Source organism: Megalobrama amblycephala, linkage group LG11, assembly GCF_018812025.1.
Source record: "Megalobrama amblycephala isolate DHTTF-2021 linkage group LG11, ASM1881202v1, whole genome shotgun sequence".
Lineage (NCBI taxonomy): Eukaryota > Metazoa > Chordata > Actinopteri > Cypriniformes > Xenocyprididae > Megalobrama > Megalobrama amblycephala.
The window spans coordinates 32,330,567-32,474,745 of NC_063054.1; the positions used below are offsets into that span (position 1 = coordinate 32,330,567).

A 144,179-nucleotide genomic window follows, 5' to 3' on the forward strand; every position below is an offset into this window, starting at 1 on the left:
AGAGATGTGTCTTCAGCCTTGTTTTAAAGGTTTCATTAGATTCTGCTGTTTGGATGGAGGTTGGAAGTTCCAGCACTGGAGCAAAGTGAATGAAGGTTATATTAGGTGACCTTTTCCCCTTATTAGCATATATATGGATACTGCAGCATAAAATTTTATTGCTTGCTGGAAATTTTACACCACCTTTTGGCTCATTAAGAGATGAAGAAAATCTGGTATTTTGTGTGTTTTATTGATTTTTGACAATGTACAGTTGATTACATTTTCATAAGCACTTACTCTATACAATCTCTGTAGGGTCTCAAAGTTAAATAGTATGAGACAGCAGGAATAATGCTAGACAAAAGAAATCCAGCTACATGAGTACAACATCTGTCAATATTCATTTCGTTTTAATTCATAATTATCTCAAGTGCTTTTTAGAGAAAAGGGAATATCTTCTTCACTGGAAGAACCCGCCCTCCAAAACGTTTAGTTTACGACCCTGGAGAAGAAAGCATTAATGGTTTTTGATAATCACATAAGGTTTAGAACTAACCGAAATGGAAATGATTGATGTGAAGACTCACACAGTGTTCTGTTTGTAACGATCCAAAGCCTCCTGTGCCACCACCTCGGAGAATTTTGGGTCGCTCCAGGGAATCTCTCCTGGCACGGTGAAGCTCATATCTGGCCCGTCGAACAGTTTGACTGACACTTTAGTGTCAGCTGGATTCTCTACATTATCCGAGCCTTTTGACATCACCTGCACATAAAATGTTGGCGATTGAGTGTTCTGCGTAGTGAAAGGGATTACAGTGGTCTGAATCGCATAATTAGGACCTACTGCCTGTATTTTAAAGAAGCCATCCTCATTTTTGGTGTGGTTAGCTAGAGAGGACACCCAACCGAATTGCTTGTTGAACAGGTCCAGCACACTAGAGGTGTTGAACATCTTCTCTTCGAATCGCTTTAGCAGGTTGTTGTAGTCTTGGGTGAATCTCTCAGCCCTGGCGAGAGCCCTCTCCAGCTCCTCCTTCAGGGGGCCTTCCAGGGGCCTCTTTCCAGAACAGTCTGAGGAAGAGAACAAGGCTCTAATTGTTAGATAACAGGGATTTCTCTTATTAAAATTATTCAAGTTCAGTGTTTGATAATATAACATGAAATCAAGACATTTAAATATTGCACTTACCAATATGCTGGATCTCCTTACATTTCTCACACTCATCCTTTAGTTTAATGCAGCCAGCCGAATTGCGGCGAATTTCCCTGCAGGTCATCTTATCGTTTCCAAATGGTTTAGTTATAATAACATCCTCGTTTACTCTCCCATCTGTGAATACAGGTTTACAAATTTAAAAGTGTCTGGGGTATAAGCTGTCTGCAAGTAAATAAATACTATTATAAGCACTATTTTATGCTGTCATAGTATATCATAAGGTGTATGATGTCATATTGCCACAGTAAACAAAAATATTGTTATACATATGTGACAAAAGAAAATATTTTGAAGAATGTTGGTTGCTAAATTGTTTCGGTTCCCTTTGACTTTCATTCTATGAACAAAAACCAATGGAAGTCAATGGGAACCAAATCTGTTTGGTTATAACATTCTTCAAAATATCTTCTTTTGTGTTCCACAGAAAAATAGAAAGTCATATGCTGCATCAAAAATCATATACTGTAAAGTAGGTACTACATTTGGTAATAACTAACAATTTAGTTGAGTAAATGATGACAATTTTCATTTTTGGTTGAACTACCCCTTTTGCAGTTTGATACACGCTCCGAACCACTGATTTGAAACAAAAGATTCGTAAAGCTTCAAAGCTTCATGAAGCAGTGTTTTGAAATCGCCCATCACTAGATATTGTTGAATAAAGTCGTTTTGTTTTTTTGGTGCACAAAAAGTACTCTCGTTGCTTCATAACATTAAGGTTGAACCACTGTAGTCACATGATCTGTTTTAAATATTTCTTTAGTAGCTTTCTGGGCATCTGAAAGTGTTAATTATCTTGCTAGCCTCACTGAGACCACATGAGGGTGAGTAATAAATGACAGAATTTCATTTTCATTTTTGGGTGAACTAACCCTTTAAGTGTGACTTTTAATGTTGTACATGTTGTTACATCCAGGCTTGTAGGTTCTGAAATTTACCTTCAGTGGAGAAATCCATATCACTTCCCATGAAGGGCCCGAATGACTCGAACATGTTTCTAGCCATCTCCATCATGGGGCTGAACATGCTGTGGAAGCTGTGGCACTCTGGGTCCTGCATGGGGGACCTGTAGATACGAGCAGCCCGGTTGGCAGTTGTATCCTGTCTTCCGAACACGCTGGGCATACGGAATGGGCTGGGGAAGAAACTGGGCTGGTGGAAGGCATGCATGTGATCGAACACCTTCATGCTGTCCATGAAGATGTTGTCTACTCCGTCGGCAACCTCTGTGTACCGTTCCTCCAGGTCTTGGAAGTGTCTGGTCTGCTGCTTGTCCTCGTCCACCAGGGTATCAATGTTCTGTCCATTTATCCAAATGGAGATGGGAGAGGTCCTGTTCAAAACCTCCTCCAGCTAAAGACAGACAAAGAGAGAGGGATGGTTGCTAGCACCAGAATGAGGTCAGGATTATTGCAGGGATGTCTGTGCAGAAGTATCACCTGTCGTCCCACCAGGCCGGCTCCACTGCTGCAGGTGCGTGAGTAATACTTAACGCAGGTTTTTCTCAAGCAGGGCTTGCACTCCTCCCACAGAGCCTGCACGGTTTCATTACACACGCTCTGTTCCTCACTTAGCTTCTCCTCCATCTCCTTAGCCATCTTCAGAGCAGTCTTTTCGATGGAATAGCACAAGAAAAAAGTTAATAAAACGTATGCATGATAAAGAGTGACTATAACTGCAGGGGGTCCAGAGAATATTTGGACACTTAAGTCATACTTGAAAATCTATGAATGTAATTACATTATATAAGAACACTTTACAATAAGGTTCTATGTGTTAACATTAGTTAATGAATTGGGTATCATAAAGTGACAATTTTTCTCAGCATGTATTGATCTAGGTTAAGTTTAATTTATAAATATATTACATTTGTTAACTCATAATAAATTAACTAATGGTAATTTATACAACTTGACATGTTAATGCATATTATATATATATATATATATATATATATATATAGTAAATGCATTAACATGTCAAGTTGTGTGTGTGTGTGTGTGTGTATATATATATATATATATGTATGTATGTATGTATGTATATATATATATATATATATATGTATTTAATGTACATTTTTTTTCAGTATCTATTAATCTAGGTTAATAGTAGTTTTTATATATTTTTCAATCATTAATTAAAAATTAATGTTAATTTATACAAATAGTATCAATATATGTAGATTATGTAATTAATTTAATAATAATGATTTATCATTTATAGATATATTATGTAGAGATATATACTACTGTTCATTGTTAATTTATTATAAATTACCAAATGTTAATTATACAACTTGAAATATGAATGTATTACTATATGTAGATTATTAGATGACCTAGGTTATTGTTAATTTATGAATAAACTATTATTCATTGTTAATTCATAATAAATTAACATTTAAAGTATAAATGCCAAGTAGTATTTAAAAATGCATTAATATATGTAGATTATGTAAATAACCTACATAATTTTTCTCAGCATTGATCTGTTAATGTAAACTTATAAATATACTGTTCATTGTTAATTAATAATACATTAATATTTAAAGTAAACAGTAGTTAAAAATGCATTAATATATGCAGATTATGTAATCTGATGATCTGTTAAAATAAAGTTATATCATTGTTAATTCATAATAAATTAACATTTAAAGTATAAATGCCAGGTAGTTAAAAATGCATTAATACATGTAGATTATGTAAATCTGATTATCTGTTAATATAAAGTTATATCTTTATTAATTCATAATAAATTAACTAATGTTAGTTTATACAGCTTGGAATGTTAAAGTAGTATTAGTGTATGTAATTTACATTTAACCAAGATTAATAAATGCTGTATAGTTTTGTTCATTATTTCAAATTAGCTACTGTAAACTATGTAACTACCTATTTTATATCATTGTTTGTGCTTAATTATTTTATAAATGAGTATAGTTTGGCTGTCTCACCTCTTTCTGTTGCTTGGTTTTCTCCAATTCAGACAGGAACCTTTTGTGATCCTCTCCTGATCGCTCCATCACAGTCTTCATCTCCTTCACCCCGGTGATGGCATTTTCAATCTGCTTATCCAGGTACTTTTCACCAAGCAGTGAAATCTCTGCCAGAAAGCAATTATGGTTATATTACTGTCCTGTGGTTGGTCACAACATGTCTGTGCAGTCTTTTTCCACACACACACACACACACACACACACACTTACGATTGAGCTCCTCTTTAGTTGGGGGTAGCAGACACTCTGTGGACAGGTAGAGTAGAGAAAGCCCCAGCAGAGACCATGAGACCTTCATCTTTGGTGGCTGCTTGTGACCGAATTTCAGAAGCTGTTTAACACAGTGGTCAGAAAATAATGCGTCACTCAATAGTGAACCTTTTTTTTTTTTCTTTTCAATTAAGCTGTGGTGAACATGACTCAGCAAGTTTATGACCATGAACAATTGCATGAACCACACTTTAAATAATGCATTTTGTAAGAGACACTCTCCTACAGACTGTGTGAGCGATAAATCCATTGTATCAGTGTATCTATTTATAGGTCTGAAACAAATAGTGTCAGTGACCTTGTCTTTCTGCGACCTTGTTGTTTCTGAGCAGAGGGCCAAATAGATTTATTGTACCACTTTGTACCATCTTAGTCCTTTTTGAAACTATTTTATATTCCATATTGTCTATATAACATCAGTCAAAATATTTACTCTTCCTTAAGATACTAGTTTAACATGTTAAACATGTCAACATGTTTTTTTTTTTTTTTTTTAAATATCAGTGTTTTTTCTGTACAGTGAAAGAAAATAGGGTCTAATGTTAATTTGTACCCCACTGTCTTTCATTGTATAGACAAAAACATTCTTCAAAATATCTTCTTTTGTGTCCTGCAGATGAAAGTCAGTTTTGTGTAAATGATGAATCATGTTTGGGTGAACTATCCCTTTAACCAGTATTAAACCAAAAGGATTTGAAGAACACAATCAGTGAAAGTGTAGCAAACTTGCAACCCTTTGAATGTTTATATGTTCCCTTCTGTGATTACATGGATTTGAAAGCAAATCCCCTTCACTAAAGCTTTCAAAACGGCTGTTCTGGCAGACCTTAATCCCAGTTTTGTGAGTTTGCAGAAATGTCTGATTCCAAGTAAGTTGATGCTGCACTTTTAATCACGTTGGACATTTCTAAATAGCAAGACAAGCCATTGGTCCTCAACAGCTGCTGCTGAATTCGTAATTCACACCAGAGTAAACATCATAAAAGCTTGGACTCAGTCGTGGGCACAAGTTTCCTCGTTTTACTCTGGTTACGTGTACATAGACACCCCAGCTCGGCCAAGTTAAAGCCAGGAGCCTAGTCACATAAGAAACATGCACAGATGTTTACAGGAAGAGCCAGTGAACGGAAAGAAATCTTGTGTACAACTTGCAGTTTTTTGCTTTCTCCGTAACCTAACAGCCTTGATGTTGTTTGTTGCAAACATAACATTTTATCTTCTTGTTCCCTTTGTTTGAATGAATCCTGTCCTTGTGCTTAATCTTGTGATATTTGTTTTGGAATTATATCTCTGGCATGTGGCGTTTATAAGAAACAAAGTGTGTCACGCAGATGGCTTGTTCTGAGTGAGGAGATTTGCTTTGTTTAATGTCACAGTATGCATTCTGAATGCACTTGACCTTAGCTTAGTTCCCTCATCAGCTTGGGGCTGCGAGACAAATTCCTCTCTGCAATGAAAAAATCAATACAAATTCGCCTAGGGACGACACAAACTCGATTCAGCCAAACAGTCCAGATAGACTTTTTGGATAATATTAACAACAAGAGGGTGGATTGTAATTCATAAACTGCATAAATTATATGTTATACTATCTCATGCCAAGTAAAATTGTACAGACAATCTTTACAGCAGTGGGTTATTGCTCAGTTGTTTGGTAATGTGCATAAATGCAGCATTAATTACAGTACAATGCAATTTTATAGTACATTAAACACCAAAAAGGTATTACATCACTGTAATCTGAATATAAATAGTGACTCACATATATGTGTGTGTATATATATATAAAAAGATATTATATAATAATATCTATAAAACGTAATTATATAAATAAACAAGATTGTCAACATCCTTATAATGTGCTCTCTGTACTCACCCTGCTTTGATGCTTTTTCTTCCTTGCAGATGGACTCTGCTTCCTCTGATTTGTTTATATACTGGGAGGCTGGGTGATGTTGACGACGTGATTCACGGGATGAGAATGGCTGTGGCTTTGGACTGTTCCAGAAACTGTTATTCTCAACAGCAGAGGCTCTCTCTGACCAGAAGTGGGCAATATTGCATCGTCTTGCTCATCTCATTGTGCTTGTAGGGGCAGAGACTGAACATGGGGTTTACGGGAAAAATGCCTTCTAGAATTTACCAGCAAAGACAGTATGTGGATAATTTGTCACTGTCAGATAGTTCCAACATTTAGTGGTGAATCACCTTAACATTACATCTGCTCTAGCGGAGCAAAGAATAATCCGGTGAATCAAGTGGAAGTAGAACACCAGTTCTGAAATGAAGTTAAAAAGTTTACCACTTTTTGCAGCCTGAGTTTAATAAGCATGCTCGACTAGACCTGTTATTGTCTTGCGTTTGACCTGATATAGTCACCCAGGTGACTTCATTTATGCGCCATTTATTTTGCCGGTTATGTAACTTTACTTACTGTAATATTAAAACAAAAAAGAACAAGGCAAAAATGTCAGTGAAACCTGCAAGACTTTCTGGAGAGACTTACACTAAGACTTATAATGCTTGCAGTCATTACAGACATAAACATGTTATTTTGTAAGAGATTATTATGTGTGTTTTGACCAAAACATGTCATTGCTTATTGCATATTACACATTAAGATTAGGCCACAGTAAATCACTCCTGCAGTGGATGGAAACTGGTGTTTCAGTTCACTAATCAAGTCATAGCTTGTCAGGTAGCTTTCATCCCTAGTCTCAGAGCTGATTTAGATTTTTGTGACAAAGCCTGAGGAACCTAAATATCAGGAAAGCACAGCTCATAATGTTCTGAAGTATAGGCAAAGGTGATTCAAAGCTTGTTTTTTACACTGTGTAGCATGTTTAAACTCATACTTTCCCCACAGGACATCTGCACAAACAACCAACACGGCCAGACAAACACTCCCTCTTCATGATGTCATGCATCTGTAAAATGTTGTCAGGTCATCCTACGCATTAAATACAATAGAGTACAAGATCTGTTTTACGCCTACTCTTAATTTCCTTTATCTAATTAATGGGGTTTGCTAAGGCAATTATTGCTCAAATACATAACCATAAGTATTAACCGTACTTAAAGGGATAGTTCACCCAAAAAGGAAAATTCTGTCATCATTTACTCACCCTCAAGTTGTTCTAAACCTGTATGAATTTCTTCCTTCAGCTGAACACAGAAGATATTTTGAAGAATATCTGTAACCAAACAGTTGAAAGACCCCACTGACTTCCATAGTAGTTTTTCCCCATACTATGAAGTCAATGGGGACTCGCCCTGCACAAATCATGTGGCTTGTAGAAGGAAGGTGTGTTATTACTTTTCTAAACAATCAAAGTTAAGATTTCACTTGGCAGACGCCAACACTGAGGGAGGGAACTAAGCATATCTAATTTGACTTGGAACAGTGAGCGACTGCCTAGACACTCTCATCACTGCAGAGAGTTTTGCACTGGTAAGTTGCACTCACATATTTCAGAATACATAAAAATAAAATTAATGACAGTGAAACCTGATGTCATGAGTCTTGGACATTGACTTGAATAAATACCTTGTGGTTTTAATTATGTGGCAATATTTTCTTAGTGGCAACAGAACAGGCATATTTCATTTACATCCAACAAATATGACCTGGTCGCCTTCTTTGACCCCCTGTCCTGTCAAATGGAGATTTCACCTCATAAACAATACCAGTGAGTGGTCCTCTTCTGTCAATATCACTCACAGCACGCTGTAAAGTTTTAAAAGTTCCACCCTATTTCTTGGCATTTTAAATGCGATCACACTGGGATTTCATATCTACTGGCATGTTGCCTTTGCCAGAACATTTTGTTTCTCCTACCATTGTGAAAGGAAATTTCCTTTCTTATTTTTACTCCGTTTTCAGATGTGAAGTTTTTAAAGGTACATTATGAAACTTTTGCTGTTCAAAATTAGCACAATATATATTATAATATATATTATACAATATATATATTAGACCTGTCAGGATGGTTTCGCAGGAAACTGCATACATACGTCACTCACCCGTGCATGTCTGGTCACATCCAAAAAAGAGAAAAGTTGCTCCAGCAACTTTGACTTGTATATGGTGTGGTTAGCTTTTGTCACAACGAGTGAGAAAGGTTGATATGGATGGAGCATGCTAAATCTTGACCCTCTGAGGAATCACTCGTTTTAAACAACGCAGAACAGAGGAGAGTCTGCTGGCAAAAAGAGAAGGCGACAGACCTCGTAATAAAACAAGAATCAAGATTGGTTTGGCTTTTCGGAGATGGCGAGAACCAGGCCCGGATTGGCTAATCGGGAGCACCGGGAAAATTCCCGGTGGGCTGGTCTGTTTTTTTTTTTTTTTTTGGCCTCGAGGGCTGGTGTTGGCAGCCCCGTCAAGTCTTCATGCCACTCCCATGGCCATATGGCATACAGGTCAGGCAGCCTGCTTCCATCAGCAAGAGTTAATTTACAAAAATAGCTGTCACGGTCCCGCAGAGTCAGTGACTGTACATATTTGGACAGTTCCGAACCTCCTTCTGCATCCATGTTTAATAAATCCCTCCTTAAATGTGCTAGCTTATGCGTCCAGCGCCTCTTTTTGCCTCCAGCTAAGCCCCGCCCACCAGGAAACGTTGCAATGTTTACAAACTTTTAAGGGGTCTATAGACCTTATTTACCAGAGAAACAAGCGCGCCGCCATCTTTATAAAATCGTCTTTGAACTTTCGTTTTGCGGTAGCCCTGTACATTTCTATGGCATCGCTGTCAAAGAATAATTAGTTGGTTAAGTGGATTTACTTGTTGTAGAGTTAATGAAAGTTATCATGAGCATTGTTATGTTTAAAGCAGATGTCTTAACAAATGTCAGTAGATCGGGAAGATTTTAAAACGAGCAGTTCATTCATAAATGTAATATCGCTGTGGAAATACAAACCGGAAGTCAAAAGACAACGAGCGCAACGCTGAAAGGGGGCGGGGCTACACAAGGTCTATAATGTTAAGAAAAATGACTCTAAGCCACCGGAGGCCGATTTAGGTTGCCTAAATAAATAAAAAGGAAGAGGGGAAACGTGCAAAAGATAAAGGCATGTATGTAGCTATTTCTCATATCATAATAGTAGGCAAAAATTAAAATATAGGGCCTATCATTTAGCTATGCTATGTTTCTTGCTAATATGCTACACACAGGAAAACAATATTCATTTTTCTGTCCAACTAGCTTACATAACCAGACAGTAAGATGTGATTTTTGTAAGATAATGTAACTTTTTTAAACAAATGTGATATTACTCACTTTAATATTTTTACTGTAAAGTTGTGCAGTTTTGGGGGATTTATGGTATTTTATGTTATTTATTTGCCTCAATTTGTAATAATTGTATATAGTAAGTATATATATATATATATATATATAAAATAGGAAAATGTTTATGTTAAAACCACTTTAAAAAAGATGTACATTTCTCAATTTCATTCAAAGTGATAGACATGAAAAATGTGCCTGGGTTTAGTGGACGATTGCTGCCATCTACTGGAAAGTAAACACTTAATTTAAAAAAAATAATAATAATATGATTTTTAACTACAGTCACTAGATGGCTAAAGAATTAATCAATGGTTCACGTTATAAAATCATTATTATATAATAAAAAATGAAATAAAAAGTAAATAAAAAGTATAAAAATAAAAAGTCCCACTCCGGCCCTGGCGAGAACTGAGGGATGTAAGATGTTGTAAAAGCGACGCGGAGATGACGTTTTTATTACATTAGTGAGTTTTATTACTTGTAGCTCTCTAACAGATTTTAATGTAAATCATTGGGAAGAGCCATTTAATTTTTCCGTAAAATGCATGCAGTTTCTTTTTTAAGTGCTAGAGGGCCAAAAGTTACATAGTGTGCCTTTTTATATAATTTAAGTAATGACAGAATTTTTATTTTTGGGCGAACCTAACATTTAAGTAACTTTAGTTTTGTCCTCTGGGTGGCAGTAATTCCTATGAAAGGCAGAGACGGACAGCACAGCTGTGGGGTCACAAGCAGAAAAGCGTTTCAAATAAATGACATCTTCATAAATATGGATAACAGTTGAAGAGACATTTTAGAAAGAAACCCCCAGAACAGATGTGCAAAATTTTGTTTTCATATATTATTAATCTCCTTCCTGCTAACAAGCATCATGTGTGCTGTAGAACATTTCAAGTGCCAGTTCTGTAACTTATTTACTAGTAAAGACCTCTGAATCAGTTTGAAAGCATATTAAGTGGCAGATGGTTTTCGTGCTAGTCTATTAAACACTACTCTATTTGCTGGCATTATTTATGGTTTTGGCAAGCAGATCAAAGCTGGTGGTTTTGGAGTAATTTGATGCATGCTAACACTCTCTGCTTCACCACATATGGAGGTACGCTTGTGCAATTAACAGCAGATCATCTGCTAAACCTCTCATTCACTTAAGGATAAGTTGTTTTTTAGTTGTTTTTAATCCAACAGTCCCAAAAATATTATTTTATACTGGTGAAATTTGATAAACCATAACCACTACAATTGCACAACATCATTAGATACAAGCTGTCAGCATGTCGCTGTTCTTTCCTCAGTAAACATGTAATAAATCTCAATCAGTTCATTTATTAAAAGCACATTAGTTTCCACATCTGTGCAAATATTAACAATGAAGCTAAAATTGTGAACTATGAACATCCAAGTGAGATCTTGCACACAAGTTAAATGAGAAACATCATACCCTTATGATCAATTTAATTCAGTCCAGTTCTTTATTTATAGAGCTGCTTTTCTGAGAACAATGGATTAGGTTAAGTGCTTAACACAGACTGTAAGTGAGTTTAATGGCTAAAAGGAGCACTGTCAAACAAGTAATATGGTATTGGCATTGTTTTTCATGCACACACTGTGATAATACTATGATTTTTTTTATTTTATATTATTATTTTTTTGGCATGTCCCATGGTATAAACAATGGTCTTCTTTAAACACCATGTATGTGAATATTTTCAAGTTCATTTAGTACTATGGTACTACATTCTTATTACTTTAAGTGAAGGTTACTCTTCTTGTCAGACAGAACTTTTACTCTCCTCTTTCTTTGTTTCTCATGTTTTTTCTTACTCTTTTCAACTTGTTTTGTTCTCTTAGGTGATCGCGGAAGAACAATAATAGACAAATGGGAGAGCTGATCTTGAGGTGGAGCAGAAGTGAGCTTGTTTTTGTTATGAACACATGAGGATGAAAAGAAACCTTATATCATCATCTTCTTTTTCCCAAATCCCCGCTCCATGAATGGAATCTGTGATTGCAAAACGTCCATATGGGACACAGAATTCCTGGAATCTCCTGTCCTAATTTGACCTTTCTCACTTCATAACACGGTAACTATACTGTTTTCTGTGATGTCTTTGCATTTGAGGCCATGATTGACATTTCTTGACTCTTAAATGATTAATAATTTTAAATGGTTTTAATTAATCAATTCTTTTATACTAACAGGGCCCACATGCTTAATCAGAAACAGAAGCCATCAAAGATATGTCGTGGAAGGAGACTGACGGTAAATGAAAAGCGGTAAAGATCATGTGCCTCCAAAGGTATTTGATACCCAAATAGAATCACATTCTATGTAATGAATTGTTTGTTGTTTCTTTAAATAAGATATTGCTAATTACAAATTACAAACATATGGTCTTAAAGCAATATTTTACCCAAATTAATAGTTCACCCTCATTTGGTGCAAAACTTTGTTTCTGCTGTGGAACAATATGTTTTGAAGAATGTTCATGCTGCTCTTTTATTTTGATCACAAATGTCAAAATCCAAACAAAGTACATTAAAAGTGGCCTATTTGAGTTGTGCACTATATTCCAAATCTTTTGAAGCCAAACAATAGTTTTGTGTAAGGAACAGACAGAAATATAAGTCGTACATTAGGGGAGAGCGGGGTAAGTTGTCACATGGCTAAGTTGTCACACTCTTCATAACTCCAAAACTAGAGGCTCTATCTCAAAAATCAAATAGCCACTTCGTGGGACTACTTCTTCCATAGTCAACTTCCTGGTCACATGTGGTCAAGATCGCTCTAATCTGAGGTTAGCACAATTTTCTTATTTTTGTCTTAAAAAGTTAAAAATTATTATTTTGCACAACATAGAGGAGACAGTAACGTGTCTTTTGATACTTTAGCTGATGTGCTATGTTGAGCGAACCTTGATATTTAGCCAACATTAGCACACGTCAGTTTGGGGCAAGTCGTCACGTGTGACAACTTGCCCCAGTACAAATAAACACATAGAACATGCTCAAAAAAGAGGTTCAACATGATATGTCAGTTATGTTCAGAGATTAAACATGTTAATGGTTGATTGAAATCGTTTGGATTGAAATAAACTGTTTTTCCAAATTCTCTAGGCATGATTGTTTATATTTCCATTTCTGGTTTGAATTAAAAAATGAAAATCAATAATAACAATAAAGTAGTTGTGTTCTTATTTTTAGAATCTAGTGTGACAACTTATCCTCCGATGGAGCAAATTGTCACAAGTACACATTCTCTATTCAACAGTATACAACTCCGTAATGAGATAAGATATAAAAATGTAATGAATACAACATATGTGCCCAAGACTTCCTTCTTTCATTTGGTATGACATTTATACCATTGTGATGTACGGTGCTCAGTAAATGTTAGACAGTATGAAAATTGTGACAACTTACCCCGTTCTCCCCTACTAAAAATCTTTCAAATCACATTCATGCTTCCACATATTAAAATCTGCCATGTTATGATTGGTTATGAGACACATGAAAATCAGTGGAGTTTAGCATAATTGAAATCAAACCTGACTCCATGCAACAAGTTTGGTATTTGGATGGTTTTTACGAACTATATTATATTTTCATGGTAAAACATCTTTTAAGTGGAAAAATGAAAGAGTTTGAAATGACATAATGGTGAGAAATTAATCACAGAATTATTCCTTTAACACAGTGTTTTGTTTTGTTTTTTTAACCAAAAAACTTAGAAGGGGTTGCAGGTTGACTTTATTTAAATTTATAACTTCTTATAATAATATATTCGGATAAGCTAACTCTAAATTTTGAAACAATCAAGATAAAAATAATCATATTTCCAAACAAAACAAATCATATTTTTATGAAACAATCAAGCTAAATTGAAATCATATTTCCTCCCCCCTCAATAACTATTGTTTTTTATCGAAAATAATATATTTTTATTCACTATATCACAAAAATGAATCATGGTTAATTTAATATAATCCCAGTTTATGGGATTTACTAAGAATTTTGCATTATAGATTTTCCAAACTTTTTTGTGAACCAAATTCTCATTTCCATTGTATAAAGATATATGAATGGAATGACTTGATTTGAAACTGAATGCTAATATTGCTTAATAGAACATTGACATTGGCATTTTAAGCACACGTGTATGCAAAAAGTATGAAGCTACACAATGCGTTCACAAGCATTAATAGCACAATAATATTTATCTCTCCTCTCAACAACAAACTCTTTGGGAACAGCGTGTTCCTTTTTGTTCTATATGGCAAACATAATTTGTAAATCTCTCAACAAGAGGCCACAGAAGATAAAGGTGCCTGTTGCTCCAATACCAAACATTTGTTAACAATTAGGCCAGTGCTCAAGACTGACTCACTGAAGCACATGCACCGTGTCCCACCTCCTCGTTTTCTCCTCCTTCTCCCTGCATCGACTCCCTCCCTTTCTCACACAGAAACAATCACTCCCTCTCTCCGGCATGTTTCCCAAAGCTGCACATGGTTACTGTCCAAGGTATTACTTTCCACTGGTTCTATAGCAAAGAGGCAGCATGTTATAGAGGGGTCCTCTTGACACACCATCTATTGGATGCTGCACCCACAAGAGTCCTCAACATTGGATTAGTCTGCAGATTTAGTGATTTATATCTTGTAAGCAAACCGGTATTCTTCTTGAATGATGCTGTGGATTCTGATACGTCTTTGAAATACATCCCAAGTTTGAATAATCAGACAGGTGAAATATATTTGGTCTCAAGTCTCCTCACTCATCTTTACCAAACTGACCTGGGGTGTTTTACAGAATCAACATGAAAGGTAAGCAATGTTTCTTTTTATTGACTCATACTTTGACTAATATGTTTTTTTTATTCATGTGCGTAATACTTGTAAATACTGGCAAACATGAGCGTGCTGACAGCACACATTCAAAACTGAAACTCTGAGGGTCTAGAGAAAGCAGGGAGCTGTTGATGTTGGATGCAAGTTCGTGGTTCTGTTACTTTGACGGCAAAATACATCATACCTTCACCACTCTCAGCTTGACACTATTTGCTATTGAATTTTTAGATGAACCACACCGATGGGGCAGCATTTTCAATGCTGGTTCTAGTCAACACAGAATAATATAAGACCATTGGTTTTCATTAAAGCCAAGCCAGTTCTTTTTGAAGGCAAGTGGAACATGTGGATCTGCATCCTTTGGTTGGATCTTGAATTTATAGGAAGCATATCCAAAATGAAGATAAACTTTTCTCTCTTTTAACGCATAAACCAGAAACTCATGAAAGAGCATGGCTCCTAATGCATTCCTCATGCCGTGAGAGATGTCCGGGAAGTTCTTCATTCTTCAACTGTGGGCAGCAGGTGTGGAGCCAGTGTTAACCGCACAGGCATACATTCCCTTCAGCTGTTTTTTTTTTTTTTTTTTTTTTTTCAAGATCTGACCAATTAATCTATTTGTAATAGACATAAAGGGGCTCTTCGTATTCTTGGTTACATCTAACTGAAGTGTATCGGATCTAATGAAACACATTTGCGCAACATATTTGTTTATAATTGAACACAGCACGGCTTGATTTTGCCAAGTTAGACACATTCCTGTGTCAACATATTTTGCTGATCCTGGAACAACATTCCTTTTTGAAAATTTAGCCCTAACCATATTCCTACCCCTAAACCTAGGCTTACCCGTAAGTTATCCTTAAAATTAGAGGGGAATGATAGGTGAATAACACTGATGTAGAAGCATCTAACCCTGCTGGTTGTATGCCTAAAGTTGACATAAACTGTAAACTTGTCTCTCAGGTCTGATTGGTTGATTGGAATGTCATTCCAGGATCAACAAAGATGTTGCACTTGGTGAAATTAGGGTCTGCATTGAATATGGAACAAAAAAAATTTGTTTTTAAAGCCTAATGGGGTTGTCTTTAAGAGGCTGTAAAACATCCCAGAACATGTATTTTAATGTAATTAATGTGTGACTGCAGATGTCTCAAAAAGGGAGTGTATTCCTTTATTTTCGTAAACTACAATATATAAGAATGTTTTCAATTACTCTCAATTGAACTCTATGGTTGAACTCTTTAGTAGAAGTGCACATACTTTTTAAAATGCGTGTAAAGCAGTCGAACATCAAGTAGAACTGTAGAGACACTTGTCTTTATTAGTTGTGGTTGGGTTTCTGTGGTTTGGAAAGACCCTGCCCTCTGCCTCCGCTTCCCATCTCAAGCTGCAGGCGTTCCTGTCAGATGTTTTATACCCACTGCATTCATATGGACACATAATACCAGTATTACTGTATGTTTCCTGTGTTTTGCCGCTTTTCAGTGAAGTGTATCCATTTAAAGGCATGGGAACACTAGGCAAACTCTTGAACCCACAGTTTAGAGATCATGTACACTATGGCAATTCGTTCTTTTGGACAGCAAAGCCCCAGAAGTTACCCTTGAGAACACCTCATCAAGTAGCTTTTCTTTGTGAGATTTTGAAGGATTAGGAGAATCCTCGGACATCTTTGGCCACTCTAGAAGGTGTCGAAGAGGTCAACCACAAACCTTTGACATTGTGAAGTTCTGACTGAGGAGATATTCTCTTAAGCCTTGTTATCCAAAGAGTTCTCAACTCTTGAGTTGTATAAACATTCATTGCCCTTGCTGTATTTGTGGAAAAGATGATGAACTGAAAGGAAACTTTATAACAAATTGCATATTGTGAAGAAAAGACTAAATATTTTGACAGCCATGTTTTGATGGAGTAAGTCCATTTTGGTACTTCTTGGTGACCAAGCCTTTAAAATGGGCGCAGATAATACATTATTGCCTTAGATTAGTATTTACATGCCACCATTGTAATTCATGTGGTTGTAGTTATTCTCACAGTGTTTCAAAGACCCAGAGTGAAATTTCAGCCTGTAATGTTTGGTCAGGGCACAGATGTTGTTTTCATAGCTGGTTGTGACATCTGCCCAAGTGGACTGTTTTACTTATGTATGTACACCTGATATAACTGATGTTTTAAGATTGTATCCTTCAAATGCTACCTAAATTGTGTCCATGCTAATGTGACATGGATCATATTCTTTTACAGTGCAATAATATTTCTATGTTCTAAGGTTAACAAATGCTGTTGATTTAGAGAGAGTAAACCACAGATGTGGCCAGATTTCTTTCTTTCTTTTTTTTTTTTTTTAAGATCTATTTACTGTATTATATTGTTGCATAACATGCAAACTGAAGACTACCTCCTTGTTTAAAATTTGTTGACATCATTTAACTGTATTTTGAATTTTGACTGCCAACCCTTTATAAACACTGGCATATTCACCTTATGCTCTCAGACTTCTAACGAAATCTAGAAACTTTCCATTTCCTCCAGATCCTTGAATGACCCGTCAAGCTAATAAAATATCCTGCCTCTTTCATACTTCTCAAGTACTTCTCTTGACCCCGCCATAGTGCTTTTCGATGGTTCTTTCCATGTAAGCAATGTTTTCAAGGGGAATTCAGACATCCAGACTAGACTGGAGGGTCCCCTCCTTTTCCTCTTTTTCCTTGGCAACTTTCACACTACCACAAGACCCAAGGTTGCGCCTGCTCCGAGCCACCTGTGTAGCCAGGACTGGTGGGGATATGTAAAGTCTCTCCACTTTCTCCCTCATCAAGCTTTTGCCTGTTCTAGCGCTCTGGCTCCAATAGACCTGACCTCAGCGGCTTGAGTAGGTATAAACAATCTCATCATGAGCTTAGCAGGTTTGGCATGCCAAAGTATGGCTCCAAGCCTGAGGTTTGAAAAATACAGACCCAAGACCCAACAGAAAACGAAGCAGGTGCAAACTCCCTGAGACTGTGGTTTTGGGAGATGTTATTTTAAAAGTGCTTGCTGAACAATAGTGTCCGATAAAGAGAAAGCAGCATTGGCTGTGATGACTGGCATACCTCCAGTAACAACTCTGTACTCAGAAGGACCTTCAGTACCAACCCAGTGCTCTCCAGATGAAAGGTAGAGACGTTGAGTCACCATTCCTTTGTGTAGTTGATGCCCGTTTTTTTTATAAAGCAAACCCTGGCTTGTCTCCAATGCAACCATGACTCTCCAGAACATTGTTGATTGCAACCTTCCATAGAGACGCATAAACATTTTCAAGCTTTTTGTTGTGTATTCCTTCCTTCTTCCCAGGGGATAGCAAGCTCTGTGGAACATAGATGGTATTGGAGACCATAACACATCTCGACGTTTGTGTATCTCAGATAGACAATAGAACAGGCTTAACAAGGTCTTCCCTCATGATTCAGTTTGGAGACTCTTTTTTTTTTTTATCTTTGTCTCTTGTTGATAAAGCTTCTTAGATGTTCTGATGGCATATAGTCCAAAATACAGGCACCTTGTGCAATGTTTTGGTTGTACTTCACCAGGAAGTCATCAGCTATTTAGGTTACTAACTGTCATGGGTGGCTGAAATAAGTTTAGTCTGAATAACCTTCTTCTGACAATGCTTTTCCAGATGTTGTGCTATATGCAATAACATTCATCCTGTATTCTATTCATAGCTATGTCTGCACCACACCTTTATTTTTGTGGCATTTGGCCAGAACACCTGTGGTTTTTCCCACCCAAAGCCTGTAGCTCCTGGCCAACCATCTCTTAATTTTTATTAATTTAATTGGTAGCACTATTTTACCGTCCTGTTCCCCATGTACATACTATGTACTTATTATAGTAATTACTAGGTACTAACCAAGAACCCTAAACTTAACTTATGTTATCTTATATTACCCACCACTTTCTTAGGTAAGAACATTGTAAGTACATGTAAGTGCATGCACTGTAAAATAAAGTGCAACCATTTAATATTACATATATATATATATATATATATATATATATATATATATATATATATATATATATATATATATAGAGAGAGAGAGAGAGAGAGAGAGAGAGAGAGAGAGAGAGAGAGAGAGAGAGAGAGAGAGAGAGGAATAAAATATCCTGGGAAAATTTTATATTTTGCATGTCAGAGCTATATATACAGTCAAACCAAAAATTATTCAGACATTTTTTATATATTTTTACTAGTGGGTGCAGGACACTATGGTTCATTTATGTAAGTTAGGATAGCAAAGTAAACTGTGACATATTATATCCCAAAATTCTTCATACAGTGGACTACCAGTAAAATTGATAAAAATTTGGAACCAAAAATTATTCAGACACTTTGACCTGACCAAGTTTTATCTGACATAATTAAGATAATTTTTTTTCTGACACAATATAAAGGGTTAGTTGACCCAAAAATTTAAATTATGTCATTAATTACTCACCCTCATGTTGTTCCACACACGTAAGACCTTTGTTCATCTTCAGAACACAAATTAAAATATTTTTGTTTGGCTCAGTAAGGTCTGCATCGCCAGCAATAACACTCTCTTTTTCAATGCACAAAAAGCTACTAAAACATATTTAAAACAGTTCATGTGACTACAGTGGTTCAACTTTAATATTATAAAGCGACTAGAATACTTTTTGTGCACCAAAAATAATAAAAAAGCGGCTTTATTCAACAAAATCTAGTGATGGGTGATTTCAAAACACTGCTTCATGAAGCTTCGAAGCTTAACGAATCATTTGTTTCGAATCAGTGGTTCGGAGCGCATATCAAACTGTCAAACTCACATGAACTATTGAAGTTTCAAAACACTTATGACATAACGAAGCCTCGTTTACTGAAATCATGTGATTTTGGCACTCTGAACCACTAATTCGAAACAAAAGATTTGTAAAGCTTAACATGCAAAATATTCCCATGCAATTTTATTCCTCCCATGTGGAATAAATTCTCCAAAAGATCCCATCTAATTTAGTAAAAACATTTCCCTCACCAATTTCGTGTAATTGTGTTAATATAGCTAAGGTTCTTTCCAACAGTGACCTAATCTAGTATTAATCGGTCCAAGTTCACTGGTTTGTGTCTTGAAGGGAGTACTAGCAAGCAGGCCTTATAATTATTCAGCTCTTAGTTTATGATTTAATGTTTCTGGTGATAAAGCAAATGTGTTCGTCCTTCTCTGAGATAATCTATTGACCTTAATTTGCGAACATGTACATCAACGCTGCTGCTTTTTTCCCCTCTCTTGCAGATAGCTATTGTGGCTACGAGAACCAGCTTTTTAATGGTATGTGGAGACTTTCTCTTCTTCTTACAGTTTTATTTAGACCTTCTTGATATAGAGTTATAAGACCAAATATGTGCTTAATCCTTGCAGTGGATCTAGTTGTCCTCTTATAATCTCCTGCAATTAAAGTCTGAGACCTGACATGATGAAAATATGACGGTACAGTGTTTTTGTACTGTGCTGGAGGTAGATGATGAGTCTCAAGAGGAACTGTGTTTGATTAGCCAATACGATGAACGATGATTTAATAGGATTATGAGTACATTCAAGTATGATGTTATAAATAGCAAACTCGTGACTTATTCATGTTTTGTGCAATTTCTCTTTGTAGAGGAGGACTTAACTGGAGAAGAAGAGGAAATTCCTCCCTTGAGAGGTTAGAAAAATCATCTTTCTTAAAGCGTATTGCTCTGCTTATTAATTGAGGCATCACGGAGTACGAAAGATGGAGTTTGTAAAAGAGAGTTAAATAGTAGTTTTTTTGTTTTGTTTTTTGAACACTGTGCCTGAATGTCTGTGATCTCCACAATTATCTTGCAATGGTCTGACTTATATAATATCTTTTTAGTGTGTTTATATGAACATATGTAGACATTTATCCACCACTGTTTTGTTCAGGATTGTTTATTGTACATCTGTTTTAAATGCTTTGAAAAGCTTAATTTACAGAATTTGCAAGCTCAGTTGAATTATTAGGCACATTACATCACATCTTTACTGTTTTTTTTGTTTTTTTTCCAGGCACAGCTGTGTATTTAGATGTTAATAGTCTGTCTGGGATCAGGTTTTAATTTTTTATATAACAGTTAGGATATAATGGTTCATTTATGATAAAGTTCAGATCCGGCAGGAATACCAGGTTTCTTTCTGAGTGTCTTTTTGTGTTCACAGGAAGGGCAAGAGGAGGATGTATGAAATGTCAGCAGACACATTCTCTTCAGCTAGCTGTCAAAATGCTCTATGGCTTTTTAGCTTTGCTCATTATTGCAGTGGCTGTCTTGGCATCCCTTGGTAAGATTTCACGGCACTGCAACACTATTACTAATAATCTGTGTTTTCAACACAATCATTTTCTTGGTGAGGTGAACAATCATATTTGAAAGGTAGATACAAATACTTGGTCTTGAATCAGCAATGGATCAAATTAATTTGAGGATTTCCACATGAGAAGACACACTCCTGGAAGGGAGACAGATATGGGCCAGAGAAAAGGAATTTAGGACACCCTGATTTTCATCCTTCAGACTTACAAGATGCAGTGTGGTTTTTGATTCAGCATAATGCTCATAAAGTCAACAATCTCCACATTTTATAGAAGCAAGCCAAAACCTTTCCTTGTGTGGAGCCACATTCTAAATTTCACATCATGTGTGATGTTATATCCAAAATCTGAATCTTTTGCCCCACTTATGAGCATGAAAGCGTAACAAAGGTCTGTAGTGAAATAACTGCGAATCATATACCTTCAAGACATTTCACCATTTACACAAACGTCTCCTTATAATTATATAATACAATAACAAATCCATGTTTCAAATGCAATGGGCTCCAACAAGAAATTCATCAGCATTGTCACACTGACAGGATGTAATACTACCACATCAGGTCACAACATTGCTAAACTGTGGCAAAATAAATCAAGAAGAATGTTGTTTGGTTTGATGAAAAATATATGATGACAAGATGATGGTTTCAAAAACAGGCCTAACTACAAGATATTTTAGAATAATGCCACACACACATCTGTTTCATATTGCTTTAACTCCTCAAAAATGTTGTTGAAAGCAGTTATGCGTGTAATATGCATGCTATTATGTTGAGGAATTTTATAGTGAATCTGAAGTTTGCACAAGACAAGTCAAGTAACACAAGCATCCTGTTTAGTGACAAAAAGTAAGCAATTTCCTTTTAGCAGCTTTTTAAAACACAGCAGGTGACATGCAAACATACAGCTGGACAATAAATTACAACCACGTGCGAGGGTCCATTACAATTTACCAGTCCCCGTAGTCCAAGATTAAGTCTTGGTGTGTGACGAAAGTTCAGAAAAGAATTCCAAACCTGTGTATTCTCTGAGGAAACCGAGATCCCTGTTCCAACATTCCAATGTTATCCAATTTCACATTTTTGATTAGAATTAGACATTTATATTGAACTTTTTTTTTTGCTTGTTTGTTTGTAACACACCACCTAATTCTCTAAAATGACAGTTTTAATATCAATAAATTTGTCTCATCAGTCTTCAGGAGAGTTGACAGCTTATCTGAAGAGGAATTATTTTATCACAAACACATTTCCAAAGTCCAGGAGAGTATAAAAGGTAAGAATTCTTGTTTTACAGTACATGAACTTTTGGAAACTACTAAACATTACAGTGTTATTTTAATATTTATATACTAATATAGTTGTTATTATTATTTTGAATTATTTTATATTTTCACTTTTAATTTTAGTTTGTTTTAATAATTTTATGTGCTTTTGTCATTTTTATTATTAGTTTCTTAAATTTGTATAAAGCTTTAATTTATTTATATTTCAGTTTTAGTAAGTTTTAGTAATAATTTAGTAATGAAGTAAGTACTTCAGTTTAAACTCGTTTAATTTTTTAATTTTTTTATAATTTTTTATTTCAATTACTGAAAACTCTTTTAATAGTTTTAGTTTTAGTTAACAACTGATCTACAACAGGAAAGTGAAACTGCAAAAAGAAAACCATGGTTGCTTCTGTTTAAAATAGGCCTGCTAGATTTATCTAATTTGTTTATCTAATCTCTCGGCTCACTTCCTGTGGTCGGTGAACCCCTCAGAGAGTAAAACTTAATGAGAAATCCTTTATAACCAAAATAATGACCCAAGAAGCAGCTGTGCACACAGAATGCTCAGAACGTTAAAACACGATTGCATTTTCATCCAGTGTATTTTGTGTCAGCAGTACAAGAGATTCACGGTTTGGTGCTTCTATTGTAGATATCAGCACTGCAAACAACTATTCCAACTGCTTAGATGTTGCACAATTCCAAGAGGAGATTGCCAGACTAAAGAAAGAGTTTGATGAGATCCAGAAGATGGTACTCAGTCAAAAGCAGCAGTTGGACCAGGCGACCCAATCTCAGCAAAGTCTTACGCAATCCAGCAACAGAATGACAAGAGACCTCCAGGCCTTTGGAATCCTCATTAAGCGTATAAACCAGTCTCTGGGCCAATACATGGATCAGGTAACTGGCTGGCAGGTTGTCATCAATGAAACTGATCAAGGGATGAAAAACGTTCTTGAGGATTCGTATGATTTGAAGGCCACAATGCAACAAGTCAACACCACTGTTGCACTTAGTGCATTGTGGATAGGTGCTCTTCAGAGGAAGGCCGAAGAGGAGACCTTGGTGCTCCAAAAAATTACAGCGGACTGGCAGAATTACAGTAGAGTTTTAAGTGCCCTGAAATCCAATGCTAGCCTAACCATGCAGACCGTGAGGGCTGTTCAAAGTGGGGTCTCTGCCACTCACCAGCGTATCAGCATGAGTTCAGAGATGGTACATGACCTCACTCTGCAAGTCATGAACCTTCAGATGCAACTGGACAATGTCTCGTCTTACATTGACGAACATGAGGAGAACATGCATGACCATCAGTACCACGCAAAGTACTACGAAAACCGAACCGGGGAACGATTTGTAACATTGGATGCAAGAATGAACTCCATTGAAATGGAGATCGACACTGTTTCTTCCAGCATCAATGCAACCGTCAGCCATGTTCAGAGCATGTACAAGTATATCAACATAGAGAGTTCCTCTTGCCAATCCAGATTGGGCAGTCACACGGAAGATTTGCAGAACTTGAACAACACAGTCTTGCTTCTTCTTCACCTAGCCGACACTCTGAGAATGCAGTACATGATGCTGAACGTACGCCTCGAAGCTGATGTGAGGAACTTATCACTGGTGATGGAGGAGATGAAGCTAGTAGACACCAGTCATGCAAAGCTGATCCAGAACTTCACTATTCTGAAAGGTTGTTGTCTACTCATAGTTCGCTGAATGGTCACTGTCCTGCAGAGTTTATCACCAACCCTGATCAAAACCTGAAGACCTTGATTAGCTTGTTCAGGAGCATTTGTTTAGGATTGGGGGCTAAACTCTGCTGGACAGTGATCCTCTAGGGCCAGATTTGAAGAGCCCTGCTCTAGTGTCTATAAAATAGCTTCACTTGCTTGTTCTTGAAGAGTCTAATGTCTATTTTTCTGGATTCTTAATAGGTATGCCTGGTCCACCAGGTCCAAAGGGAAACAGGGGAGAACCGGGAGCCAAAGGACCTCTAGGTGTATCAGGACTGAAAGGAGACCGGGGAATTGTAGGAAATCGTGGACCTCAAGGATTAAAGGGCACTATGGGAATTAAGGGGGATCAAGGTGTGCAAGGAGCTTCTGGGATGAAAGGTGGGCCAGGACTTAAAGGAGAAAAAGGATCTTTAGGACAACCAGGGCCTCGTGGTGAAAAGGGACAGAAGGGTGATATGGGGGCTTCTGGGAAGGATGGAATTCCTGGCCCCAAAGGACCGGCAGGAATACGGGGACAAGCTGGACTCCCAGGGGTACATGGACCTCCTGGACCGGTAGGAATGAAAGGCCCTGTAGGACCACCGGGGCCGCCTGGAACACCTGGACCACCAGGGGAGCCTGCCCAAAAGTCATGAACAGATAGACATACAACTTAAAAAAACCCAAATGGTGATACACTGACTGCCTTTCTGGACAGAGCTACCATCTTGCAGTAGATGGTGGTAGACGTCGACTTGGAGGTCTCTCTCTAAACAAGACGATGGTGGAACTCTTGGAATCTTAGAGGCCCACATACACAATCCCCAAACATGGAGCTTGCTCTGAACAACAATACACTATGTATAGGCTTTCAACACACTTAGAAAAGAGCTCATGCACAATTCTATATATGAGCCATTTCACAACAATCTTATTTTAACAATGGTTACAGAGCCAGGCTGCTATGAAACCATTAACTATACTAAATACCATCCATTAGACTCAACAATTATCCAGCATCAGCAATTGAAGACAGATAAATCAGAAACAATTTAGACTTTAGCTTTTTAGGGAGTGTATTTAGTAGTACAGCAACATTTTCCATTTTGTATTTGCATCATAATCCCAGAACATTCAGAGCAGGTACTCTGAAACATGATTTTTATTATGAGTTCAAGTAGACCAAATATTTTCACTCATCAAAGGTAGCATAGAGCTCCGGAGGTTGACGTCACGCTATCTAAACTCCGCCATTTTGGCAGGCCATCGGGAGAGCGCTAGAGCGGCTGTAGCATTGGTATTGATAGTGGTTGAACAATAATTTAAAACCAGACAAGTTTAGACCTTACAAACCTTAATATTTCAACATGCTGGGCAGAGCTGCTGTGCACCAGGATGCCAGAACAGGCGGGGGAAAGCAAAGGGGAAATCGTTTTATCGTATTCCTAAGGATTCCGATAGATGGCTGAAATGGTTCACTGCAATAAAACGTGCTAACCAACACAACAAAACAACAGATGGTTTTATTTTTATTTTATCTCAGTGTTCCTATAAGTGCTGTATAAGGGTTTTTATGTTTAATAGTAACCCTAAAATTACATGAAAAAGTTTAAAATGTGTTAAAGGGATAGTTCACCCAAAAATGAAAATTTGATGTTTATCTGCTTACACCCAGTGCATCCAAGATGTAGGTGACTTTGTTTCTTCAGTAGAACACAAATGATGATTTTTAACTCCAACCGTTGCCGTAACTAAAACACCACTATGTCCAACTGCGTTCAGCATTCGCTTAGTGAGGTCTGATCGCGCTCTGACGACAGCAGTGATGTCTCGCACATATACTTCAATGAGTCATTGCCGTTGTTAGAGCGCGATCAGACCTCACTAAGCGAGTGCTGAACACAGTTGGACATGGTGTTTTAGAGGTAAAAAATGATATAAATACTGTTCGGTTTCTCGCACAAACCGATCGTTTCATGTCTTAGGACATCAATGTGTTGTCACGAGCCGCAGGGTTTAATTTGGATTTGTCTATGCAAGGTTTTTCGACTCTTATTGATCCAAGTTCCCATTCACTCCCATTATCTGACTGACAGACGGCAACGGTTGAAGTTAAAAATCATCGTTTGTGTTCTACTGAAGAAACAAAGTCACCTACATCTTGGATGCCCTGGGGGTAAGCAGATAAACATCAAATTTTCATTTTTGGGTGAACTATCCCTTTAAATAACTATATAGGCTATATAAGAATTTTCAGTATACACATTATCCCACCGGTCACAATTGTGACAGAACAATTTTTCACAGTTTTGTAGTAGTTATTGATTAGCCTATTTCAAGGGGCAACTAATGACACCTCATTTGGATATTTTCGTGTCTGGGAAAAATTTGGGATTAAACGGGTTAAGATTTTAATGACATTTACGATGTCTACTGTATTCACAGTGATATAACGTTAGCTATGCTGGCTACCTACAAACAAGGACAATTAGGGCCGATTACGTTACCTAACAACACAGACTTACCCTTCCAATGATGACGAAGCAGGTTTTAGCCAGCTCCAAAGTTGAATATTCATCACAAAATTAGTTTGCATTTATTTGTACCCCTCCAGGCTTTTGTAAGAGTTTCTGGAGTAGGACGAGGGAAAGTTGATGATGTAGTTGTAGATTTCAGGATACTGCAGGTCAGAAAAGCTTATCCGTTCCTTTATCGATACACGGCTGTCACCGCCTGCCAGCATGGTGGTGTAAACAGAATGGGTCACGTGACGTCCAGAGCTCTACAAATTTAGGTACAAATTTAATGCGAAAAGTAAGTGAACACATTGTTTTACAGTTGCTGGTATTGCATGAACCCATGCAATGAGCATTGTGAACTGTACAGACAAATTTTTTCAGTCTTTGGCCATGAACAGTGCAACTTTTAAGTTTTAATGTTCATATTGGTTTGATTTCCCAATTTATAAATATAGATAATTTTAACAGGTGTAATTTTATGTGTTGGTTAATATGTTTAAGGAGAACTTTATGGTGTGTTTGTTAGCATACAGTTTATCCTCTTTGCACAACAATAAAGGGTTATAAGAATATAAAAAAGGGGAATATTTGTTTAGCGTTTTAAAGTTCACTGAGCAAGTACGTATTTACATTTTCATAACTGCTTTTGTAATTTCATACTAAAATCATGAAACAAATAAGAAAATCAACCCAACAAGCACAAAATGTTTTTGTAACATTTCACAATGTTGCATTTTAAAAACTCCACCTAAAAACAAACAAAAAACAAAACAAGATGTGCAGTTTATGGATTTGTGCAAATTGATCTTGTTTTATACAACCAAAATAAATCGCTTTGTAAACATAGACTACCTAACTGGAAGGTTTTGCTTTAAGTATAAAGCGTTAATATAATGTGTTTTTATTTCAAAAACAATATACCAAAATGCAGTAGTACTGTTGGATGTTTTATTTAGGTATTAAAACAACTTGTGCCAGATGTATGGGTAAAGCTTTTCTTTCATCAAAGGGTTTTGCACGTGGTGATGAGAAGCCTCTGTGATATCTGACTATAGCAAGCTTAAACAGTTTCCACATGTGACAATAAATCATCATCATAGCTACATTGAAAAGGTCAGCTCCATTTGATGGATCATTATATGGCTCATTTTGGCAAAGAGAGCATATCAAAAGCAAGTGTAAAGCTAAAATAAGATCTACATGATCAAAAGTCTGTCTACTCCCATTACTAAACTAAATCTGATTAGCATGACATTAAATGAACTTTGTTTCATCTCTTGGTGTACATTAATACAAAAAATTGTTTTAATATATATATAGTTTTACCTTTTCTTATTGTATCATGGCCAAGTTGTAATAAGGAAACAAACCATTAGCATTAGATGATTGACATTTGGTGTGAGATCCCTATTTTCCAGTAATTCCCAGTCCCTTTTGTTTCTTTAAAAAATCAATTTATTCCTCAATCCCATTATTTCTTTCTCAGGTTCATTACTGTGCAAATTGATCTTCAGCCTTCATCTACAGCTTGCTGTTTATGATATAATCCAATCCACAATTTTCGATCCAAGTTTTCAGAGGAAATCGATTCCTTTTGGGAATGACAACATAATCGTTACTGTGTGGGAACCAGCTGAATCGTTAAACCTCGATGGCAACAGCCAAACTTCAAATATTCTAATGAGTTTCAGTGGAACTAGATTTTGGTTGCCTTTGTGTTATGTGACTAGCTTTGGCATGTCTTAAGGAGAGGGAGCCAAGGGGAAATAAATATTCAAGCAAGATGTCTACCCACAACACTAGGACCCTGCAATGGTTGTAGGCAAGTGTATGTGATGTCATGTTCTAGGCTAGGGCATTTTAATTTAATATATTATGAATTATAAATAACAAATAATGATAAAACAACTAGATTTTTTTCTTTTGTGAATGATGCTTGCCAAACTCACTGCATGATCCTATATTTGTGTTTTGAGAAATAGTATCAGTTGCTAAGCTCTTCTGAGTGTTTTTTAGTACATTGCCATTCAGTTGCAAATGTGTTCTGGCTCATTGCTATGTAGTTGCTTGGGTGTTTTTAAGTGGTTGCTTGGCCATTGCTATGTGGTTTATAAGCTTATTGGAGTGGTTGCTTGGGCATTGCTATGCAGCTGTTAGAGTGTTCTGGGTGGATGTTTAGTTGTTGCTATATGCGGTTCTGTAAGCTGTTCTGTTCACTTATAAATTAAATGTAAAATTCTACTCCATCTTTTAGCATTTTATGCTAAAAGCTATAAAAACATGTTTGTGGGGTTAAATAACTGACCCTATGAAAATTCCCCTGAATGTTATGACTTGTGACATTATTATTGCATGGAAATTGATTTGGCCACCCAACTTGTCATTTCTTTGATATTTTTAATGGTATGCCATTAGGACATGGTTAGGTTACGATTTAAAGGTCCCGTTCTTAGTGATCCCATGTTTCAAACTTTAGTTAGTGTGTAATGTTGTTGTTAGAGTATAAATAAAATCTGTAAAATTTTAAAGCTCAAAGTTCAATGCCAAGCGAGATATTTTATTTAACAGAAGTCGCCTACATCGAATGGCCAGTTTGGACTACATCCCTCTACTTCCTTCTTTAATGACGTCACTAAAACAGTTTTTTGACTAACCTCCGCCCACAGGAATACACAAGAGTTGCGTTTGTAGAGTGTGTTTGTCGCCATGTCGTCGAAACGCTGTTATTTTCATCCCGCAGTCCAATCACCGGGTCTGATTCCGGCTCAAATTGATAGGGTAAAATTAAAGACATGTTTACAATAACACTGAGCGCGTGCATCTCCACGTTATGATAAGAGGCGTGACTTTTCCGGGTACGGTGCGCTCAGAGCTGTCGAATCACAACACAGGAACCGCTGGCACAATCAGAACTCGTTACGTATTTCTGAAGGAGGGACTTCATAGAACAAGGAAGTCATCAGCCCGTTTTTATGACAGTGGAAACAGCGGTATACAGATAAGTAAATTATGTGAAAAATACTGTTTTTTTTTTACACGCGAAACATGAACACATGTTATATTGCACACTATAAACACAATCAAAGCTTCAAAAAAAACACGAAAAACGGGACCTTTAAACATTTTCCCACAACACTGCAGTGTTATGCAGTTCCTTGTGTTCAGCCAAGAGGTCAATCCATGATATTTAGATCCTAAATGTTTTTTGTTGTTGCTGTTTTCTTTGCTATTTAAATTTGCAGCTCAGAGTTCACAGAACTTAAAATTGTATGCAGCACAAAATAAAACTCTGCATATGCTTGCATTCACGCTCTCCCATATTTGCATAGTGTAGGCCTATGTATCCGTGTTGGGTGTAATTAATTACTAAGTAATCTAATTACTGTAATTGAATTACTTTTCCCTTGGAAAAAGTAAAGGATTACTCTAATTTTTTTCTGTAATTTAATTAGTTACTTTTTATGTCATTGCATTAGATACCGTATAGACTATATAGAGCAATTATATATAAATCAATAGTGGATTTAACATCAAAATTCAATGTCTTTTAATGTAAACTTCTACCTTTATACACATTGGTCAGTTCAAGAATAATTAATGCAATTGTATATTGATTATTTGAAAGAATTAAAAGTTCAGTTTCGTGTCTATCCTTTTGTTCAACTGCTTGAAGTTGATATGGGATTTAGAAAGTAATTAGCAATAAGTAATCCAATACTTTTTAGAGAGAGTAATTAGTACAGTAATCTTAGTAGCTTAATTACTTTTTTTTTTAGAGTAACTTACCCAACACTGGTATCTATGAATGGCTAATTAGGAAAATGTAGCCTTCCTGTAGCAACATTTTTGCAAAATGCAAAAAAAATGTACCAATACATACAAATCACTGCAGTTTCCAACAGAAATGAACACTAAACGCAGTAAAACAGTGAGCACTTTCAATCTTTCTCATACAAAATTATGATTACAGGGGCAGATTATGGATCCTTAAGGACTTGCGGCTCCTTGCACAATATTATATTATGACCTCAAAACACTTTTTTTACCATAGTGCATGATTTGTACATGAATACATTTTGGAGTTTGCATCACATAACCAGCTCCATATGTTTGACAAACTAAACTAAGCTCTGGAGCTCAGCTGGTACAGAATTGTACAAACAAGCTAAAATGGCATGCTTGCTTCAGCAGATTGCGGTTTTATGTCACATTTGCTTTTGTTAACACTCTCTGGTAGGTTCAGGGTTTAGCGTAGGGTCACATTACCCATTAGCACCACTCATCGGACATTCATAACTGCAGGTGTTATGAACAACAACCAACGTAATAAAATGTTGCGAGTTTCACATTCATCTTTTTCAGAACTGAACGCACTTTTAGTGCCACTTACTGGACATTTCACTTTGAAACTGCACAACACAAAGTTATATTTTGCAGAAATGTTGCTACAGGTACCTTTTTCTAATGAGCATGGGTTGCGAATGGAAGTTAATGAAACACAAAAAGTAGTGTGACCACCCAGTTCACTAGGAAACAGCGTGCAGAATGTGTTGCCCATTCATGGACTTGCCTGGATGCTGTCTTGTGTGCTGTGGCCCAGAGTCTTTGCAGCTGGTCCGAAAGTTTAGGCCCCATCCTCTATAATAATGCACAACACTTCAAGGAAGTTTCCCCTTGCCAAAGAAAACATGATGACCTCAAGAACAGGTCAGAGATTCTCATTAAACCAAAACGTTACGTAATTATTCAATGACTAAAAGCTCAATATTGTAACTTTCCAAGACGTGTCCTTACACCATCCATCAAAGCTGCCAAACTTAATAAGCCAGGCAAAGCAATAATGTTCAAAGTTTATCTTAATCATCAAAACGCACTCAAATGCTATTTGACACTTCTCTGTTGTCGGAAACAGAATGGATTCAAACCAAATGGATTTAAGCCCAGTGTATCTTTAATAACTCACATTAATATGTTTTCAGATGTCCCAGTGTGAAACCCTGACCTGCTGTATGAGAGCTGCTCTACAGCAGAGAAAACTGGTTCGACACAATGACAGAATTCACTCAGGAAGTCATGGGCCGTGAGAAAAATCTGTCACTCACCTCTTGTGTCAAAAAGAGAGCTGCGCCCCGGTGATATATGAAAACAATGTACAGTAGATACATATTTCTTATGCTTTAAGTTTGAAATTGAAAAAAAAAAAAAAAAAATTGAAAGCTAGAGGGTGTCATGTTTTCCCTCTCCTGAATAACATATGACTTGCCAGAGTAAACTGCGCCAGATGTTAAGCCACGGGCTGAGGCCAATTTCATTTTCTTCCATGCGGAATTCATTTCACGCAAGCATTTTCTCACTTAGATGTTTAATAAATTGTCTGCAGCAGCAAAGGTAACGTAGAAGAGAGAAGTACACTAAACTAGTTAAGTTTTTTATGCTAAAAGCATAAAAAGTTTGTGAGGTTAAATAACTGACCTTAAGAAAACTCCCCTGAATGTTATGACTTGTGGCATTGGAGACACAACTTGTCTTTGATATTTTTAATGATATGTCGTTAGGACATGGATACGATTTAAACAAGCAGTATTACGCAACAAAAAATTCTAAAAGCTCTACAAACAGATTATGTCAAAAACGTCTAGACAGCCGCCCAAGCGTGTTGAAGTCAGAGCTAATTTTAAACCATTACTTCAGGGCACAAGTTAAATGCTGTTGTTGTGATGGCAAATCTGAATAGTTTATAGGAAGTTATTGTGCAAAATAAGCCAGCTTCTAAACTTTTGCTTTAATCAATATACACTACGGTTCAAAAGTTTAGAGCCAGTAAGATTTTTTTTTTTTTTTTTAAAGAAATTAATGCTTTTATTTAGCAAGGACATATTTACGGAAGAGGATTAGGGCGAAGCAATAATAAAAAAATAAAACCATCTCGAGATTAAAGTTGTTAAATTTCGAGAAAAAAGTCGAAATAAAATGTTGAGAATAAACTCGTTAAATTACGAGAAAAAACGTGTTAAATTTCTCAACATTTTATCTCGACTTTTTTCTTGAAATTTAACGACATTTTTCTCATAATTTAACGAATTCGTTCTCGTAATTTAACGACTTTTTTTCTCGTAATTTAATGACTTTATTCTCAACATTTTATCTCGACATTTTTCTCGAAATTTAACGAGTTTTTTCTTGTAAGTTAACGAGTTTATTCTCAACATTTTATCTCGACATTTTTCTCATAATTTAACGATTTTATTCTCGTAATTTAACGAGTTTATTCTCCACATTTTATTTCGACTTTTTTCTCGAAATTTAACGAGTTTTTTCTCGTAATTTGAGTTTATTCTCAACATTTTATTTCGACTTTTTTCTCGAAATTTAACGACATTTTTCTCATAATTTAACGAATTTGTTCTCGTAATTTAACAACTTTTTTTCTCATAACGAGTTTTTTCTCGTAATTTAACGAGTTTATTCTCAACATTTTATTTCAACTTTTTTCTCAAAATTTAACGAGTTTTTTCTTGTAATTTAATGAGTTTATTCTCAACATTTTATTTCGACTTTTTTCTCAAAATTTAACGACATTTTTCTCATAATTTAACGAATTTGTTCTCGTAATTTAACAACTTTTTTTCTCATAACGAGTTTTTTCTCGTAATTTAACGAGTTTATTCTCAACATTTTATTTCGACTTTTTTCTCAAAATTTAACGAGTTTTTTCTCGTAATTTAATGAGTTTATTCTCAACATTTTATTTAGACTTTTTTCTCGAAATTTAACAACATTTTTCTCATAATTTAACGAATTTGTTCTCGTAATTTAACGACTTTTTTTCTCATAACGAGTTTTTTCTCGTAATTTAACGAGTTTATTCTCAACATTTCAACTTTTTTCTCAAAATTTAACAAGTTTTTTCTCGTAATTTAATGAGTTTATTCTCAACATTTTATTTCGACTTTTTTCTCAAAATTTAACGAGTTTTTTTTTCGAAATTTAACAATAATCTCAAGATGGTTTTATTTTTTTATTATTGCTTGGCCCTAATCCTCTTCCGTACATATTAAATTGATCTAAAGTGGCAGTAAAGACATTTATAATATTACAGTTTCCACAAAAATATTAAGCAGCACAACAGAATTTTTTTTTTTTTTTTTAAATATATAAAAATAATAAAAAGAATTTTGATCAAATTAATACAGCCTTGGTGAATAAGACTTCTTTCAGAAACATTAAAAAATCTTACCAACCTGAACTGTAGTGTATAAGTGTTTTGCAATAAACAAAAATACTTCACTGTGGGAAAATGTGACTCATGTGGCACTCTAGAGTTATTGTCTGGAAAAAAAGATCAAAATATCATCCAAAATCTCAAAATTTCTCTTTTTTCCCCAACTTTACACATATTAATCAAAAACAGCAAAGCTCTGACTTGACATGAGCACAGATCTGCGGATATTTTATGGATATATGTCCTTAGACTTTCTTGCTTGACATTTTAACTATGCAAGTAAGTGGTTTGTAATCCTTCCAATGATTTCCTCAGCTACAGATACTGTAGCATGACATTGCTCTTTTAGGAATGTGATGGCATGTATAAGACCATAAGCTGAGAGGAAGGCAAGTTAGCAAGCGGATGATGAGCTTCGCAGTTGTAGGACGTGGCCTGTGTTAGATATGATTCTTGACTGAGAGCTGGTTTGGTACAGTATGATTTTGTGATGGAGGACATGGTGAACATTATCTAGAGTCATTTCCTTGCACAGCTGTTGAAAACTAATGTTCCAGAAAGGGTTTTCACTTCGCAAATTGTCTTTTTAATTGCGTCAAAAGTGGCAAACAGCACACCTCATGAAGCCACCTGTAAGGTCATGATATATGTTCTAACAACATGGCCAGACATTGTAGACATCCTGTACAGCATAACTTCGGTTTTTAGCCAGTGCTCAGGGAACTGTAAATTATACATAAACCTTAACAGACTATCAACCCAGACAGCAAGCTAACAATTCATAGTCTCAGTGAAAGGTCCTTATGGAAAAGTGACAACCTGAACAAAACCAGAACCTCTGAAGACCTGTTTAACATCTACATGGTGGGCTTAAAAAAAATCACATAACATGGCAGAGAAAATTTGAGAGGAAGGGTTTTGGTGCATTCTCATGTCCAAAAAGCATAGAATGAATGTGAGGGAGATAACGATAAAACAGGTAAAAAGTTACTTGGCATTTTATCTTGCCAGTCAGCCTGCAAATTAGCTTCAGTTATTAGAGAGTAAATAACTCTCAGGTCCTGTTTCCACATGGTAGCCTATTAAGATCGGTCGATCGGATAACAAGTGGATGACGCTAAATACAGGTGTAAACGGGGTGTAAAACGTTTTGAGCTTGTCCACTTTCAGTCACTTCGGCTATGTTCATACTGCGAGCCTTAATGCTGATTCTGATTTTTTTGTATAGCTGTTCACATTGTTGTTTTAAACGTGGTCAGTATCAGATGTCCAGTGTGAACAGATCATGGTTCTGAACTTACCTGCATGCGCAAAAGAACGATACAACCGGTTGCCAGGTTTTTGGGGGTTTTAACCACAAAATCCACTCAATTGCTTCTCAAAACTTCCAAAACTAGTCCTGTTCCATGGGGTATCCCGGTAAAAATCGTGTTCCAGGGGTTAAATATTGCGTTTGTGCAGTCACTTCAACCCACGGAGTTGCAAAACAACATTTAAAAAGTAACCCAATTCTACGGAAAGCGGAGTTGGCAACACACGCATCACGCTGTCATACGGAAGTAGGTAGCTACCACTTGTTAAAATAAGCGATTACGCGTTTATTTATAGTGTGATCTGCCGCGGAAGCCAGCGAAATTATGCGCAGGCAATATGAAAAATATAGACAATGGTGTGACAAAAGAGAGCAGAGTTTTGAAACTTTTATGATATGAGCCCTCATGTTTTGCTTGTATTATCTGTCTCTGTAGTACTTACGAATTCTGACACATAACTGTCCTTCTATTGACTACCTTTCGAAACTGTCTTGATAATGTTGGGTAGCCTATGTAAAGTCTTTGAATAGACTCCCATGAGCGCAGAATCGTGTTGAATGTTGATCTCGAATCACATAAAAATCACATGAATTCCGAATGACTGTTCACACTGCGGTTGCATTACAAAACATCTGATCTGTATCGGCTTTAGTACCACATATGGAAGTGGCACAAATCAGAATGGAGAAGATCAGATTCCATGTGAGATATGAGTCACATGGGCAAAAAAATCAGATTTGGTCCACATTTACCTGCAGTGTGAACGTAGTCTTCAAGAAGTAGTTGAAAACGCATTTGACCGGATTGCTTTCATAGTGTAAACGCTCACGTGGTCAAATACGTTTGAACAGCACAAAAGACCACCTCCTCTTTGCCTACTGGCCTAACATGTAAACATTATGGGAAGCACGCTAACCAGATTGAAAGACCCAAGCTTGGTCTGAAGATGAAAAATGTACTAAGCACAATGTTCTCTCACCATTTCAAACACTCACGCGTTCGGCATAGTCTTGCGGCTGTCAGAGCAAAAACTAAAGCTGCTGCTCTCTGTATGTTTTTCCGTCATCTTTGGGCGTGTTCATATGTAAATTGAGAGAGTTTATTTTGTCCATTAGATTGAAATATCTGAAAAAACCCATACATTTACCCGCCCATAGACCCTCCCCTCAAAGAAATCAGGACAGAAGTGGACAAAAGAGAGGGATACCAGAAATACCAGGTGTAAACAGTTATGTGTCTTCCTCATACACTTGTGATCCAATCACCCAAAACGCATCTTAAAGGTGCCATCGAATGAAAAATTTAATTTACCTCGGCATAGATGAATAACAAGAGTTCAGTACATGGAAATGACATACAGTGAGTCTCAAACACCATTGTTTCCTCCTTCTTATGTAAATCTCAATTGGTTAAAAGACCTCCGAAAAACAGGCGAATCTCAACATAACACCGAGTGTTACGTAACAGTCGGGATCATTAATATGTATGCCCCCAATATTTGCATATGCCAGCCCATGTTCAAGGCATTACACAAGGGCAGGACGTCTGGATGTGCAGAGCTGAATCATCAGACTAGGTAAGCAAACAGCGAAAAATGGCAGATGGAGCAATAGTAACTGACATGATCCATGATATCATGATATTTTTAGTGATATTTTTAAATTGTCTTTCTAAATGTTTCGTTAGCATGTTGCTAATGTACTGTTAAATGTGGTTAAAGTTACCATTGTTTCTTACTGTATTCACAGAGACAAGAGAGCCGTCATTTTCATTATTAAACACTTGCAGTCTGTATAATGCATAAACACAACTTCATTCTTTATAAATCTCTCCAACAGTGTGTAATGTTAGCTTTAGCCCGTTAGCCACGGAGCACAGCCTCAAACTCATTCAGAATCAAATGTAAACATCCAAATAAATACTGTACTCACAGGAATCGATGCATGCTTGCAGCATGAATGACGAACACTTTGTAAAGATCCATTTTGAGGGTCATAGCTGTGTGAACTTTGTTTATGCTGGTTAAGGCAGTCGAGAGCTCGGGGGCAGGGGAGCGCGAGATTTAAAGGGGCCGCGCACTGAATCGGTGCATATATAATTATGGCTCAAAATAGGCAGTTAAAAAAATTAATTAAAAAAATCTACGCTGTATTTTGAGCTGAAACTTCACAGACACGTTCAGGAGACACCTTAGACTTATATTACATCTTGTTAAAACTGGTTCTAGGGCACCTTTAATGCCAGGTGGAAACGGGGCCTCACTTGTGATCATGTCTGATTCAAAACATATTTGAATTAATTTGCAGAAAATTGATGACACTTTGGTGCGATTTGATTTGAATAAATATTATGTTAATGTAGATTATCTTATATAGTATTAGTTGTAAGTGTGCATAAGCATAATTAAACCTTAATTTAATATTTAATGCCTCATTTACGTCAAATGAAACTGGAATTTACATCAGTCAACAGGAAAACTCATTTCAGAAGTCCACCACACGGCACCGATTAGCTTTGATACAAGAGGTATTTTTTTGTAGTTTGTTTCTTTTAAATTTAATTATCTAAATAATTGAATTGAAGCTGCAGAAATGGTTTGAAATCAAACCAAATAAAACATGAACATAGCATATTTATTTGGATTTCATTATACAGACACACTCAGAAACTCATTAAAACCATATGGAGGAGGAAATGCTTCTCTCAAAACAAACGCCGTCAGTTTGGAGCTTTTGGCAGGGGGAATGGTGTGATGCTTTATTGTAAAGAAAGAAAGAAAAGAAACAGCTCTGGTATGTCAGTAACAGTAAACAAGGGTGGGTTAGGTTTTCATCAAACATAAAAAAAAATCATCTGGCATTGGCAGCTGAGTCAAACCTGAGTTCAATTAAAGTGCAGACAAAAGGCTTTAACCTCAAACTCTATAATAACATGAAATTATTTGCAGGAGAAGTATTTAGATATAAATACAAAAGATACGCATATAAGTAAGCGGCTTAAGCTTTGCTGTGAAATGTTTTCCTCCTTACAGTTGGTCTTAAAGAGTCAAAAATTAATTGACCTGGTTTGGGGTCACATGGCGCTCTGTTGCGTGCAACGATAGGTTCTCAAACTCATTTTTCCTGGCATGTGTGTAATTAAACTATGCTCGGCAAATAGCAACTACCAAAACATGTCAAATAGGAAAATAAATTTACATTTGATAAGGACATTGGGAAGATTTTCATTCTTTTTAGATGAAAAACTTTCCACAAAATATCATTGATTTATTGGATTAAGACAGGCGGAATATTTAACATTTTTGAATAAATTCCCTCAGAGCTCACTGCCTCTGCTAAGACATTTTACACTTATCCATGTGTTGTTTTCGTCAATCGAGCCTTGGAAAGTCAGAGTTGTTTCATTTGAAATAATTTGTGAAATGCATGCATGAAGAAAGCCAAGAGGTGTTCATCTTCCAGCCATTCAGTCCAGAAGACTATTTGTCTAAATGTAAGAAAGTCTTTTCCAGTGTAATACAGTTTTTTTTTTTTTTTTTTTTTTCCATTACGGATTACACATTGATCAGGAATAACATTATGACCACCTTCCTAATATTGTGTTGGTCCAACTATTACAGCCCTGACCCGTCGAGGCATGGACTTCAGACACCTGAAGGTGTGCTGTGGTATCTGGCACCAAGATGCTAGCAGCAGATCCTTGCTCGATTGGATTGAGATCTAGGGTATTTGGAGGCCAAGTCAACACCTCAAACTCGTTTTTGTGCTCCTCAAACCATTCCTGATCCATTTTTGCTTTGTGGCAGGGCACATTATCCTGCTGAAAGAGGCCACAGCCACCAGGGAATATCGTTTCCATGAAAGGGTGTACATGGTCGGCAACAATGCTTAGGTAGGTGGTACGTGTCAAAGTAACATCCACATGGACGACCAAAGCATCACACTGCCTCCGCCGGCTTGCCTTCTTCCCATAGTGCATCCTGGTGCCATGTGTTCCCCAGGTAAACGATGCACACGCACCCGGCCATCCACGTCATGTAAAAGAAAACGTGATTCATCAGACCAGGCCACCTTCTTCCATTGCTCCGTGGTCCAGTTCTGATGCTCACGTGCCCACTGTTGGTGCTTTCGGCGGTGGACAGGGGTCAGCATGGGCACCCTGACTGGTCTGCAGCAATGCAGCTCCATACGCAACAAACTGCGATGCACTGTGTATTCTGACACCTTTCTATCAGAACCAGCATTAACTTCTTGGACAATTTGAGCTACAGTAGCTCGTCTGTTGGATTGGACCACATGGGCCAGCCTTGCATCAACGAACCCATGTTCCTGATGCCGGTTCAACACTGCTCCTTCCTTGGACCACTTTTGATAGATACTGACCACTGCAGACCGGGAACACCCCATAAGAGCTGCAGTTTTGGAGATGCTCTGACCCAGTCATCTAGCCATCACAATTTGGCCTTTGTCAAACTTACTCAAATCCTTATGCTTGCCCATTTTTTCTGCATCTAACACATCAACTTTGAGGACAAAATATTCACTTGCTGGCTAGTATATCCCACCCACTAACAGGTGCCGTGATGAAGAGATAATCAGTGTTATTCACTTCACCTGTCAGTGGTCATAATGTTATGCCTGATGAATGCTCTTCATGCTTTAATGGCAGCATGCATGAACTCCACACATTTGTGTAAAATGTTTGTTGTCTATTAAGTTATTAACTGACTGTTTATAATTGTAATTAAAGATTTTTTTTAGCTTAAGGAGTTTTGTTCAACTGAGCCCTGATAATCATGTCATCCAAAAGGGTTTAAAGGCAGAAATGCGAATCTTGTTTTTGCTAAAAGCCGACTGTTATTCCTTACCAGTCAGAATTGACAATTTGTTTGATCCACAAAGAATGTTAAAGGGATAGTCAAACCAAAAATGACTTGTTTATTCAATACAAGATAAAAGAAGATATTTGCATGTAGGTTTAGAACGACATGAGGGTGAGTAAATGATGACATAATTTTTATTTTTGGGTGGACTATCCCTTTAATGTATTTGTCCATAGTTATGTATCATTTGAAGTTTCCCGTTATGCAGACAGCTCGGCCCTGGTTTTGTATTTTCCCCTATTAGTGTCTTGACATGAGTCCAACCTCCCTCCAGCTTAGCAGTGGGTTTCTGCTATAGATTTATCAGCAGTTTTTGACTGTTTTGCACTGCTGTTTTGGTTTCTCAGTAATCTTATACATTGAGCTTAAGTACTGTTCTTCTGCCAATCAGATTTTGATCTGAAATGGCACAGCATAGCATTGTCCGTAGAGCAATATACCCCAGCTGTTTCCCTTTTACATGCTTCGTTAACATGCCACGACAACAATGCGAGTGGCGAACATAAAATTAAGTCAACGTCGGCTCTGCCCTCCTTTGGCTGTGGCACCTTGCATGTGTTTAAACCCCTTCCTTTACCTCTCCATATGGTTTTTGAAAGGTTTTGGGTGCGTCCTCCTCATTGGGTGTTCACCTCATACAGTGATTGTAATATGATTTTTCCACTGCCCTGCCTTGTTGCAGAGGAACCCGCAGCTGTAGTAACAGCTCCTGACCCCCTTCCCAAATGCAGGGGCAGCATCTGGACCCTATTAGCTATACTTGCCATTCAAGTCCTATTCCTCCCCCAGGGCTCCTCACAGGCAACCGCAGATGAACAACTCAGCATAAAAGCCAAGACCCTCCTCTTCGTCCCACACTATGCTGCCTTTTTTCTTTAATTGTGCTTGGAGGACGTCTCGAGGAAGCTGCAACTGCTTATATACTCATTTATATAAACGCCTCCACCGTCTCCATGCAGTCTCATGTGTAGCATTGTTTATATATATATGGTAATTAGATGAAATGACAGCTCTAGGCATGCCAAGTGTGATGTAGAGCTATTCTGCATAATATTTATTTTACAGCACATGTAGGCTTGTTTGTCAGTGTAATTCCATGTTGGTCCAGAATGGAGTGCAAGGTCATAATTATGTCAGTTATTCTGATCCTGCTTATTGTATGGCTAGTAATGAAATAAATACAAATACATATATAAAAATAAAAATATTTATAACTATAAAAGGAAATAACTAAATAAATGAATGCACAAGAAATATTGATTTGAGTAAATACTGATTATGTTAGAAGAAGGAATATATAATATTAAGACAATTAAGACAAATATATAATTTGGAAGTCTTTATAAAATATTTGTCTGCAGATCGGCCAGTCATAATCAAGTATTACAGAGTGTTATGCAATGTGTGTCTGTATAATGAAACCTAACTAAATATGTTATATTCATGTTTTATTTGATTTGATTTCAAATCATTTCTGCAGGTTGTGTTTATTTGTTTATCATATAAATATAACATATAATATATGAGTCAAAATATGCTAAGGGGTTATTAAATGTAACAAATCATGTAAAAATGTATCATCTTTTATTGGAAAACTAAACATTTTATGAAACTTTGACGATTGCCAGAGGAATCAGGAATGTCAGAATCAATGCGAAGTTCGTGCATAAAAATGTCCGTCAAAACCAACACATGTTGGACAATGTTCACTAACCAGGTGATGTTTTTCAATTGGATTGGCATTTATTCTCTTTAACATGCATGTATTTCATTCAGTATCCTAATCATTCCGATTCAATTTCCGCGAGTGAAGAACAAATTTATACTCATGCGTTATGTATTACGTACGTTATCGTGTCTGACAGACATGTTTAAGCCGCGCAGGCCACCATTTTCTCCCTGTTCTCGTAAATACTACCAATACCATGTATCGTGCATGTTATTTTTTGACAGACATTGATGTTGTGATATTCAAACGATATGGATTTGAAAACAAATGGATTGTAAGGTAATAATTATTTATTTCTTACCCGGCAAGCTATTCAGTGAAGTGATTGATGTCCATGAGTAAGTTATGTCGATGTTTTCAGTTCTAATATTCCAACCGACAGCCAACCTAAGTTATTGACGGACGTGATAATGTGGGCTATGTTTGATTTTTGGGTAACTATAAAACATGCTGGAGATGTTTTTTCCTTTAAATGCTTATTTTACGGAATTAAGTTTATTGCGTTTCTTAAATAAATGACATTACTCAGAGACTGACATGTTTGGCTTGTCAAAAATGTTAAATTCAGCTGACACAAATTCATTGACTTTTGAAAACCAAGTTCATTTTTCTACGAGTGGTTTTGATACACAAAATAGTTTTTATTGCCTCTTAAAACATGAGACAGTAAAATATTTTATTTAAACCCATGAAAATGCAGATCCTGTTGTAAATAATAGTGAAAAAAATATTTTTAAAACTGCTGTTTCAATATTACCCCTTGGCCTGGCATTTCCCTGAAAATTTTTATGTACAGATTACCGCATATTGTGTAGTAATGTAAGTAAAAATATGGAAAACAGGATTAATGTTGTCACATGGTTACATTGCTTGAGTCTATCATATTGTTAGATACCAGTAAGCCCTGTTGTACATTTATGTATTTTGCAGATGCTTTTATCTAAAGTGATTTTGCATTCAACCACTGCACATTATATAATGCACATGTTGGGAAATGTACTGGAGAAAGTCAGCTGTCAATTTTATTCGGCCTTCTGCAAAAACAAGGATGGTGAGGCGGCAGTGTGACTGCTGTTCTAAAGCATTCTGTACAGAGAATGAAAAATGCATGAAGGCAGGCATGGTTTCTAAACAACAGACATGTCTATTTGACTATTGTTTCCAAAATTACAAGGACAGATTTAATAGGCTTTGTATGGTCACTCTGAAATGAGAACGCTTTAAAATGTGGTTAAACAGGCAAAACAATAAAAATACAGACTGTATTGAGTCATTAAAACAGGCCATTGTAGCTTTCTCGCTGCACTATTTGACAAGGTTCATGCAGTGAGACATTGAACCAGTACCTAGCTGAAATGGCAACCACAATAAAGCAGCTTTATTTCACAATAGATAAAAATAAACAAGCGTATTTGGACATAAAGATAATGACTTCCAGACCACAAAAATTACAGTGACGCCTCCTCTGACATCCCCTCAACCACAGCCTTATTCTGGGACTGAAACCGCAGCCCCCTCCAGACTCCTTAACGTGTTTTGCTGTAAGTGTCATTGAGAAAGCGGGGGGACTGTATGTATAAAGTGCTTGATTTGCATTTGCCAATGATTTCATTGACTCAAGAGGCAGATCTAAACTCGTGAACTCTTCTGTGGGACAGTTTTGAGATTTTCTCCATATGGCATGTTTTTAAGTGATGTTTTATTTCGGATGCAATGCTAATATCCTTTGCTGTTGTGCTCCATGGTTCCTCCTGGGCTTGTATTCAAAGATCCAGAATCATATGGCTGGACTCTCAAGTGAATTTCAGAGCATGACAGAGCCAAGAGTTTTTTGGACTGATGGTGAGCGTCACATGACCTTGATTTAATGGCTCCCTCTGGTGCAATCCTTGCATATTCTCCAGCTTTCCACACATGCCTGACCTGCTCTGTGCGTTCTCTACAGAAATGTCTCTGAAGAAGGAATTTTTGCTTTGCCCTACTTAGGATTGTTGAACTTTTGACCCAAATCTGCTGTGGAAATGCTGTTCTAACACTCTGGATCTTGTGTTGATATCAATGTTGTTGAATTGCAAATAACTTTATAGCTACATCTGCATTCACTGCTAAAAATCCAGCTAAAATCAGCTTAGATTGGTTGCTGTTTTGGAACATGTGGTTTCTAGCAGTGTTGATATTGTTAACTAAAACTAAAACTATTAAAAAAAAACTATTCTTTAATTAAAATAAATTATAAATACTAACACAATTTAAAAAGATATATAATATAATAATATACTTTAAATATATATATATATATATATATATATATATATATATATATATATATATATATATATTCTTAAAGTATATTATACTGTATGTTTTCAGAAACCTAAGAACATTTGAGTGCATTTTTATTATTTGCATGTTAATTTAATTTAAATGTATTATATAAATGTATGTGAATGCAGTTAGTTGAACTTTAGAGTGATTTTTTTGACCCACTTAAGTAGGACTTTCATACATCCTTATGTTTAGTTACCATCTATGCTCAAAATATGAAAGACTTAAAAAAAAAATGAAATGTTGCCTTGGCCACTAACTAAAATGAAGAGGTTGAATAGGCTATATATATATATATATATATATATATATATATATATATATATATATAACTACTAAAAATGACAATCACATGACAAAAACTTAAACTAAAATTAAAAATAAGAATAAAACCTTATTCAAACAGTAAATAAAAACAATACTAAAATAACACTGGTTTCTAGCTGATCCAAGCTTGCTTAGATGGTTGATATACATGTATTCTGATGAAATAAACATTTTTACAAGCAATATATACATCAAAAATATTTCATTAAAATATTTGCAAATATAAAAATCTACTGTTCTATAGGGATTTGTTTTGCAGTTTATTGTTATGATATATTTGAATGTCCGTCAATTGAGAAAGATGCATTTGCTGCTAGTTGTGCTCACTGCAGAGCCAATTCACATCCAGCTCCTCCCCTCTGTGGATATAATGGGCGGAGGTTCACCTAATTATCAGGTTTAGGGTGTGGCTAGACCTTCAAGCTCCACCCATTATATCCAGAGAGTGGGAGCTGTATGTCCAGCTGCACTCATTGGCTCTGAAGTGAGCAGCTTTTGCTGTCAGATGCTGTAGTTACAACATCTACCAGCAGGGGTTAACTAGGCCATGCTAACCATTGCATTGCATCTTCAAAACGTGTGAATGAGCAAATATGACAGCAAGCAGGTTGTATACACTGGAGGATCACATGCCAGACGAGCAGCTGCCATTGAGATGAATATTCCTTTGATGTCCTTCCTTCTCCACCAGCTGGTAAATCACATAAACCAACCAGATACTATGTTTTGAAAAACAGCACCACTTTAAGCTGATTTTAACTGGATTTTCTAGCAATGTTTAAAAAAAAAAAAAAAGCAAGGTGAGATAAGGTTTTGACTGGAAATCTTATGCTGCTGGTGTAAGCTTTGCATTTGCGCCAGAGGAATTTGTGTTGTCAGCTGGATGGGTTGAATAGATCAGTGGGTCACGTCTCTGTTGATCTTGTCCAGTCACTGTGTCAGGGGCCTCTGGAGTGAATCGTCAGCATGAAGTACGCTGTTGATAAGTCAAGCACAAAATAAACCTCTAACTGTACCCATGGGGAGAGCTCATGTGTTATGAAGAATGAAGCTGCGATGTTTTCTACTGGGTTCTGACCTCACAAGTCGGGGCGGATAAACGATAATGTTCATAATTCCTAAAACAATTATCATAGCTAAGCAAATGTGGTTGGAAAGGGGTGTAGGGATTTTGTAAAGATGTTACTGTAAAGAAGAGCTAAAATAGTCAAACAGTTGATGCATTTGTGGATTACAAATGTGGCTTGTTCACAAGGTAATCTCATCTTCATTTTGTTTAACTGTAGAATGCATATTTAACATTTCTCCTATAGAATTTATAGGTGGGGAATTGCTAAATGATGTCATAATAAAAATGTTAAATTAATTGTATGAGGTATAGGTTTAGGTGTAGTGCATAGAAGTTGGTCAGAACTAAAGTTTGTTACTTATTCAGATGACATTTTCCGGTGAAAATTCTTATTTTGGTCATACTTCCAAGACTACAATCTGTGATTCTGAAGTACCTGTACAGTATCCAGTGTTGACAGCCACACATTCTCCTCAAAACATTAGATTCATCCGCGCTAAGGAGTCGTGCCGTTGCACGACTGAATTAAAGATGATAATTCAGCAAATAACTGCAATTGCAGGTTTCGAACAGAGATGGCGACAAAGAGGCAAACATTACGGACTGCAGCTTTAAAGGAACACTCCACTTTTTTTGAAAATAGGCTCATTTTCCAACTCCCCTAGAGTTAAACAGTTGAGTTGTACCGTTTTCGAATCAATTCAGCCGATCTCCTGGTCTGAATCTGATTAGACCGTTAGCATTTCGCTCAAAAATGATCAGAGTTTTGATATTTTTCCTATTTAAAACTTGACTCTTCTGTAGTTACATCGTGTACTAAGACCGACGGAAGAGTCGAGTTTTAAATAGGAAAAATATCAAAACTCTGATCATTTTTGAGCGAGATGCTAACGGTCTAATCAGATTCAATGAACTATGCTAAGCTATGCTAAAAGTGGTACCGCCAGACCCGGAGATCGGCTGAATGGATTCAAAAACGGTAATACTCAACTGTTTAACTCTAGGGGAGTTGGAAAATGAGCCTATTTTCAGAAAAAGTGGAGTGTTCCTTTAAACTAACATAAACATTTAGGGGTCAGTAAGATTTTTAAATGCCTTTTAAAGAAGTTTCTTCTGCTCATCAAGGCTGCAGTTATTTGATGACAGATACAGTACAACAGTAATATTGGGAAATAATATTAAATAAATAATTATAATTATGTTTTAAAACGTAATTTATTCTTGTGATGTCAAAGCTGAATTTTCAGCATCTTTTTTCAGGATTCATGGATTCATAGAAAGTAAAAAAAAAAAAAAACATGTTTAGCATACATTTTTGCAACAATGTAAAAGTCTTTATTGTCACATTTGATCAATTCAATACATCCTTGATGTTTAATTTCTTTTTTGTATGTTTATGTGTATGCAGAAAACTTGGCAAGTCTTAAAATAATCATCATTTTGAATGAGTGCCATTGCATATATGATACAACGATGAGAAGGCCTGTACTGTCTTACTGATATGATTTCACTACTTTCTTTTCAAACAAAGTTAATGCTTCATAATCATGACCCTTTGACCATTTCAGTTGTTTTTCACAGCGGTTCATAAAGCATTACTTTATCTCATTGTTTGCTGTATTCTCACTCCCCGACAGTGCAGGAACTGTTCAATCAGACCCATGTGTATCGCACATTTCCTCACATCACAGTGGCTCATCTCCAGGCCCGTTCTTCACTGCACCCACTTTATGACCTTGTTTGCTTTTGTTGAAGGCTCCAGCTGGCCTGACCGGTTTGGAAGACCACAGAGACACATCCCTTTTCATTTTGTGCGGCGCTCCACACTTCTTACTGCTTTCCTGCCTCTTTATCCCCGCTCTGTCAGTGTGAGTGCGCGTGTGTGGTCCCTGCCAACGGTTTTGGCTGCAGTATGTGCTAATGGTCAGTGAAGATGTGAAGTATAGCTGACAGGGTCTGGTTTGTGCCCCACAGCCACATCTAGAGAGACTTTTTTTCTAAACATGAGGTTAATGGAGCAGACAGGTTTTGTGTGGCAGGCCCCCATCCACCCAGCGGAGGTCTAAGCTAACTGTGACGGTGGATGATTGGACCGAACGAGTGTTTGTTAAGATTTCAGGAAGTTTTCTCTGCTTTGTTGATGCTAACTTCAGTCATGCAGCAGGTATGTGTATACATGGTCTGATAGTCCAAAAGAAATCTTCTATACACTCTTAAAATAAATGTTCCAAAAGTGAGTTTACACAGCAATGCCATAGAAGAAATATTTTGGGGTTCCTAAAAAACCTTTTTCCACTATAAAGATCACTCTAAAAAATGCAGGGTTACAACCCAAGTTGGGTTGTTTTAACCCAGTGGTTGGGTTAAATGTTTGCCCAATGTGCTGGGTAGTTTTATTTAACTCAACTATTGTTTAAAAATGACTATATGGCTGGCTTAAAATGAAACCAAAATAGGTTGGAAATTAAAAATCAGATACATAATTACTAGAGGCAACAATAATAATCAAAAGGTGAACATTTATTAATAAACAATTTAATAAATGTTTATTGTTTGATTATTAGTCATTAAACTTATTAATAAATGTTCATTTATTAAACATATTGATAAATGTTAATTTCCAATATACAAACCCGATTCCAAAAAAGTTGGGACACTGTACAAATTGTGAATAAAAAAGGAATGCAATAATTTACAAATCTCATAAACTTATATTTTATTCACAATAGAATATAGATAACATATCAAATGTTGAAAGTGAGACATTTTGAAATGTCATGCCAAATACTGGCTCATTTTGGATTTCATGAGAGCTACACATTCCAAAAAAGTTGGGACAGGTAGCAATAAGAGGCTGGAAAAGTTAAATGTACATATAAGGAACAGCTGGAGGACCAATTTACATCTTATTAGGTCAATTCCGCCAATGCTGTGGCGAAAAATAGTGGAGCAATATCAGAAAGGAGTTTCTCAGAGAAAAATTGCAAAGAGTTTGAAGTTATCATCATCTACAGTGCATAATATCATCCAAAGATTCAGAGAATCTGGAACAATCTCTGTGCGTAAGGGTCAAGGCCGGAAAACCATACTGGATGCCCGTGATCTTTGGGCCCTTAGACGGCACTGCATCACATATAGGAATGCTACTGAAATGGAAATCACAACATGGGCTCAGGAATACTTCCAGAAAACATTGTCGGTGAACACAATCCACCGTGCCATTCGCTGTTGCCGGCTAAAACTCTATAGGTCAAAAAAGAAGTCATATCTAAACATGATCCAGAAGCGCAGGTGTTTTCTCTGGTCCAAGGCTCATTTAAAATGGACTGTGGCAAAGTGGAAAACTGTTCTGTGGTCAGACGAATCAAAATTTGAAGTTCTTTTTGGAAAACTGGGACGCCATGTCATCTGGACTAAAGTGGACAAGGACAACCCAAGTTGTTATCAGTGCTCAGTTCAGAAGCCTGCATCTCTGATGGTATGAGGTTACATGAGTGCGTGTGGGATGGGCAGCTTACACATCTGGAAAGGCACCATCAATGCTGAAAGGTATATCCAAGTTCTAGAACAACATATGCTCCCATCCAGACGTCGTCTCTTTCAGGGAAGACCTTGCATTTTCCAACATGACAATGTCAGACCACATACTGCATCAATTACAACATCATGGCTGCGTAGAAGAAGGATCCGGGTACTGAAATGGCCAGCCTGCAGTCCAGATCTTTCACCAATAGAAAACATTTGGCGCATCATAAAGAGGAAGATGCGACAAAGAAGACCTAAGACAGTTGAGCAACTAGAAGCCTGTATTAGACAAGAATGGGACAACATTCCTATTCCTAAACTTGAGCAACTTGTCTCCTCAGTCCCCAGACGTTTGCAGACTGTTATAAAAAAGAAGAGGGGATGCCACACAGTGGTAAACATGGCCTTGTTCCAACTGATGCCATAAAATTAAAAATCAACTTATTTTTCCCTTAAAATGATACATTTTGTCAGTTTAAACAATTGATATGTCATCTATGTTGTATTCTTAATAAAAAATTGAAATTTGAAACTGTTGAAAAAAAAAAAACAGCATATGCTGGTTAGGTATTGAAGCATGGAAGCTGGTTTATGCTGGTTCTTAGCTGGTCATGAGCTGGTTTAAGCTGGTCAAGTGCTGGTCCTAAGAAACTAGTTCCAGCTCAGGACCAGCATAAACCAGCTCAATCCAGCTTCCATGATTCAAAACATACCTAACCAGCATATACTGTTTTTTTTTTTTTTTTTTTCAACAGGGGGAACCACCAATGCCAATAAAGAAACTTTATTTTTAAGAGTGTAGGGATCCTTGCTGCTTCTGGAAACGTTTAAAAATTACCTTTTTTTTTGTCTTTTAATTTTTGAAAAGGAAATTATTGGCTGGGGGACAGAAATCAGGAGATAATTCAGGCCAGACTTGAACAGCTCTGACATAAAAACAACTTTGAATCGAGTGATTGATCTATTATTTGGCAGTTTATTTTACACAAAATTACACAAAAATGTATGTACCCGTTGTGAAAGTATGATTTAGTCATTTAGACAATGTAACTTTAATGTAAAGTTTACAGTGTACGTTTAAATCCAGTTTGCTTTGAGCCACGCTTTTTGTAAATGAGTCCCTGGATAGGCCTGTGTTATAATAGCGCAATGCCACTGGCTTGAAAAGAATGTGACTGAATCTTTCCTATAAACAAACCAGAAACATCCCGCCAGTGAAGGACATCTGAGGTGGCAGTCCAAGGTCATATTTTCCAGCCTGGCCTTGGACAGGAGACGCCACCTTCGCACAATAACTCCTTTCTTTTGTGTCTGTCTGTACCGCAACAAGTGTGCTTGCTCTTTAGGAGGATGTGGTCTGTCAGCAGTGTTTAGATTCCTAAAATATATTTCTCATCTCTCAGCCACAACATACCACTGTCAATATTATTATTGTACCACTAAATTGATTTGGATGGGTCTTATTTGATGGGTTTTAGAAGGAAAAAAAAGTACTTTTTAATGTTCCCTGCTAGAACATGGCAAAATCAAACAAATCAGCATTTCAAGGTAGCCTATTTAGACCTTTAGATTATACATTTAAATTTTTTATTTAACGAAGCAGCAATGTTTATTAAATATAAATGTCATAATCTAAAATGTAATATTTAGTGTGAGGTTGATCAACATTTTAGCACGTGTTGGAAAAGTAAAAAAATTACAATTTTTTAAAATGGCTTCAGGACCTGTTTTGTGTCCGTTTGTTGAAAGTGTCTTAAATAAACCAATAAATGCTTAAAAAAAATCTATTATTCAGTGCACCTCTATAAAGAAATTGATCTTGTCTGAAGTCAAAGAACGTAGTGAAATTATTCGGTGAAATGCTGCCATCTAGTGGATGTTATCGCCTTTTCCTTGTGACATTAAAGTTACCTAAAAGCAACGTATTTCTCCTCAAATCGAATAGAGAGCGCCAATTTGAATTGAAAGCAAAAATATATATACTGAAAAGAAAACCTAATCAAAGTAAAAATCATAATATTATGTACTTCAGTTCAGTCAACTGCTTTTTCTTTATATTTTAAATTATTAATCATTTTAATGTATTTCTACATCCATCAAGACCAACTGAATATTTGAGAAAAAAAGTTATATATATGTATAAACAAACAAAAAGAAATGAACTGAGAATGGCAAAGATTTATTTATTTTAGGACATCAAAAAAAGAAAAAGGTTTAAGAGCTTGTCGTTCAATATCATCATCCAGAAAGGCATATCATTTATAAGCACAAATACCCTCTAGGTCTTAGTGTACACATCCATTAACATATCTCCACAGTGAATATCTTTAATTCGGCCAAAGACATCAAAAAAAAAACCTGAATCTACTTTCATCATTTAAACAGTATTTTACATACTTTACATATTGCATTTTGATTTTCAAAGGAATGACAAAGCCAACTGCTCTAGAGAGGTCTTGGAATTGTGCTTTATTGGCACAAGTACTGATTCCCATTGATCGCTCATTTCTGATGACCGCTATGGCATCCTTTGAAAGTGCAATGACAAACTGAGATACTGTGGGGAGAAGATGGTGGTTCTTCATTATCGCAGATCCATTCCTTTACTTTACATGAAGTCGTCTGAATCGTAGCCATCCTGCAGAGAAAATGATCATATCAAGTCATAACAGAATTTGTGTCAGTGCTCAACAATATATATTAAACTCGAAGCATGCATTACCTCATTTGTGGTCATGTTGTCACTCTTCATGAGCGTTGAATAATTCCTACAGGAAAGAAGAACATGTAAGTACACAAAACGAATGCTTTTGCCTGTAAGTAACAGGTCTCAAAATGACTGATTCTGATGTACAAATGTTATGTTCTTATTATTTTTATTTATCTATATACAGTAGAGTTCAAAAGTCTGAGACAACATTGAAAATATTGCACAAACATGTAGAGCTCAAATGCTGCTGTAATTAATCATAATAAAAAAAGATGATTTAACAAATATAATTATGCAAATAATATAAATTGTAATGAAAAGAAAATGTGTATTTTTCAAAAATTAACAAACAAAAAGCATAATAATTGTTTGTGTTTAGGTTAAGATCTGCATCTCAACATCTTAACAACATGCAGCACCTTAATTCTTCCATCTCCTTTTTCTTCTTCATTTCCTCCTTCTCTTTCTTCTTCTGCTCTTGTATTTGAGCCTTCTTCTCATTTCTTTCCTCTCTGTCCCGAGACTCCTTCTCAGCGGCAAGATCAGGATAGCGCTCCTCTTTCGTTTTCTCTAGTCTGTTGACAACTTCGTTGATTTTCTTTTCTACCGTCACAATTTTCACCTGTTGATATTGAAGTGCAGTTGAATGTTTATACAGAATTTGCAATTATTTACAAGATTTCAAAGTGCAATAGTAATACCCGAACACTTAAAAATCAAGAGATTTTTTGCATATCTGACTTTACTACCTTAATGTTTCAATTGTACAAAAACAAGAATTTGCAGCAATGTGCACAAAATCATAGTGCTTATCAAGGAAGCATCATACCTCCTTCTGTCGATGGAAGCCTATCTGACCGACATCCATGTCTGCTGTTTTTTTCAGATTGCCCCATGGTGTGTAGACAACATTAATATTGTTCATTTTGCATCCTGTAAATAAAAATACAGTTGAAATCACACCTTCAATAACACTGTTAACAAACAAGTTTCGATGTTTCTCGTAAAGAAGCAGTACCCTGAATACTGTTGTTTTTGACCAGCTGGGCACAGTCAATCAGGACTTCTTTTGGTATGTCTTCTATCATTACACCCTTTAATCAATTAACATAACTGTCAACAACACAGAAATATTATAAATACGGCTGTAGGCTAAAATGCATTTCACTTCTCAAAATACCTTGGGCATTCTTAGATATACGTGAGCAGATGAGAGCTTGTCCACATGGAACCTGGAATCACAGAAACATTCATTGCAGTTCAAAACTAGAAAAATATATTTAATTTGTGGTGGCAAGCACCAAAATAAATGTTCTCACCAAATATCTTCAGGCCATCCATATTTTATAAGATCTTCATCTGTTGAAAAACAAAAACAGCTATTAATGGTCTGACAAGCACAGGATGCTGAAAAGTATTACTTATGAGAAAACCAGCACTTACTTTCATATTTATCTTTGCCCATGTAGATTGTATAGGGTGGTGAGACAACTGCAAAAGATAAGCACATATTGCAACTTTTAAAAAGCAGTTTGTTCTTGCTATAACTGAACCGCCAACAATATAAAGCAACATATATTGCAGTTATGATAATCTTTTTGTTTTATGCTCTATATTTTGTTGTATTTATTTGTAAGCATTATAATTATTCATACTGTCCTTGTTGACAACATAAACAGTCTTCCCTGGGCACACAATTCACTACTCACCGTCGCTTGTAAAGTAAAACACCATCTTTCCGCATAGACACAACCTTTGAAAGGTCTCACTATATGTGTATTCAGCAAAACACTAAGCACATCAGGGGTAAATCATCTGTATCAGAGGCACATGTCATGTGTGCCATCTACTCCGACCACAACATGAACCAAGCAGCGCTGAAATGAATTAGCGATTCGTGAAAGAATTGTTCGATTGAATCGGATCTTTTCAGTGAATTAGTCTGACTGTAAAAAAAAAAAGACATATTAAGTACAGACACATAAAATAATGTTTTTATGGTCTGAACTATCCTCACAGATCAGCAGCTGCATACTACTCTTACTATTTCTGCCATAGAAAGATGTGGTAAAAGTAGTGAGAGAAGTTTTATCAAACTTCTAGAGTTGATTTTATTAAATAAAAAACTTTTTTAAATTAATTTTGTGTTTAACGTAGATGTTATTCAGATTATAAATGACAACAAACTTGAACGTACAGTCCAACGGATTTTTAACCGGTTCTTTGAATCAAATTGTCCAAAAGAACCGATTCGCGGAGATGAATCCGACTTCCCATTACAAACCGGATGTTGTCATGCAACACACGCTGTTTCCGTTTCCGTGTGCGCCACAATTGACTTTGGCGCGGTGTTCAAAACAGTTCGCGGGTGAAGGGGAGAGATTTGACGCAGTTATTTTGTTCAAGTGTTTTTACACAAATCAAAAAACAATCGGATTTATTTTACCTGGTAAGTCATCAACAACAGATATAGTTATCATGTCCGTATATAAATGAGATTCGTGATGATGATCGTGTCCAACATGTGTTTTTAGAGAGATTTTGCTTGTTGTCACTTATTGGCGCCTAGAAAATAAATGCGGTAAAACGAGTGAGATGTATTGAAGACTTATATACTGTGTGCTTTATACTCTGCGACAAACTACATATACCTATATCTATATCATAGCAATAAGTTTGACAGGAAAACATACAATTTGATTCTTTTAAATCTCTCAATTTTAAGGACGCACAATATTTTCACTGTCTACTGACGTAATTTACTGAAATTACTACTTTTTCAACACAATTCTCAATATGATATAGTGGCAGAAAAACGAATATTGCAGAAATATAAGAATGTTCCAGAAATGTAAACAGTTGCATCCTATAGAATTGTATCACATCATGCTCTGATTCCCTGTCTACTCATTTCAGGTGATTTGAAGATGTTATCCCGAAAAAGAAAACATGGCTCTCCTGATGTTGAAAGGTATGTGATGTCATTTTGTTAGATATTAGCTTGTGAAATGTTCTTTGCTTGTATGACCCAGTTTGTGAACCATTTTGTTTAAACCCACCACAGTAACCCATCTAAGAAACAAATAACCAGCCCAAGGAATTCTCCAAGAAGGACGACTCGACAAAAAGAGAACATTCCCATCTCGCTGGCATCACCCCAAAAAATTCCCAGTACACCTAAGAAGATGCCGAGGACCTCTTCACTAGAATCTCCCCCGAAACGGATCTCGCCACGGAAAACGGTATTGGGAGCAAGATCCTTCTACAGCAAGCAGAAACCTCTGTATCTCACGCCTCTTGAAAGGAAGCTGTTGAAGGAAACCAAGTCACCACCGTCAGTCCCTAGCAAAGAGCCAACACAACCTGCTTCAACTCCTGGAAATCCTGTTAAAAAACCAGTGAGGAGGGTTCAAAAGAAAACCAGTGTCGCTGGTCCACAGTCTAACCTGAAAGGTTACTTTACTGCTAAACCCAAAGGGAAAAGTCCTTCTGACACACAAACAGATCAATCACTGAAGGTCCTGGTGGCCCCCATTTCATTTAGCACTATGAAATCCAAAGATAAACCCAAGCTTGTTGTGGGAGCAGCTTTCTTCAGCACTGGAAAAAAGCCCACTTCACTGTACAAAAAGTCCACAAAGACCACAAAGCCTAAACAGCCCTCAACCTACGAGAAACCCAACTCTCAGAAACCCATGAAGGAGAAGGAAGTGACATCAGCGCCAAGAGAGCGTTCCCCGGTCCGCCATGCCGTCTTCTTAAAAAAACACCCTGAAGTGGACAACACAACTAAAGTTACCAGAGATGAAGATATTGAGAGTCCCAAGCAGATGTCATCTCAGGTCCTGGCCGATTTGCATGGTATTACCAAAGACATAAAGGTGATTTTGAGGAGGTCCGTTAGCCCCAACAAATCCTTTGAAGCTGGTAGTCAGGTAAGATTGAACTATTGAATTATCTGCTAATAACTTCAAATGTAATGCTTTTATCATCTGTTTCTCAAACTGAAAATGTTTTCCAGGACTCGCCTGTGAAAACTGATTCAGTGTTTGATGTGACTGACATTCCACCAGATCACAACAGCTCTCATGATGATGGTAAATTAACATACATAAATGATCTGTCTGTCTGTCTACTATTTATATATGTATATGATCAATGTATTTACTAATTAGAAAATAATTTCATATTAAGTAATTAACAAATTATTTATCTATCTATGTGTGTGTGTGTGTGTGTATGTATATGTATGTGTGTGTGTGTGTGTGTGTATATATATATATATATATATATATATATATATATATATATATATATATATATATATATATATATATATGTGTATGTGTGTGTGTGTGTATATAATGTATGTGTATATAGAAAAAGAAATACCTTTCTAATTATTAAATAATTTAATTAATATATTTAATAATATATTATTTAATAAAATAACAATATATATTAATATATTACTAAAAGTTGCATACATGATAAATACTCATATATGTTAAAAACTCATTAATATGTTAATGTTTTATATAATCCCTAACCTACAACAATAATCTTTAAAAATCAAATCAAATAAAAATCAATATCTGATGATAATTTTTTAATTATTATTTTTATTACTCACTATTCAGAAGAGTCCTCTGTGTATCCCATCTTTGGCACTAAAAGGTAAGACAATCATATACTATTTTTTTCCTAATGGAGTTGTGGCAAATAATCAAATATTGAAGGGGGCAATACATGTAAAATTGAGATACAGTTTCAAAAGTATAGCTGCATAAAGCTAGTGTGATTATAATAACTTATGACCTTGTTTTTGCCAGGATATATTCTTTGGTATTTAATGTCATGACCATGTAAAGTTAAGCCTTAGTTGTTCTTTCTTGGTCTTAGATCTCAGAAAAAAGGGATTTTGTCCCCACCACTGAACACTAGCACTCCTTCTGGACTGAATGGTACTCCTGCTTTTAAGGCCAAAGAGAGGAGTGCTTTGAGAAGAGAGATGAAGAAGCAGACGGATAACCAGCTCATCATTGTGAGTAGAAGGTGCAATTGATGGACAGAACTAAATCTGTGGTTCTTCACCTCTTGTCTTAGCTTAACGTGTCTGCTCTTTAGGATGCTGGTCAAAAGCAGTTTGGTGCTACCACATGCGGCTCCTGTGGGATGCTGTACAGTACAGATAGTCCTGAGGACAACTTCCAGCACACACAGTTCCATCAGCGCTTCTTGGACACCATTAAGTTTGTGGTGAGCCATCATGATGTTGTCATCAGTGCACTTTAGCAATTCTGCTACAAAAATGTCACAATTTTACATCACTTTGTATGTTTTAGGGCTGGAAAAAAGAGAGGGTTGTGGCAGAGTTCTGGGATGGAAAGATTATTCTCGTTCTTCCCGAGGATCCAAAGTATGCCACAAAAAAGGTCTGCTGGGAGTGGTTGGTTATAGCTTATAAACGCTTCTTCTGCCCAGCTAAATCATCAGTATTTTTTAACTTTGCACTGCTTTGTTCCAGGCAGAGGACGTGAGACGGATTGCAGACAGTGAATTGGGCTTTCAGCAGATCACACTCAGCAGCCCGAGCTCGGCTAAAACATACCTGTTCATTAACAGTGACAGGATGGTTGTGGGATGTCTGGTGGCTGAGAATATTAGACAGGTGAGTCTTTGTCTACCTAAAAGATTTTAGCTCAGAATGGCAGTGATGAATTAAAGTAAAACTGATCTTCCTGAACCCTGATTAAATGTTTTTTAGGCCTTTCGGGTCCTGGAGCAGCCAGAGAAACCCAAAGACATTAACAAGGAGGATTTCATGGAGCGCCACAGAGCCTGGTGCTGCTCCACGGTGCCGGAAAAAGCCATCTGTGGTGTCAGTCGCATCTGGGTCTTCAGTCTGATGAGGAGGAAGAGCATCGCCACTCGCCTTCTGGACACTGTCAGGTACCAAACATTTTCAGTGCATTAATAAGATGAAAGATTACACAGTGGGAGTATGCATAAATTGCTTTGTGTATATAAAACTATTGTTTCTTACTGATTCAGGAATACTTTCATGTACGGGAGCCATCTGACCAAAGAAGAAATCGCCTTTTCTGACCCTACACCAGAAGGGAAGCTGTTTGCTACAAAATACTGCGAGACACCAACATTTCTGGTGTACAACTTCATCAGTTAAAGAAAAACATCTACACTAGGTTTTAGTTTGACTGCATTTGTTAATGCTTTTGTTTTTGTTTTTTTCTTCAAAGTTTAATAGATAAAAAAAAAATTGTTAGATGTTCAAATGAAGTTGTGTAATATGATAAACATCTAATTTTACTTTGATATAGAGACTGATATTTGGTCTTTAATGCTGAGTTCATTCATTCTTATTTAAGGCAGTTTACTTCAAATACTGGCTGTTTATTGTAAGCTAGCAGGCCCTAAAGCTTCCTGTTTGGAAAATTAGGCTTCCAGTTGAACTGCTCCTTGCTTTTGCTTTGTACATATTTTTAAATAAATGGTCTTGTTCATATATTTTGTATTGTATTTGTATAAGAGTTATGCAGCTTAGGTGACTGATCACTATAAGTTTTCAGTTTGCCTTCACTAGTTAATTTTACATAGTTTTGTGGTGCGATGGCATTTTAAAAGTACAAATATTACTAATAGTTTGTCTTCCCACAAAAAGTTGCATTTAGTCATTCTAAAAGAATTAGCAAAAGGCTTTATACGTTTTAGAGGAGAGGTTACAGACTGAGAAATATGGAAAAATTTAAATAAACCTAAATTAACATTTACTTCTCAAGACTGGTCAAAAGTCAAGCTTATTTCATTTTATTGACAGCTGTTTTTCTACCTGTTAATAACAATATGTGGTCAACAGAAAGAAAGTAAATAGGAATTGTTTTTTCTAGATATTTTTTCACAGTACAAATAGGCTTATGTATATAGACCCATAAAAAAACTTTGAGAACTTGTAGTTTGTCACACAGCAGGACATGCTAAAGGTGATAGAGAGGATTTTTTCGTCGACTGAGATTACAAAGACTGTTACCGAGTTTTTAAAATGAGCGCATGCCTAAGAACAGCCCCCCTCCTTCACAGCTCGTTTCAAAGGAACGCCTCCCAAAACTCGTGCACAAGTAGTGGAATACGAGTGTTTACCACCGGCATTCGCTGTGTCATGTATTTTGGATTCATTATGTCGGACTCACCGCAGGTAACTCTTAATCTGCAGTTGTTATTCCTGTCTCCTGACAGAAACATTGCATGCAGCGCCTGTGGAGTGTGGAAAGTTACTGGAGCGCGCAACCGCGCTCATCTCTCACAAGGAACGTCACGGCAGTGATTGACAAGCTAGAGGGCCAATCCGTGCACGTCTCTCACAAGGAACGTCACGGCAGTGATTGACAAGCCAGAGGGCCGATTGGCTGATGTTTTTAAGGCCCTACCTCGTGCACAGATGATGTATATTAATATTATTACTTTCAGTGCACCTAATAAAGTGTTCAAGTAATATTGCAAAAATGTATAAAACAAAACATCCTCTTTAGCACCTTTAACTTCACAAAATAATTTAATGTTAGCTACCCATTTTAGGGTTCCTATAGTCACTGAAAACTGGGAGCTGTCAGGGAATTTTATAACTGGGATAAGGAGTCAGGGAAATTAAAATCTTAAATGCTTTACAATAAATATACATTTGTTAACATTAGTTAAATACAAAAGTTAACATGAACAATGAAAAATAATTCTAAAGCATTTATTAATGTTAACATTGACTAATACGTTATTAAAAGTTGCAGCTGATATTTAATGGACCTGAGCTAATATGAGCAAGCAATGAACCGTTGTATTTTATTAGCAATAAAAATTAAACACTATCAAACACATTTCTCATTGTTAGTTGAGTCAATGCTATAACTAACGTGACCTTATTGTAAAGTGTTGAAAATCTTAAATCACGAGTATTTTAGTAGCACAATCCTGTTATGCATATACATACTATGTACTTATTATACTATATAAATATACTAACCGTGAACCTACCTTTAACCCATGTATTTACCTTATATTACCCAGTAATTTCTTACATAATTACACTGTAAGTACACATACTGTAAAGTGTAACTGCTATTTCTGATGAACAAATTATTCTATTTATGGTCAGCTCTATTTTGTCATTGAGAATTTCCCATCATGTAATGATTGTGAAAGTCATATTCAAAAAAGTAAAAATTTCAATCAATGATATATTCATTTAAGTGATGCAATCAAGCATGTGTGCTGATTTTATACACAAAGACCAGTTCAAATAGACACTTTAATTCAAATTGCACCGTAACAACTACAGTATCCTGAACATGTCAGAGTCAACGGAGAACATAAGAACATATGTTACAAATATTTACAATGTGACGAAACAGCTCACAAAGTAAAATTATAGACAGAAAAGCAGAACAGAAACCAGACCCAATCTGTAAAAATGCCAATATATTTTACATTGATGGGAAGAGAATAGTGAATTTAATCAATTATAATGACCTCACTGTTTTTGTCACAAAGCTGGTTGTTGGATTCCAGCACCTGAACAATGTGAGCTGCAGAGGGTCTTTTTTGAGGGTCTTCCTCTGTACAGAGACAGAAGAGCTCCACCATCCTCTGGTAAGACCCTCCGAGAGTGGCTGCGTCCAAAGGTGGTCGAGTTCCCAGCCTCTCATAATATGCATCTTCATCAAAATCATCCTCATCGAAGGAGTCATCTAAGAAAAAGAGAATAGATAAGAGGGATTTTGAAAATCTATTCGCTATAGGATATTACAAATAGCAGATGGATTTGATAACAGTAACTTTACCATCATCATTATCATTATCATCATCACCCTCAGTGTCCAGCATCTCCAAATGAGGAACAGAAAGTGTCATCATCTCCCACAGCGTGAGTCCATATGCAAATATATCAGCTTTGTCTGTGATAATCCCATCCTCCAAAGCTTCCTTGGGCTTCCATGGCTCCGTCCCAATGTAGTGGGCCTTTGGATCGCTCACTGAGGAAAGATAGATTTGAAATAATACTTGAATAGAGTGGATCTCAAAAAAGAAGGTAAAAGAAAACATAATATATGTTTTTAATGAAGAAAGGAAGGAAAAAATTAGAATGTTGAAATGTTAAATCGTTTCATACCCTGCATGTTTTCATCCAGTGGCAGTGACACACCAACATCACAGATTTTGATGCTATCAAAGTCACCCTTGATGACAACATTGCATGATTTCATGTCTCCATGCAAAAGCTTTTTCTCATTATGCAGATACTGAAGAAAAACAACAATAAAACATTGTAGTAGGAGCTTGAAATTACATAATAATCACATTTAAATATGGAAAAAGCAGTAAAGGTCTGTTCACATTTCACACCAAGCACAATAAATATAACGATATAATTATAAAAAAAAATATATATATATTTCCTAAATTAATACATGCGTATTTATATATACATAATTATACACAGAGCAAACACATATTATGCAAACACAGTTTTTAATTTTGCAAACGATTAATCGAGATTAATCACTGAGCAGCCCTAATTCTGAATAATGAAGTCTGAATTGCGGGATAAACTCAATTTTGAGAAATAAAGTCGCAATACTGAATAATAAAGTCTGAATTATGAGAGAAAAACTGAAAATTCTGACTTTTTTTCTCATAATTGTGAATTTTTCAGAATTACAAGTTTATATCTCGAAATTATGAGAAAATTCAGAATCGCAATATGTAAATTTGCAATTGTAAGAAAAAAAAAAACAGAATTGCAAGATAAAAAGTAGCATTTACCTTTTTTTGTTTTTGTTTTTTTAACTCCATGGCGGAAACAAGCTTCCATACTCATCGGTTGCAAAAACAACGTTGTTAAAGTGATTCCAACGATATTGTTCCTCTGTGCCATTATCGTTATCATTGTGGTGTGGACTCTGCTATTATTTTACATTGAAAACTATTTTTAAAACTATCTAGTCCTCATCCTTGGTCGTTGGGCCTTAAAAACATTGACATCCTTTATAGTTATCGTTCTTGGTGTGAACGGGCCTTAACAGTAAATTTACAAATGACTGCCCTCACAACCATACCTGTAAACCACGTGCAACGTGAAGAGCCACTTTTTCAATAGTGGCCACTGGAAATGCCTGTAGACCCTCTTCTCTCCTTTTCTCAATGAGGTCATTCAGAGACTGCTCTCCACCGTACTCCATCGCTAAACACTTAGAGCCGTCCTTTGCTGTGGTAAAAGCTCTGAAGCCTTAAAAAACACAGGGGAAAAAACATTTGGCTTATAATTTTCACATTTACCTTTACATTATACTGTAATATTTAAAAAAAAATAAAAAATACTTGCCAACAATATTAGGGTGGTGCAGGTCTTTTAAGATCTTTGCCTCTTCAGACAGACGCTTCTGATAAACAGTCATTTGACTTTTTGCACACTTGCTGTTGATCTTCTTAATGGCCCATGGTGAATGAGTCTGCTTGCCCATCCTGATGTTAGTATTGGCAAAGATGTTTAAAGCTGTTTCTTACACTAACATGGTGTAGGTAGTAAAATATTATGCATGTACCTATTCATGAGATAGACATTGACTCCAGTCCCACAGCCGAGCTTCTTCATGAAGGGAGAGGCAGGAATGGTGACTGGGGTTCCACATGCACTGACTAACAAACAACACATTTAAAGACATTATTAACTACTTTAACCAACGACCACATATGGATCAAGATGGGATGTAAAACCATCTTGATGATGAGAAAGACAATATAACGTGTAACTACATTCAGTGTAATTATAAAATCAGACGTTTAAAAATCACTCTACCTGGACTTTTCACTTTTGCAGGCTTGCAAGGCGTCTTAAAGGCACTAGGTGATTCTTTGTTGGCCTCCATTTGTCTAAAATTAATAAAATATCATCAAATGTTTGTTTACATTAGCACAATGCGAACGACAAACGTTACACAAGTTTAATTACGCCATACACAACCAATTAAACAAAAACAACAAATCAAACCACAAATCGTAAAGCATAATATGACACATATAGATAATAAAAACAATGAAAACAACAACAAATTACATTAGATATAAACTTCAGAGATGCTGAAAAACGCGCCCGTATTTCAAATTCGCTGGTTTGGTTGACGTCAAACGTACGTCGAGCTACAGTGTCCGTAGAGGGACAAAACTGATTGCGTGCGCGTTTTCGTTTATTTCTTCCGTTCATTTTCCTTTTGTTGTTCTCCAGCGTTATTCAGTCACTTAGAACATTGTTATAAAATTATTTAATACTAAATAGATAAATAGAGATATAATGTAACATTAGAATTACATAGGTAATTATTGTTAAATAAAACAAACTATTAAAACATTTTTGTTAATTTTTGTAAAAACTGCACACAGTTAACAATTATTTGTAATTATTTGTATCAAAAAAAACAAAACAAAAAAACTGCCACACCATTATTACGTAAACAAATGCAATAGACTCACCTTTGTCCACTAGATGGCATCATTTACGCATGGGAATTGCTTTAGGAGCCAGTTGCATTTTTTGCAAGCGATATTTCTTAAATGTTCTACAAATGCCAAAGCCAACTCAAGATAACCAAGTGGCACATTTCACAAACATGCTTTTATTTTCTTTTGTGTTTCACTGCAGAATTCCATTTTCAAGCTTTTGTATTCAGTCAAAACCTACTCGAAGGCAAAGAAATGAACTCCAGTCCGATTAGGTAAAGATATGCAAATCACATACATCCAATATTTGAATGTGCTAATTAAAGAAAAAAAGATCAGAGGAGAAGCATGCTCCAAAAAAACAGCAATAACCCAAATTCCTGTTCAAAACAAAATAGGCCTATAACAAATACAGATGTCATGCACTTTGATGCTGTAATATGTTTGAGGAGAAAATCAGCTGTTGTCATCAATCCGAAGAACAATCTGTCCTGAACATCTATTTGACCATTGAATTTGAAATAAAACTTCCACTGGGCATAAATCATATTAAGAATGGTAACATAAAACCAGATAAATGCTTCATGAAAAGCCAGATGATCAGTACATGACAAAGCACAACATCCGCACATGGCTTCAAGCATGACATTAACTTTTTATATGTTTGGCTCTGAGGGCTTGTGCTTTATTGTCTGGAAAATTGTCTTTTCGTACAATGCCTTGAGCAAAATGAAGATAATACTCCATGCTGTGCTATCTATTATAACTGAGAAAATGATAACAAAAGCACCTGGTATACTCATGAGAAGTTTATTTGTTTTTACTTGTTCATTGTCAGGCATGATTTTAAATGGAGGAAAGCATGGCGAGTTTAGCATGAATGAACTCTATAGGCTACACTCTTATGTTGCTCTGTGGTTTAGTCTATCTAACAGCAGATAATACTGTTCTGAGAGGCCTGAAGTTTAGTTCATTCAAGTGGTTTTACATTTATTCGTTAACCCAGTTAGCAAAATATTTTTTAAGAACATTTTGCGAACGTTGAAAGTGAGTTATGAAAACGTTCTGAATGCTCTCTGAACGTTCCAAACAGGCAGTTTATAAGCGTTTTTTTTTTGTTTTTTTAATTCTTGGATATGCGAACATTAAGGCAACATTCCATGTTATTTTTGAATGTTCTCTGAACATTCTGAAACAAAAACATTAGATGAACGTACAACTAAAATGTTTCAGGAAAAACGTATAAATAATGTTTTTGTGCTAACGTTTTGAGAACATTTTTAAAGACCAGATAAGTTTGAATGAACTTGTATAATGTTTGTTCATAACTTTAAGAGAACCTTGTCATAACATTAGCCAAAGTGCTGAGAATGTTCCCTGTTAGCTTTGGAAGTAGATGCTTTTCTGACTGAAAATAAAAAGTTTTCAAAAGGCTTTCTGAAAGGCTCTTTTGGATGTATTATAATCCCTCTGTAAAGTGCTGACTGTGAAAGCAACTGATGTACTCTCATTTTAGCAAGTACACTAAAGAGGCATGTTCACTGTCTGTGTTACAAAAGAAATGCTGTAGGACTTTTATATTTAGAAATAGAAACTATATTTTGATTATTTGTTCTGACGTGATCAGACTTTTTCTTGTCTCTTGATTTCATATTCTTGAGAGACAATAATCCACAGCACACAAAATACATGATGGACGGCTCAAACCATATTTATCCTTGATGCAAGAGAATCTGTATTTAAGGGCATATTTTCTTTTACCTTAATTGCTTTAATGCTTATTGAGACATTAAAGGCACGGCACACAATGCACATCTGTTGACATCTGCTTAATTTGGCAAAATACAACAAAAATAAGTAGCATTTTCCCATCCATATTAAAAATCTATTAATTTTGCTTTCATTATTTTGCTGTCTAAACTGCACATTATTAAGTTTAGTTGAATTTTATTATTGGATCTTTTTTTTTTTTTTTTTTTTGTCCCAGTTGTCAGAATTACCATTCCCATTTCTGGATTGTGACCCACCAATTGTGAACCATTGTTATAAAGTGTCTTCAACTCTGTATTGTTTTGTTAAGATGGTTGGTATTCCAGATGGTTGGAAGGGTCATTTTAAATGAATGAACAGTTTTATCAAGTTGGTTTATCAAGTTATTAAGTTGGTGGGTGCATGTTTTTAAAGATGATACACGAAGATCATAATTTTGATGTAAAATCAGTTTAAATTAATTCTGCATACTACATGCAAATGGGGAAATTCAATGCCTCCTATTCAAGAATTGCATTCGTAGACAAAACACAGTATACAGGCACAGATAAGGCGTGCATAGAAACAAATAGTCATTCAAAATAAAATTAAATTAAAGGGATGGATACTCCACCCAAAAAATTTTAATTCTATATTTAATTGACCCTCATGTGACTCCAAACCTGTATGCATTTCTTTCGTCTGCGGAAGAGAAAAGAAGATATTTTGAACCAAACAGTTTTGGTTCCCATTGACTTCCATTGAATTTTTTGCCCATATAATGGAAGTCAATGGGAATGGTTTGGTTACCAACATTCTTATAAATATATTTATGCTCAGCAGAACAAAGAAAGTCACACAGGTTTGGAACGATATAAGGGTGAGTAAATGATGACAGAACTTTCAATTTTGGGTGGATTATCCCTATTAAAAATTTTTTTTGAAAGTCATTTCAAACTGATCCTAAAATAAGGATCTTTTATTTTAAGTCAATAAATTGGCACATCAGTTATAGGGGATTCCTCAATGTCATGTGATTATACTCCCTGTAATGTACAAACAGACTATACCTTTTTTATTTTATAAAAAAATACATGTTTTTCATAAAATCATGTTCTGGAGAGAAAAAGGCAGACATTGTTCACACCATCAGTTTTCAACAATACTTCAACAATTAACATGCACTTCTGTCGAGCGGGAAACCAATCATCAAGGACTTTGGACCTCCATATTATCAAGTAAAGGGTCTTTCTTAAGGAACTTTAAGGTGCGAATGGATCTCCAGACCCCTACATAACTGTCGCTCAGAGATTGTCTCGTAGGATCCTCCGATGAGATCCCTGATCTTTCTAATTCTATGGACTCTGCCACTTTATTCTCACGAATGGGACCCTGGTCATAGTCATCAGCTGATGCCATCAGGCTGCCATTGGGAACGTTCTCCAGATCGTTTGGAACAGTTTCCGTATCTCCATCAGGCTTGGCTGGTTCCACATAAGGTTCTCCTGGAAGTTCTTCATTTTTAGTGGACTCATCCATATCCTGGTAGGCCAGCTTCTTTTTGGCTTCGTGATACTTCACCGCACAGTAGGTGATGGAGCCAACAGTGTTAACTACCACGCCTGCCACAAACAGTTTGGTTGGCATCACGTCACTGAATGCCAGCATGCCCACAGTGATAGTAGCTATACTCTTGACCACCCCCACAAAACTGGTGGTGACGGCCGAGTTGATATAGGTGCAGTGCAGTGTGGTAAAGTTCATCGCACAGCCAATGAGGATGCAGGTACAGAAGATTCCTGTGATATACGGGTTCTTCCAACCTTCATATGTCCACATCTCAATGGCATCCATGCTTACAATGGAGCAGATGAAGAGAACAGGAGAAGCCACCACTGCAATGGTGTACTGGGCTGTGAGTGGCCCATAATCACTGTCTGCACTCACTTTTTGGATGAGTACCAAATAGGAGGCGTGGACAATCACAGCTAAAACGCCAGTCACGTAGCCAAAAGGGTCACCTGTTAGATCTCCAGCACCTGCACAAGAACAGAGCGACACGGTGCAAAGTTAAAGAGACTGCGCCATACATGATTTATGGTCATTAAAATGAAATCTCTATGTATGAGAGATATATTTCATGCAGACATCACATTCATAGCCCAGAATCTCATATTCTTGCAATTAGGCAAGATTAGAGTAGTTATTTTGAATTCAAATAATTCTAATTCTAATTCTATATCTTGAGACTTTATGGAGCATTATTTATCAAACTGGGGCAAGTTGTCACACTGACTGTATAGGTTTTGATTCAAATAACCAGTTACACAAATGTATGTAAATCTAGATCAAAACATTCTTAAATTAGAATAGCCTTTAAACCTGAAAAAAAAATCATATATTTTTGTAGCTGTCAGTTAACAAGTGAAAACATTAAGAGTCAACTAATGTAGTTTTAACTGTTTGCAGGACTAGGGATTTTGTTAATTGTCCATAAATGTCACATTTATGTTGTCACGTTTGTTTTACATGCTACAATTATATACACTTTATTATTTATTTTCAACATTTTACCTGAAAACCTAATATGCTGTTTAGTGACAGGTTCCATTATGAAAACACTCCCATATAGTGTGACAACATGCCCACTACTGGTAAATTATCTCTCATGGCAATAACGGTGATGTTTAAAGGCTTTTATTGTACCCAAGATTTTAAGGTGGTATATTTTAAAAATAAATGTGGAATAAAAAGTGTGATTACTAGCTCAATATATCTATCATCTATAAATGTCCAAAAATATTCCTACCAGCCAGTGCTGCTCCTCCAGTGGTGATGAGAACTGCTGTTATCACCCCAGGTGATGGCATCCCATTTTTCAGCACACACACCCCAATCCCTAACGTTACCAAAGGCAAGCATCGCTTAAACACAACATACATGGGTAAACTCAGTCCCCTGAGAGACCAGAGGGTTAACGTGGACTGCAAAGTTGACAAAATACAGACACTCGCAAAAACTTTCACTAACTGGAGGCTGAAGGGTGGTATATCTATTTTGCCCAGTCTCCTCAGCACCTCTAATGTGAGAGCCGCAGTGCTGCTGGTCAGAAACTGAATTAAAGTCAGATACGTGAAGCTATAGGTCGTAATGAGGATTTTTAACAAAATATTTAGCGACCCCGAAAAGAATCCATGAGCAACGGCCACCGAAATGCCCAGCAAACGTCCTTTGCAAACTTCCATGTCTTCCTTCGTAGACTGGGGGTTCCCGGCGTCTCCGTATTACGCACTGAGCTCTGAGTTCACTGCTGAATATTCACGTCCACTCTCCTCTCGCGCGTAATTCACACAACACACGAGCTCGCGCTGAGTGCTGCTGAATTAATGCGACACGCGCTGCAGTTCCGATGGTCTCCTTCTCCGTACAATGATTGAACTGGAGTCAACTGCAGCCAATCCATTCACTTTGATGTACTTTTATTTTTATACTTTTATTTCTCCTTCGAGGCAGGGGCGGATCTAACGGGGTGGCAAGTGCCACCCTAAGAAAAAGCTTTGCCACCCCATCTGCCACCCCAAAATTATCACAGAAAAAAATATAAATGTAAGCATTGTTTCAAGTACTGCTTCAATGCGGCGCTTCATTGTGATGACCTAAAAAAAGTCAGTGTAACGCAAAATAATGGCAAGAAAACACGTCTTTCGATAAACTGTGCATGATGGTTGCACGCGCACGCAGCGCGCCCGGTGTAGTCAGCTTCATTAACAAACGACTCTTATGAACCGGTTCTTTGAGAGTCAAATACACACAGCGCAGCCAAGTTCACTTATGATTTTTCCCCTATTTGTTTGTGAATCGGAAAATTATTGCTTCCCGGCTAACTCAGAAGTCCTGTGAGAAATGCAGTCCCATCCGAATCTGAGATTCATTTTCGTTATTGTTTCACCGACCGCCCGCTCCACTTTCATCATGAATAAAGGTCTTTTTGCCATCCGACGAAACAATAACATGAAATCAATAAGGAGATCCCGATCACAGAAAATAATAGCGGAGTTAGGTAAGAATCTAAACGTATTTTAGCTTTTCTCGATTGCTAACACATTATAAGTGATTCAGTTGGCCCAGTTTCCAAAACCATTCGTGTCAGAAGACCAATACACTGCTATACACTGCTATACTGTATACTGTGATGAAATTTAGCCAAATGTGCAGAGGATGCTGAATTTACTTTTACTGCAATTGACAGTATACTGTATTGTGTGGCGTACCAAGTTTTCTCATGCTTTTCATCTACTGCAAGATCAATTTATAATAGTAAAATGAAAAAAAAAAAAAAAAAAAAAAAAAAAATCCCTCCAAAAGTTCATTGCTGTATTTTACTGTATCTGCATCTGTAAATGTATTTTTGTATAGTGTAGTAGACATTGAGCTGCAAAATAATTCCTGAATCCCAGTAAAATCTCACTAGTGTTCACTGGGCAGTGCATAGTCTGTGTATTTGTGTGTGTCATCTGATGGCAAAGTTTGATTTTGTCAGACAAGAATAAGTTTTTGACCAGAACATTTTATTTTGACCTGGAAGTTTCAGGTTTGTACAAGTTTGGCTTGTCATAAAGTCAACTTAAAGTCTTGTTTAAAAAATGTAAAAACTGGTCGGTTAGGCCAGAATATAGATGTTCTGGGTGATTGCTAAAGTGTTGCTAGGTGGTTGCTATGAGATTCTGGGTGGTTGCTAGGCTCTTGCTATGCAGTTGCTGGGGTGTTGCTAGAGTATGTAGTTGATAGGGTGTTCTGGGTGAAAACACACAGACATTCCCACCTCTGTTAATAACAGAAACTCAAAAATTGTTTTGTTGCACTAAAACATATTTATACCATTGAAGTAGCTTGTGTAATATTAATAAAACTGCTCATCTCCTTTACTGATACAAGCTCAGACTCATTTAGAATCTGTTTTTCATGTACTGTCTTTACTTGGTGCCATGATGGATACTGAAATCTTGTTATTTATTTTTTTAATTTTAAACAGTATATACAGTAGATGGCTACTTTGTGGTAATGTAATGTTTGTGAACAACTGTGTATGTTAGGCCATAAATCTCCAAAAACTATGCATGGGCGCTTGCTTAGGTGTTGCCACCCCTCATAGACCTCATGCCACCCCTTTTGCCACCCTATAAATAATTTTCTAGATCCACCCCTGCTTCGAGGTAGTAAACAACAATACAATCTGTAGCCTAAACCAATGCGCGAACTGCTAAGTATTAAGGTATTAATTTTCACCTTACTAAAGCGTTTCACCTGGGTTTTTCCAAACATTTCAGTCACTGTAAAAGATTACAGGGACTCTAAAATAGACGCTCATGAACAGATATCGCTTTAGCCTGAGGACATAGCAAAGTACGCCCCTCAAACTTTTTTCGTTAGGACAGGGAACCGTATTACAGATTACAGAATCTAAATTCTTGACTAAATTTGAAAAAGTTCTATTTCCTAAGTGAAATTACCATGGTTACTAAACAGATGCATGGGATAGGATTCTAAACTAGGATGTTTCTGTAATACAGACCCTGACTGGAGCTTTCAATATTTCGAATGTCTCTCTTATTTAACCCAGCTTTATTAAGTGGGTTAAATAAGTTTTCTTATTTGTGTGTGTGTGTGGGTGTGTGTGTTTAGTTCAAGAAAGGTTGTTTGGCTGTATGAGAACAGATTTAAAAAATTTCTGTATAGTCAAACAAACTCCCCGAAAGGGATTGTATAATTTGCACACCAGCTTAAGCTCTATGGAACATGGAAGCATTATCTGAAGACACAGTTTGAGCTTCAAAACTTTCTGTTCACAATTTCAAAGGCTTAATATCAGTTCTGGCGATTCAAGGTCATTTGGATAACAACAAGCCATTGGAAAATCCTTGACAGCCACTATACAAGTACTGCTGCTAGTATATAAATAAAACGTTCTCCTAACGTTAGTTTTTGGTTCCCGTTCGTTTTTTTTTGTTTGTTTGTTTGTTTGTTTGTTTGTTTTTGAGAACCAAAAAATAATCTAAAAATAATCTTTTTAGGTTTTATTTTTCTCAACCATAAAATAACTTTCCCAGAACTTTGCAGGGTGTTTTTTTTTTAATAACCTTAAAATAACTTATACAGAATGTTCCCTAATGGTTATTTTTAGATTATTATTTTGCAACCAGAAAATAATGTTCCCAGAACGTTCCAAGATTGATATTTTTAACATTATAAGAACGTTAGAATAACATTTTTCATGTTAGATTTACATTAGAATAACGTTCTGGAAACCAAAAACTAACGTTCCCAGAATGTTAGAATAACGTTCTGGGAACCAAAAAAATGAACGTTCTGTAAACGTTATAATAATGTTATGAGAATGTTAGAAAAACGTTTTGGGAACGTTAGATTAACATTAGAATAACATTAGAATAACATTCTGGGAACTGAAAACTAAGGTTTTTGGTCTGTAGTTGTAAAGGGCTTTATAAATAAACTAGACTTTATAAAATGCTACAAAAATGCTACATAAATATGATACTTGTTCAATTCTACAGTATATACCAAAGAACCATAGTATTACTCGATAACGCTGTACCATGTTACCACTACAGTACTTTTTTCTTAACACTATATTACTGTTATACACGTCTAAATGTTTGTATACTTGGCATTTTTATTCCTATATTCTGCCCCAAGTGAAATAAAACACACAATATTCACTAGGTCTCAAACTTTGATATAATACTCACCAATTTGTCTGCTACAATTTAAAAAACACTGAACACAGTGTTGGAGGCAATATTAAAAATATTAATTTGATTTAAATGAACCAGGCTCGTCGTCTGACTCAATTGATAATGAAATATTGCATTGATTTATTCATATCAGTTGAACAAACTGGAAACAATCCAGTAGCGGTACAACAATAATTACTACATAATTTACCAATGAGCTTTAGACAACAATAAGGCACTCACTGTTTAAGGTAAACTCACTTAGTTTGATTATACACTTATTATAAACACTATAATAACATCACACTCCTGAAAGCAGGCAGTTTTTACACTCAGTGACAGCGTGAGATTCCCCGTCCTCTGTACCGCGCTCCCGATGCAATGCTCCTGATGCGTCCCAAGGGTTCTCCTTTAATAGCGTCATTAGGAAAACCGCAGTGAAATCTTGGCAAACTCTGCACCTGTGATTGAAACAGAGCCGTGACTCCCTCATGCATTGCGGCTTCATCTTTCTCTGGTGCATCAACTCCTATTGGGCGGCCAGGCATGAAGGGGTGAAGACTTTTACAGTCTCATCCCAAGAGCAGTCCACAACCTGTAAAAAAAAAGCCACAGTCACACAGTTAAAATGGCATCCATGTAATGTAAAAAAAATGTGATAACTACTGTAAGAACATTAAAAAATTTGTGTCAGGTAATCTTAAAATGGTGGGTCAAGGGTCAAGTCACAGAGAGAGAGAGAAGAAATCCCTCTAGCAGTGCTGAGAGAGCACCCTTGATATTGGAAAACAAAGACATTTCTATGTATATGCTGCTTTACTGAAATGCACAATAATGATATTCAGAATTGCTTGGAATGATATAAAGAATTGCTTGGAATTGTTTTTTTCTTTTGATGCTGCTTCAAAGACCTTTTAAAGCCTCTCCTTTTGCCCATGTAAGGAATAAGTGCACAATAAATTGCTACTGTACCATGTACAACTCAACAAAGAACCTCTGTTATGTTTTCCTCATTAAGAGTTATAATAGAAATATCAAGACAAACTGAATAAGAGCATCTGACATTGACACCCACCAAATGCGAATGGTTTTCAGTCGTGGCGTGTAACGCAAGTTACTCCTACTAGCCACTTTGGTAGGTTAAATTTTATATATAATATATACATTTAGTCTTTTAAAAAGGCTTGTGAAATAATAAACTAAGCGCAACTTAGTGCTGTAAAAAAATATTTTTTTATACATATCAATACTGAAATTTCTGATACACTTCAAATACTCATTTTCCACAAATAGATTCACAATACCAGCTGCACGTTCTTGCCCTCTTATCTCTCCGACAGCGAGTTGACACACAACTCTGCCTCCCCTCACTCATTTGCTCTGGATGAATATTGTTGTTACAGGGCTTGAATTTTGACATGGGATTGCACGTATTGCGCAAAATTTTACTCATTCCCGCAGATTTTGTGCCCACAGTGCTCGCACATAAAGTCGCCTTAGTACTAAAATGAGTTATTTTTCACTGCTTATTGCACTTAAACAGTCAAACACACACAAAATATTGTCAAAATGCTGGTCTTGCCGAGTATTCAGGTAAACACAGTCAGTTATGTTTTACTGTGAGTGCAGTTAGCGTAAACATTTGAGAAAGAAAACGCACGTGTAACAGTATAATGGATCCGTGCGTCAGATGGTAAAGTGACAGCAGCCTAATATACCTGCTGCCAAATTATGAGATAATGTTAAAAATATCTATATGGCAGTTTTTACCTATGGTATTGATGTCAAAATTGTGGCCAGTATATAAATATATATATATATTTCATGGACTGGAATAGAACTGGAATAGAATTTCAAAGGCAGTGTGTTCTAAGACAATATGAAAGTGATATAGGGAGGGCAAAGCAAATCTCCCTTTATTGCAGTCCTTTTCTCCGTATCTCATTACTCCAGAGCGCTCCAGCAGAAAGCCTGTGACTCACCCATTGAGGGAGAAAAGTCCTTCATTAATTACTTGACTGCAAAATGCACAACAGAGACTGAGTGCCAGACAGAGCGGGCAACAGTGCAGAAAAAACAGATGCAGAGAGTGAGGCGAAGCAGGCGCGAGGAGTGAACGGGTGGTCAGCTGATAACACAATGTTCAATATAACTGGAGGCAAGAGAGCAAGAATGTGATTCGGAGCTCCGCTCTTCTCATCTGAAGAACAATATCTGAGCACAAAATACATGTCCTCTTTGGCAGAAACGTTCTAGCTCCTTGTCAAATGGAGAAAAGGTATGATGTATCACCTGCTGTGGGTGTAGATGAAGGTGGAGCTGGGCTTTTTCTCAAGAACCGGTTACAGTATAATTATTGCATTTGAAGGCTTCACTTTGTTCAAAGGCATGATAACTGTACAGATGTTCAGTGTGGAGAGCATATCTGAGCGGAGGTGATCAATCAAACTGATATGAATAAAGTAAGGTTGAAAGAAAGCGAATTCCCATTGGGAATGTGTGTTTTTAAGTCCAAGTAAGTGCATAATTACTGATAGACTAATATATTGGCTAATTGAAATTGGCCTATAATCATGCCCACTTAACCAGTAAATGACACTGGGCGTGTTAAAAATGTGTATGCGTGAGTATTTAACAATGGCTCAAGGCGAGTTGTGGGTTTAAATATTGGCCTTGACAGCGAATACAAGCAGCACAAGGTGTGTATGTGCGTGCGTTTGTGTGTACGGTTGGCAGAGAACAGGGAGACTGCGGTAGAAAAAGCACTTCACAGTTCTTGCCCTCGCTTTGCAGGAACAACCCACACCACCTGCAGCCTGCCAACAGCTGCACTTACGCCCCATGCGGAACTAACAATAAGAGAGAATCCATACATACATAATTTTCCAATCCTGCAATTTGGCTCTGACAGACTGCAGTCCATTTTTTATGATTTTTCTGGTTGCGCGCTATTACTATACGAGACACATCACGTCTTGTAAGAGACTCACAGAATACTTGGAAATGGGCAAGACATCTAAGTGAGCTTAAAAGCTTCCCAAATTTGCATTCTGATTGACAGAAAACTCTGCATTACCAAAATGAGATACAAAGGTAATGGCAAAGACTTGAAAATGTTGAATGGATCTATTAAACCCTGAAAACAATGTAAATAACTTCAGCACCCCCCCCCCCCCCCCAAAAAAAAACCCAGGAAGTTTTGACAAAGAAAGAACAGAAACTCAAACCCGAGAAGTGGATTGTGATTATATATATAAAAAAAAGAAGAAGAAGAAGAAAAAAATTATTATGCAGTCGAATAAAGTCAACTTAATTAAAAAAAAAATTATTTATTTTTTTCCATTTAACTTCTTGCTATTTTTTATTAAATTTTTATTCATTTACTTAATTATAAATAAATTATGATTATAAATCAATATATACAGTTGTGGTCAGAATTATTGGCACCCTTGGTAAATATGATCAAAGATGACTGTAAAAAATAAATCTGCATTGTTTATCCTTTTGATCTTTAATTCATAAAATTAGCAAAAATCTAACCTTTCTTTGAAGGAAAAGAATTGAAAGTGGGGGGAAAATCACATTATGAAATAAATGTTTTTCTCCAAAACACGTTGGCCACAGTTATTGGCACCCTTTTATTCAATACTTTTTGCAACCTCCTTTTGCTAAGATAACACCTCTGATACCCCTTTCCACCAGCACGAACCGGGTGCTAGTTCAGAGCTAGTGCTAGTGCCAGTTCGGAGTTGGTTCAACTGACGAGCCTTCTAAGAACCGGTTTGCCTTTCCACGGGCTAGAGAGCAGCACAGAGCCAGGTCTTACGTCACGTATACGTCTCATATTTCACAGCAAAGCTAGCGCTGCAGCGCCAAACACAAACACACCAGGCTTGTTTGAGATGCATCGGCTTCCCGCATACCGATCTGCGAATCGGTCCGCGCTGCTCCGAAGCATCTCGAACAAGCCTTCTATCAACAATCGCGGATGTTTCACTACTGTTGATGCTCATGGCTTTGCGAACCTACATCGGCATCCAAACACAACTCACCGTAATTTGTATATAGACGGAGATTACAATCGAGCTGTTATTAGCTCGATTAGCTTCTATTTCAAAAATGGCGGTCACAGGTGTCTTGTTGGTCAAGGTAACCCCGCCCCCAGCCCCTGACGCAAGCGGTTCTTACTTCTAGCCCAGCAACGTTTTGGTGCTACTTACAAACCACTTTCCTGGTTCGGAGCTGGTGCTTTGTGTGTCGAAAGACAAAGAACTGATTTGAAACTAGGCTCTGGCTCCGAACCAGCACTCAAACGGCCTTGGTGGAAAAGGGGTATGAGTCTTCACCTATAATGCCTGATGAGTTTAGAGAACACCCGACAAGAGATCAGAGACCATTCCTTCATGCAGAATCTCTCCAGATCCTTCAGATTCCAGCTCCATGTTGGTGCTTCTTCTCTTCAGTTCACTCCACTCATTTTCTTTAGGGTTCAGCTCAGGGGACTGGGACGGCCATGGCAGAAACTTCATTTTGTGCTCAGTGATTCATTTTTGTGTTGGTTTTGATGTTTGTTTTGGATCACTGTCCTGATGGAAGATCCAACCATGGCCCATTATTGGATTTCTAGCAGAAGCGGCCAAGTTTTGATTTTTTTATCTGTCGGTATTTGATAGAATCCATGATGCCATGTATCTGAACAAGATGTCCAGGACCTCCAGCAGAAAAATAGGCCCACAACATTAAAGATCCAGCAGTATATTTAACTGTGGGCACGGGGAAATTTTTATCCCTGTGTGCACCAAACCCATCTGGTGGGTTTGCTGCCAAAAAGCTCTTTATTTAGTTTCATCTGACCATAGAAGCTGGTCCCGTTTGAAGTTCCAGTCTTGTCTGACAACTGAATATACTGGAGATTGTTTCTGGATGAGAGAAGAGGATATTTCTGGAAAACCTCCCAAACAACTTGTGGAGATGTAGGTGCTGTTTGATAATTTTTTTTAGGTTTTCTGAGACTCAACTAATCTCTGCAATTCTCCAGCTGTGATCCTTGGAGAGTCTTTGGCCACTCAAACTTTCCTTCTCGTTGCGCATTAGGACAATTTAGACACATGTCCTTTTCCAGGCAGATTTCTAACATCTTTAGTTGATTGGAACTTCTCAATTATTGTCCTGATGGTGGAAATGGGGATTTTCAATGCTTTAGCTATTTTCTTACAGCCACTTTCTATTGTGTGAAGCTCAACAGTCTTTTGCTGCACATCAGAACTATATTATTTCGTTTTGCTCATTGTGATGAATGATTACAGGAATTTGGCCTGTGTTTGTGTTTCCTCTTGTTTGTACTCCTATTCCTTTGGAACAGGAAGTCATGGCTGGACAATTTCATGTTCATGATCACCCTTGGTGTGCTAAAAAAATGTAAATATGAATGGGAATATACTTCAGAGATATTTTACTCATAAAAAATTCTAGGGGTGCCAATAATTGTGGCCAACGTGTTTTGGAGAAAAACATTTCATAATGTGACCCCATATTTATTTTGACAGTCAACTTTGATCATATTCACCAAGGGTGCCAATAATTATGACCACAACTTGGTCGTGGCACAGTGGAGCTGAGGAGGGGTTTGCTGCAGATGTCTCGTGTCAGCTCAGCGAAGGCTCATTGACTGCTCTGACTTTTATTCATCACTGTGAGTGCTGGCGTCAGACAGGACCAGCTCCCCTGAGGACTGCGGCCCACATCTCAATGAGCTGAGTGCTCTGTTACTGTACGTGACCGATTCCATGTACGCACCCTACGAACAAAGCATGCCACCTTTCTGTCAATGATTGTTTTCCATAACAGACAGGCATCTCAGGTGAAGTGAGGTTAACAGAAAAGCCCGTACAGTGATGATTAAAAGAAAGTAATAGCTGCAGATGGAGTCATGGAAATATTGATTTAAGTTTCTCAATTACTGGTCCATCAGAACAGATGTCATTCAATTGCAGCTTTTGCAAAAAAACAAACAAAGAAAACAAAGATCACAGAAAGTAAGACTGTATAATATAGCCTAAAAATATCTTAATATTGTTCATCCTTTTGGCAATATTTGATATATAAATTATATTTATTTATTTGCTCTGAAATGGCTAAAAATATTTTGATTAGAACAAACACTCACTGGAGATTCAAATAGATAAAAAAAAGTTAAAATAATAAAATAAAATAATGAAATAAAACATAAAATAAAATAAAATAAAAATACTTAGTCAAAACAACTAAATGAACACTAGGACAAATTATATATCACTTTCATTTATATTTACCAATATAACAAAATTTGTTAATAATCAGCAATATTTACATATATTTTAAATTTTAATAGATCATTGTAATATATGTGATGACAAACAAATTCTTTAATCAAAGTTTAGAAATAATTTTGATCACTTAAAATGCACATAGCATTTTTTTTTTTTTTGCTACAATTACAATGTGCCATATTTGGACTACTAATGCTAACAGTCCAAGGTTGCTTGGAGTCTTCTTTGTCCTAATATTAATTTAATTTTTGCCACTGAAAGGAGAGCATGGGAGGATATGTCAGGATTAGGCGGAAAGGAAATGGGAGCTAAACTGGATTTGTACCCATGTTGCCTACAGTACATGAGCACTATCCAATATGCACACATGCACTAAACACTAGGCCACATTTTCAGATCTTCAAGTTCAGCTTACTGAAGTCAATAAGTGTTGCCCACAGTAGTGTGTTTTGGTGAGTTTACCTGGTTCGGGATGTGCAGGTTGAAATCCAGGCCACACACAAACTCTGAGTGGTGCTCCAGAGTCTCCAGCAGCGGCTGGCTCTTGGAGTAGTCCCAGAATCTGTGGACGCAGAGCAGCAGAAGGCAATCATGCTAATTGAATGGCTGTTTGTCTTTTCTGACAGGGCAGAGGCTCAAAGCCCTGACGCAGCCCTGGCTCACCAGGCCCCAACTGATCCATTCAGCAAATGTAATTAAATCACCTCTGAAAAAACCTCCCTGTCTAAAGAAAAACATTAGGCAGGCATTAATACTAACATTGCCATAGAGCAAAAGTGAAAGATATTATTTATAAGCACAGTGGGACGAAAGCTGCTCAGGGTGTGGACATCTTTAGACAGAGATGCTGATATAAATCACCATTGTGGCATCACGTGTGTTAAAGGTTCAGAGGGCAAAGCCACAATGTAACTTGTGCCAAATTACAAGGATTTCACCCACAATCAATACAGAGAAATGCAGTTGACCAAATAAAACTACACAGAGCTGCACGATTAATCGTTAAAAGATTGCAATCTCGATTCTCGATGGGGGTAATGCATATTAAAGGTAACGTGACGCGAGGTACGTAATCAGATTTTTTTTCAAGTAAGGAGTAAAGTAGTGCATTATTTTTAAATTTACAAAATATCTGAGATACTTTTTCAAAGAATTAATGCAAGTTACTTTGTTTTCCAATTTATTGAATGACATCTCTCTTGTCCCCATGTAAATAGAAATTGGGAATAAGTGAAAAGGGGTTGTGTGCGCTATGTAAACATGATGGTTATTGTAGACTAGTTCTAGACTACATTTACTCATTTACTTCTCCTGCGTCCTTTTCTTCTGTGTTCCAGATGGCAGCACAGCTGAAAGGCTTGTTTGTTTGAACTGCGCCCTCTACTGTACAGGTGTGAATTTGCATTTCCTTCAGGCTGATTTATTTCACTTTTGGTGTGAAAGGGCCTTTACATTTGCCAAAAATAGAACTTTTTTGTTGTTATAAAAACAGACAAACAGTCCAGCCCAGATAAGAAAAAGTAACGCAAAAGTAACGTAATGCATTACTTTCCATAAAAAGTAACTAAGTAAATACAATTAGATACTTTTTTAGAGAGTAACGCAATATTGTAATGCATTACTTTTAAAAGTAACTTTCCCAACACTACCTACACAATCTTATTCCTAAACAATTCAGCTAGATGTCTATTAAACCTTTGAGAATATGATCACCGAACATCCAAATCTGCGCTGGCGCTGCTTTAAGTTGTCAGGAATGAAATAGCTTCACAAACAGACTTTTCAAACACAGTATGATAAAAGTTTTGAATATAAACACTGATGTCTATGGTAGCGATCAGTGTAAAGTAAATCACCTTTTGAAAGTAACTTGATGCTTCAAATATAGATTGTATCGATTACACCGTTACGCCAGTAGGTAGCGACAAGTTACTGTTAAAAAAGTATTTGTCACTGAATCATTCATTCAAGAGATTTGTTCAAAAATGCTGATTCATCCAGTAATGAAACAAGTGAGTCATTGAATTGTTCATTCAAACCGATTAAAAAAATGAATTCAAATGAATTTTTTTTTTCAAATGAATACATATTTTTATATAGACTGCAGCAGTTAATATTTTGTCACAATCTCTAGTAAGTCAAGTTATTTTGTTTCATTTTCATTTTCATTTTTTTAAACAAAAAAATCACGATTCTCAATTTATCAGAATTATTATTATTCAGAATTTTGCAGCTCTGCAATTAAGACAACAAAATCAAATGCAACTAAATTAAAATCAGTAAGAGTACAATATTGTGACAAATGTTTTTTGAGATTACACATACTGAGAGAAATTCACTGTCAACACCAGACTACACCTGATATGTGCAGTTCACATTTTGTGAAGGCGTGTATTTTGATATTCAGATTCAGAACATTGTTATCTGCCATATGTCATTTAAAGCAATGCATTAATCTAAACAAACTGAAAAAAGCGCATCTGAGTGAAAGCAGAGAACAATACAACGAAATCAATATCCTAGCTTAATTAGTTGTTAAATAACACACAGAAAGACAATTTTCCTTCTGTACAGCACCCCATATTAGTAAGTGCCGTCATAGCAACTCAGAAAAGCCAGCTGTTATGAATGAAAGAGGACACCTTATCTCCTGTAAACGAGACCTGACAGATCTAAAAGAGTGACTGCGTAGACTGGGTTAAGTAAACAGCTAAGTGTGTGTGTGTGTGTGGCAGCAGGTGGCTCACATGTTCTTTTGAACACAAACCCTTCAAAAAGGCTTTGTATTTAAATAAACACCCTTTTCTCTTTACTGCAAGGGAACAAAAAAGATTCACGTTGATCCTGCGGAAATCATTTCTGGTAATTACCTCAGCATTATCACAGTTTACTCTGAATGTAAAACTAATTAAATGACACCTTGGTCAAGTACGAGCGCCTGTCCTATTCAAATAGCAAATTTCCTGTGATCAATAGAATTGATTTCTATGAAAGCAAAACCACAAATACCGGTTCTAAAGCAAATTAGCTATAATTTATACTAAATGAACTGAGAGAATGACAACAAACTAAAAGTTGAACAAATATCATATGGATTTTCTAAAGTTACTAAGGTACAGTAATATAGCTCTTTGTGCAATTCGTATAGGGCCGTTCACACCGACTGCAATTTTATAGAAAATCTTATCATAAATATTTTTACAACAAATATATAAATTGTATATAAATTGTTCTCCACTGACTTCACTCCCATTGGTAGTCGTCGCAAGATGGGCTTCTTGCTTTAAAAACATGAGACGCATGTCAGCTAAGAACAGGCTACATTTCACACAGGCTCACCAAAATTGGACAATAAGAGATTAAAAAACGTTGCCTGGTCTGATGAATCTCAATTTCTGCTGCAATATTCAGATGGTAGGGTCAGAATTTGGCATAAACAACATGAAAGCATGGATCCATCTTGACGTGTGTCAATGGTTCAGGCTGCTGGTGGTGTAATGGTGTGGGGGGATATTTTCTTGGCACACTTTGGGCCCCTTAGTATCAATTTATTACTGTTTAAATGCCACAGCCTCCCTGAGTATTTTTGCTGAGTATTTTTCCCATCTTCTGATGGCTTACAGCAGAATATCACACTATGTCTCAAATCTCACATCATCTCAAACTGGTTTATTGAACATGACAATGAGTTCACTACACTCAAATGGCCTTTACAGTCACCAGATCTCAATCAACAGAGCAGCTTTGGGATGTGGTGGAACTTGGGATTCACATCATGGATGTGTAGCTGACAAATCTGCAGCAAATGTGTGATGCGGACCAAAATCTCTGAGGAATGTTTCCAGCACCTTGTTGAATCTATACCACGAAGAATTAAGGAAGTTCTGAAGGCAAAAGCATGTCCAACCCGGTACTTGTTGTTGTTAGAGTATAAATAAAATCTGTAAAATTTTAAAGATCAAAGTTCAATGCCAAGCGAGATATTTTATTTAACAGAAGTCGCCTACATCGAACGGCCAGTTTGGACTACATCCCTCTACTTCCTTCTTTAATGACGTCACTAAAACAGTTTTTAACTAACCTCCGCCCACAGGAATACACAAGAGTTGCGTTTGTAGAGTGTGTTTGTCGCCATGTCGTCGAAACGCTGTTATTTTCATCCCGCAGTCCAATCACCGGGTCTGATTCCGGCTCAAATTGATAGGGTAAAATTAAAGACATGTTTACAATAACACTGAGCGCATGCATCTCCACGTTATGGTAAGAGGCGTGACCTTTACGGGACCTTTCCGCTAAGCTGCTGTCGAATCACAACACAGGAACCACTGGCACAATCAGAACTCGTTACGTATTTCTGAAGGAGGGACTTCATAGAACAAGGAAGTCATCAGCCCGTTTTTATGACAGTGGAAACAGAGGTATACAGATAAGTAAATTATGTGAAAAATACTGTGTTTTTTAACACGCGAAACATGAACACATGTTATATTGCACACTATAAACACAATCAAAGCTTCAAAAAACCACGAAAAACGGGACCTTTAAACTTTTCACTCAGATTGTAATACTTCTTAATTGAAAAAAAGTATCAAATTAAATACAAATGAAATGCAAATATAGCATTTTTACTAGTGGTCTCAGACTCCCCCCACCACATACATACATTCATTACCATTATATTAGCTTTTTGGATGCATGAATAATTTAATACATGTTTCTTTTTCTTGTTTTTAAAGGGATCTGGGTTGTATAAAAAGGTTTGGATTATTGTACTACACTAATTCGCAGTGTTTATTTACTGATTGTCCGGCACATTTAACCTCCAGGCTTAGATAAACAATGTTTAAACAATAAGCTGACTAGCATCATTGGAAGGAAAATCAAACTCACCTCTAATAAGACCACTGCTCAATGCGCAAGTCAATTCTCATTTTAAAAGCTTGTCAACACAGATAAAGTACTCTGTGTAATCTTTCTCCAACAGCCAAGGTAAAGATCAGCTGTCACTTTGTAAAGACAATGACCATCCATCCCTTTATCAATTATGGGGCTCACAACAGAACAGACTAACTAAGGAATGGAATGTTCCAGGTTCAATACAAGTTAAGCTTTATTGACAATCACACTGTCATTTACCACAGTCACATGTCCTTTAGTATAAAAAAACAGAAATGTGTACCGGTATTTTTGTTAAAGCACTTAATTTTTATATACAAAGTGTTATCTAAATTATACAAATTATGTGGTAGAGCTTCATTGAACTTGGAACATTACTAAATGTCTGGCAGTAGCATAAAGGCGTGCTAATTCTGAAATGCAATGTCCAACTTCTGTTAACTATAGTATAATTAGTACTTCAAAGGCCTAAACATATCTATCAGACTTAATCACAATTAACTGTTATTAAGACTCCGAGGGTATATTTGTATAAAACTAATTTGTGGTTCCTTAATCCAATTACAGCAACTAGGCAGCCAGCAAGCTTGGAAATAATAAAGTCAAAATTGGCTTTTGCTATACTACAGTGATTTCTGCTGATACGTCCTTGACGGCCCTATTAAAGATCATTCTCCCTATGCAAAAATGATCTTCATGCTCAATAAAAACACAACCATGCACTAACAGAATGAGCCCACTGCAAAAGGGAATAAAACAGTCTACCCTGAAATGAGATCAATGGCTTTTACCACCCAATTTGATGGCAAAGGCATCAGTTCTTCTGCAAGCAATGCAGACTGCCATTCATCCAAAGGGCACTAGGAAAGATCACCTCAACATGGATGAGTAGATTTGGATAGTTCAGGGAAAAATTTGGAAAGGTTCTTTAGAAGCCTTACTGTATATTTTTGAAGGAAGTGCTCAGTGTAAGACTGTAAGCGGATATAATTTCTCTGTTTAAAGGAAGGAAACTCCCACAGGAAAGAGAGAGAACAATAACATAGCTCAAAATTGACTCATTGTTTGACTCATTGATGAAAATTTAATTCATCCCATCATAGAACAGTTAGTTCCAGTCCTCTAATTTGCTTGGACAATTGTGTGTTAACTGCCTTGTTATAGAACTGTACATAAGAAATAGCATGATTACAAACATGCCCTTGTGTTGATAATCAGAAGAATAGAACAGATGCATCTGTAGTCAAACATTTGGCTTACCTGACTGTGAAATCATATGAGCAGGACGCGAGGACGGTCTTGTAAAATGGGCAGAACTAGAAATGACAAACAAATGAAAGCAGAATTAATATACAGTGGCTGCTGAAAAAATCAATTGATGTACATGCTGATATCTTTATAAATAAAAACTGCATTAAAATGTGACTTTGCATATAGGCTATATTAACACCATAGCTGAATGTGGACCAAATCCTTTCATAATTTTTTGTGCAGGGCAAAATCAGTTTTTCAATAACAATTTTATAATAAAAATAATAAAATAAATAATTTTTATTTTTGTCTGCGTGTGTGTGTGAGCATGTCCATTTTGTATTGGGGATGTTTTTTGCATTTTTGGAAGTGCGCCACTTCATTTCTGTCCATGTGTGTTGTGCGTTGTTTCTGATTTTGAGAATGGATTTTGTCCAGTTTCTAAGTGGGGTCTCTGTGGGTTACATTATTGATGATATTATTGAAAAACTGATTTTTTTCAGTACAAAAAATGCTAAACTTTGACAAAAAGTAATTTTTATTGTTATAATTGTGATTTCATAACATTTAGATATGAATCCAACTGAAAAAAACTTGTGAAAAGATGTCTTTCAGTCATTCAAATAGCACATAGCAAATAGTGGAGCTCTGCAGCCATCTACTGGTAAAAAATGTTTTTTTTTTTACTTTTATAACTGCATTTTCCAAAAGATGGGCAAAAATCTTACACTAAACCATGTCAAATTATCCATGTTATCCACATGAATGAAAGTTAGAAATCTGGGACTTTTATAAAGTGAATTTTACATAAAAAGCTGCTTTTGCTTAAAAACCTATTTAAAAAAAGATTTTTTAATTTATTTATATAAATTTAAAAGATAAAACAAATCTTCCAAAAACTGCACAAATGTTGAGTAAAAACATTAATAAACAGAATAAAATTACATTGGTTTTTAAAAAATATATTATATTGTTACAAAATTGCATTTGATAGATAGTATAAACAGCAAAAAACACTCAGAATGTGTTCAAATTTCTGCTGTACTATTTGTTCAGTTTTCAGATTATGCAGTAAGTGTCACAGTCATGTTTAGTCTCTGACTTGTTTAGTTTTCAGTCTTAGGGTGTATCTCAATCAGCTCCCTAGTTCAGAAGTCAGAGCAATGATCCGGGATTCGGCCATTTTAAAGGGTTAGTTCACCCAAAAATTAAAATAATGTCATTAATTACTCACCCTCATGTCGTTCTACACCCTTAAGACCTTCGTTCATCTTCGGAACACAAATTAAGATATTTTTGATTAAATCCGATGGCTCAGTGAGGCCTGCATTCAAAGCAATGACATTTCCTCTCTCAAGATCCGTAAAGGTGCTAAAAACATATTTAAAACAGTTCATACAAGTTCAGTAGTTCTACCTTAATATTATAATGCGACGAGAATATTTTTGATAATAACGACTTTTCAACAATATAGTGATGGGCGATTTCAAAACACTGCTTCGGAACTTTGCGAATTGAATCAGTGACTCAGATCTCCTATCAAACGGCTAAACTGCTGAAATCACGTGACTTTGGTGCTCTGAGTCACTGATTCGATTCGCAAAGCTCCGAAGGTTTTAATCAAAAATATTTTAATTTGTGTTCCGAAGATGAATGAAGGCCTTACGGGTGTAGAACGACATGAGGGTGAGTAATAAATGACATTATTTTCATTTTTGGGTGAACTAACCCTTTAAGGGCTCTCTCAATCACGAAATCCTACCAGTGCACTGAAACGTTCGCTCTCTAAAAAGTCCCACAATGCACAGTGAAAACCAGGGAGCATCGATGCTCCTTAATGTTCCGCAACTCACTACACATAATGACATGTGATAAATGTTTTTTAAAATACAAACCATTATTTAATTATATTTCGGCATAAACACATTTCTAGACAGGTAATGAACTAACATAATCTAGCTAAGATTTAAAAAGTTGCAGGTATATGTAACAAGCAAAGTATTTAGGTAACACTTTATTTTAGGGTCTGTTAATTAGTTGCTTACTAACATGCATATTACTAGAATATTGCCTATTTATTACTTATTAAAGGTGCCATTGAATTGAAAATTGAATTTACCTCGGCATAGTTGAATAACAAGAGTTCAGTACATGGAAATGACATACAGTGAGTCTCAAACTCCATTGTTTCCTCCTTCTTATATAAATCTCATTTGTTTAAAAGACCTCCGACGAACAGGCAAATCTCAACATAACACCGACTGTTACGTAACAGTCGGGATCATTAATATGTACGCCCCCAATATTTGCATATGCCAGCTCACGATCGAGGCATTACACAAGGGCAGGACGTCTGGATGTGCACAGCTGAATCGTCAGACTAGGTAAGCAAGCAAGAACAATAGCGAAAAATGGCAGATGGAGCGATAATAACTGACATGATCCATGATATCATGTAGGCATGTGACGGTATCAAATTTTCATGTTGCGATTAATTGCTGAAGCTTTTATCACGGTATACGGTATTATCACGATATTGAAATACGTTGCAAAAAAAGTGTTGTCATAGTATAACAGGTTTAAGAACTCTTTTTGTAATAACAAAAAGAACTCTGAATGTTTAAATACAATAATACAATACACAAAAAATATATAAAGTAAAATTTTCAAACAGATTAAAATGCAAAAGAATTAGGCTATAAAGAACAACAGGAAACACTTTACAATAAGGTCTCATTATTTAATGCATTAACTAAGATTGAGCAATAGCTACATTTGTTACAGAAAGTATTAGTTTTTGTTAATGTTAGTTAAGAAATACAATTGATTATTGTTAGTTTTCTCTCAGGTCCATTAAATAAGCTCTTTTGATTTTAGTAATGTTATTAAACAGTAACCAAGAAATTAACATTAACTAAGAATATTTAATACTTTATAAGTATTTTTATTGTCAGTTTAGTGATAATGAATTAACATGTTAACTAATGAAGACATATGTTTCAAACTTTTTCCAAATAATTAGAACATTTCTAATAATTAGGGCATGAGGTAGTCCAGATTAAAATATAAGGTTTGAAAATAGACTTTTAAGTCTTCAAGTATTTGGTGATGAACAACATTGAGATTACAAAAAAATTAATGGCTGTTTGAAGCATTTTAAAATTAACTAGCGCAGTTGCTTTGTTTGCGCGGTTTCCGTGGTAACCGCTGCATTCTGCTGTTCCATCAGCGCCCTCTGCTGTCAGAGAGTGAACGCGCACTTTCATTCAGCACGTCTCCTTCACTCGTTCCGCCATGTGCTTCTCATGTACTTTGGGTTTGTTTACAACTGAGCGCGTGTTCTTTTGACGAAGAATACAGCAATGTTTTGCATTTTATACGGTTGATGGGTAAAGTATTCTTAATTGCATTATAAAAAAATTAATAATTGGTAATAAATTATTATTTACGGTATTTTGAAATGCCCACGATAACAATATCGTGCATATTCATTATCGCGATTTATCGCATTACGAATATCGGCACAAGTCTAATATCATGATATTTTTAGTGATATTTGTAAACTGTCTTTCTAAATGTTTTGTTAGCATGTTGCTAATGTACTGTTAAACGTGGTTAAAGTTACCATTGTTTCTTACAGTATTCACGGAGACAAGAGAGCCGTCACTATTTTCATTTTTAAACACTGCAGTCTGTATAATTCATAAACACATCTTCATTCTTTATAACGTTAAATCTCTCCAACAGTGTAGCATTAGCCGTTAGCCACGGAGCACTATCAAAGTCATTCAGAATCAAATGTAAACATCCAAATAAATAACATACTTACGCGATTAGACATGCTGCATGACGAACACTTTGTAAAGATCCATTTTGAGGGTTATATTAGCTGTGTGAACTTTGTTTATGCAATGATAGAGTGGAGAGCTCTGTGTGGGGGGGGGGGGGGGGGGGGTATTCGGAGAGCGCGAGCAATTAAAGGGCCAGCAGCATGAATCGGTGCATAGTTAATTATGCCCCAAAATAGGCAGTTAAAAAAATTATTTAAAAAAATCTATGGGGTATTTTGAGCTGAAACTTCACAGACACATTCAGGGGACACCTTAGACTTATATTACATTGTAAAAAAACATTCAATGGCACCTTTAAGCACATATTAATGCCTTATTCTGCATGACTTTATTCTTAATCCTATCCCTAAACTTACCAACTACCTTACTAACTATTAATAAGGAGTAAATTAGGAGTTTATTGAGGGAAAAGTGGTAGTTAATATGTGTTCCCTATACTAAAGTGTTACCAGTATTGATCATAATGTGCTTTAAATAACATAAACAAATAATGTCAGAAAGATATCATTTCTGCTGTCATTCATAAACACCAGTAGTGATGTTGTACAATGATGACGTTGTCATGTCACCGGAAATAGAGTCATCAGTATCCCAATGTGCAGTAAGCCAGGGTCCTTACTGTCCTTATCAGTGCCTGAATTTGTTTACACAATATACTGATTCACGACTTAGTAGGAAGCAAGGGAGCTGATTGAGATGCACCCCTCAGGAGGAACCTGGAGGTTTTTCTGAAGAATATAGTTGGCAAACAAGGGACTAATGAACAACCATCACAAAACAAAAAACAGTCGTTAATCATCCAGGTAACAATAAACATTATAAAGATTCAAGGGTAGACATTTTGAATTGGGTTATTTGTGTATTTTTTTTTTTTATAATATTATTATGTATAATACTTATTAAAAATGGAGAAGAGAAGCAGAACTGAGCAGTCTGGTTTGAGGTGTGAACATAGTCATTTACATAATTTATTGTAATTATGAATTTATTATGATTTAAAATAAAATGGTCAGTGATTTCCTAGAAATGGTAACATCGGATATTCCCCACCAGATCAGCTAAAATTATTTGATCGACTTAAAATCAAGATCTTTGAGATCTCAACATTTCTTTTGACTAACTCTCCTCCTGCCTGAGTATTTTTAAATTATCTTAGCTGGAGAGGTTCATCACAAACATTGTCACGACCCTACTCTTCCTAGTTTTTGATAATCTGCAGAACAGTAAATGCAACGGACAATGAATGAACCTCTTCATCACTGATACAGTATAAGATGACAATAATCATATAAAAAGAATAAACAGTGTTCATTTCAAAGCTATTTGCTATCATTACATTCAGGAACACACACAATCTCATGCTTCACAGCCCTCCTGTATTCCCAGTGCAATAATAATACTGTGTTCGTAGCACCTTATTTCTCACATTTCTATATTATCTGAAAGCTGAGAGCAAAACCATTAACTTGAAACAACTTGTGATTTCACCCTGACCCAGCTGAAGTGGGCTTTATTCCCACAGCTCCAATTGGAGATACAAAGTTCCTCATGTGGAATAAAATCAGATGGAAGGACTATTTGTGTATGTTTTGTTCACAGGTTTGGCAGCAGACTGGTCAGGTGCAAAGTGCACTGAACTCTTGAATCAACGTAACTGCTGACTGTTTGGACACTCGAGCGCTCGCATTTTCTCCAACTCAATTACACAGATTCCTAAAGATAATCTGTTTATATACGGAAATCCATAGCTGTCACATACAGTACAGAAATAAGCTTTGAGTTTCACACAGACAGAAGCTGCCGCAAGCCTCATTAATGTTCAACAGACTTGTTAAGTTAATTTAAGTCAAAGCAATGACCAAACTAATGAAACACTGAACGCAGATGTAGTAAGAGTCTTCAACCTTCATCCAGCTGAGTATTTCAAACTGTTATGTGATTTTACTCTATGGCCCCCTTTATACAAACAATGTTTGCATGGTCCTTGAAACCACATTCAAGACACTTTTCTGGAAGAAATTGAGGCCATCAAACTAAAAATACCTTTACTCTGCGGATGGCGTAAGAATGGCCCATCATCTGAGCTACAGGATTTCGGATATTCCTTAAGTCCCACACTCGGAGACTGCAGTCCACGGATCCAGTGACCAGAACATTCTGAGAACAGAATAGAAATGAGAGGAATAACAGAGATAAATGTTTTGTCCACAATTCTATCATTTCAGATCTTCTTACATAATTGAAAGACAATATAAATGGAATTAAATACTACTTAATTTACACAGCATACTATTTTTTTTTAAATAGCATGTGCAGTACACAGTATGCTACATTGTTGGTCACAAGACTCCACTACATGACATGCTTAATTTAGTGAGTGGTATCCAGTTATCATCTCGGAAAGACAAAGTGCTTTTGAAGTTTTTTAATCTAATTTCCATCAAAATGCTTAAAATACTCAAGTTTGGAGTCACTAAGATTTTTTTTAAAGAAATGTATACCTATTAATTTATCATTAAATTAATCAAAAGTGATATTTAAGACATTTATAATGTTACAAACTTGTGTTTCAAATAAATGCTGTTCCTTTGAGCTTTCTATTTATTAAATAATCCTGAAAAAATGTTTCCACAAAAATATTAGACAGTTTTCAACAATTAAAAATAATAAGAAATGTTTCCTAAGCACCAAATAAGCATATTAGAATGATTTCTGAAGGATCATGTGAATCATCACAGCAATAAATTCAATGTTAAAATAAATTAAAATAGAAATAGGTTTTTAAATTCTAGTAATATTTCACAATATTACAGTTTTTAAAATAAATGCTGCCATGGTGAGCATAAGAGACTTCTTTCAAAAACAAAAAAATCTTAGCAACCCCAAACTTTTGAACAATAGTTTATGTTAATACTTTAAATTATTTTAATACTTAAAAATAATCCTAATATTGTTTAATGTGCCATTTGTAGGATAATTTGATCAAAAAAAATTGTAATGGCAAGAAATAGTATAGCAGTACACAATTTTGAACATATCTAATTCCTAAATGCCTAAATATTAACATCACATTATATCTATTTTCCTTAAGTGCTCTGAAACAGTTTGCTACAATTATATTAAAATATATATGACCCCGGACCACAAAACCAGTCATAAGGGTCAATTTTTACAAGCTGGATAAATAAGCTTTCCATTGATGTCTGGTTTGTTATGATAAGACAATATTTGACCGAGATACGTCTATTTGAAATTTGGAATCTGAGGGTGCAAAAAAAATCTAAATATTGAGAAAATCGTCTTTAAAGTTGTCTAAATTAAGTCCTTAGCAACGCATATCCACTCACAAAAATATTTTTTTGATATATTTACAGTAGGAAATTTCTTCATCGAACATGATCTTTACTTAATATCCTAATGATTTTTGGCATAAAAGAAAAATTGATCATTTTGACCCATACGATGTATTGTTGGCTATTTCTACAAATATACCTGTGCGACTCATGACTTGTTTTGTGGTCCAGGTTCACATATAATATCATAAACTGTGTTATGGAACTCAAATCCCATTTGTGTCCACAGACAGTGAATGAAATGCTCACCTGGTCGTATTTGCACCAATCACAGCTGAGGGCTTCAGCCCTGTGCGCAGGTATGACCAGCCTGCAGGATCCCGCTTTCACATCCCAAACACGCAGTGTCCCGTCCCCTATAGCAACAGAGATGAGCATCAATTCTCAAGCGCCAGACCTTTAAATCTTCTAAAATGCGACAAAATTTCTCATATAAATTTCCGGTTTGCAATCTCAGCAGAATCCTCTGAACCATGACATTCATTTCAAGGGCCACTTGCACTCAGCATGAATGGACCCAGGGCAAGGCGCTGAGGGAACTTTCGCTGGCCAGTCTTCTGTACGCTGCACGGGCCACCGATTTCTACAGGGAATTTCTCTTGTCGTATTTTTTTGACGCCTTTTATCTGACCTTCTTCTTGAAGCACAGCATTTCTATTCTGAAGTAAGCAGTAAATGGTCCATCCACTCACTTTTTACAAGTCACTAAAAGGTGCAATGTTAGCAGTATCTACAAACCACAGCAAAAGACTCAAGATTCATTCACCAGGGGATTCTCTATATGGTGCATAAGAATTTAAAAGCTGATTAAGTATAAATGTAGAACTAACAGACTGGTGGAAAATTTGCATATGATCCCTATAAACCACAGGTCCCACTTTGAATAATCTAGGATGTTCCTAAAAATCATTAATAACTAAATATCATGCAGAAACTTAAAACATTAAGTAAGCATCATAAACACATACTAACCATATTAATGAATATATGGAATGCTCACAGACATTAATAATTCATATTTTATCTTTAAAGTTGGGATGAAACCGAAGATAGTCATTTCTTCCATATGTTGACGTATATCCGAGTGAACGAGAACAAGAAAAAATGTAGGGCTGGACTTGATTTTGTCCATAGGGAATTGATTGGATGGTTGTGGTTAGCTAATGCTGTGATGTCATATGAGTGACAGGTAGTCCCGCCCTCATGCCAGTAAACACATCATCAGAGAAGAGATGTTACTGCAAGAGGAAGAGGAAGTCATTTTGATTAAAGGTTACAATTTGTCTAAAGTGACTTTAAGACCATTTAAAAGTGTGCTAAGCCAAGCATCTCTATTACTATTGTGAACAAACCCGCAAGGTATTAAACTTTAGTATCCATCTCATCTTTTGCGGCACAAACATGAATGATACCTCAAATAGCAACACACTAGCTGTTCCCTCTGCATACAAACCAAGTCTGGAGTAAATACATCCAAAAATATGTCTCAATCCTTAAAACGTCATCAAAATGCATTGCATTTATTGATAAGCTAATAGATTGCCATTTAAATGAATAGCTCTACTCTAGTTAATTACATCTCAGGAGGCCAATGACTATTGTAACCCTTATTGATTTGGTGATCTGCAACTGATGGAATAAATAAAAGCCACTCTGAAGTGCGACCCGCAGGGAGTTCCTGCCTAAGCTGCACAGTCACAATAAATTAAACCTATCCCATAAACACTTTAAAGTACTCTAGGAAGATTTAAAGAGAGTAGTGGTTTTATAAAAGTGTCAGAGAATCTAAACTATGGGCCCTATAGAAATGAATATTATTAAAACAGATTTCATTTTTTTTTATTTTTGTAATTTGACGGTATTACCAATCTTTGCTGTGCCTATTGCCTACATCATTTATTTTTAAAAATATTTTTCAAATGCTTTTTATGTATTGATTTTATGATTTCACCCTTGTCACAGATGCAGACTTTGATCTTAAAATATGAAAATCCACCATTATATATAAAATTATGATAATGTTATTCAAATCCTCAGCTAAGATCTTTAAATCACAAGGCACCACCACTCCAGCTCCAAAAGCTGATGAGAATGTCAGAAAATTAGGCTTTAATGTAGGAGGCATCTTGTAGATGGAAGTAAAAAAAAAAAAAAAGGTTTTGAGGAAGATTAATTACGTCAATATTTCAATGAACTCAAGTTTAACAACAACTTTGATATGTGGTCTGCTTTAGGCACTTCTATTTTAATTATAGCAGAACAGATCTCTTACTAAGATTGTTGGCATGTAAGCGTTTTGCATTAATGATTTCACTGGCATCCCCGTCAGAGAAGCCAAGGCTCCTGCTATCACTGCATTGAGAGGGAGGAGGTGAAATCTCTGATAAGGGTGGTGCTGAAATTTTCTCTTCAAAGCACAGAAGCACTTGTAGGCCCTGTTCATTACATTATCAGATGATTTAGAACACTATATATACATATGATACAATATAAGCAATATGTATACATACACATGTACATATTACAATTTAAAATAACTGTTTTCTATTTTAATATATTGTAATTTATTCCTGTGATGGCACAGCTGAATTTTCGGCATCATTACTACAGTCTTCAGTGTCACATGATCCTTCAGAAATCATTCTAAAATGCTGATTTGGTGCTAAAGAAACCTTTCTTATTATTATCAAGGTTGAAAACAATTGTGCTGCTTAATATGTGGGAAATCATGATACATTTATTTTCAGGATTCTTTGATGAATAGAAAGTTCAAAAGAACAGTTAAACTGTGTCAGAAAAAAAATATTCTTAATTATGTCAGATAACACTTAAGCAAAACGTGGTCAGGTCAAAGTGTCTGAATAATTTTTGGTTCCAAATTTTTATCAATTTTACTGGTAGCTCACTGTATGAAGAATTTTTGGGTATAATATGTCACAGTTTACTTTATTTTGATATCCTCACTTACATAAATTAACTGTAGAGTCTAACTATATATCAAAAATGTCTGAATAATTTTTGGTTTGACTTTGGTTTGGTTTGAATTTTTGGTTTATATATATATAATAGAGCCTGATATGGGATATTATGAGATTAAGAGAGTTGAATTTTGTTTAATGTTTCTAACCAGAATTTTATCATTAATATTTATTTAAATATTCGTACAATGAAATATGCCAACATTATATTACACAGCATGAACTAGCAAATACTGTGTATTTTATGTCTCACCAAAGACCTGCAAGCTATGCTGGTTTAGTCATGTGGAGGTACTGACGTCATTGTCCATGCAAAGACTGTTCAGACTCATAAAATATTTTCCCACAAAACTACAATTTGGCATTTGCATATTGAAGATACATTAATAAGGAATGAAAGTGTTCATGTATGAACATCAGGCTTGCAGAAAGTTAAAAAGTCACAACCAGCCCTGAAATACAGCTTGAAAGTTGCCATATATTGAAAGTGAAAACCTGATGTTGGCTTTATGTTATATGCTTACATAAGTGGTTTCTGTGATGAGAAAAGCCAGCATATATATAACTTAAACATCTTTGCTGAGGCGGCATTTCATGGAAACCGCTTGTCCCATGATCACATACAGTATTTGCCACGGAACTGGGATTTAGTATTGATTTTCAGACACACCTCATTACACACATGGTGTCAACATTTAATAGCAAAAGAAAAGGGTCCTCCATCAGCACAGGAGCGTGTTATTCTTACTACAGCTCCTGAGGAGGGTTCAACTCAATATAAACCAACATGAATGAGGTTTTATGCATATGGTCTCTCAAGGAACCATAAATGGGCTTCATATGTGTATGTGCATTCAGGGCTAGTCTTTAATGTCTGATGCACTATAAAGGGTGCTTGACTCTTTGTCACCGTTCATGCATAAAATGCGTTATAAAGGGATGCATATCCCCTTTGGTGTGCCATAGAATAAAGTAATTAATGTTTGCCACGACGTGAGAGTAAGTAAATGATGGCACAATTTTCATTTCTGGGTGAACTATTCGTTTTAGACACTGAGACTCTGAGAGCACATCAACAGTAATGCTGTCGCACACGCACCGTCCGTGCGGTCTCGATATTTGGGCTGCACGCGGGCGGGTGGGCGGTCGGCCGCTAGCCCTCCGCATGACGTAATTTTCGTCATGCGCTACACGAACGCGGATGGCTGAAGTATACCCGGGGCTTAAGTGGGTGCTGCAGGCCCAAATGTGCTGCTGATAAGATCACAACAGAGCCGTTTGGAGCTGATGAACTCTGGGATCTAATGGCAAAGCCTGCTGGTTTGAGCTGTGTGGTCATCAATTCCTGCTACTTCTAAAAAAGATGTGTGCTTGTGAGACCCTTGTGAGTCTTTCTTACACAAGTACACTCAGATCACTGTGCAGACTCAAGAGTACAAAGCTAAAAAAAAAAAGAAGAGCAATCATCCAATATTATGCAATCATGATTATGCAGATATTTCTAATATGAATGTACATTAGTACATTTTCCCAGCACAAAAATGTAATCAAAACTAGCCCAGTCTATTTTTTTTTTTTAATTCTACATAAAAAAAAAAAACATTGCTAATTCAGATTATTCCCAAATAAAAGCAGATATTAATATTTTTTGTTTAGAAGGGAATTTAGATACATGTTAGGGGGTACGGTTAAAGGGATAGTTCAAAAATGAAAATTCTGTCATCATTTACTCACCCTCAAGTTGTCCTAAACCTGCATGAATTTCTTTGAAAAACTTCATTCAGGTTTACAACAACTTGAGGGTGAGTAAATGATGACAGAATTTTATATTTTTGGGTGAACTATACTATTAACTTTACATTTGTGCTGTTTTTGTTAGTTAATTGTACTAAATTAATACATTAAATTAAAATTCCTAATCAAAACTAATTTATATATATATATATATATATATATAGTGTATATTATTAAAGAGCATCAGCGAGCTGAAGAGGTTGATGAAAGCTCACTGTTGACCTCATGGGGTGAATGCTGGTACTGTTGAGGTGAATGCTTTGGCTAATTAAAATAAAATAACCTCAGTCTGTACCTAAATTGTTTTTCTGCTAATTATTTTGTGAAATGCTGCTACATGTCTCAACACAAGCTGTATTTCCATATTTATTGAAACTTATAAGTTGCTCTCTAGTGTATAATTTGCCTGTGATGCAATTTTAATGAGCCAAACATTACATCAAAATCAAAACATAGCAAGCAATTTACTAAAAGTTTGTGTTAAGGCACGTCACACCATTTTACAACAGGGTTATTATAGGTATTAGGGTTTTAATCATTAAAAATAAATAAAACACTTGAAATAAAATAAATGTTAACTGATAAAATAAAAAAAATATTTCAGGTAGTAACTTGATGTACTTTAATTTGATATACTAAAATAAGAAACTAAAACTGAACAAAAGCTATACAGACACATTTAAAAAAAAAATAAACTAATAAAAATGACAAATACACAACAATACAATCACCAAAACTATATCTAAAATCAAAATTAAAACAGACAATATATATATATATATATATATATATATATAAAATCTAACTATTAATAAAAACTATAATAGTATCTCAATGATACTAAAATAACAATGTTTCAAGAACCCATACCTCTTCTTCTCATCATAATTGCAATCCCTCAAAATAATTATCAAAAACTTGAACTGATAGTATAATGCACATCATATTTCCAAAACAACTTCAATTGCATTCAAATATAGTACATGCATTCCTTAGGAATCAAACCCACTGTGTGGGTTCACTTTAGTGTTGCTCTTCCACATGCTCCATAAATTTAATGCATATGCATGTCTGATCACCCCTAGATAATTTAGTATTTGTAGTCTGGTTTTCCAAAGGAAAGCAGCAATCCTTCCAAGCTTCATGGGAGGATAGATACAGCTCATTATCCTACCTGAGGCTGAAGCAAAGCATGCTGAGATATGAGGAGACCAGATGGTGCTGTATATGACACCCTCATGACCCTGCAGGGAGGTCACTAACTGACATCTCTCTGGATCCCACTGTGTGAAAAACAGGGACAACCATTAAACTCATTTCATTTTAACAGTCAATTTTTTATAATATTAGAAATATTTTTACATAAAATTTTTGTTGCACTTTATTTTACAGTAAGTGCACTTACATGTACTTGGGTATTATAAGGTAACTACATTGGTTAAGGTTAGGTTTAGGGGTAGGTTCAGGGTCAGTACTTAGTTATTACCCAGTTATTGCAACTACTATAATATTACATAGTATGTACATGGGGAAAAGGACTGTAAAATAAAGGGTAGCACTTTACACGTGGAATTGTTTTAAATACATCCAGTGTTCGCCATACATGTTTGAGCGACAGTCAAATATTTTTATACAATAACCTCAAATATGTCAAAATAACAAGGAAATTTTGATTTCTTATTTCATGACCCCTTTAAAAAATGCCTGCATATATTCACCCTCTAAAACAAACTCCACTTACCACTTTGGCTGTGTGGTCCCAAGATCCTGATACCACCAGGTTCTCTCCCCGTGTCTGACTCCAGTCTACTGAATACACCTGTAAGGCCAGACGTTGTACAGTCTAGAGATTATGAAGTGCAGGAATCTTTAACATGCTGTTTTGGAAGTTAAATGTGTGAACTGACCTCCTGTGTGTGCCCTTTCAGCACCTGCAGAAGACCTTGCGGGTTGGCTGTGTCCCAGATCTGCAAAGATCCATCACCGCCTCCTGTCACCAGCACATGTTCATTGCTCTCGCTCCATGTCACATCGAAGAGGCCGTCATTCCAGTCAAAGCTGCCCATGAGACACTTAAGATACTTAACGATCGAACACATCACTGATTCCTCTTCATATCAATGTAAAATGACACAGATTTACTGTGGTCTCAAAAATGCATGAATGTCAATGTGTCCAAAATAAAATATAAAACCGAAGTGTTATCTGCAAAGAAATAATACTAGCTATTTTCTAAATAATGACAACTAATAATAATGATGATAATACATTATATTTTGCATAAAGAAAAAGGAACCTATTTTCAGGTCCAATAGGATTTTGTTGGAACATTATTTGCATGACAATTACGAAATCTTCCTTTATATTCTAATTACTTAATGCAAAAAAAAAAAAGAGTGCACAGTTTTAATTGTATATCATAATTGTATTTGTATAATGATTTTCATTTACTGTATACAAAAATAACCACAAAAAAAAATTATTAAAAAAATTAAAAATAAAATAATGGTCTTTTGTTTGTTTCTGCTGGTTTTGGTGACGATGATCAAGACATATTTGTACATGCTCTATTTAATGACTGAAATTAAAGTGAAATGAATTAAACTGAAAGATAACAAATTACCTCCTCACAAGTGAAACATCTGCCTCTCTCTGCTCCAGCACAAGAAGTGTCCCACATCCTAAAAGACACGAAATAGGTTTTTATTGGCATTCATGTCAATATCATAGATGCATGTTCATGCAAACTACTAGTATTACCTGCTATTCCATAATACTGAGAGGAAGCACATGCGACCGTAGAAGCGAGAAAAGGTGAAATCTCCACTGCATATCCATGACGTCCTGGAGATTTAAACGACTTCATACTCTCTAATAACTCGGTGTATACAGAATTAACGCCAAGGTCATTGCACTATTTAATCTAAAGTCCTTCAAAAATGTAATCACGTGTAATAACCTATTTTGTTTGTGGTAAAACGCCAAACTCTTGTCAACAACGGCGAAAGCTTGATAAATACCAACAACAGTACAATACAACAGTAAGAATTTAATGGATTTGCCAGGTAAACTCAAATTTAGCGCAAAACATCTGTATACCAGTTGTTTACTTCCGTGTTTTTGACTGCGTGAAAAACGCAATGCTGTGATTGGTCGGGTGAGGATGACGCAATCTCGCAGATTAGTTATTTATGATTGATTACATTAATATGCTATTTTTCCTTTTTTATTCTATGTGGTTTTCTAAAATGAAAACTAGAGAAGAAAATATTTTTAAAGTACTTTAATTTGCACGTAAAACGCACGTAATTTGTAAAAAACGAGTGACTGAATTTAGAACAAGTTGCAGCTTAAAATGATCTCGCAGTCACACCAGATGGCAGCATTTCTCTGGTAAAGACTCATTTGTTGCCTTTTCAGAGTTCACACATCTCATAATTTAAAATATTTTAATGTTGTAGTGTCATCAAGGTAAAACATAATGGGGAAATTGTACCATAGTATTGTATTACCATAGTAGTACTGTTATGCTACTATACATAGGTAATACCATAGGATTTACATGGTAAATACAGTCAAACCAAAATGTATTCAGACACCTTGAACATTTCATTCATTAATTGTTTATTCACTATAGTTAAAAAAAATGGTAATAAAATATGACAAGTTAAACTGTGTCAGAAGAAAAACAAATCTTAATTATGTCAGATAACACTTAAGCAAAACATGGTCAAGTCAAAGTGTCTGAATAATTTTTGGTTCCAAATTCTTATCAATTTTACTGGTAGTCCACTGTATGAAGAATTTTTGGCTAGAGTTTACTTTATTTTGGTATCTTCACATACACAAATGAACTATAGTGTCCTGCACCGAATAGTAAAAATATATCAAAAATATCAAAAAAGTCTGAATTTTTGGTTTGACTAATATATATATATATATATATAATTAAAAATAATTAATATTAATGACTATTAATCTTCAAATATATATATATTTGAAGATTAATAGTCATTAATATTAATTATTTTTAATTATATAATATTAATGGCATGGTGTCATACTTAGCTATGTATTTATTCACTAGACATCTTTACGATCTGCAATTAGAGAAAATATATAGAGCAAATATCTCATTTTAAAATTCACATTCACATGTTCAAAACATCTTCTTTCATATATTAAATACTCCAGATAATACCAAACAGTTGAGGTTAAAAATGACTGTGTGCAAACTCACTGTGCCCTAGAGCCTAGAATATGATCTGTCTGAGCTGTGATCATATCTAAATGCTGCTTTTATCTTGTGGTCTGGAATATAAAGCACATCTTGTAGTAGCTAAACCATTTTCATGTGTGGAAAGTAATGAAGCTGACAGGCTTACTGACCACGTTCACACCACTGACTCTTTGCCCGTGTGATGTTTTTGGGGAGATCATGTGCGGCCTTGATATATGACGGCCACTTCAAAGGCAGGGGCCCGGCGTGAGAACCAGCCGCTCTAAAGCAGATAACCGGCGGATTTATGGCCTCGCACTTTTCCCATGATTGCCGGTGGGTAGCAGGCGCTGTTTGCCTTAATCCCCATTCACTTGGAAATGCTGATACTTTTTCTCTTAAGGAATTTAATGGTGTGACAGTGATTTACTAATGTAAATCTGTCTAACAGACCCTGGCATAAAGGGAGTGGATTAGGCCGGCATAAAGACCCATCTTGGGGAGGAGTGACTGGTGTTGTTGTGCTTTCATGTGGCGCACACTACTGCAGTCCGACCAGCGGTTTGTTCACGCCCGCCAGAACAGCTACATAAGTTTTGACTCGAGCTGTCCCTGAGGAACCAAGGGGGACCTTGAGGGACTGTGCCTTCAAATAACAGTAAACAGCAAAGGAGAACTGCTTAAATGTTTTTAAGACATTGTTGCAGTGTCAACATACATGGCATTGAGACATTTCATAAACAAAAGGAACATTTTTAAAATTGCTGGACTATGTAACAACTTTACTGTTGATGTATGCGTTGTATTCAATAAATGTGTTTGTAGCTTACTTTAAAGTTTGTCGACAGATTTATAACTGTTGAAGTGGCACTTGTAATTGCAGTTGTTTGTTTGACTTCATTGGCTTCTTTTGCATTATTAGTAAAACACATAAAAGAACACAAATATTTTTTTCCACCATACAATTTCAAGAAGTCAAATTATGCTATGGGAAAACAATTACTTTCTCTCATAACATTCCACGATCTGTTGTGGTGAAGGCAAATGGAATGATGGGTTTATGGCATTTGTGTTGGAAAAAAAAACAAAAAAAAAAAAACACTCAGTTTCTTCATGGACATCTGTTTTTTTCTTTTTTGCATAGAAAAAGGTTACATCTTACAGAGCGTGGTAGGGTTATTAAAAAGGTAACAAAGTTACAGTAGTAGAAAATCTCACATATGAGCATTAGTGAATGTTATTTTAAAAAATTTCAGTAGGCCTATTTTGTAAAGTGGACAAACCCCCCCCCCCCCCCCCCCCAAAAAAAAAAAACAGTAGTGATTGAAGTGCATCATACCAATTAACTCATCTGTCTAATTTCAATATAAACTCTAGTTACAATCTTACACATATACAGATTTACAAACTGGATTGTTAAATCATAGATTACACAACTGATTCACACCTCACTTTAGTGATTATCTGCAAAACCTTTGGTTTGTTTTTGAACAAGCAGGTTTTTTTAAACTCTAAAGCTACTGTGTGTGTGTTTGTGAAAATCAGACAATATGCTTTTCTATTGTGAAATATCAAAGCATAGATATCAAATGCAGCATTTTAGCAGTGTTTACGCAGGCACTGTCCCACAGCGCAGCCCACAAAGTTAAAAAAAGTAATTTTCTTTAAAAATGACAATCACTCTTCATCCTTATGGGTGTCCACGCATTGTGATGTGTAAAAGTCTGTCTTTCTTTCCCTGGCTTGTTGCTTGTCGCATATGTGCACGAGAAGTGTAGAGAAAAAAAGCCCATGGTGCTGACCAAAGCAGGCACAATAGCTGTTTTCTTTCCTTTATGTACAAAGTGTGGAAGACGTCCAGATGCAACAAGAGCAAATCCAACACTTAAAACGCTCCCACTTCAGTCCCCCATGGTCGATATGGTTTACTGCTGCTTCCGCTGTTCCCGCTGCTCTGTTGGGATGTGGTGGATGTGGAAACGGAAGAGCTCACGGCGGAAGAAGCCACTGAAGATGCTGTTACACTGGGGCTGAAGAGCGGGAATCCTCCGGGAAATGATAGAGGGAAGGTTTGCGCCGCAGCTGCGGCGGCCGCTGCGTGAACGGTTGCCGATATTGAAAGCAGCGAGGTGGATAGCGGGGGTACACAAGGAGCGACGCTGCCTGTAGAGGGCGCTCTGAGTGCGGAGTCACTGTGGGTGAAGGAGGAGGTCAGTAGGGCTGCACCCCTCTGAGGAACCTCAGACAGCCTGCTAGAGGAACTTTCTGAGGATGGAAGTCCGCTCTGCTGCAGAAACGCAGTGGGGATAGGATGCAAAGCGGCGGCCCAGTGATGTGGGTGGAGGGCCTGCTGGTGATGGGCTATGGATGTGGTCATGGCGGCCGCTTCCCTCTGCGAGGCGCAGCTGCTGAGGTGAGAAACCAAGCGGACGCGGAGGGGGTCACTGGAGTCCAGACCTTCCACAGAGCTCAAATACCTCGCCGCTTCAGTTAGACACTCCCGAAAGCCGATGCTCATGAAGTCCATGGCCAGAGAATGAGCATCAAAATATCCTGAAAGAGACAGAGAGAATGATTCAAATGTGAAGCTTTAATCATGACGAATCAAATGCAACCCCACTGTGCTCGAGAGGCTAAACCTAAGCAGACTGGGATTGTGACCTGACCTGTTTGTATGTTTGTTTTCTCTCCCCTATGCTTCAGTTTTAACACTCATTGGAAAGCTCTAACAAACCCCCAACAGTGCAGCCTGTGAATGTGGCCCCACTCCCCTCCCATGGATTTATGAAAGCAAACACAATCCCAGGGTCAAGTGCTTCTTTTGTCCTGCCGGCACTTTCCCACGAGTTCAATCCTACCATTAACATTGATTTCCACTTTAATCTGGTCAAAAGGGAACTCCGTGCTCAAATTTCACTACAGCTTAAGGTGGAGTGTAAGATGGGAGCCAATAACAAGCAGTCTACCTTTTCCTCCCGTGGCCTGGAGCATCTTCAAGTGATCCACTGTCATCTGCAATATTTCCGCTTTCTCTAACTTGGCAGATCCCTTGGGAGAATAAATAGATGTTTTTAATATGATAGCTTTGATGAAATAATGTGACAACATCCTCTTCCACTTACATTTAATTTATTACAATTATTATTATTAGAAATAATACTTCATAATAAAGCACACAGGGATGTGAACTCACCTGTTTCTCAAATGCCGTTGGCACCAGACGACGTAACTCTGATAAACTATTATTGATTCGGTCCCTTCGTCTTTTCTCAATGATCTGCAATATATAAAATAATTCACAGAGTATAATGTATCAGAGTTTTAAATATAGCATTTAAAAGATTTTAACAAATATGAAAATTCTCTCAAAAGTTATGAATTACCCCTCTCCGCTTCTTTCTGGCCATGACTTGGGATGTAGTGGTAGGTGAGCCACATCTTATAAATGAACCGTTGCTTTGACTTTTGGGGGAAAAAGGGATGAAAACTTATCAGTGCACTGTAAAAAGTGTTCATAGTTACCTTTAAAATGACTTCTTTGATTCAGTTGTATTAAATTACATTTTTGATATCCGACTAACAAAACCAGGGGCCAGTTACATAGCTGCTAAGTTAAGACTGTCTTAAGAACTAGTTTGGCAACCAGCAATTAGTTTGGGATAATCAGTCTTACTTTTCAGATTCAGATTAGACCAATCTTCCTTTTTATGTAGCGGAGAAAAAAGAAGAAGAAAAAAAAAATTATTACCATTCTTGAAGAAAAAAAAAGAAAAAAGATGACTAACTTGTAAGACTAGTCTAAGCAGTTTATGTAACTGGTCACAGTTAATTTAAATATGAACCACATATTTTAGGTCACCTAAAATGTTTGACAGTGACAAGTGGTAACACTTCACTAAACCTTTTACTTGTGAGTAAATGCATAATGCATAAAATACCATTAATATCTATAGCCTGCATTCAAAAAGTTAGAAATGTCTAACACTTTACAATAATGTTTAGTAACATGTAAGCCATACTTTAAAACATGGTGACATGCAATTGATACCTAAAGGATCCATTTCCACTTGATCAAACCCATCAAATTATTCTTGGTGCAATCTAATGTAATCTGTTTGATTTAGTCACATTAAATAATATTCTGAGTTTAAATAAACCAGTTCATTCTGATGCATATTTTAAGGCTGCATGGCAGCATACAAGTTACACACTTTTAGTTAACTATAGTTATTTATGTACATTCACCATATATGAAAAATATTAAATTAATGATGCTGTCAGTGACATTTTAACTATTGACCTGTTGAGCATTACATACTAATGTTTGTTAATTGCATCAAGTATTACCAAAGCTTTTTTGTGTCATAAAAGTTTATCTATAATGTCTAAGATAAAAAAAATATTAAAATTCATTAATAATTATAATGAATAAAATGATAAATGAACTAGAATGTTTTAAAATAATAAATCTAATTATATTACAGGCCTATATATATGTATTTATACATTTACTATAATGTCTAAATAGAAATATAACATAAAAGTGAGTCCTCAGCTACAGAACAACAAACAAGCATATAATGCATGCTTACCCCGAGTAGTTATTCTCGCTGCCCACATCAATAGTTTCATCCATGTCGCTGTCGGACGTGCTGTCCTCACAAGGCCGCTTCATGATGCCGTGCGCACAGGTACAATCACCAAACACTCTGAGCGTCTTTCCCACGAACCGCTGGAGCCTCAGTCTCGCATTCACGCCCACGTCCTGCTTTGGGAACACCCACCGAAAAAAAGAAAACACGCCCCGAGCCACCGAATGGAGGTCTCAAACTTCATTCCCCTGATAATTGACTCTGCCCAGCTTCAGCACTCGCGTTCTGCACCCGAGGGCCCCAGAAGCGTGAGAAACACTTTACTCAAGAAAGGCGACGGTGTTTCAGAGCCTGACTGAGCTTGGACACAGTGTGCAGATAGGCAGGAAATCTAGGTAAAGGGTTTCTGGCAAGGCTAATTTGAGGATGCAGAGTGGCTTGCCAAAACGTAGTCAGGTTTATTCAGTGTGCGAATTATTAAGGACAGAATTTCTGTCAGTAGTTTGTTTAGGTTTGTCTCGCGCAGCCCAAATTGTTTTAGCGTCCCTTTACACAGTTAGCTAACCTTCAAATATCTTGAGGAGAACAACAATTAATGTTATATATTTATTTTAAATCTATATTAATATGAAAATAACGACAGAATGTTTTGTTGACTTACCATCCAATACATACAGCGATCAAGCTCTGCTCACGTGACTTTTATATTTTTTAACATTTAGGTTACTGAAAGGTTGTTTGAAAACCCCATTAAAACGTGTACTCGTACGTAAAACAAAACAAAAAAAATCTTTTACCGAATAAAAATTGTCATTAAAAAAAGTTACAACTGGTCAAGTGTAAATTACCTTACCATATATAGTAAAAAAAAAAAAAAAAAAAACAGTATATTTTAGAGACTACATATATTTTTACAAGTATTTTTAGAAGTAAAAACTACCTTAATTACCTTTATTATTATTTACAATTAAAGTACTGCCTTATTAAATATTTAAAGGAGGCAATATGCCTACTTTAATGGTAAAATATTGTATCTAAATACATGAATAAACCAAATAAATTAGTGTTATGCACTTTTGCATTATCTACAGAGTGGAAATACTCAAATCCCTTTAAAATATTTCAATAAACATTAATTATATTGAGATTACATAAGTTTTTCAAGTTGTTAGGGAGCCTGTCTTGTGTATTTCATATAGCGCAAAACGGTACGTTGACAAACTGAACTAAATATATGCATACACACAGAGACAGACACACTTTCACACATCTAGTTGGAGGCTCCAGCTGTAGTGAATTTCCTGGGTTAAACAGTGAAGACGGCACATTGTTTGGGCTCACAAAACCCCCCCTTTGTCATGTGCCTTCCCCCTGGTGGAGCGTAGCACAGTCTCCCAGGCAGCCCGCCAGTGTGATGACTCGTTCCCACAGCTCGAGCCCTGCGCTGAAACCCAATCACCATGTGAGAGACGGCCAGGAACACAGGGAGGGCCGGCAGGGCCGCTGCCACTGGGAGGTTACCGCGAGCCAAGCGTCACCCCCACCACTGCGGCCGCAGCTCGTAACACTATTCCTCACATTGTTTGTTTGTTGCATTTCCAATTTAACTAACATATAAAACCTTAGAAATATCAAGCTGGCATCGTGGAGGAGGGCAGCTTATGACCTTCACACATAGTGTTGAATTGAACTATATTTTGTTGTTACTTTTATCCATGAACTTGAGAGAACATTTTATGTAAATGTCTACAATGTAACATTACAGATGAAAATCTTTTACTTTAAAAGTATACTTAAAAATGTCTTTGCATTTCACAGTAAAATTACACTTCTGTCACACCACCCAAACATTTCTAAAAACAACCACCATAACTAAAAATAAATTTGAATAAAATTATAAATAATACATGTTAATAAATAATAAATTTAATTATTAATAATAGTAATTATAGTAATATAAATTCACTGTTTTACTCCAAAAAGTATTATACTTATATAAAATATATAAATGTCTATCAAACCAAGTGGCATTTAAAGAATGATAGAAACACTCAACAAACACTTTTTAAATGGTAAAATCAATTGATATCCAGTACTGTTCAAAACAAAGAAAAATTTATATTTGGATATTTTCAGGTTTTCAAACACACCCTGCCTTTAGTTAATGTGACGAACTACACCTGTGGTTATTCTACTAATGTGAACTTGAGGGGAACTGATTCATACACACTCCCTTAAAATGAACTTGAGACTCTTTGGCTAAAGCACATGTAGTGGCTTGATATTTTGCTATCTAATGCAATAAAAATGTGTAGATTTTAAGTATGATTTAACTGTCCAAAAACGTTATGATCTCCTAAAATAATGAATATTAAAAATAATCCTATTATAAAGACACGAACCTCTGTACTGCTGAAGGGTTTCTGCATCACCCATTGCCTTTAACACCCTGCACCAGATCCAGTCCTCACCACAGATAGCTCCAATCAAGCTGTCAACAGCCTCTCATAGCCCAGGGCAGGCTGCAGCTCTCCCAGGTGTGACCTAAAGTATATAAGGGCTAATTAAAGCAGTCTGTCCGGCTTCACAGACCCGGACTTTCCCTCGTTTTCCCCTGTTGATGGATATGCCCACTCAAGAATTTTCAAAGTTCTTTTTAGGATAAATAAAGACCGTATCATGAAAATATTGAGCATATAGAGCAGGCATACACCAAGCCCTAAAGGTTTGTTTCAATCTATTTATTGCATGTTGTATATTGTTATTGTTTTACACATCTAAAAGTCTGGGTCTTCTCATATCTATGTTTAATGTATTTATTAGTGTATAGTAGAGGGACTGTACAAATTATTGAAGTCTCTGTAAATGGACAAAAGACAATAACTTTAAAGTTGTAATAAATGTTCCAATTCCTATGTGAATAGGAACCACAACTATAATGATAATGGCACAGAGAAAGTTTTTTTTTTTTTTTTCAGCTGATGAAGGATAATAACATTGCCAGCCAATCAGAATCCATCCTGCATTCAGAGCTGGAGCATTTAAAAGTGCAGACAGCAAAACTGCAGCATGTGCTTATAATACAATGGACATTATTTTGCATAGGTGTGGATACTAATATAGTTATCATTATAGTTATCGCACATATTATATATATATAATAAAAATGTGTGTATTATATATATATATATAAATATATATATATATATATATATATATATATATATATATATATATATACACACACACACACACACACACACACATATATCAAATATACACACAAAACAAACAGAAAATATGCATGTATATAATATTACATTAGATGTTATTATTACATATATCTTTATATTAGATATTGTGAAAAGAAGCTTTCAGTCATACTCAGTTTTTTTTTTGCATTTCATCCTTGGCTTATTGAAAACAAGTGCTAGTGATATCAGTCCCGGGCAGGACTACAAAACAAAAACCGGAATATGGCCTCCGCCAAGTCTGCCGACGGCCAGTGTGGAGCTACAAGCTCGTCCGTGTCACCTCTGAGACTTCTCATAGCATGTGGCGAAGCAGGTCCAAACTTGGGACGCAACTTGGTGCAAACGTTTGTGGATGTTTGTGTGTGTTTCTTCTATTCCCAGGCAGGAGGAAGGATTCCTTTCATCCCAAACATGCTTGCTTGGAGAAGGCGGGCGGCCCTGCCCCTGGGCCCGGCGAGAGGGGCCCAGCCCTGATGTGCCATGCTATCAGTGGTTCCCAAGGCTGGCCAGCCTGGGAAAAGCTGGGTGGACCCGTTCCAAAATCAGCATTACATGCATTATTGTTCTTACCCTCCCCGAGTCCCAAGCACACAATGAAAACAACAGCAACAGCCACAATCTCAAGCCCTTCTCTGAACACAAGGCTGCCCTTAGTCACTCGCAAACTGCCTTTTTAAAACCAAGTTAACTGCTTCATGGCAACGGACACTGTTGCCTGGGCAGCAGCTTCTTCAACCCCGACTCTTCCTTGAGAGTACACTGACCTGTTTTAGATTCAGGGCAAACAAACATTTGTTCTGTTAAATTAAAGTATAGTGCATGTAAAATGTTTAGGAAAACATGGGGATTTATTGCTCTTCAGTAAATTCAGCCGAGAAGCAGTGGCCGGCGGCATAAACCGCTAAGACTAGTCTTACAAGTATTTTTTTAAGACTGTTAATAACTGAATCAGTTACATAACAGATTGGTCTAATTTCATACCAAAACATAAGACTGATTGCCTTGATCACACCAGTTCTTAAGACAAAGTCTTGACATAATGCCTATGTTTATCACTTTTAAGATAGTGTTATGATAGCCTAACGGGAAAACCCTGCTTAAAAACAGCTTAAACCAGTCTAAGGTGGTTTTCTGGTGGTGTTAATCTGGCATGAACAGCTGACAAGTGTTCAAAACCTTTCTAAAACTAGTTAAATAGAACAGCCAGGCCAGTTGACCACATTAGGCTGGTTTTTAAGAAGTTTCAATACAACTCTTGTACCAACAGAAGTTAAAGAATCTAGGAAGCTACTGAGATCATAATCTAGCTCCATCATTTCATGTTACTCAAGGGATGTTCTTGCGATTAGTGAATGAAGTGTGCATGAATGAAAAATATTTGCTTATCAAAAATAAGCTAGTTACTGAGATCTAGTGATAAATTTTGTTTCCTTGCTGATCAGACCAACAAAGATTTTAAGATTATGACTAACTTGATTATTTTCTTTGATGACTTTCTGGAAGGTTTCATTTCAGCGCCAAACTGAAACAATTAACCCCTGAGTAAATAATCTACTGCTTTCTCATTGTTATCCAATCTGTTCAAAACAAATGGGCATCTGTTTATTTTTCCTGTCAGTGGAAGAGCGAACAGCCACAAACTGACGATATCCTAGGATTGTGGACTTCTGACTCCAAAGTCATATTATAGGCGCTTTATTAGTGTTTAAGGTCACAGAGAGACAAGCAAGTGCATCCTATATCAGGAAGCCTTGTGCGTCTCTGGAGTGAAATATTTGGCTTTTAGTCGGAGCGCCGGCCGTGAGTCGGAAATCCTGGGAAGCGAGTTCATGGCAGACAGGCTCCAGGCGTCGTATGGGCCAACGTTGAAGAGAATGGGTCAGAATAATAGGGCCCTTCCTGCCATTCTCAGATTCAGGGCAGTATTTCTGTCACGGCTTTCCATCGAACTGTGTCTGGCATTTTGCTTCGGCACCCATCAACCCGCATGCTACGCTCAGAAACACGCTAATCTGCACTGCAAGTGCCATTTGGCTCAACACAAAGTGTCTGTCAGAATTATGTCAGCGTCAGAACAACATCATTGTGCTGATTTTGCATGGCTATCAAGGGAGCGTATACTCATGTAAACAAGTTTATCAGTCTTTAAAAGACATTTTAAACTCTGCTATAGTGTGTACAGGGTGAGGGTTTACAATACAAAAATTGCATATATGGAGTGAGAACACACACAGACAGGTGCCCCTTCTCTACTTCCTGTCATATGACCTGAGCTTCCTGTCAGGATACATGAGCTTGAGGAAGCCATAGGTTTCCCCTTCTGCATTCAGCTCTCATTGTTCAAACACTGTTACCCAATTGTTAAGCATCCCTTTCATTCACTGTGGCACCTTCGTTATTTGCACAATAGCTAGTTTCCACTGTCAAAACCTGGAACCCACAGGTTTGGATGCATTGTCAGCTCTTCAGATAAAATTCTAGAGCTAAATAATAAAATCAATGAACATTTTGTGGGATTTTTCATTTCCATACCTTCTGAAAATTTGATCCGAATGCTCAAACTTGCCACAGAAGTGCTTGTAGATCATTGCAAGTCTTCGTTTACAATTCAACCTACAAAAACATAAAAAAATTTCAGTTTATTTCAGTCCAGCAAACTCATCCATTTTAGATAAATGTTTGTATGTCATGTCTTTTGTCAAAAGCTTCATTTATTTAAATCAGGATTGGGATTTCAATTTAGAATTGGTTCCCTTTCAATTTTATGATTTGGAAATTTGAACTAAATTTGTCACACCCCACATGAAGTTGAATTGGAATTAGAATTGGAATGACAGGAAGTGAACTTCACTGAAATGCAATTCAAAGAAATTCAACATAAGCACTGAATCTTGGCAAATGGATTGTTCTTCCATCCAGGTTCACAAAGGTTTATAAACAAACATCATATTATAAAATCTTAATTTATTAAATATTATCAATCCATCCAGCCATCCAAAATTTCAATTTCACTTCCTTTCATTCATACCTTCATAGTGAACTGCAATTCCATATCCTTTTTGCTACCTCAATTCAAACTCAATTCCAAATTCAATTACTAAATCAATTAAAAAATATTAAATTTAAAAGCATTCTCAATTAAATTCTAAATGCCGCACAACCCAGATTCAAATATTCATATATTAAACATCAACAGTTCTCTCATTGCAGTCATTATTATTTTTAATTTTCATTTAAGACAAGACGAAACTTAAACGCATTGATGTTGCTGTTTGACGCCAAAAATCTTAACAGTTTAATCCAATTGCATAAGCAGTCTGGCACTGCTCCCATATCAGTGGCTTCTGGCTCGCTCTGCTTGCATGGAAGCAGCTGCCCTGGACGCCCCCAGTCTGAACAGACAGGCAAATGTGTTAAAGTAATTAACAGACAAGAAAGAGGAAGTCATCAGCTACACATTAAGTGACCTGACCACTGTGAAATCACTACTCTAGACGGCAGGATACAACCACAGTCCGAGAAAGAGATATGCTTTCACACGTGGCACCAGTCAGTGAAGGCCAACAAGATAATCTTCTCTTCTACACTAAAAACAAACAGAAGTCCTCTTGGGACACCTGTGCTAATCATTACTGGTTTGTATATTATTATTTATAATATATGTTTATTATTTAAATATTTTAACAAAGTTGATATATAACCTCTTGAAAGATACATTGCCATTTCTAACATTTATCCGTGAAGGTGAATTTTGTTTTTCAAAACATGAGCTTGTGCACAGTTTATCTTGTGCTGTGACACAAGATAAACACCTAAAATGTAATAAGATTGTGAACTCTGTCTGGCCTCCAATCTTCCCCTCAGTTTTAAGATGAGACTTTCTCCTCATGCTTAGTTTGGGTATCACAGGCCCTGAGGAAGCACAAGGTTAGAGAGAGATCCAGGAAAGAGCTTTCTGCTAATCTCTACCAGGGTAAGACCCCACAGAGCCAAAACATTGATATGGTGTGTCACTGCCTGGTGATAAACAATGCTGCATATTGTTGTTTTGGGCTGCACCCTCTGGTTCTTTATCAGCAAGCATCCTTCCACTCCCCATGATTGTAAAATGGCAATGGGTGTGCTGCAGAGTGATGGACTTGTATAATAAACGGCAATGAAGTTGATCATGGTTAAAAGAAATTCAACGCACTTTGAGCATTTTTGTTTACAAGTGACCTTTAGGGTGGGTTTATCTAAAAAAAAAAAAAAAAAAAAAAAAAAAACTTAAAAGGGATTGTTCACACAAAAATTAAAATTCTGTCATCATTTAGATGATATTTTGAATTATTTTGGTAACCAGAGAATTGACACTTGACTTGACTTGGTAGTTACTGACTTCCATAATACCATTCCTATTATGGAAGTCAATTAGGTACAGTCAACTGTCTGGTTACCAACATTCTTCAAAATATCATCTTTTGTGTACAACAGATGAAACAAACTCAAACAGGTTTGGATTAACTTGAGGGTGAGTAAATGATAGCAAAATTTCATTTTGTGGTGAACTATCCCTTTAAGGCCCAAGTATGATAGCTATAACGATAAAGATATAGTTCTAAAAATCACTCTAAATATAAAGAATAGCAGAGTTCACACCACAGCCATAACAATAACAGCACAGAGATAACGTTGGAATCTCTTTCAGAATTTTATTCCAGCTGATGAATGATAAAAACATTGTCAGCCAATCAGCATCCACATCTGCTGGCGTGGATGATAATATAGTTATCGCTATAGTTATCTTGGTATGAACGGTATCTTTATAGCGCAATAACAGACCGGAGCGGAAAAAACTCAATACAGAAAACACAGACAAAATGAAGCATAAATCTGTATCTGACGAAATTAAGCATAATGTGAATCTGTGATCAGAATAAATGTCTTTTCAAAACTAATTCAGACAATTAAAAATTGAATCAAAATATTCAATTGTGTCTGTGGATATAAAAAAATGCCACAAAATAAGAGCGTAATATTTTTAAAGGCCTGAGACTGAGATCATATTATAAATCATAAACTCAATCATATTATAAACTAAAGTTAGAACAAAAGCTTGGTGTCAAAGTTTTTTTTTTAAAGTCTCTTATGTTGAGCAAGACTGCATTTATTCAATCAAAAATACAGTAAAACAGTATTATAAAAAATAATCACAATTTAGAATAACCGTTTTCTATTTTAAAATATTTAAAAATTTCATTTGTTGCTATACATTTTCAGCAGCCATTACAGTCTTCAGTGTCACATGATCCTTCAGAAATCATTCTAATTGATTTTGTGGTCAAAAAACATTTATTATTATCAATGACAAAACAGTTGTGCTGTTTAATATTTTATTCTGGATTCTTTGATGAAAGAAAGATCAGAAAAACAACAGCATTTATTTAAAATAGAAATCTTTTGTAACATTATACGTCTTTACTGTCACTTTTGATCAGTTTGATGCGTCCCTTATAAATAAAAGTATTAGTTTCTTAAAAAAAAAAAAATCTTACTGACTCCAAACTTTTGAAAGGCAGTATATCTTAATATAATGTTTGGACAATCATGTAGCATAGACAACTTGAATACAATGAAAATGAGCAATGAACATTTCAGTGATAACCATGGACGAATCTAGAGTTTTAGTCTTAAGAGGACTGAGCCTCTTATCTGAATTTGAGCTGTTATAGCTAAAAGAAAAATTCTATAAGAGCAAGAACTCACAGCTAATTTATGCTCGATTGACTTTCCCTTCTCCAGCCACTGTTTTCACATAATCACCAATTTTTAAGGTGGCTGAAAGCTTAATCGCTGATTTTTAGGGGCTGAGATGAAAGACAAGGTGACTGAAGTCCTGTCTGCTGCAGTGATAATGAGTTTCAAATACAAGATTCAAGAATTTCAGACTAATTTTGAACTAGTCTAAATCTACATGTGGTTTATTTTAGGTCTGATTGGCTGGCCCCCTGTAATTGTTTTGGAAGTCCAGACACTTTGACTTATCAGTGCGAGCAGTTGAAAAGCAGTAGCGCACATGCTTGACCCGAAGCCCTCTGGTCTTACTGCTATCACCCGAGACAGCACTGTTGAATCTGGGGGAGAATGTGACAACAGCAGGCTCAGTTCATCTTATCAAGCTAAGTGAGGGCCACCAGCTGACCATCCGCAGACCTCAGATCAGCAACACGTCTGCTAAATCTTTTATACACCCTGCAGGGGAAAACCTGGACTGAGGGTCCGAGCCCTGGAAAATACCTGTCATCAGAAGAGCCGCCGCGATCAGCTGCAGGAATCTTGCTACATTCACACCAGGAGAAACGTAGAGGGAGAGGTGTCCATGACAGTTCCCAGATACTCTGACGCTGTCTTTCCCACTGGTAGAAAACACACAAGAACTTGTCACTGTCTAGCAAAGCTGAAAAAGTTCAATAAAATGTATTCTTTGTACAGAAATAGACATATAATTTTAACTTTTCATATAACTGTAAGACACAATTTAATTTATTTAAAGGTGCCCTTGAAAATAAAAATTTAATTTACCTTGGCATAGTTGAATAACAGTACATGTTCAGTACATGGAAATGACATACAGTGAGTCTCAAACACCATTGTTTCCCCCTTCTTATGTAAATCTCATTTGTTTAAAAGACCTCCGAAGAACAGGCGAATCTCAACATAACACCGACTGTGACGCAACAGTCGGGATCATTAATACGTACGCCCCCAATATTTGCATATGCCAGCTCACGTTCAAGGCATTACACAAGGGCAGGACGTCTGGATCTGTGCACAGCTGAATCATCAGACTAGGTAAGCAAGCAAGGACAATAGCGAAAAATGGCAGATGGAGCAATAATAACTGACATGATCCATGATTACATGATATTTTTAGTGATATTTTTAAATTGTCTTTCTAAATGTTTCGTTAGCATGTTGCTAATGTACTGTTAAATGTGGTTAAAGTTACCATCGTTTATTACTGTATTCACGGAGACGAGACTGTTTTTATTTTCGCGAGAATTTAAAGGGGTCGCAGCCTGAATCGGCGCATATTTAATGATGCCCCAAAATAGGCAGTTAAAAAAAATGAATAAAAAAAAAATCTATGGGGTATTTTGAGCTGAAACTTCACAGACACATTCAGGGGACACCTTAGACTTATATTACATCTTGTAAAAAAGACGTTCTACGGCACCTTTAAAGTGCATAAAGAAAATAGTTCACCTAAAAATAAAAAATTCTGTCATCATTTATCCACCCTCATGTCCTTCCAAACCCATTTTATTCATGTTTAACACAAAAACGTATTAAGTCCATAAGCATTAAGTCATATGACTGCTTTGAGGAACAGAAAATATTTCTGTATTTCAGTGATTTACAGTAGTTTATGTGCAAAATGGCTGTACTGACACATATTGAGTAATGCTACCACATAGGTACTGACTGCAAGAAAGCATCTTATTCAAGAGCCTAAGCTGGTTTTGGTGTAAATATTGTGTGGGTTTATTGTTTGCCTCCATGTGCACTATATTTTGTAAATAAAATAGACCATGTGACACTGAAGACTGGAGTAATGATGCTGAAAATTCAGCATTAAAAAAAATTACATTTTAAAATATTGTCAAATAGAAAACTGAACTCATATACCACAATATTACCCCAAACTTTTGAATGGAATATCAATGGCTGTTTGCCCAAACTCAAGATATATTTTTATCATCTATTAATTAACATACTTTAATTAGGCAGACCAGGAGGATAATTTATTTATCATATTTTTAACCTCATGTATTATGAACCTCTGATTTTGTGAATTGGTCTTTTCATACAAACAAGCTAAAATTAGAATTGTTTATTGTAAGCTTGCTGATAGACCCAACTATATGATTAGTGATCAGAGATCACTAATCATATAAATGAGAACTACAATGAAATGGATTTAGAGAACTAAATTATCTGTAAATCAAGAGACTTGACTTTTCATTTTAGTAGTCTGCCACACGCCACTGGTTTGTGATGTAAATATTGTGTGGGTTGTGAGGGTTGATTGTTTGCTTATGTTTGAACTATATACCTCATAAAAAGGAATATAGAAGCTAAATATCATCAACTTTAATTGAGCAAACTATTTACATGATGACTAAAATGTTTAGACTGTAAATGGCAGATCGGTTTTTGACTAGGCAACAGGATCATTTCAGCAATTTAACTGCTGCCAAATACTGTTTTTTTTTTTTTTTCTGCAAAACAATATGTCTCCAGTTGCTATGTTATTTTTGTCAAAAGACACATCAGGCTCATTCATAAAGCCGTCTTGCCATCTTGGATGGAAGTGTAGTGAGGTACTGTACAGAATGGCAACAGCTGTGGCTTTCATTGTTTGTAGCCACACTCTCATTCTTCCTGTAATATAGTGGTCAGTCTACATTACAGGTCAAGCTACTCTGGCCACTTTGGTTTTACCGCAGAAGAAGTTGGCGTTCGGTCAGAGATCAGAGAGCTGGCTTCCACAGAGGGTCAGTGAGGGTAAGTAGTTGGCGCTGACAGGCAGCTGGCAAAGACCACTCTGAGAATATATTGCCATGCTGAAGAATGATCAATGGCTAGTAAGAACAGAACATATCAGCTTCATTTGTGTAATTATATTGATACTACACACTTCTATTCACTATACATTTCTATTCACTTTCATATTGTAACAAAAACAATCTATTTCAAATAAATGGTGTTCTTTTGAACTTTCTACTGGATCTAAGAATCCTGACAAAAAGTCCCACTGTTTACACAAAAATATTAAGCAGCACAACAGTTTTCAACATTGCTAATAATAATAGCATCGAATCAGCATATTAGAATGATTTCTGAAGGATCATGTGACACAGAAGACTGAATTAATGATGCTGAAAATCCATCACAGGAATACATTACATTTTAAAATAATTTTAAAAGAATAGAATATGGAATTTTACATATTAATTATGTCATTTCCTCATGTCGTTCCAAAACATATTTTGTTTTTTAGTGACAAAAATCTTTGAATAGATCTTTTCCATATAATAACAGTATATAGTGACCACAGCTCTCAATCGCCAAGAACTATAAAAGTAATCAACAGTGTTGGGGGTAACACATTACAAGTAATTTACGTAATCAGATTACATTTTAAAGTAACTAGTAAAGTTACTTTTAAATTTACAACAAAATATCTAAGTTACTTTTTCAAATAAGTAATGCACGTTACTTTGTTTTCCCACATATTGACTGACAGCTCTCCTGTTGAGTGAAATCGTGAGTAACGAGGTACGCAAATCTGCAATAAAAACCTTTCACTTTTGGTGTGAAAGGGCCTTTACATTTGCTAAAAATACAACTTTTTTGTTATGAAAAATCAAGCAAGCCCAGCCCAGGTGAGAAAAAGTAACGCAAAATTAATCACTTTTCCATAAAAAGTAACTAAGTAATGCAAATAGTTACTTTTTTAGGGAGTGAGGCAATATTGTAACGCATTCCTTTTAAAAGTAAATTTCCTCAACACTGGTAATCAATCATCCAGTATCTTTGTAATTGAGCAGACCACTATTTGTCATTAACCTTTACCTAAAATAAAATCTTGTTTATGCCGCAGGTTTGAAACAATTTTCATGTTTGTGTGAACTATTCCTTGAAATGTTTGAGGGACGTTTAGGGAATCCCTGCAACCCTTGACACTTATTTGTGAATCTGATGAGATAAATGATCGAGACAAGAAAGGGAAGCAAACCCTTGACACTCTCTCACTGTCTGAGCTGCTTATATCATAAGGGTCTCTCTCTCTCTCTCTCTCTCTCTCTCTCTCTCTCTCTCCTTCAGCTTGAATGTTTACTTTGGATTATACTAGATGCTTCCAGACCTCTGAGAACTCACATCCTGACAGACAAGCTGATATGTACTGTTGCACTCAAACTTTCATGCACTTCCCTATAGAACACCTAAAACGTAGCTAAACTAGCTGGATATAAAGGTTGTAAAACATGTAACAGATGCTTCTGTTAATCTTTAATGACATTTCCGTGATAATTAAAGCTTGTGGTGTTTTGCATGACAGGTGCTGGTCAGGTCTTTCATGTGTGAATTATAGACTATAAAACAAGACATGAGAGAAATTGTGTGATGTCACACCACTGGTACGAGACACATCTGATTTAAAACATTAAAATAAATGACTCTTGCAGCACACTAGAAATGTATTTCATCTTGAAATGTACTGAATTAACATGAATATTTCAATGATTAAAAAGATGCTGAAACTTTAAGCCATACAAAAATTCATTACATACCAAAGTTGGCTATATGTGCCTCCTGTTCCATTAGTTGATCTCACTGGTGCCCAAGAAATACATTATGCTGATTGGCTTGCCATCCCATCTGCCAGAATATAAACTGCATGAGAATGTAAAAATGACACATACTTAAAACAGTGAATGAAATAACAGCAACTATCTGCAAAAAGCATCCATCCAAAATGCTGTATTTTTGCCTTTTGTGTTGATTATGAAAAGTCCCTAGGACAGTGTAACAGTGGTCTCTGACCCTGTGTGGTGGTCCAAGAGACAGAGGGGGTCAAAAGAAAAGTCTAGATGTGGCTCTGAAGTTGAAAGTCTATGGGGTGTCTGAGCAGCCCTGTTTGATGTAGCTCACCATGGTTGCTGCTGCCGCACGTCTGTGAAGATGTTTTTGTGTGATGGCAGCTGGAGACTCAATCGGCCTCTCTCACACAGAGAAAACTACATGGGCCATTCTGACTGAGGAAACAGCGTTATGAGGGTTTTGACCCAGAGCTGGAGAATGCTGTGGGTTTGAGATGGTGACAGATATGAGAACAGATCTTCTAGGGACAGTGTTCACTTAACAGCTTTTTTCTTTCTTATATTGAAAATACATTGCTAAAGCATTGCTAAATTTGAGGGATTTGTTAACTTTCAACATACATACATACATATGTGACCCTGGACCACAAAACCAGTCATCGGTCACACAGGTATATTTATAGCAATAGCCAACAATACATTGTGTGGGTCAAAATAATCTATTTTTCTTTTATGCCAAAAATCATTAGGATATTAAGTAAAGATCATGTTCCATGAAGATATTTTGTAAATTTTCTACCATAAATATATCAAAAATGTATTTTTGTGAGTGGATATGCATTGCTAAGGACTTCATTTGGAGAACTTTAAAGGCGATTTTTTCAGTATTTAGATTTTTTTGCACCCTCAGATTCCAGATATTCAAATAGTTGTACCTCAGCCAAATATTGTCCTATCCTAACAATCATACATCAAGAGAAAGCTTATTTATTCAGCTTTCAGATGATGTAAAAATATATTTTTTATAGTGGTCAAGGGTCATTTTTATTTTTATATATATATATATATATATATATATATATATATATATATATATATATATATATATATATATATATATATATATATATATAATACACTCTTGCAGTTTGAAAAGTTTGCAGCTTATGTGCCAGAGTGTAAATACGGCATTAGACTAGCCAATCTCCCGCTCTTTGTATATGGAAACAAGGGCCCGCTCAGAGAGGTCTGACCAACCGAGCGGCGGCGGCTGCTGCTGCGGTGTCCGCAGCGGTCGGTGGTGCTGTTGAAGCCGGTGAAGGGAGTGAGGCAGAGGGGGGTTATCGTCGCTCTGTTGGGAAAATAACAGCCCCAAGGTAAACCGCGGCAAACAGGAAGGGTGTGGACAGGATCCGAGCGCAGCTGCTGCCGCTGAGCAGCGTCTGTTCCCTCCGACTTTGATGTGTGGGCACACCGTGCTCTGTGCCACGAGATAAACACTCTGGGAGCGAGGAATTGTTTGTGTTACGCATAGCTCCGTAATGACATGCAGCCTGTGAGAAAGTCAGCTGCCGCCGACAGCCCCGCGGGAAGCACGTGTGTAGACCGTCGACCCTGAGCTAATTGATGAGTGATGTCATTGATGAGTCATCGGTGACTCCTTTATAATCTAAATAATATTAACATTTTGAACAATTGCAGTGCTCAAAGTTGTAAAAATAACATAAAATTGCTGAGAATAAATTGAATAAATTGGGTTGCAAATGACAATTCACGTTGACCTTCATTTTATTTTAGTTTTAATATGAATGTAGTACACTGTAATATATATATATATATATATATATATATATATATATATATATATATATATATATATATTCATGATTTATCACAACATTTTTTCTTTTGTCAAATCAACTTCAATAATTAATGTGGTTCAGATAACATAATATTTTGAGTTTCTGTTGATTAAACCAACTGCCTTCATTGTATAGCTCAAATTTTCAATTTCAATGAACTCAACATTTTAAGGCAACCAGGTAACTTACTTTTTTAAGTTAAACCAACAATTCTTTTTTTGCAGTGTATTCTCAGCTCGACTGTTTAAACATTTTACAGTTTAAATCCATTCTGCAGATTTCAGCATATTTTCCAAAATCACCACAAACTTCAGCAGACTGCCACCCTGCTTGAAAAAAACAAACAAACAAACATAAAAGCTGACACATAATATTAACTTTTACATTTGTGTGGGATGGTGTAATGTCATACGTTTACTGTTTTCCTGTGAGGCAGGCGGCGTTGGAAAGCATCCCTGTTGTCCTCTCCAACACTCCATAAAACATTACATTCACCTTGGGAATACTGGATGTGGAGAAAGACTTGTGGCATTGACTGGGAGGGAGGCGGACATTCTTCAAGGGTCTAAATAAAGTCTGTGAGACACTCTTTCTCATGAGCCCTGCATGTTGACTCATGAAGCATCAACAGAGGGCAGAGTGTGTGTGGCCTTAAATCAATGCTCAGCATTTGAAACAGAGCCTGTTTGACAGAAAACTGGTGACTGGTCTAGTGGTAGCAAAGTACTGCATGATCATATGGAAATAACTTTATGTGTAGGCTTGCAGTTCTGCATGTTAGACTAAGCGCTCTCTTCCAAATGGAGGGTTGCCGGTTGTTTGGCTTCATCCCTCATTGGTCATCAATGGTCAGTTAGACGACTGGCTTTTTTAATAGGCCCCTGGGGCACTAAAAAAGCAATTATGAACAAGCCATTTTGCTCAGTCTGTTTCAAGTACTTTTCAAGTTTATTTTAGTGGCACTTTGGATAAATAGGCCACAAAATAACAGCTGAAATTCGTGAATTATTTTTATTATTAATAATAAATGGTCATTGGAAGTCCTCAAAAACTTCAGATTATTATCAAGGTCAAACTAAATATTGTATGAGATGTTTTTATTTTTTATAAATTTTATATGAGGTTGGTGATTTTTGCAACCTGATTTGTGATTGTGCAATTTTAATGAGAAACTTTATTATTAATAATATATATTAATATATATTTATTAATAATATATATGCAATATTATGCTTAAATATAATATTAATATAATTTATGGATTTAAAAAATAAATTAAATGTAAAGAAATTAATAAATTAAAAGAATTGTTTAATTTAATATAATTTAGAATTTAATTGCCAATAATAATTTAATGCATAATTTAATGCGTGTTACAATTTTGAGTCAATAAAAAGTTTTAAATATATATATATATATATATATATATATATATATATATATACACACAGCATATATTGTGGAAAGTGCCTGTCTTTTTTTAGACCTTGATTTACATTTAACTTTGATGCCTAAAGTAGCTACTTGTTGTTGAATCGCAAACTTTATCAGTCACAGAAATGTCATGGTAAGCCTTTCAGTGTTTTGGCTGGTCAACATTTACTGACGGGAAAAGGGCAAGACGTAACTGTGTTTTAATAAGAACTATACTTCGCTCATTAATTGTGGTCATCTTTCCAAAGAGATCAGTGCATCAATGTCAGTATCAATGTCCCTCAACACAATGTCTGTTTTATGCTGAATACAAGCTTTTCAGAGCCAGATCCCTCTTCCTCTGGCACTCTCCATTGTCATTTTCACTCTCTGGCTTGTGACACTTTTGCGGTCTACTGAGTAGACAATGGTTTTTTGAGCCATTGTTTAGATCTATTTATAAAGCGAGAGACTGGTGAGAGACAAACAAGCTCTCAGGTCCCATAGGTATTGCTGTAACCAGTGTTTCCAAAGGCGTTAGTGTGCCATAAACCTCTAATTAGGTAATTGGGAATAATGGAATATTGTATTTGTTTTGACCAGTCATCATGAGTTCCCTGTTATTTTGTGGTATTGCATGGAATCAAGAACATGCAGCACTGGGAAAGTGTTGAAGAATATAACTTTTTTTTTTTTATATAATCAGCAGACAGATCATACAGCACACATTGCCATGGGAACTGGCAAAGCTTTTTGAAAAAACAAAAATGTTTTGTAGGTTTAAGCGGTGTAGTATGCAGAGTTGAAAATGTTAAATATGATCTGTCAGACTTGGTTATACAGTATGGCATAAAAGTGATGCAGACAGCGGTGCCAGCGCAGGAATGGTTTCGCAAGCCAATGATTTGTTATTATAATGAAATCAGAATTATTCATTACAAATTACCATCGCAATAGAGCTTTTGGCTAGCTGCTTGCCATTTCCATATTTAAATCGGCCATATAAACCTAAATCTTATTGACAGTGCATGACAGAAGTGTGTAATTCGGTCACGTTTGATGAAGAAAAGCTCGATTATCTGAGTTCATGGACTACATCGCTGTCTTTCAGGCATGTACAAAACCCTGGCCCACTTATAGAATGAGAGAGGGTGGTTCGTTTTCGGGCACAATGGGCCATACCCGTCAGCGCAGTGCGCAATTATGCAAAATCAACCAGCTACTTACACGACTCGGGCCTTTATTTGCGTGACCTCAGCGTGTCAGAGCATGCATTGTGGCTTTGCAACCCCACACGTTCCAGAGATGCAAGCAGTGGGGTGCAGGATGCAGAGTCTTAGCTCTTGCACATTCCTGTGAGGAACGCAGGGAGTGTGGGAAAGACCTTGAGGTTGGATCAGCTGATTCATCCTCATGTTTAATTCTTGGTACAGTTTCCATTTGTGCTGGGGGTCTGGCTCCATCACACAGGGTTCAGCTCGATCAGAATATAGACAGTGGCTGCCGTGACTTCTAAATTGCTTTGATTGTGCGCATGCAAATGCATGTAGCATCCTAAATAAAATGGCCTTTGTATGTTGAACTGAGTTTCAAAGACTCACTGAGAGATACACCGGGACCACCGCCACACTAATCAAAGGGAATCACTGAGGCCTTATAGAGAAAAGCCTGAACAAGTCAATGAGAGGGCTTAGCTGATCTCTATTTCTTTTAAGGCATTCAAAAATGGCCTTTTACTTTCCCCAGTTCGTCAACAAGCCGTAGATAAAAGAGCAACACCATAAATCAATTTGTGTGCAAATATATTTTCGCAAAATGTTTATTGAGTTTTAGTGTTCATGTAGAATCTTTTCAAATTAGCATCCTTAAATTATACTGTAATTAGTGAGTGAGAGTGTGACAGTGGAAATTAGAGCGTCTCAATGACGCACGAGAATAAGCCGAGGGAGTTTGCCGCTCAAATGACTCTGAGAATTGTGTGGAGGTTGAGAATGTAATTATGCGTTCCATGAAAGAGAATGCTTGCGGTGGGTCAGTGATGACTTACTAGTCATTTAACAATAACCATTTTACTGCCAGAGCTAAAAGATTTCTCAAACAGCACTCTACACAAAAAATCCTGCTAAATGTACAGTATATAGCAAAACAAAACAAAAAAAATGAAAATTCTGTCATTACTCACCCTCATGTCTTTCCAACCCGTAATCTTCGGAACACAAATGAAGATATTTATGATGAAATCCGAGAGCTTTCAGTCCATCCATTGGGAGCAACCTAATTTACACATTCAAGGTCCAGAACGATAGGAAAGACATCATTAAAGTAATCCATGCAAGTGCTTTGTTTGGGGAAAAACAAGCCTTAATTTCCCTATTTATTTACAAAATAAAGTAAAAATGTATTCATAGAATAATTTAAGGAATTAAGGTTTTTGAGGAAAACATTCCAGGATTTTTCTCTGTATAGTGGACTTCAATAGGGTTCAACAGGTTGAATGTCCAAATAGCAGTTTCAATGCAGCTTCAAAGGGCCCTACACGATCCCAGACGAGGAATAAGGGTCTTATCTAGTGAAACAATTGATCATTTCCCACAAAAATTATATACCTTTTAATCACAACTGCTCATCTTGCACTAGCTCTGTGATGCGCCATGCATTAAGTAACCGTGCACGTTGGAAAAGTCACGTTTGACGTAGGCGGAAGTATCGCGGTAGGGTGAAAAACTTCATCTCATTTTCAAACTTCCAACTTCAAAATCGTCCAACATCATTGTTTTACCCTTTTTTGTAAAGGCCGTTTGATTTAGTCTTTGCACGTTCGCACTTGCTCAGTACTTCCGCCTACGTCACGTGTGACCTTTCCAACGTGATTTTGTAATGCATGGCAGACGAGCATTTGTGGTTAAAAAGTATATAAATTTTTCTTTTTCTTTTTTTTTTTTTTGAAAATGGCAGATTTCACTTGACAAGAACCTTATTTCTCGGCTGGGTTCGCGTAGAGCCCTTTGAAGCTGCACTGAAACTGTAATTTGGACCTTCAACCCACTGTACCCCAGTGAAGTCCTCTACATGGAGAAAAATCCTGGAATGTTTTCCTCAAAAACCTTAATTTCTTTTCGACTGAAGAAAGAAAGACATAAACATCCTGGATGACATGGGGGTGAGTAAATTATAAGGACATTTTAATTCCGAAGTGACCTAATCCTTTAATATATCCACCTACTTCAAGACTAAAATCTGCTTTGCACCCTAAAATATACCAATTACCAGTAGTAAAATAGAAGGCCACTAGATAAAAACTGATTATGAACAATAGCTTATTTTACAGTATAATTATTGTCCTGGGAATGCAAAAAAAAAAAAAAAAAAAAAAAAAAAAAAATTTTTTAAATCACTCTATGAACACTTTGTAAATTCTATTATCTGAATGTTTAAACCACCTGCACATGAACTCATTGTAAATAAATTATTTTTAACCGCAAAGCTTGCTAAATGTAAACTGCACTATCCACAAAGCCCCCTGTCACTCTGGTGGTTAGCTCACATAACTAAAGATCACATGACCGGGGAGCAGGTGAGCATATGCTCCCACCACCTGTTTAATATTTAACAGTGGGAACGAGGACTTTGAGGAAGCCCCATGGCATCTGCAGTGTCTGTGTTTCTGTGGTAACGTGATTGTTGGTGCTTGTTGGAAGGCACAAGGCGGCACGTCCAACACAACACAATTAGGCTGGCCGGCAGCAGAGGAGCGAGCTAATGCTGATTATAATTACGTGTTGATCTCATCACCTCCTCCTCCATCAACAGGCTCATTTAAAAACAGATATCCGTTAGGATTGTTTTCACACAGAGTTCCCGAACGAGACTGCAGTGATGATGTTGCACTTGACATTTCGCGTTTGTTGAACACAAAGACAGTCATCAAAGTGCTAATTATTCAATATATGCATCAATGATAAAATATTTTTAACATAAAGCAATAAAACCAGAAAATGCACAACACAACTGAGAACTGTAAAGCAACAATCTGTATTGTATAAAGTGCTATAAAAAAGGTAACTATTTCAGTAATTCATAAAAGCAATTTTATTATAAACAATTAATTTGTAATGATTTTGTAAAATAAATTGTATATAAAATTCAATACAAATTCATTCATAAAAAAATAAAATATATTGTGTCTGTTCATATGTTTTGATGCAGAAAAATATACATGCAAATTAAACACATTATAAATAAATAATATTTTTATTTCATAAATGTTTAATATTATATATTTTTAAATAAATTCAAAATTAAACACTACATTTAACTACATATATTTTTATAAGAAAATGGAGTAAATAAAAAAAAAAAAAAAAAAAAAAAATATATATATATATATATATATATATATATATATATATATATATATATATATATATATATATATATAATTTATACACACACACACACACACACACACACACGTATACATATTCACTTTTTGTCCAAAGGCCTTAATAATAATAAAATAACAAAGATATGACATCCAAAGTATGTAAGGTAGTACAACTAGATCTCCAAAAGGTTTTAATTATATTTTGCTACATATAAAGGTATTTTAAATATTTTAAAATGTCAAAAGGTCATTCGGTTTAACCGTCCAAAGGCCAATACAGCCATTTCATTTGTGATTAAAATATCTTAAAATGTAATAAATGTATATTTTTTTTTTTTCTGGCATCATATCATATATCAACATCATATATCAACATAGTGCAAAATGGTGTTAAAATAAGGTGTAGAAGTTGTGGCTTTGTCCGGAAAAATGAATTTCATTGATGTCATTTGGAGTAACCAATATAAAGGGACCATTTTGGATCAAGTCATGCGGTCAGTATCATGTGACAGGATGTGACATCATTCAGACACCTGCAAAGGACCACATGGTCATGAAGCAAAACAACTAACTCTCTCCTAACTATTTGAAAAATTCATGTTTTCAGTTGCTCATTCGCATGTCCCAAAACATCAGGTCATTTGGTACCGCTATAAAACATGGAAAATGTAGTAAAATTTAAAAAATTTGTACTAAATAAAAAATGTTTAATTGCTTGCTAGAGCGATATCAGCCTGTTAGCATTGTTTGAAAATATGGTCATTTGGTAAAACCAAAAGTGTAATTCGGTAAAACCGAAATTTTGTTTAAACCGAATGACTTTTTTAGTGACAAATTTTGTCCATCTTGTAAAAAATGACAAAAGCAGTGTTAATTGATTATAAAAACCACATAATCTCATTAACACTTAATAAAACTTCAAAATTAATTATAGCTCCATTATGTTTATTTTTTTACACTTTTTTTTTTTTTTTTAAAAACATTCATCAATGACCCATATATATATATATATATTCATTCTATGGAAGCAAAAACATATGTTTAGTGCCTTACATCTGTAATTATCAACAACTTTCCAGCTCTGAACTGAGCTCAAGCAAAACAAGCATCGCATACAGCTGTCTGAGTTTATTTTTCCAAACCACAGATGAAAAGAGTGTACAGCTTTAACAAGTTCTTCTGCCTACACATCACCTTAAAAGCCATCAGGAGTGGTGAGTGTGACATGCTTTCATGACATGCCTTCCCTATAAATGTGAGCCAAGTGCCCAACCAGAGACAAAACATCAGCTCTTGGCAGGTTACAAGGCTCTCTGCAGTAAGTACCTGTGGAGGCAAGCGACCAGAGCTGGAGAAAGCTAGTGTGAGGCCTTCAGGGCACCTCTGCTTTGAACAGGGGTCCTGCCCACACCAGAGCTTCCTTCGTGGAGAGCTCCGACTCTGCCAACTTGGCATCCTCCCGTACTCACGCTGCTCCACACTGACAGTGAAATTGATTCTGGCACCGCGTAGTGCCACCTGCAGCTAGCCCTCTCCTCACCCATGCGCGGTGCTGTCAAACCAGTCTACTGTCACAGGCAGTGGCGCACACTTTTCAAAGAGTTGGCTGCAGATGTTAGCTCAAGTGGGAAATGTTTTTGTTTAAAATTATGATGAGGTTTTTGTTGCCTTGACAGATTCAGATCACAAGATGCTTAAAATGAGTGCAATTTGAGCTTGACTTGACACTCATAAGCTATGTTTCCATCCAAAGTTGCGAATTTAAAGGGTTAGTTCACCCAAAAATGAAATTTCTGTCATTAATTACTCGCCCTCATGTCGTTCCAAACCCGTAAGACCTTCGTTCATCTTTGGAACACAAATTAAGATATTTTTGATGAAATCTGTTTTTGTTTTTTTTTAATTCCCCAAAGAAAGCAACATAATTACAATATTCAAGGTCCAGAAAAGTAGTAAAGACATTGTTAAAATAGTTAACATGACTACAGTGGTTCAACCTTAATGTTATGAAGCGACGAGAATACTTTTTGTGCGCACAAACAAAACAAAAATAATGACTACATTCAACAACTTTTACTCTTCCCTGTCAGTCTCCTACACAGTTGATGTAGTGAACACAGTGCAGGTTTCCGTGTTCTACATCAGAACACCAACTAAGTATTGGCCACCGCTGTTCACGTGAGCGATGCTGACGCAGGAGCCGGACAATACAGAGTCTGCGCTCTGACGTAGAACCCGGAAGCTCTGCACTGCGTTCATTGCAGCAACTGCGTATGAGAGGCAGGTAGGAGGAAAATTTTTTGAATAAAGTCGTTATTTTTGTTTTGTTTTAGTGCACAAAAAGTATTCTTGTCGCTTCATAACATTAGGGTTGAACCACTGTAGTCACGTTGACTATTCTAACAATGTCTTTACTACTTTTCTAAACCCCTTAATGTGGTAATTACATTGCTTTCTATGGGGGATAAAAAAAACCTTCATCAAAAATCAAAAATATTTTAATTTGTGTTTTCCAAAGATTAACAAAGGTCTTGCAAATGTGGAGCAATGTGAGTAATTAATGACAGAAATGTCATCAATTTGGTGAACTAACCCTTTAACTTATGCGCAAAATTCGAGTATTGCATAAAATATTTGCATATAACATTTGTACAATCTAAATGACTTGTGCCTCAGAGTGTGCAGTTGAAATGCAATAATGGCTGTCGTGTTATCTTGCATTTGAATGTAATCGTGTGAGACAGTTCTGGGAGGTAATTATACCCAACCATTTTGATAACCATTTCGGCTTAGGCATTTCAGAATGATCAAACCAACATTTGGGATGCTGTGCAATGTAATTGGTCCACTGGTTAGTCAAGTTATCCAATCACATCCACTGTTGAGAAAAAAAAAAAATCACACAAGTTTTTTGTTTTGTAAATTTAGCATACCTCATATCCCAAATTACGCATATAAAGATATCTCAAAATTTGCATTAATAAGGGGGATGGAAACATAGCTATATTGAATTAATTCCTATTTCATTCATTTTCAAAGAACAACAAGATCAAAATAAAAAAAAAGTATTGTGGAGCTTTGAATTAATGGTCTACAGAAGAACGATAAGGTTAATGGATAGACATGCAGAACATCTGCCAGTCACAGTTCCTGGGTCTGGGAAAATATCCTCTATGAAAGGAGACCTTCATAAATGTCACATCTCTCTGATTCCCATCACATCTAAAATAAGAAGCATGAGAAGTGGCGGATATTGGCGACTTTCATCTTTTCGAACAATACTGAATCTCTGTATGGGAGACAGCCTTCATGCCTTAATTGAATTACCATCCTGCCATTGGTCTGTGGGATACTGAATGTGCCATACTATGGTGATCCAGACAGTGGCCAACTTCTCCAACCATTTTCCCATGTCTCAGCACAAGTGAATTGGCACAGGTCCTCGATGTTTTCCCCCTTAGTAATCAGAATTTTTTTTGGTCAAGTTGAATGTGTTGAATGATTGAGTTACTGAACATGTTGTATTTTCTGACCAGGGACCCCATTGGGAGTAGCCCCTTGTCCTCAAACGTACGTTGGGTTACTAATAAGACTAAACGTTCGTGCTGGGATAATAGGCCCTTGACAAGTAGAAAGCATAACAACCACAGCAGTCATTTCCTGATCGGTCTTAAGAGCTCTGGTCTTGCAGGCCAGCGTGTCTGGTTGCTGGGCACTGAGTGAGTTTAAAAAAAAAAAAGATTAATCTACCGTCTACACATTTCTGGCTGTCACTAATCGCTTATCAGAGAAGGGCTGGGTCTTTTCCCTTACAGGTTCACCAGATGAAATAATACTGGAGTGCTGCAGATTTTGGGTGGGGTGGGGGACAACGAACAAATGACTCTGATTATACACAGTCACACTTACCAGCTGGAATCTTATGCACATCTGATGCAGATATGATGTATCTTAGTTATGCGATGCATTTGGAGTGTTTGGATGCTTGAACTTTATGAAATGCATTCTTACAACAATATGGCAAATGTTTAGAAGCACTTAAAAAGAAAAAGGTGTGTCTGATTGTGAGCTGTCAAACAACTATGACAGCCCCTTCACCCATCTACTTCCTCACCCTGAGGGCTTTGAACAAGAAAAATGATATATAATATGTAAAACATTAAAATTAAGAAAACAAAAATTCAATAAATGTCATTAAAAAAACCCTGTCATACTAAGTATTACATGTTTTTTTTCTTATGCACAGCCAAACACTGCATAAGGACAAATTTGCATTAAAAATATGTTAAAAAACAATTAATATAAATAAAAAAATACTGTAAGAGATAGTGATACAAAAGAGGTGACACAATCTTAGTTTTTTTTGTCCTATAAAAAATATATATCTTATGTTATAAATAATTTTTTTATATTACATATTTTTATATAAAATGTAATTTTAAACAAATTACATTTTTAAAATAAGTAAAATAAAGATATAGAGATAAAAATTGGGTGAGAGAGGGTTATAATGTTTTTTTATATGGCATATTTTTATATAAAATTTAATATTAAACAAATTACATTTATAAAGTAAGTAAAACTAACATTTTTAGGCCGGTACCTTGCAATGGAACATTAATGCACCCTGTTCATATTTTTCCTCCAGATTTTCTTATATATTTAACCCGTGTCTTACAACGTCACAAGGCATACAACACAAAGATGATGTTCAACTGCTTCAAATTAAATCGATTTACTCATCCCTGGATTAATTTAAAGATTACTTAATTGCACATAACACAAACACTGAGAAAGCTTTGTGGCTTTGTGTCACCTCCTATGGAGAGTCAGGGATAATTGTATGTGATCTTATGAAAGAGAGTTATTCATTTTACAAACCAAGAGGAAAAGTGGTGGGAGGTTAGTCAAACTCTTTTCTTTTTTTTTTTCGCCTAATGAAAATCATCACAAGAGAGGTTGTTTGGAAAGCCAAATGGAAGATAACATATGGTTTAGGCCAGAAATATCACAGTGGATATTTTGTTGTTATTTGTGAACTCAGTTTCTTTATGGATGTATTTGCTATTTAACATAGGACTATGTGAAAAATAAAAGACAGTGAGATTAAGATTAAGTTAATGTGTCTACAGCCTCTGATACCCTGTGTTTATTTCTTTAGGCTTTGCTCGTGTCCTTTGCTCTGTGGTTTGAAGACATGAAATATTACATTATTCTTAGGGAAAGGCCCTAAAAATGTAAGACAACTGCCTACAAGGAAACTAATAATCTAAAACAAGCAGCCCCTAACTTTTCAGAGATTTTCAGTTGTTAGCTTCATTTTAATAAACATTACAAAAAGCTGTGATGAAGAAGTTGTGCACCCATGTCAGAGATTTAAAGGGTTAGTTCACCCAAAAATGAAAATTCTGTCATTTATTACTTACCCTCATGCCGTTCCACACCCGTAAGACCTTCATTCATCTTCGGAATACAAATTAAGATATTTTAGTTGAAATCCAATGGCTCCGTGAGGCCTGCATAGGGAGCAATGACAATTCCTCTCTCAAGATCCATAAAGGTACTAAAAACATATCTAAATCGGCTCATGTGAGTACAGTGGCTCAATATTAATATTATAAAGCGACGAGAATATTTTTGGTGTGCCAAAAAAACCCAAAATAACGACTTATTTAGTGATGGCCGATTTCAAAACACTGCTTCATGAAGCTTCAGAGCATAATGAATCAGTGTATCAAATCATGATTCAGATCACGTTTCAAACTGCCAACAGCTGAAATCACGTGACTTTAGAACAGAACAGAAGATTCGATACACTGATTCATTTACGATCCGATGCTTCCTGAAGCAGTGTTTTGAAATCGGCCATCACTAAATAAGTCATTATTTTGTTTTTTTTTGGCAATCCAAAAGTATTCTCGTCGCTTTATAATATTAATATTGAACCATGTACTCACATGAACCGATTTAAATATGTTTTTAGTACATTAATGGATCTTGAGAGAGGAAATGTCATTGCTCCCTATGCAGGCCTCACTGAGCCATCGGATTTCAACTAAAATATCTTAATTTGTGTTCCGAAGATGAATGAAGGTTTTACGGATGTGGAACGGCATGACCCTAACCCTTTAAGGTTAACACCCCTCCAATTCAATTCCTTGCCTATGTATGTAATAATATATATATATAGAGGGGTGCACATAACTTTTTTGGTCTGGTTCTCAAGGGAGCACCTGAAGTCTGGAGATGTTGCTTGGTACTTTATGTGACACGCTTATCCTAAAAGCTGTCCTCATCACTTTCCTCCTGACTGCTCTCCTCACTATCTTCTTTTCTCTCGAACATGGTAGATGATAATGAATTTTTTTTTTTTTTTAAGGCTGGTTCACACTGTGCGATTTTGGCCACGATTTGGTCACCTGAGACAAATTTTGCAAATCCTAAAAGATTTCTATAATCCTAGCCTAAAATCTGTAGTCTTTGATCGCTAGTTTGACATGTTCACAGACAATGGCCGTTGAGATCAAATTTTACCTCCAATGAATTTCTGGCAGTGTCAGAAGATTTGGCGCACAATCCTCCAGTGTGACTTCTCCTACGACAAACGTCAAATTGTCTTTGTTTTTCAAGACAAGCCGTGATCAAAATTAACGCTAGAGATGTCTTTGTTAGCCATCATTTCAGTCCCGCGTGTAATGAAGCTCACTGTCACCGAATGTGAGTGGGTGATAATGTAAAACTCCAGACAAGTTTTCATGCGCGCGTCCGTTTTTAACGCGTCTTGACTGTCGTACAGTCTGACATAAATGACAGCTGAGATCCCACAGTGTGACATGAGGATCATGTTCGTGCAGTCTGACAAGCAACAATCCTAAAGGACTGTTATAAATCGCACAGTGTGCACCCGGCTTAACATTAGTGACAGACAACAGCAAAAATATTAGGCTGCTGCCACTTTAAGATAGTGATGGCCGATTTCGAAACACTGCTTCATGAAGCTCGGAAGCTTTATGAATCTTTTGTTTCGAATCAGTGATTCGAAGCGTGTATCAAATGGCCAAAGTCACGTGATTTCAGTAAACGAGGCTTCATTACGTCATCGCTGTTTCAAAACGTTTCAAAACAGTTCGAAATTTCAATGGTTCATCGGTAGAGGGCGATGATAAAGTGAACCCATGAATCTTGTAGATTCACTGAGAACTATTGAACAAGTGTCTATGAGTTTGTACCTGATCTCTGATCAGTTTTAAACATTTGTATATGTTTTAGACATTAGAATAATTAAAATGAATAATGGTAGTTATTAATCTCTTATTTGCCTGTTTAGCTTGAGCCATGGGACAGAGAAACAAGCCCTGAACATTGATAAAAGAACACATATTATACAGACACTCTATATTTAATCTTATTAGATGATTAATTAATTGCATTTGATAAATTTTACTTTCAATAAATCTTTTGCAATACATTTGTAAAAGGTGTTTTTATGCATGTTTGGCCTGAGTTTTGTTGCATTTACACTGTTCTGACCACTAGGGGTCACCGTGGAGACGGGTCGGGTGTCTCGAAGCCTCGACACATAACGGCACATTTGCTTCAACTGCTTCAGTGTTTCACGAAGCCTCTATCTGCCCATCACTACTTTAAGAAGGAAAGCACTGACCGAATAACTGACACACATCCGCCACGACTGACCGAATAACTGACACACATCCGCCACGACTGACCGAATAACTGACACACATCCGATTTCTTTCTCAACTGTTCACTTATGATATAACCGAGAGAATACTTGCCGAGACAGGTAACGTTATTTTGACATAATTTTGTGTGTATGTGTCCGTTCAAGCGCAAGTAAACGCAAAAGAGGAATTAATTCGGTGTTCGAGCGCGCGCTCTCTCTCTCTCTCTCTCTCTCTCTGCGTGCGCGCGTTTCGGGGTGTGAGGCTGTGCGCACAGAGATAACAGCTCGCGAGTCCCGATTTTTGCCTCTTCTTTCGCTTTTAAAATCGTTTGAATGTGTTAACTGGCGAGACAAAAAACTTCCAAATGATAAACTTTCATTCTGTGATGGTTAAACTCATCAGTTAATCCGCGAATCACATGCGTGCCGAACCGTTGGACCTTATTCGTACGGATCACGGATTAACTGCGATCCGTTGCACACCTAATAACACACTTATCATCATGATTGCTATCTTACCAGAGATGGAGAAAAATCCTACTCCAGTAAGTAAACGTGTACTCAAAAGCGCTTCCCTCCATGTTTTCTGGTGCTCATCGTTTATTTTTACCACGCATGCGCACCTGCGTACCACTTATGTGCACCCCTGTGTGTATAAATATTATATATATATATATATATATATATATATATATATATATATATATATATATATATATATATCCCAAACTTCTGAAGTTTGGGGTAGGTAAATATTGTTAAAAATATATTAAGAAAAAAATAAAATATTAAGAACATATTAAGCAGCACAGCTGTTTTTTAACATTTATAATAATATGTTAGTTTGAAATAAGAAATGTTTCTTGAGCAGCAAATCAGCAGATTATAATCTTTTCTGAAGGATCATGTGACACTGAAGATCAGAGTAATGATGCTGAAAATTTAGCTCTGCCATCATGGGAATATATTACATTTTACAATCTATTAAAATAGGAAACAGTTATTTTAAATTGTAACAATATTTCACAATATTACCATTTTTATTGTATTTTTGATCCAATAAATGCAGCTGTGGTGAACATGACAGGCTTCTTTCAAAACCAAAACTTTTGAACAGCAGCACATGTTATAATATTATTATATTATTTTATATATTACCACATGCTACTGAAATAAATGCACTGCTTACTTGAAACAAGCACATCTGTCTACATATCCATTAGACATCAAGGCAACTCACTAATCTCAGTGACCATGAAGGAAGGATATAAAAAGTTGTTTTTTCACTCATTTTTGCTTTGATACTTCCCTCAACACTTTAACACTTACAATTTTTACACACACACACACACACACACACACACACACACACACACACACACACAGAGAAGTGGTCAAACTCTCTAATGTCCCGGTCTCTATGAAGTTCAGACACTCACTATTTCTGTGAAGTCCTCCTCTCTCACACACAAACGCTCCTGTTTCACACACAACGCTCTGTGTGCACAGACAAAACCTCTCTCTTTCCGTGTCTCACACACAGCTCTCCCTTTCTTTAATCTCTCCAACCACCTCCCCCAAAAACACTCCTCAGCACGTACACACTCCGCAGACCTCCCTCAGAGCTTGTACTCATCTCATCTCTGAACTGCATGAAAATAAGTTTGAAAGTAACTAAGTGGGAGAGATGGGAAAGGTGAACAGAGGATGGAGAGACATGAGACGAGTGGGACTTGAGCTGTGAGTGGCTAGAGAGAAATAACGAGAGATGGAGAGAAGAGAGAAAGAGAGAAAAGAGGCAGGGCAACTGCAGGGTTAAGTGTGTCTGGTGACGGGAAGGGAGAGAATGCTGTAGCAGTTCGTCAATGAATTGTTCATTTGAGTAAATCTTTTCACCGAATCAGTTGAACTGGTCTGAATGATTCGTTCATGAAACAGCAGTTCTCTTATAAAGGTGCTAAAGAGGATGTTTTGTTTTATACATTTTTGCAATATTACTAGAAACAGTCTTTACTAACTGATAAAAGACTATTTATTAGGTGCACTGAAAGGATTAATATTAATATACATCATCTGTGCACGAGGTAGGGCCTTAAAAACATCAGCCAATCGTATACGCGATCACCGCGTAAACGATTGGCCCTCTGGCTTGTCAATCACTGCCGTGACGTTCCTTGTGAGAGACGTGCCCGGCTGCGCGCTCCAGTAACTTTCCACACTCCACAGGCGCCGCATGCAATGTTTTTGTCAGGAGACAGGAATAACAACTGCAGATTATGAGTTACATGCGGTGAGTCCGACATAATGAATCCACTAACACGACACAGCGAATGCCGATGGTAAACACTCGTGTTCCAATACTCGTGCACGAGTTTTGGGAGGCGTTCCCTCTAAATTCTTACGCATGCGCTCATTTCAAAAACTCTGTAACAGTCTTTGGTTTCTCAGTCGACGAAAAGATCCTCTTTAGCACCTTTAAAAAGTGTTGTTATTTTGAACTAAAAAATAAAACTATTAAAAAATTAGTTTACGTTAATTGAAATAAAGATATAAATATTAGATAAAAAATGTAAAAACATACATTCAATTTAGACATGTTGCCTTGGCAACTAACTGAAATAAAATAAGTTAAAATACTAAAATGACTAAAAACAAAAATAATTTAAAGCTAAATAGAAATATTTAAAAATAAAAACTAATAAAAATTACAAAAACAAAATTGCTAAAACTTACACTAAAATTTAAAGGGGACCTATTATGCCCCTTTTCACAAGATGTAATATAAGTCTCTGGTGTCCCCAGAATGTGTCTATGAAGTTTTAGCTCAAAATACCCCGCAGATTATTTATTATAGCTTGTCAAATTTGCCCCTATTTGGGTGTGAGCAAAAACACGCTGTTTTTGTGTGTGTCCCTTTAAATGCAAATGAGCTGCTTCTCCTGACCCCCTTTCCAGAAGAGGGCGGAGCTTTATGCTTCAGTTGCTCAACAACAACAAAGCTGGAGAATCTCATGCAGCCAAAATGACGATTGTCAGTAACGGTGTTAACGGTGACACTGATGGAGAGACTCAGGAAGAAGTTACAACTTTTAGAATGCATCTGGACATTTCTGAATGGTTAGAGGATAAATTTATGTAGTTGCTGTGGAGTTCAACTCATTGACTAGCATGTGCCGCCATGTTAACCTTTTGTGCAAATCCAGTGTTGAACTGACCCTCGTTTGTGAATCGGTCCAGCGTAAAATGACGGCATGCCAACAACTCTCTACTACAACAACTCTTCCTCTCCTCTAAAGCAGCCCAATATGGTAGGCAGGGGGCAGGGTTTATGTACATTTTGGGGTTTGTGATATCACGAACCGGGGAAGAAGCTTATTGGAATGGAACGGAACAGAAATAATGTATGAAAGAAACCATACTGGAAATATGTTTAGGACAGGACAGCTGAAGCATTTTCTAAAAGACAGAAAAAATAATAATGCTATGCATATGGCTTTATTGGAATGATTAAAGAACCACTGAATTGATTCTTTTGAATTGTTTCAATGAAACAAACTGCTCAAAAGAACCGATTCACTGAAATGAATCGAATGTTCCATTGCTACACTTTAGAAAGGGGGAAGTAATGGCTTTCCTCCAGAACTCTCTCCTCCACCCTCTCTCAGGGTTGTTCTCATGGCTCTTTGGCCAGGGAGGGAGAGGAGAATCGCTGACTTTCTCGGCCCTTGTGCTACAACCACAGAGAGCTTTTTGTGATGGGAGCCCACGCCTGTCACTTGCATTCGATCCTCCTGGACACGTTGCAGTGGCGGCCTACCGGGGTCGCCCCCAGGGCGCTGATCAGGTGACCTTCCCACCGCGTTCACAACTCCTTCAGCAGCAGGAACAACAGCATGTCTCTAGAGGCAGGCACGCATGTATTTAACACACACACATTTTCCCTTTGTGGATTACAGCCACGTTCACAGATACATTAAAGCTCACTCACACATGCACACGCTTGCACACACACACACGCACACTCCTCTTTCCCACGGATACACATTGTTCACTTCCCAAGCCTCATTAATTCAGTAAATACAGAAAGTAACAAATATAAAGTACATCACATTCTGAACTTCACGTTCAAATAATTTTACAGGATTGTCTTTTTATGTTGCTTCAGTGCTATTTTTTTTTTAAACATGATTTAAAAAATGAAGTTCTCTCCATTTCAAAAATCATGTTTAAAGGGTTAGTTCACCCAAAAATGAAAATCATGTCTTTTATTACTCACCCTCATGTCGTTCCACACCCGTAAAACCTTCATTCATCTTCGGAACACAAATTAAGATATTTTTGATAAAATCCAATGACAATGCAGTAAGGCCTGCATCGCCAGCAAGAACACTCCCTTTATCAATGCCCAGAAAGCTACTAAAAACATTAAAGGTGCCATAGAATTGAAAATTGAATTTACCTTGGCATAGTTGAATAACAAGAGTTCAGTACATGGAAATGACATACAGTGAGTCTCAAACACCATTGTTTCCTCCTTCTTATGTGAATCTCATTTGTTTAAAAGACCTCCAAAGAACAGTCGGGATCATTAATATGTACGCCCCCAATATTTGCATATGCCAGCTCATGTTCAAGGCATTACACAAGGGCAGGCAGTATTAACATCTGGATCTGTGCACAGCCGAGTCATCAGACGTTATGCAGGTAAGCAAGCAAGGACAATAGCGAAAAATGGCAGATGGAGCAATAATAACTGACATGATCCATGATAACATGATATTTTTAGTGATATTTGTAAATTGTCTTTCTAAATGTTTCGTTAGCATGTTGCTAATGTACTGTTAAATGTGGTTAAAGTTACCATAGTTTCTTACTGTATTCACGGAGACAAGAGCCGTCGTTATTTTCATTTTTAAACACTTGCAGTCTGTATAATTCATAAACACAACTTCATTCTTTATTAATCTCTCCAACAGTGTGTAATGTTAGCTTTAGCCACGGAGCACCATTAAACTCATTCAGAATCAAATGTAAACATTCAAATAAATAACATACTCACATGATCCGATAGGCTGCATGATGAACACTTTGTAAAGATCCATTTTGAGGGTTATATTAGCTGTGTGAACTTTGTTTAAGCACTGTATTATAGAATTGCGAGCTCTGGGGCAGGGAGCGCAAGGATTTAAAGGGGAAGCACGCTGAATCGGCGCATTTATAATGATGCCCCAAAATAAACAGTTAAAAAAAATGAATTAAAAAAAAAATCTATGGGGTATTTTGAGCTGAAACTTCACAGACACATTCAGGAGACACCTTAGACTTATATTACATCTTGTGAAAAAGCATTCTATGGCACCTTTAAAACAGTTCATGTGACTACAGTGGTTCAACCTTAATATTATAAAGCGACAAGAATACTTTTTGTGTGCCAAAAACGACAAACTAGCGACTTTATTTCACAATATCTAGTGATGGGCGATTTCAAAACACTCCTTCATGAAGCTTTACGAATCGAATCAGTGGTTCGGAGCGCAAAAATCACATGATTTCAGTAAACGAGGCTTCGTTACGTCGTAAGTGTTTTGAAATTTCAATGGTTTGCATGACTCTGGCAGTTTGATACACGCTCTGAACCACTGATTTGAAACAAAAAATTCATAAAGCTTCGAAGCTTCATGAAGCAATGTTTTGAAATCGCCCATCACTAGATATTGTTGAATAAAGTTGCTATTTTTTTGGCGCACAAAAAGTATTCTCTTCGCTTTATAATATTAAAGTTGAACCACTGTAGTCACATGAACTGTTTTAAATATGTTTTTAGTAGCTTTCTGGGCATTGAAAAAGGGAGTGTTATTGCTGGCGATGCAGGCCTTACTGATGCAAGCCTTAGTCATTGGATTTTATCAAAAAATATCTTAATTTGTGTTCTGATGAACAAAGGTCTTACGGGTGTAGAATGACATGAGGGTGAGTAATAAATGACATAATTTTCATTTTTGGGTGAACTAACCCTTTAAAAATAGCACTGAAGCAGCAATGAAGGAAATTCCCAGATGTGCACACCTTCTATCTCCAGGCATCTTATGAGGAGCCATTATGAATGTCAGAATTACTCAATTTGTCTGATTTGACCATCTGGGATACTCATTATCTGGATTGACTTCCTCTCATTCAACTTTGTTCTTGACTTCTATTCTTTGAAACTCTCCAATGTCCAGTATGAATGAGTTACATGGAGGCACTATGTCTTAGCCAGGGCACTGAGGGCTAAGGAGGGTCCGCCCCAGCCAAAGAGCTTTCATGATAGACCCTCTCTGACTCCCAGAGAATCTCTCTCAGAATTGAGTTTCAGGAAATCATAGACTGTTGATAGTGTCTTGTTATTGTCTCAGATGCAAGTTGATCTTACGGGAAGTAATAAATACTTGTTCTGGAGAACAGAATTTGATGATTTTTCAATCTTTATGATTTTGAACACTTAACTGTAAGACAACAATGTCAGAATAATAAGTGCAATGATCTCTGATGTCTGCAATAAATTGGATCCTTGATTGAGCGTTGTACTGTATATCTGTGATAAAATATATAAATCAATTTTAGAAAATATGGGGGAAATGCTGAAATATTAAAAATAGATTTGTGTACTTGAGAAGTTCCCACTAAAACAGGTTTTGTATAAGAATATAACACACACACACACACACACACCACATGTTGGGTTTCCATGTTTTATGGGGACATTTTTAAACGCTCCTATGGGTTGTATTTCAGGGAAGTGACAAACTACCTAAATGGTCGTATTGATTGGAGGACATGTTGGTACAAACTGTATATTCTATCCCCCTACACTAACCCTACCCCTAAACCTACCCATAACAGAAAACTTTCTGCTATTTTAGATTTTTAAAAAAAGAAGAAGAGATAATTCTGTATGATTTATAAACTTGTTTCCTCATGGGGACCAAAAAAATGTCCCCACGAAGTCAAAATTTTACTGGTATTACTATACTTGTGGGGATGCATTTGCACTTAGGGAATACCAGGACACACACACACATACTGTACAGAAGTTTATTGCTGTTCATTTTATGTTAATTGCTGTTAATCGCCATGTGATGTGCCACATTACTTTTCTAATCATCTACTTTTTATAAGGACTTGAGGATACTGTAGCAGCTGATGAAACTGACAAAAATACCACATATTTACATATTTACAAATAGGATAGCCATTTATAGACACTCTAACAACCACATAGCCACATGCTAAAAACACTCAGAACACCTTAGCAACCTCATGGCGACCATCCACAACAACCGAGCACTGGCTGTGAGCTTTGCATGGCCATACATCACTCAGAATCAGAAATGCCTAGATTTAGATTTTTATATACATATATGAATATATATATGAATTGTTAACGTTTTCCACTACAAATGCACAGTGCACAGTCCAAATGGTGTGCCCCCTATTGACAATAAAAAGTAATGTAAATAAAATAGGTTTGCACTTGCTTCATAAAACCTGTAAGTAAAGTCACTGGGTTCAGAATCATGTGTATACTTGTAAAAAATGTTCTTGCAAAAGGCAGGCTGGTGTTTTACGACCAGCACAATGAGTCTGTGCGGCAGTGTGCTCACAGCACTTCCCAGTGTTGTGCTGAGCGATCCCCTCACTGATAAACAGTGCCCTCTCCACCCTTACACGTCTCTATCAAGATCTGGAACCGCTGCCACTTTAGTACCATTCCCACATTGGCCTGATGCATACGCATACAACACACTCACACACTCCTCTTTAACATGCCCCTAGGAAATCCAAGGGAAGTTACTGTGTAAGCGGTTAAAGCAATGTACCGATGTAAAAATATCACTCTGTGTGAGCGTTTTATCACATCTTTTGGGTTTCTGTGCTTGGTTTATAAGATTAATGGGTTGGACTGCGATCTTAAATTGTTTTTAGGTTGTTTGCTCATAATACACTCTATAATTAACATTTGATTAACAGTAACTCACTGCAGGTCGTTAAAGTGGAACATCAAGCCCCTCGGGATGCACTGCGGATAGCATAGTTTAATACTGGGGAGGTGGTTCGAGTGAAGAACAAGAGAATATTTCATGAGCTATATGTCTTTTTCCTGCCCCTGTCAGATCAAACATCAGTCTAAAGATGTAGCATAATTCATTCAAAAAGGAAAATTCTGTCAGCATTTACGCTGTATGAGTTTCTTTCTTATGTGGATAAAGAAATGGGATTTTTTTTTTCAAGTCAGGAGGGTCTAATGTTGTTTTGGACTTCAGTGACTTTTAGTGTATAGACAAAATAGTTAAAACATTCTTTAGAATATCTTTTTATGTTCCACAGAAAAAGTGACTAAGTATATATAAATTTATATACATAACTGTTCATAAGTTTGGGGTCGGTAAGTTTTTTAAATTTTTTGAAAGTAGTTTCTTTAAAAAAAAAAATTACATTTTTTTTACTGACCCTAACCCTAAACTTTTGAATGGTAGTGTAAATTTAACGTTTGTCACAGCTAAGAAAGCTAAAGACGATTTTTATTGATATTGATTTATTGATGTTTGACGTTTGAGAGATTAGACCAAACTTCTTCCCATATAAATGAACTACAATCAAATATGGAAAACAGCTTTCAAAACCAAAAAAGCTTTAGGCCCACATAATAAATAAAGTAAGACCAATAAGGGAGAGTGGCCAAAGACACATCCTTATTAAACATCCTAGTCGAAAACATGACTCTCATTACTTAAACCAATGATTTACTGCTGTCATATCAGGGTGGAGAAGTCTGGCTGGAGGGAAAAAAGTGTCGCCCTTTCATGAAAAATGGAGAGCTGTCGGAAACGGTGAGGGCGAGCAAGCAGTGCCATGGGGTTGCCGGTGTGCAGCGCAGGGAGGAAGCGGCGCTCAGAGCCGCAGGGGAAAGGCTGCATCTGGTCGCTAATGAGCCGCTCACAGGCAGCGACGTTCTCATCAGCTCTGTTTGTTTTCACAGGCCTCTCTGTGTCCACTCCATGATTGTTTTGCTTGGTAGGCCCTACCGTCGTTCTCAGGCTCTCGGCCTGTTATTTATCAAGCGACTGCCCTGTTTTTTTTTTTCTTTGCCTCGAGTTCATTGGGCTAAATATAATCTCTCCTTCCTTCTCGCCCAGTCACTTGCATTGTGACAGCCAGTGGTTCTCAGCTACATCAGTAAGGAGAGATAGACTGGGGGTGTTTCCAATTGCTTTAACCTTCTGGCTGTGGTCCAATGAATGCAACGCGAACAGGATGTAGTACAAACATTCTCTGAGTGGAAAAGAGTGGAAAAGATGCGGTTGCTTTTTAGATGACTAAGGATTAATGTCTGAAGTTAAAAAATGAACTTCCTGAACTCTGCAACTATGAAGCTATGTTTTTTTTTTAACATGCATTTTTAAATTATTGTTATTGAGAATGACACAAAACAACTTTTGACAATTAAAGTTTATTTAAAAAAATTAAAGGAATAATTAATTTTGTCATAATTGACCTTAATTGTTCATGACTTTCATCTTTGGCTGTATAGTTTTCCATACAACACAAGAAAATATTTTGTTTCCAGTAATCACTTGCTGACTGTGAATTATTCATCACTTCAGGTACATCTATTCAGCTTAAAAATGTGTGTTTTTTTTTTCTAAAAATAAAATAAAATAAAATAAAGTTAAAAAATAAAATAAAATAAAATAAAATAAAATAAAATAAAATAAAATAAAATAAAATAAAATAAAATAAAATAAAAAAGTAAGAAAAGATGCCCTTTGATGGACTAGCCATTCTGGATAAACTGCTAAATATTTCCATTTGTGCTAATCAAAAGTCATATGGTGACATATGTTGAGCAAATAATGATAGAATTAAAATTTTTGAGTGAATTATTTCTTTAACCAGCCTTTTTCTTATTTTTAAGCCTTTTTTCTACTATTCTAATGATTTTTTTTGAGAGCTCTCCTTCACAATTTTAGTTTCTTTCTGATCTCATCGACAGACATGAACTAAGGTTGTCTGTTTTTACAGCTTGAAAAAACAACCACATGACTTGTGATCAGTAATCCCTCTTATCGTGGACATGTTGTGACTCCCCCTGCCATAATTCCTGATCAGTGATCCTTAAATGCTAATATTACTTCTGTGATTTTTGGCCCTTTATAGAAGTCCCGCACATTTCTGTCCACGCTCGAAACGCTCGACCAGCTTAGGGATAAAAGTTGTCCCCTAAAACCCTCCTGAATACCCTTTCAGGCGGCCAGCGCGGGGGGTTTGGACTCTGATCCACGCTCCTTTTTTACAAGTACCACTGTTCAAACGTGACAGCAGGCCAGCA

At 36.4% G+C, this 144,179-nt stretch overlaps 8 protein-coding genes and 1 long non-coding RNA gene across 12 annotated transcripts; 3 read left to right on the forward strand and 6 right to left on the reverse strand.

Moving 5' to 3' along the window:
* Positions 1-211: 211 nt before the first annotated feature.
* Positions 212-6,500, reverse strand: clu (clusterin). The gene is made up of 9 exons (XM_048207488.1): positions 6,343-6,500; positions 4,407-4,527; positions 4,155-4,303; positions 2,638-2,808; positions 2,137-2,551; positions 1,172-1,312; positions 827-1,053; positions 570-745; positions 212-484 (listed from the first exon to the last, which is right to left on the reverse strand). Exons 2-9 carry the CDS (start codon positions 4,492-4,494, stop codon positions 472-474), a joined length of 1,380 nt encoding a protein of 459 aa, XP_048063445.1. The 5' UTR covers positions 4,495-4,527; positions 6,343-6,500; the 3' UTR covers positions 212-471.
* Positions 6,501-7,596: 1,096 nt separating this feature from the next.
* Positions 7,597-12,316, forward strand: LOC125278374. The gene is made up of 2 exons (XR_007187131.1): positions 7,597-11,842; positions 11,961-12,316. It is a non-coding gene; the product is annotated as an uncharacterized LOC125278374 (long non-coding RNA).
* A 1,893-nt stretch (positions 12,317-14,209) lies between these two features.
* scara3 (scavenger receptor class A, member 3) lies at positions 14,210-25,677 on the forward strand. Its single transcript, XM_048207489.1, has 7 exons — positions 14,210-14,584; positions 19,909-19,944; positions 20,276-20,320; positions 20,836-20,955; positions 22,184-22,264; positions 22,912-23,955; positions 24,200-25,677. Exons 1-7 carry the CDS (start codon positions 14,578-14,580, stop codon positions 24,634-24,636), a joined length of 1,770 nt encoding a protein of 589 aa, XP_048063446.1. The 5' UTR covers positions 14,210-14,577; the 3' UTR covers positions 24,637-25,677.
* A 25,377-nt stretch (positions 25,678-51,054) lies between these two features.
* ccdc25 (coiled-coil domain containing 25) lies at positions 51,055-53,506 on the reverse strand. The gene is made up of 9 exons (XM_048207491.1): positions 53,311-53,506; positions 53,045-53,092; positions 52,921-52,960; positions 52,782-52,833; positions 52,620-52,695; positions 52,431-52,534; positions 52,021-52,223; positions 51,614-51,659; positions 51,055-51,529 (listed from the first exon to the last, which is right to left on the reverse strand). The coding sequence occupies exons 1-9, from the start codon at positions 53,333-53,335 to the stop codon at positions 51,500-51,502; spliced, it is 624 nt and encodes a 207-aa protein (XP_048063448.1). The 5' UTR covers positions 53,336-53,506; the 3' UTR covers positions 51,055-51,499.
* Positions 53,507-53,845: 339 nt separating this feature from the next.
* Positions 53,846-58,127, forward strand: esco2 (establishment of sister chromatid cohesion N-acetyltransferase 2). The gene is made up of 11 exons (XM_048207490.1): positions 53,846-54,050; positions 54,518-54,572; positions 54,666-55,536; positions 55,623-55,698; positions 56,242-56,278; positions 56,504-56,645; positions 56,729-56,860; positions 56,947-57,036; positions 57,129-57,272; positions 57,369-57,553; positions 57,656-58,127. Exons 1-11 carry the CDS (start codon positions 53,861-53,863, stop codon positions 57,786-57,788), a joined length of 2,055 nt encoding a protein of 684 aa, XP_048063447.1. The 5' UTR covers positions 53,846-53,860; the 3' UTR covers positions 57,789-58,127.
* A 1,777-nt stretch (positions 58,128-59,904) lies between these two features.
* Positions 59,905-62,867, reverse strand: pbk (PDZ binding kinase). Its single transcript, XM_048207493.1, has 8 exons — positions 62,724-62,867; positions 62,466-62,539; positions 62,212-62,305; positions 61,992-62,131; positions 61,726-61,895; positions 60,780-60,909; positions 60,451-60,642; positions 59,905-60,357 (listed from the first exon to the last, which is right to left on the reverse strand). The coding sequence occupies exons 2-8, from the start codon at positions 62,533-62,535 to the stop codon at positions 60,122-60,124; spliced, it is 1,032 nt and encodes a 343-aa protein (XP_048063450.1). The 5' UTR covers positions 62,536-62,539; positions 62,724-62,867; the 3' UTR covers positions 59,905-60,121.
* A 2,440-nt stretch (positions 62,868-65,307) lies between these two features.
* Positions 65,308-69,092, reverse strand: LOC125278378 (solute carrier family 35 member D3). The gene is made up of 2 exons (XM_048207492.1): positions 67,662-69,092; positions 65,308-66,891 (listed from the first exon to the last, which is right to left on the reverse strand). Exons 1-2 carry the CDS (start codon positions 68,095-68,097, stop codon positions 66,062-66,064), a joined length of 1,266 nt encoding a protein of 421 aa, XP_048063449.1. The 5' UTR covers positions 68,098-69,092; the 3' UTR covers positions 65,308-66,061.
* Positions 69,093-71,721: 2,629 nt separating this feature from the next.
* On the reverse strand, positions 71,722-99,185 carry pex7 (peroxisomal biogenesis factor 7). The gene is made up of 10 exons (XM_048207494.1): positions 98,796-99,185; positions 98,659-98,716; positions 97,943-98,093; positions 97,777-97,854; positions 97,210-97,318; positions 91,513-91,619; positions 89,954-90,067; positions 84,069-84,124; positions 78,375-78,474; positions 71,722-72,199 (listed from the first exon to the last, which is right to left on the reverse strand). Exons 1-10 carry the CDS (start codon positions 98,899-98,901, stop codon positions 72,134-72,136), a joined length of 945 nt encoding a protein of 314 aa, XP_048063451.1. The 5' UTR covers positions 98,902-99,185; the 3' UTR covers positions 71,722-72,133.
* A 2,171-nt stretch (positions 99,186-101,356) lies between these two features.
* On the reverse strand, positions 101,357-120,663 carry hey2 (hes-related family bHLH transcription factor with YRPW motif 2). 4 transcript variants are annotated; one of them, XM_048207497.1, is made up of 11 exons: positions 120,519-120,663; positions 118,799-118,948; positions 118,438-118,540; positions 114,377-114,495; positions 110,633-110,713; positions 107,249-107,390; positions 104,847-105,019; positions 103,638-103,716; positions 103,448-103,531; positions 103,221-103,302; positions 101,357-102,807 (listed from the first exon to the last, which is right to left on the reverse strand). In XM_048207497.1, the coding sequence occupies exons 6-11, from the start codon at positions 107,273-107,275 to the stop codon at positions 102,140-102,142; spliced, it is 1,113 nt and encodes a 370-aa protein (XP_048063454.1). In that variant the 5' UTR covers positions 107,276-107,390; positions 110,633-110,713; positions 114,377-114,495; positions 118,438-118,540; positions 118,799-118,948; positions 120,519-120,663; the 3' UTR covers positions 101,357-102,139. The 4 variants fall into 4 exon arrangements, with proteins under 4 accessions (XP_048063454.1, XP_048063453.1, XP_048063452.1 ...); XM_048207496.1 differs by lacking the exon at positions 120,519-120,663 and adding an exon at positions 119,725-120,083 and having other exon boundaries at positions 118,438-118,525; XM_048207495.1 differs by lacking the exon at positions 120,519-120,663 and adding an exon at positions 119,725-120,083.
* Between the last annotated feature and the right edge of the window lie 23,516 nt (positions 120,664-144,179).

Excerpts from the sequence above, each read along its gene's own strand:
- clu (XM_048207488.1), bottom strand. The coding sequence starts at position 4,494 with ATGAAGGTCTCATGGTCTCTGCTGGGGCTTTCTCTACTCTACCTGTCC. Across the intron at positions 2,552-2,637 it reads CCGGCCTGGTGGGACGACAG|CTGGAGGAGGTTTTGAACAG; the intron begins GTGATACTTCTG and ends GTCTGTCTTTAG. Across the intron at positions 746-826 it reads GCTTCTTTAAAATACAGGCA|GTGATGTCAAAAGGCTCGGA; the intron begins GTAGGTCCTAAT and ends TTTTATGTGCAG.
- hey2 (XM_048207497.1), bottom strand. The coding sequence starts at position 107,275 with ATGCAGAAACCCTTCAGCAGTACAGAG. Across the intron at positions 103,532-103,637 it reads CCAGAAAGAAGCGGAGAGGG|ATCATTGAGAAAAGACGAAG; the intron begins GTAATTCATAAC and ends TATATATTGCAG. Across the intron at positions 102,808-103,220 it reads CCAGGCCACGGGAGGAAAAG|GATATTTTGATGCTCATTCT; the intron begins GTAGACTGCTTG and ends TGTCTCTTTCAG.
- scara3 (XM_048207489.1), top strand. Across the intron at positions 20,956-22,183 it reads GGCTGTCTTGGCATCCCTTG|TCTTCAGGAGAGTTGACAGC; the intron begins GTAAGATTTCAC and ends TTGTCTCATCAG. Across the intron at positions 23,956-24,199 it reads GAACTTCACTATTCTGAAAG|GTATGCCTGGTCCACCAGGT; the intron begins GTTGTTGTCTAC and ends GATTCTTAATAG.
- ccdc25 (XM_048207491.1), bottom strand. The coding sequence starts at position 53,335 with ATGGTGTTTTACTTTACAAGCGACG. Across the intron at positions 52,961-53,044 it reads GGGCAAAGATAAATATGAAA|ATGAAGATCTTATAAAATAT; the intron begins GTAAGTGCTGGT and ends GTTTTTCAACAG. Across the intron at positions 51,660-52,020 it reads AAGGAGATGGAAGAATTAAG|GAATTATTCAACGCTCATGA; the intron begins GTGCTGCATGTT and ends TCTTTCCTGTAG.
- esco2 (XM_048207490.1), top strand. The coding sequence starts at position 53,861 with ATGAATCCGACTTCCCATTACAAACCGGATGTTGTCATGCAACACACG. Across the intron at positions 56,279-56,503 it reads CCCATCTTTGGCACTAAAAG|ATCTCAGAAAAAAGGGATTT; the intron begins GTAAGACAATCA and ends TCTTGGTCTTAG. Across the intron at positions 57,273-57,368 it reads TGGCTGAGAATATTAGACAG|GCCTTTCGGGTCCTGGAGCA; the intron begins GTGAGTCTTTGT and ends AATGTTTTTTAG.
- pex7 (XM_048207494.1), bottom strand. The coding sequence starts at position 98,901 with ATGAAGTCGTTTAAATCTCCAGGACGTCATGGATATGCAGTGGAGATT. Across the intron at positions 97,319-97,776 it reads GGGACCACACAGCCAAAGTG|TGGGATCCAGAGAGATGTCA; the intron begins GTAAGTGGAGTT and ends TTTTTCACACAG. Across the intron at positions 78,475-84,068 it reads TCATATGATTTCACAGTCAG|ATTCTGGGACTACTCCAAGA; the intron begins GTAAGCCAAATG and ends CTGCGTCCACAG.
- pbk (XM_048207493.1), bottom strand. The coding sequence starts at position 62,535 with ATGGAGGCCAACAAAGAATCACCTAGTGCCTTTAAGACGCCTTGCAAG. Across the intron at positions 60,910-61,725 it reads ACGTTGCACGTGGTTTACAG|TATCTGCATAATGAGAAAAA; the intron begins GTATGGTTGTGA and ends GTTTTTCTTCAG. Across the intron at positions 60,358-60,450 it reads TGATAATGATAATGATGATG|ATGACTCCTTCGATGAGGAT; the intron begins GTAAAGTTACTG and ends TCTTTTTCTTAG.
- LOC125278378 (XM_048207492.1), bottom strand. The coding sequence starts at position 68,097 with ATGGAAGTTTGCAAAGGACGTTTGCTGGGCATTTCGGTGGCCGTTGCT. Across the intron at positions 66,892-67,661 it reads TGGAGGAGCAGCACTGGCTG|GTGCTGGAGATCTAACAGGT; the intron begins GTAGGAATATTT and ends GTTCTTGTGCAG.